At 35.1% G+C, this 142,316-nt stretch overlaps 16 protein-coding genes and 5 long non-coding RNA genes across 31 annotated transcripts in view; 12 read left to right on the top strand and 9 right to left on the bottom strand.

Moving 5' to 3' along the window:
* LOC124448397 overlaps positions 1–1,271 on the top strand; it is a 1,889-nt gene extending 618 nt beyond the window's left edge. For 2 of the 3 annotated variants that reach the window (XR_006949046.1, XM_046999407.1), the window contains exons 2-3: positions 185–276; positions 1,077–1,271. Coding sequence is in view for 2 of the 3 variants with exons in the window: in XM_046999407.1 (XP_046855363.1) it covers positions 185–276; positions 1,077–1,101 (117 nt within the window). In the remaining variant the exon portion in view is untranslated. Of the gene's footprint in view, positions 1–184; positions 277–522; positions 601–1,076 lie in introns of those variants that run through there. The other variant, XM_046999406.1, reaches the window with a different exon arrangement.
* Positions 1,272–14,632: 13,361 nt separating this feature from the next.
* LOC124449091 (verrucotoxin subunit beta-like) lies at positions 14,633–28,313 on the top strand. Its single transcript, XM_047000036.1, has 4 exons — positions 14,633–14,841; positions 24,043–26,224; positions 26,335–26,633; positions 28,091–28,313. The coding sequence occupies exons 2-4, from the start codon at positions 24,047–24,049 to the stop codon at positions 28,311–28,313; spliced, it is 2,700 nt and encodes an 899-aa protein (XP_046855992.1). The 5' UTR covers positions 14,633–14,841; positions 24,043–24,046.
* LOC124447641 (zinc finger MYM-type protein 1-like) lies at positions 17,491–20,844 on the top strand. 7 transcript variants are annotated; one of them, XM_046998609.1, is made up of 4 exons: positions 17,491–18,734; positions 19,303–19,404; positions 19,850–19,964; positions 20,341–20,844. In XM_046998609.1, exons 1-2 carry the CDS (start codon positions 17,837–17,839, stop codon positions 19,335–19,337), a joined length of 933 nt encoding a protein of 310 aa, XP_046854565.1. In that variant the 5' UTR covers positions 17,491–17,836; the 3' UTR covers positions 19,338–19,404; positions 19,850–19,964; positions 20,341–20,844. The 7 variants fall into 7 exon arrangements, with proteins under 7 accessions (XP_046854565.1, XP_046854563.1, XP_046854567.1 ...); XM_046998607.1 differs by lacking the exon at positions 20,341–20,844 and having other exon boundaries at positions 19,850–20,216; XM_046998611.1 differs by lacking the exon at positions 20,341–20,844 and having other exon boundaries at positions 19,226–19,404; positions 19,850–20,216.
* Positions 28,314–31,290: 2,977 nt separating the features above from the next.
* Positions 31,291–32,927, bottom strand: LOC124447643. The gene is made up of 3 exons (XM_046998614.1): positions 32,770–32,927; positions 32,314–32,448; positions 31,291–32,226 (listed from the first exon to the last, which is right to left on the bottom strand). Exons 1-3 carry the CDS (start codon positions 32,831–32,833, stop codon positions 31,769–31,771), a joined length of 657 nt encoding a protein of 218 aa, XP_046854570.1. The 5' UTR covers positions 32,834–32,927; the 3' UTR covers positions 31,291–31,768.
* A 3,883-nt stretch (positions 32,928–36,810) lies between these two features.
* On the top strand, positions 36,811–39,001 carry LOC124449090 (verrucotoxin subunit beta-like). Its single transcript, XM_047000035.1, is given in 1 exon segment — positions 36,811–39,001. A coding segment is annotated over 1 exon segment (2,190 nt). The 5' UTR covers position 36,811.
* A 13,785-nt stretch (positions 39,002–52,786) lies between these two features.
* LOC124449089 lies at positions 52,787–54,509 on the bottom strand. The gene is made up of 6 exons (XM_047000034.1): positions 54,418–54,509; positions 54,011–54,336; positions 53,790–53,937; positions 53,441–53,645; positions 52,966–53,211; positions 52,787–52,815 (listed from the first exon to the last, which is right to left on the bottom strand). Exons 1-6 carry the CDS (start codon positions 54,472–54,474, stop codon positions 52,787–52,789), a joined length of 1,011 nt encoding a protein of 336 aa, XP_046855990.1. The 5' UTR covers positions 54,475–54,509.
* Positions 54,510–56,642: 2,133 nt separating this feature from the next.
* On the top strand, positions 56,643–57,367 carry LOC124448703. The gene is made up of 2 exons (XR_006949219.1): positions 56,643–56,686; positions 57,270–57,367. It is a non-coding gene; the product is annotated as an uncharacterized LOC124448703 (long non-coding RNA).
* Positions 57,368–57,388: 21 nt separating this feature from the next.
* Positions 57,389–59,013, top strand: LOC124448701. The gene is made up of 3 exons (XM_046999645.1): positions 57,389–57,414; positions 57,661–57,729; positions 58,099–59,013. The coding sequence occupies exon 3, from the start codon at positions 58,116–58,118 to the stop codon at positions 58,860–58,862; it is 747 nt and encodes a 248-aa protein (XP_046855601.1). The 5' UTR covers positions 57,389–57,414; positions 57,661–57,729; positions 58,099–58,115; the 3' UTR covers positions 58,863–59,013.
* Positions 59,014–63,970: 4,957 nt separating this feature from the next.
* Positions 63,971–64,697, bottom strand: LOC124449088. The gene is made up of 3 exons (XM_047000033.1): positions 64,630–64,697; positions 64,290–64,477; positions 63,971–64,029 (listed from the first exon to the last, which is right to left on the bottom strand). Exons 1-3 carry the CDS (start codon positions 64,695–64,697, stop codon positions 63,971–63,973), a joined length of 315 nt encoding a protein of 104 aa, XP_046855989.1.
* A 240-nt stretch (positions 64,698–64,937) lies between these two features.
* On the bottom strand, positions 64,938–66,102 carry LOC124448702. Its single transcript, XR_006949218.1, has 3 exons — positions 65,841–66,102; positions 65,044–65,202; positions 64,938–64,972 (listed from the first exon to the last, which is right to left on the bottom strand). It is a non-coding gene; the product is annotated as an uncharacterized LOC124448702 (long non-coding RNA).
* Positions 66,103–66,178: 76 nt separating this feature from the next.
* On the bottom strand, positions 66,179–67,195 carry LOC124448704. Its single transcript, XR_006949220.1, has 3 exons — positions 67,180–67,195; positions 66,426–67,021; positions 66,179–66,308 (listed from the first exon to the last, which is right to left on the bottom strand). It is a non-coding gene; the product is annotated as an uncharacterized LOC124448704 (long non-coding RNA).
* A 15,332-nt stretch (positions 67,196–82,527) lies between these two features.
* On the bottom strand, positions 82,528–82,791 carry LOC124449460. Its single transcript, XR_006949411.1, has 2 exons — positions 82,754–82,791; positions 82,528–82,673 (listed from the first exon to the last, which is right to left on the bottom strand). It is a non-coding gene; the product is annotated as an uncharacterized LOC124449460 (long non-coding RNA).
* A 187-nt stretch (positions 82,792–82,978) lies between these two features.
* On the top strand, positions 82,979–83,318 carry LOC124449459. Its single transcript, XR_006949410.1, has 2 exons — positions 82,979–83,068; positions 83,206–83,318. It is a non-coding gene; the product is annotated as an uncharacterized LOC124449459 (long non-coding RNA).
* On the bottom strand, positions 83,189–83,692 carry LOC124449458. 2 transcript variants are annotated; one of them, XR_006949409.1, is made up of 2 exons: positions 83,529–83,692; positions 83,189–83,448 (listed from the first exon to the last, which is right to left on the bottom strand). XR_006949409.1 is itself a non-coding variant. In XM_047000379.1 (2 exons), exons 1-2 carry the CDS (start codon positions 83,677–83,679, stop codon positions 83,251–83,253), a joined length of 327 nt encoding a protein of 108 aa, XP_046856335.1. In that variant the 5' UTR covers positions 83,680–83,692; the 3' UTR covers positions 83,216–83,250. The 2 variants fall into 2 exon arrangements, 1 of the variants encoding a protein (XP_046856335.1); XM_047000379.1 differs by having other exon boundaries at positions 83,216–83,426.
* Positions 83,693–85,141: 1,449 nt separating this feature from the next.
* Positions 85,142–85,756, bottom strand: LOC124449087. Its single transcript, XM_047000032.1, has 2 exons — positions 85,446–85,756; positions 85,142–85,357 (listed from the first exon to the last, which is right to left on the bottom strand). The coding sequence occupies exons 1-2, from the start codon at positions 85,647–85,649 to the stop codon at positions 85,142–85,144; spliced, it is 420 nt and encodes a 139-aa protein (XP_046855988.1). The 5' UTR covers positions 85,650–85,756.
* An 8,234-nt stretch (positions 85,757–93,990) lies between these two features.
* Positions 93,991–95,007, bottom strand: LOC124449086 (spindle pole body component 110-like). The gene has a single exon (XM_047000030.1). It carries the CDS (start codon positions 95,005–95,007, stop codon positions 93,991–93,993), a length of 1,017 nt encoding a protein of 338 aa, XP_046855986.1.
* Positions 95,008–97,435: 2,428 nt separating this feature from the next.
* LOC124449085 (intelectin-like) lies at positions 97,436–98,441 on the top strand. The gene is made up of 2 exons (XM_047000029.1): positions 97,436–97,457; positions 97,650–98,441. Exons 1-2 carry the CDS (start codon positions 97,436–97,438, stop codon positions 98,279–98,281), a joined length of 654 nt encoding a protein of 217 aa, XP_046855985.1. The 3' UTR covers positions 98,282–98,441.
* A 6,903-nt stretch (positions 98,442–105,344) lies between these two features.
* LOC124449084 (solute carrier family 22 member 8-like) lies at positions 105,345–108,322 on the top strand. The gene is made up of 5 exons (XM_047000028.1): positions 105,345–105,376; positions 105,843–105,931; positions 106,731–106,848; positions 107,647–107,719; positions 107,967–108,322. The coding sequence occupies exons 1-5, from the start codon at positions 105,345–105,347 to the stop codon at positions 108,162–108,164; spliced, it is 510 nt and encodes a 169-aa protein (XP_046855984.1). The 3' UTR covers positions 108,165–108,322.
* A 1,483-nt stretch (positions 108,323–109,805) lies between these two features.
* Positions 109,806–123,363, top strand: LOC124449406 (solute carrier family 22 member 8-like). 2 transcript variants are annotated; one of them, XM_047000320.1, is made up of 9 exons: positions 109,806–110,206; positions 113,999–114,233; positions 114,682–114,878; positions 115,172–115,411; positions 115,892–116,026; positions 118,357–118,445; positions 121,599–121,716; positions 122,500–122,572; positions 123,132–123,363. In XM_047000320.1, the coding sequence occupies exons 1-9, from the start codon at positions 110,184–110,186 to the stop codon at positions 123,228–123,230; spliced, it is 1,209 nt and encodes a 402-aa protein (XP_046856276.1). In that variant the 5' UTR covers positions 109,806–110,183; the 3' UTR covers positions 123,231–123,363. The 2 variants fall into 2 exon arrangements, with proteins under 2 accessions (XP_046856276.1, XP_046856275.1); XM_047000319.1 differs by having other exon boundaries at positions 123,047–123,363.
* Positions 123,364–132,186: 8,823 nt separating this feature from the next.
* LOC124449083 (cytochrome P450 2U1-like) lies at positions 132,187–132,735 on the top strand. Its single transcript, XM_047000027.1, has one exon. The coding sequence runs from the start codon at positions 132,187–132,189 to the stop codon at positions 132,733–132,735; it is 549 nt and encodes a 182-aa protein (XP_046855983.1).
* Positions 132,736–133,440: 705 nt separating this feature from the next.
* On the top strand, positions 133,441–136,613 carry LOC124448468. Its single transcript, XM_046999484.1, has 4 exons — positions 133,441–133,604; positions 133,668–133,807; positions 134,044–134,237; positions 135,865–136,613. The coding sequence occupies exons 1-4, from the start codon at positions 133,497–133,499 to the stop codon at positions 136,326–136,328; spliced, it is 906 nt and encodes a 301-aa protein (XP_046855440.1). The 5' UTR covers positions 133,441–133,496; the 3' UTR covers positions 136,329–136,613.
* Positions 136,614–142,316: the final 5,703 nt, after the last annotated feature.

The raw sequence follows: 142,316 nt of genomic DNA, 5'->3' as shown, positions 1-142,316 counted from the left end.
AGGGGACAAGGTTATGATGGTGCAGGGGCTGTTTCTGGGCATATAAATGGTTTAGCAGCCCACATTTTAAGAACTAATCCTAAAGGTCTTTACACTCACTGTTACAGTCATCGACTAAATTTGTCTGTCTGTGACACTCTTTCTAACGTTGAAATTAATAACATGTTATCTGTTGTTTCTCAAGCTGCCAATTTTATCAACATATCACAGACACGCAACATACCCTTTGCTGAGCACGTTAAAAAGTCAGATGTTCAGACCAAGAAGGCAAAACTGGTAAGTCTTTGTAAAACCAGATGGGTTGAGCGAGTCGACAGTATTGACACGTTTCAACAGTTGTTTATCCCTTTAATCAACACTCTTCAGGAAATGATAAACAATGTAAGCGGCGAGGTGAAGCCTTCCCTTGCTGCTGATGCTTCCCAGTTACTTTCATTAGTTACTCAATTTCATTCTATTGTTGCGCTAGTTATTACAAGAAATATTCTTGATGCTACTCTTCCAGTCACGCAATTGTTGCAGGGAAAAACTATTGATGTTATGGATGGTTTTCATTTGATAACCACTTTGAAGAATGATGTAGCCAACATGAGGAAAAGCATTAATTTTATCATAACACTTGGTATGAAGAGGCTTTAAAACTTGCTGAAGAGGTCAACGTTCAAGAAACAAAAGCGAATTGCTGGAAGACAAACTATGCGATCTAATCCCCCAGTCAATCATTCAAAGAACATTATAAACTAACCATCACTATTCCTTTATTAGACCATCTTCAAACATCTTTGAGAACTAGGTTTAACTTGATAGTGTTAATGTGTACCGAGGATTATCTATCGTTCCCGTCAAAATGATGACTCTGTCGGACAAAGGAATTGATTGGAAAGAACAGTTTAAAAGTGTTGCAAAATTCTATCATGATGACTTGCCCAACCCCCTTGGTTTAGATGCTGAATTAAGGCAATGGCGTTTATACTGGGAAACGCACAATGGGCCTTTGCCAGAAAACATCGTCAAAACACTGAAGCATGTAACATTTCCAGGATTTGAAAATATTAAAGTTATTCTTCGCATTTTAGGTACACTACCAATCACCTCATGTGAATGTGAGAGATCAATTTCAGCACTGAGGAATCTAAAAACCTACCAAAGGAGCACTATGGTAGAGGAACGTTTAAATGGCCTGGCTTTAATGCGAATTCACCCAGAAATTATTCCTGACATAGAAAGAGTGATCAATAAGTTTGCTGAAGGTAATACACGTTTGAAATTTGCTTAATGTGTTATGGCTACGTTACTGTAGAAATATTACTGACTTTGCAACTGGCTGCTTAATGCGCCGTTGCTGCAGAAATGTTTTACAGCACAACTGGCTGCTTAATGCGCCGTTGCTGCAGAAATGTCTTACAGCACAACTGGCTGCTTAATGCGCCGTTGCTGCAGAAATGTCTTACAGCACAACTGGCTGCTTAATGCGCCGTTGCTGCAGAAATGTCTTACAGCACAACTGGCTGCTTAATGCACCTTACAGCACAACTGGCTGCTTAATGCGCCGTTGCTGCAGAAATGTCTTACAGCACAACTGGCTGCTTAATGCGCCGTTGCTGCAAAAATGTAAGACAGTGCAACTAGCTGCTTAATGCGCCGTTGCTGCAAAAATTTAAGACAGCACAACTGGCTGCTTAATGCGCCTTTGTTGCAAAAATGTAAGACAGTGCAACTGGCTGCTTAATGCGCCGTTGCTGCAAAAATGTAAGACAGTGCAACTGGCTGCTTAATGCGCCGTTGCTGCAAAAATGTAAGACAGTGCAACCGGCTGCTTAATGCGCCGTTGTTGCAAAAATGTAAGACAGTGCGACTGGCTGCTTAATGCGTCGTTGCTGCTAAATCAAAGACTGTCCATGTCCGGAATCACATTGTTGCTTTGCACTATGTGTTTCCTAGGCATGCTGAAGAGCCCTGACATTGGGCGAAACGGTCTTAGCGTGTTTGTCCTCAATATTTTGTAAGAAAAAAAATGAAAAACTGCGATTTCATTCACTTTGAAAATTTGTTCTAAAGCTATTCCAAAATGCTGGAAATCGCATTTCTGGGACCCTAGGCTTCAACATTTTCCAGGGCGGGGATGCCCTCGGACCCCTTACGGGCAAACGCCTCCGGCGTTCGCCGGTTTAGGACTGACGTTTGGAAAATCCTAGATCCGCCCCTGGCCACGGCCACATTCTTGATTTTTGGAGCAAACTTACCTACGCGAGATCCTAAAGCCTGTTTTCCACGAGCCACGTATCGTAACGTATCGTAGCAAAACGTAACGTATCGTAGCAAGTACAGATACGTTGAACGTTTTCCATTATTCGGCACAACGCATAGTACTATTTTCCCGCCAAAGTTCAAAAACAATACAAATATTATTGCTATGGGTACTCTCAGCAAAAAAACTCGCTTGCTTTTACTTTTAAGTAGACGAATGAAGAAAGATAAATATAAAAAATCATATTGGATTCGAAAGCTTTATCAAGAAAGAAAAACTAAAGGAGAATTTTATCTTTTGGTGATTTACGTTTGTTCGATGATGAATTATTTTTCAGGTATTTTCGAATGAACGCTTCCAAATTTGAGGAATTATTACTTATGGTCGCCCCAAAATAAAAAACTGCGTGTCTAGAGATTGCATTGGACCACCTGAGATGCTTTGCGTGACGATGAGATATTTAGCAACCGGAGACTGTCAAACAACCATAGCTATGAACTATCGAATGAGTCCAACAACAGTGGGAAGAATCATTTTTAAAACTTGCAGAGCACTGTGGATTGTTCTTGCAAAATTTATAAAGCCACCTACAACTGAGTCCGAATGGAATAAATTGGCTGAAGAATTTGAAATAAAATGGAACTGTACCCACTGCCTTGGAGCGTTGGACGGAAAGCATGTTGTCATACAGGCCCCTGCAAATTCCGGTTCAGTGTTTTTTAACTACAAAAAAATCATTCAATTGTGTTGATGGCCATTTGCAACGCCAACTACGAATTCACTCTGGTCGACATAGGTGGCGCTGGAAGAAATATCGATGGTGGTATATTTTCTTACAGCAAAATTGGATAAGCTGTGAAAAACAACAGTTCGAATTTTCCAAGTGAAAAATCATTGCCTGGTTTCCAGGAAGAATGCCCTTTTGTTATGGTAGCAGATGAGGCTTTTCAACTGCAACATCACATAATGAAACCCTACCCAAGAGAAGTTCTAGGTATTGCAGAAAGAGTGTTCAACTACAGGTTGTCACGAGCAAGACGGACAATAGAAAATGCCTTTGGCATCCTAGCTGCACGCTTCAGGATTTTTCGACGTGCAATACATGCTAGAGTTGAAATGGTTGTCAGGATAACCCAAGCTGCAGTGGTCCTTCATAATTATTTCATGAGGGAAGGTGCATGCTCTCATGGAGAGTTATTTTCGCATGGAACTAATTGACAAAATACAAAACATGGCACACAACCAGGGCGGTGGAGAGAAATAACGCAAGGCGACAAAGGCTTGCAATCAATTAATAGAGATGGATCAAACAACTACTCTCGTAATGCCAAAAAAGTTAGAGAAGCTTTCAAAAAGTATTTTATGTCAAACGAGGGGCAAGTTATATGGCAGTGGGAATCTGTTCATGCCACTGAAAATTGTTTTGACAAAAATAACTAATAAGACAGACTTATTATTAAACATGTTCGAACAAATCAATATATTATAAGACAGAAACAAAAACTTAAAATAACTTGTTACAACAAACTTTAAATAAAAAAGCAAATTGAATGTTCTGTAATACATTTGTCAGTGATGCTAATGAATTTCATTCATCTTCTTCTAACTCAAATAGAACCTGTAGCACCTTTATCTTAGCCATTTGTTTAGTTTTTCCCTTCATCCCTTTGAAACTAGACACTAAGCTTAAGAAAATAGTGTATCCTCATCTTGTTGATTGTTTGTCTCACTACTACCAGTTTTACTAACATTGGATAAATCATTAGCAAGACTGATGGCTAAGAGGTCATCAATTTGGTCTGATCTTCGCTTGCGTGCTTTCTGACTGGTTTTGGGTTCAAAAACCTGGTCACTTGATTGACTATCCAAAGACAAACTACTTGATTCAGAAACCTTCACAGGATCAATGATTTCATATTCAACATTGCTTTCAGTTTTCCACCCACTTATTACATCCCTTAAGAATGATAGCTCCACAAAATAATCACAGGTGGGCATTTTTTTTGTAGAGCCACTTCCAGAACGAGTTAATTGCTCTCTTTTGCGAATGCATCGATGATAGTTATGTTTCAGTCTGTCAAATTCTTTGTTCAATGCACTTTCTACATTGAAAGTAAAATATTCGTAAATAAACTGCTCACAAATTTTACTGTTTCAAATTTAATGTTATACTATAACCTATACACATGTAGATTGTAGAGTACCAATGTTTGTAAATTTTACAGCCAAATACAATTTTGAATACAATATTAACTAGTTAATTAACAAATATAATATCAATAGTTGTTGTAAACAATATGATTGCTGTTTAAAGTAGTAGCAAGAACATTAATGCACAGGCAGTCAAATAGAACTGCTCAATTTTTATCAAGGTTATGCAAAGCTGTATTTAAAACAAAAGGAGGATCCACTATTTATTAGATGTACGATTCTTTTTTATTGAGTGACTGATATGATTATATGTAATGTTTTGGCACTTCTTCCAAATGTTAACCTATTAATATATTACATGTAGGTGAGCAGTTATTTTAATTGCCAGTGTAGTTTATAATATTTACTTCAACAAAAGAACTACTGAATATAATAAGAACTGTTCGACAAGAAAAGTTCATTATCGGGTTTATTGCCTTATGGCATTATCATGTATAAGCTCGTTCGTGAATAACTTACCAGGTGCATTCAATGCTGTAGAAATCCTACGCCAGGCTTCAGTTTTTTTTGGTCTTTCTTTGTGACTTTTTGAAGAAACATTCCATATGCGAGGATATTTACGTATTTCCTCAATTAAATTTGACAGAAACGAAGCATCTTGCAAATTGATATCTGATTTATTTAATGAATCCTCTGTCCCTTCTTGAAAAAACTCGATTCACGGCTCCTCGAGCGTCGCCATTTTGAAAGCATGAATTTTGTTTTGTCGTGAAATGAACGACTATGATTGGTTGAATATATCCGTATTACAGATTCGTACGAAAAAAAATGACAATACGCGAACTTGTTTTTTAATACGCGTATTAAAATTGTGATACGCCTATTAGCCATCAAATACACTAGCACGCATGCGCCGTGTTACGTTTTGCTACGATACGTTACGATACGTGGCTTGTGGAAAACAGGCTTTAAGGCTGCAGCTGCGGACTTACCCGCACTAAATAGCGCACCCTTTGCCTTAACAGCAAGGCCCACGATGTTTCCAATTAATGACCCCCCGACGAATTTCCGACGAACTATACCACGTCTACTTGCTTGAATTATCATTATTAACTATTATATATATACATACAAAAAATGAGCTTTTATAGTAATAAAAGGCTTTGAATTAAATCCGCTTATGAGCGTGTATAATTACATTTTCGGGCGAAAGTTTAAAGTGTAAGTAACTTGCTCACCATTCAAATCGATTTCATTACCTGATTGATCAGTAATTTCCATTCGCACCCGAGTAAGAAGGCTATTTTTTATAACTGGTAAGTAGGTCGGTGGGCTAGGACTCATTTCCAACAAAGGTTCTGGTCCTCGGTGTGGAGTAAACGATTTAAAAACATCACTAGAAATTCCGTTTACTATACTTGAATTAATAAGCGAGCAGTGAATGTGGAGTTTCCGTACATCTGTTATGTTAATTCGATTCTGACTTAAAGTCTTTCCTCTAGTAATATCAGCTCTATCCACAAAAAACCCCAAATTAGGGCCTAAGCTGTTATCTACATTAAAAAAAACTACAAGGTCAGCCTTAATAGTAGTCGCCGATTTTGATGTAGGAATATTTACTGAAAGCACAAAGGGTGGATCAAGTCTTGCGATCTCATCTTCATGTGCGAACTTTACCCCCAATGATACCATAGCATCTTCAATAGCTTGATTGATATCTGGAATGTTGTAAGCACCTGGAGGTATTGCAATCCTTTGCCGTTGAATTACATTTTGTCTGAGCTCTCCTGTGCTTGGATCACTACAATAGTTTCCTCTTCTATTCTCAAACACTAGTTGATTGTTTTTCGTAGTGACATTTTTCCACGAATTCTAAAAACTAGCCCCGGTAAGAGCCACTTGGTATTTTTTGTTATTATTTAAAAGTATAGGTGGATCAAGGATAATCTCAAAGTCATTTTCATTTCCACCATTCGCAGAAATGACTCTTTTTGAGTCTAACTCAATGGTAGCTTCATCTTCAAATCCTTCAGCAGCCATTACTACTTATATCGACAATGAACAATAGCTCTGTATAATATATAAGGAGAAATTTTAACGCACGTATTTTTTTCTAATTTTTCGCTAATCTTGAGTAATTTTTCGGTAATCGGACTCCTTGCAACCCTTCAATTTCTTTGTTTTGTTTTTTTGTTAATAGCTTCTGCTACAGATTTTTCAGCATTAACAATTGGTTCAGACGCGCTGTCGAGACACTTTGAAATCGACTTGGCGCCGCTTGAGTTCCGCGCGGTTTTTTACAAACTCTTGGACTAATTTTTCGCGCTCTTCCATAGATGCAACTGACCTGAACATACTTGAACTTCAATCTCAAGATAAATAAAGATAGATGAATGTTTTTTATCTTACTATATAATAAGACAAAAAAACGGTGGACCCATATGGTGTAGTGAAAAATTATAATCTACCTAAAATACAGTCGGTGCTAGCAAGTATTGATTCACAATCTCAAGATAGTAAACCGCATTTTACCCTGCCAGCGCCTGTTATTAACACAGAGGAATCGGATGAAGAGTCACGTGATACAGAAAAATCGTCTATAGATCATCGTGAGAAGTCACGCGACTCTCATTTTAATAAGGTAAGAACGTATATGTATAAAATCTGCTCTATACATAAAATTCCATTCAACGAAATTCAATTCAAAAATGTAAGCCGTATAGCGGCTGATATGTCTTGGTCTACTGGAAAGCCTTTAAATTACCCCTCTTTCATAGCAAATTTCGTTCCGATTTGTCAAAAGTACGACGCCTCGGGTTGGCCTGCTGAAACCGTCGAAGCTATAATGCAGGCGGTTACTCCTCATCTTCCAAAATATAAAAGAGCCAACAAGAATAAGTCTAATGCTGTCTTCAAAGAATGGATTTCCGCTTCGAGGCTACCAGAATCCGTCAAAACGCTTCCAATAGCGTATAGGAACCTCTTCTGCATTACGATCAATTAAAAAGTAGTCGTACTTCTTTTAGGTGGGTTCATGGTAAGCCGCCGTTAGCTGCTCTTTTGTAATACCATCGGCGTGATCAGCTGCGATTTCTCTCACGTCGCGCTGATCAAGACCTCTCATAAGCAGAATACAGCCGGTATTTCGTCGAATATACTTGGGGAAGTCATAGTAGCTTTGCGCCAAGTATATGGCTGTGACATTCTTATATCGACTTGCCGAGAAATTCTCTTTGATTGGGTTTAAGCTTTTTGTATCGATCCAAATATTGTCAAAGACTACTGTCTCGGAATTAGTATCCAACTCCTCTACTAGAATTACATCATCAGGCTCTCTTAATTCAACACATTCTTCCAGGCCGATGCTTTCGTAGAACTCTGATAGAATCTGATATTTTTCCTGGTCGCGACTTGTTGTGCAAATAGTTAATTTAGGGCAATTAAGCCAACGCATAATCATGTTAATTAAAAGTTCGTTTTATCGGATTTAGTAGGGCCTACGATCAGATAATGGCTTTCGGGCATCATCCAATGTTGGCGCTTTGATTTTTTACCAGTCGGTGGGTCGAAATTTATGAGTGCCATATCATATCACATCATATCACATCAGACTAATCATCAAACTAATTATCATATAATAACATATAATAACAGACCAATTTTTTCTGCATCTATATAGTACTGCCATAAAAATGGCAACAGCAAGCGCACCTCCAGTCGAGCCAGTAGACGTTCTAAGGCCAGTACCACGGATATATCCTGATTTAAAACGTGAATATGAATACCAAGGGGTAGAAGACGTTCTTTCACCCCGTTTAACAGTCGAAACGAGCAACTGTCGCCTTTTTCGCAATTTAAACATTAAGTCAGAGCTCCGCCAAGAGCGTGACGCTCGTCATAAACTGCGTAAGAAATACACACGCATTTTTTCGACATATCTTATCAGCTGGTGATCTAGAGGACCACCAGGGTCTAGAGGCCCAAGAGGAGCTAAGGGAGATAAAGGTGAGACAGGAGCTGCGGGGGCTCAAGGACATACGGGTCCTAGATGACCAAAGGGAGAAAAAAGTGATACACGAGCTTCCGCGGCTCAAGGAGATACGGGTCCTAGAGGACCAAGGGAGAAAAAAGTGATACAGGAGCTACAGGGGCTCAAGGAGCTACCGGTCTAAGAGGACCAAAAGGAGAGAAAGGTGATGAGGGTCATAGAGGAGATGACGGAACTGATGGAACCAATGGAAGCGATTGTCCGCCCGGGGCCACAGGAGCTCAAGGACCTCAAGGACCTCAGGGACCTCAAGGGCAGCAAGGGCAAAAAGGAATTAGAGGTCTAACAGGTCCTAGAGAAGTGCCGGGGTCTACAGGGGCCGCAGGACCTCAAGTGCCTAAAGGAGATACTGGAGCCTCAGGACCTTAAGAGCCTAAAGGAGATACTGAAGCCACAGGGCCTCAAGGGCCTAAAGGATATACTGGAGCCGCAGGGCCTCAATGGCATTGAGGACGTCAAGGAACTCAAGGACAGCCAGGAGTTGATGGGCTTAAAGGAGACCAAGTAGATCAACCTGTTTTAAACTCTCCTACTGGATTCTACCCCGCAGGTATGAGCGGAGTAAATGTAACTTTAGTAACGTTTCCTACTGGAAAAACACTCAGAAATAATAAAATAGCGTTATTAAATATTTGGTTTGAACATCTCGAAACGAGTAACTTAGTATTAGATCCACCGTATTTCAAAAAATTTGGGGGCCCTATGTTAGTTTCGTACATAATAATACTAACAGATTGATGTCATATGTTAGTACATATGTTAGTACATTAACTACACGCGAAAATATCAAGTACATTATTTAGAATATTCTTAATAGACTAACACATTTTTTTATAATATATATAGAATTACAACGTCTAACGCATCTGAAACTTCGGTTCATAAATTTGAATCAACAAACGATCTCTTTCGCCGAGCAGTAGAAGTATACCTACGACAAAATAGACAGAAAAATTTTGAAAAAATTCCAACTAGAATAAAATTCTAGTGCTGAAAAAATAGTCATATCTTCTTGGAACTATTCAGAAGTAAATGAACCTACGCTTGAGGCTCTCGAAGCTTTGCTACGTCCGGCAAAAAAACACCACGCCTGTAGTGTAAAACATCATAGAAGACGTGAAAAATATAAAAAACGACTAGAAATACCAGTAGATGTGTACACTCAAGTTGGTACTTCAGTCACTGGGAAAAGAGGCTCAGATTGGACCAATGTCGCGATGTGTAAAAAAGGTAAAGAAGATTCTTCTACAATCACCATCGAAACCGCTGGATTCTACCGAATATCATTAAGTGGAATATGTTTTACAAGTGCAGGAGCGCTACGAGTACTTCAATTTCCTAGCAAATTACTTGTCTTAAGTAAAACAAAAACACATCGTATTGGTGATATTAACTCTGAATGTAGCTATAGTGATTTTATAGATGTAGACTTACCTGCTGATGCAACATTAGTTGTTCAACAGATGGGAACTGCTAAAGTAATTATCACACACACTATAGAAAGTATAATACCCGAATCTTCAACGGTTGTTTGATGAAGATTTGCTACACGAAGCGCTAGATGATTCCGAAGGCTTTCCTTCATTTTCTAGAACTGAATAAGAACATTTCACGTTTGGCAAAGGGGGTGAACCGGCCGCCTGATGCGTCGGAGTTTTAGTTTTTGGAGGAATTGCACTTAGAAACTGAAGTGCGTTATAGCGTATTAACGCTGGGTCGCTCATATTTCCATACGCAGCTTCCTAACCTACAGAATTTGTTATAACAGGCGGTCTAATTTCTATTACGTCATTAGGCTTAATAGGTCAGCGTTTATATGGTACCGAAGGAGGTTCAGGTGGAGCTGTATTAGTACGCTTTCTTGATGTAGATGCTAGTTGAAAAGCTTCAAGGAATGAGTTTAGAGCTCTTCCACTTATAACAGCCTGTTTATATAGTAGCAGAATCTCTCTAACAGTGTCCATCTCGATTCTATATAATATATAAATATTCTTCTTCTAATTGTATCGTACCTGTCTTTATTAGCAGCCTGGTTTGAAATTTAAGATGTTCTTCTCTTTGTCTTATTCTTATATTATTCAATTTTTTCTCTCTTTCTCTTCTTTCTTTTTGCTCTTGTGTTTTTATACGTACTCTTTTGGATTCATTATTCATCTTACCACGTACCCTACTATACGCTACTTCTAAATAATTGACTCCGACGGCCGGCCGCGCGGGCGCGGGGTGTGGGCTGTCCGTCTTTGGCTCCTACCGTTGTCCTGGGTTTGACCTTCGCTGTAATTATGCTAGCTTAATTACAAGAAGTGCGTAGCGAACTGTGGCTGGGGCACTTAGATTTGTGTATACTCCTTCTCAAACTGTGAGGTGCGCCAGAAATGACGCTTTCTTAAAATGAAGTGCGCCAGCGGCAACGCTATCTCAAGGTGAAGTGCGCCAGCGACAACGCTCTGCATACTACTTCATAAAAGTCATATAGTTTGTATTGCCTTCATGCAATTCAAAAGAACATAGATAATTGTTTGTAATCTTTAAGAGCGAGAGATAATTACTTCATGTAATAATAATTACAGTTAACGTAGATATTGAAAATATTTTTTAAAACATTTTTTCGTAGCTTTCAAGGGTTACTTAAACTTTAACTGGTTGGGTAAATGTTGTTGTTTTGGGGGTCGTACACGGTCTAAATTTTAAAAAATGTTCACGCTCGGCGCCAACCATGGCGCGCCTCTTGAGGTTGTAAGAGAGGATGACCAAACACTTTCTGCCAGCTACGCCACTGCGTGATAAAAGCATGTTTACGCTACAAGTGTTGTCTTTGTGCATAAACTTGATGTCATTGGAGTTGAGGCTTCATGATCCCAACTTCGTATTCTCTTAAGCAATCGCGCATCCTTAGCCAAAAATCTTTGAAAAACGGAGAAAAAAGTGCGGGAAATCTCCATCCAAGTCGTGGAAGAACGTAGACACGCTGACCAGTACAAAGAACAGGTAAATGATATTCATATACACAATTTTGCATTCATGGTGTTAAGCAAGAACAGCTTTTGACCCTGTTTTAGTTTGATATGTTAGATGTACATCCAATTCGGGGATTTGCCTACCAATATGGATGTTAAATTTGGCGATAATTTTCATGCCTTAAAAGCCATGCTTTCAATTACCATTGATTGGATAATCTACTCACTAAATAATTTAAAATAGATAGCTCATAGGAAGTAGCAAAGACTACTGACCTTCCGTCATGCTTTTTACGAAGATTTCTGACGATTTCTTTATAAATACTCGTATAATTCTAAGAACTGTAAATACAGAAACACAGGCTACCCAGTCAATCTTTGATCTTGGGTGTTCAGAGACCACCTTTATACCATTTTACAATACTGCTTTGATATCACACTACTTTTGCACTCTAATAAAAAGTAAAGATCCTAGTTAAAATGCATTTTATGATTTTAACATGCCACCACTTGTTATGCCATAAAACAATACTAATTAAAGGCTTAATACAGGCATATTCCTCACTGATTTACAGGGGCGGGTCCAGCTTCTGGGCTGACCGTGGCCCTGTGGCGTAGCGAGCGCCTTCGGCGCAAGCCAACGCTAGGGGGGTCTGGGGGCATGCTCCCCCAGAAAATTTTGAAATGTAGACTCTCGGAAAAGCGAATTCCGGCATTTTAATGTAGAATATAACAATATTTTAGTTATAATCTCATCTAAAAAAAATTCTAATATCGCCATGTTCGGACAGAAGAATAAAAATTTTACTTACCTTGTGGTGTCTGATGTAAAATCAACGCAGTTTCCGTACCTTTCTGTAATCACAGGATTGTTGCCACAGGAGTGAGAGAAAGATGAAGCATGTTATTTTGCAGTGAATAACCAAAAGACAGTTCACTACAAAAAAATAATTCCCCATCTTTGTTGCCCCATCAAATATGGTCTTTTTCGAAAAGCAGCGAGGATGCCTTTTGTAACAGCCATAAAGATGGCAAGATTAATAAAAGCAATGTTCAAAGGCGGTCTTCTTCCAACAGAAGCAAAGATGTTTATCCAACAATGGTAAAGATGGCAAGATTAATAAAAGGAATGTTCAAAGGTGGTCCTCTAAAAACAAAGTAACAAAATGATTTTTGGTGGATGGGATTTTTTGATCTACCAAATAAGAAGGTGGCATCGCAGCACAACAAAAGATATGGACATAGTCAATTGCACTCCCATCAACAAAACCTCTTGGATATATTGTACAATTGAACATTTTAGCCAACAAATCCCAATTTCCTTTCACTTCAGCATCATTAGTAATTGGGTACTATGACTGAATAGCACACTGGATTACTGTGGACAAAGCAAACATACACATCAAGGGTAAAAATGTGTAATTATTCGCTCTTTCCACTGCTTCTTGTAAAACTGCTGCAAATTCATTCGCATTTTGTAAAGAGGTTAGAGCTGCATTGGATATACACATGGCAAAGGCATTTTTAAGTGAAGTGAACGCACCATTTTTATGCTGGGACTTGATGAGAGGATGGGTAGAATAGTATTTAGCATTCTCAAACATTTCCACACTAGTTAGGAATCTCAAGTAAATAGAGAGAGTCTCATTCCCAACTAATTCAATAGGACATGCATTGAACAGAAAATTCCCATTGGCTAAAGTACTAAAAGAAAAATTAGTATTTAAGTATCAATGGCTGCTTTGTTATACCAAGTTACACCTGGAAACAAATCTGCTAGACTGACTCTGACATTAGAATAAATAAGGGTAACCAATACTGTTAAAGATAGACTAATAATATTGAAATTGAGAAAGTTATTTTCTCTTTGTGTTAATTTGGTAACATCATGATAAAGTCAAAGTCACAGGCAGGTAGTCTAAGATTTGGAACTAGTCTAGGCATGTCGAACAGGATTCAGACGACTAATTGATCCATCTACTATAGCATCAATATTCTATATAAATTATATGTTGATTTCTTTAATCAGGGGATAACATAAAATGCCAGGAACACAAGGATAATACATTATTGATTAGGTTAAATTTTAAAAAGGACTGGCTTTGACTAATATTGAAGTAAAACATTTTTTTAACAGACAGTAACAATTAGAATTACTTAGGCCGTACATTAGACGGACTGAGTATGCAAAATAATGACAGCTTTAGACATATACTTTACATGATACACTAAATATGAATAGATGAAAATTAACGGATTGATCATATATTTCAGGCCAAGATGTCAAACGTAAATAAAAACATAAATTAATACCCCAATACATGTAAATTCTTACCGAACAGGGACATCATTGGGTCCTGATCTTTCAATTTGGCTTTCAGGGAACAGCAGTTTTGAAAATGAACAAGTTCGCAGCATAATATCGCCAGTAGAATTTATACGACGAAGCCTTTCATTGTTGATTATTTTACCACAGTGTTGTCTCAAGTTAGACAATTCACCAGCAATAATCTCGCGAGCGTTCTCTTGCTGAAAGATTTGCACGAGCTTTTCAAGAACATCGAACTTTTTAGAAGTTTCCATCGATCCTAATCGCTGAGTAGAACTAGAAGTGGCGTTTTTTTAAGTCGACAAGAATCGAGCTATTGCATATGACTTGTATTTATTGCGCAATCAAAATAAATTCACCGTGCCTCACCGGGGCGCACATGACCAAAACGTTCTCTGTGATTGGCTTGCAACGCTGCACCGTGGCTGAAGGTTGCTATATTTAGCAACTATTGCGAAATTTTTTGAACGCTGACCGTAGCTTTTCATTCTGAGATTGCAGGCTCGAATTTACGAAAATATTCCGAGCATATTCATGGCGTATTCGGCAAGATTCGAGACGCTTTCGGTGATTTTACAGTTCAGAGTTTAACTGGATGATAATACTATTTTAACAAGACGTTTAATTTGAAGTTTTTGTTGTTTTTTTCACAAATTTTTGACAAAAAATTACAAAATTCATTCAATTTTTGTTTTTGATCGGATTTTGCTGTATTTGAGCAAAATTTTTAATCATGAAAAGTCAACCCTGGAAAAACTTAAGTGGCAAAATTCTGACCGTGGCTCAAGCCCCTTTCGCCATGGCCTAGATCCGCCCCTGATTTAGGCTTTCATCACTAAAGGTTTTTCATTCCCCGATTACCCATTTGTTGTTCTACACATAAAGCCTACCATCACGTGTTCAAACATCACAATTGTGATGTTAATTTTGTTCTTTAAAAACCAATACTATACAATTATTTTGATTACACGCAATTATTACATCTAAGGCTTTGCTCCTAAATTGGGAAAGATAACATATTTTGGTTTCTAAATATTACAGAAGCTTAGAAAACCTAAAAACAAAATTCAGATTGTACTGTTGAGCTGTTGACTGAAATCATAGCAAGGTATGTTTGAAGAACACTTTAACAATGTTTTTGTATGCCGACAAAGAGCTTTGACAATAAAGACTGTATGTAAACTTACTTGTTTGCGTCGAAAGAATACTTGAGCAAATTATCGTCATAGCGATTGAGCAAAAAGTCTTACTTTATTTTTTTCACCAGCGAAATATCTATTTGACAAGAAATCTGTCATGAAGTGTAAAATACAGGCCTGCATTTTAATTCTTTAAATGTCATTTTTGAAAAAACTGACAAAACCGTTCATCTTGCCAACTCATCATACAAACCAACCATGCAAAACGACCTAAAAACGTTACAAATTCATTTTCTACGTTCAAGAAATCAAAAGAATAATACATAAATTTTACATTGGCTTGAGATCAGTTCTCATTAATTTAATGCGCCGCTCAAAATTTGCCCAATACTAAGCTTCTTAAATTCGTTTGCCCTTGCAATATTGTTCTTTGTTGATAATTAAAGCTATTAGTACACAAATGCTGTATTGATAATCGTCGTTCCTTGTTGACAATTAACAGTTCTTTAAACATAAATGTATAGCTAGCTATTAAAGAATGAATTGACACAGTTTTGCTCTCGTATGAAAATCGAAAATCTTAGTTAATATGCATATTATGACTTTGACATGCCACCATTTGTAATGCCAAAAGACAATACTAATAAAAGGCTAAATACAAACATATTCCTTACAGATTTAAGCTTTTATCACTCAAGGTTTTCCATTCCTCTATTACCCATTTGTTGTTTTACAGATAACGTCTACCATCACGTGTTCAAACGTCACAATTGTGATGTTAATTTTGTTCTTTAAAAACCAATAATAAGCAATAATTTTGATTACACGCAATTATTACATCTAAGGCGTTGCTCCTAATTTGGAAAAGATAACATATTTTGGTTTCTAAATATTACAGCAGTTTGGAAAACCTAAAAACAAAATTTAGATTGTATTCTTGAACTGTTGACTATAATCATAGCAAGGTATGTTTGAAGAACACTTTAACAATGTTTTTGTATGCCGACAAAGAGCTTTGACAATAAAGACTGTATGTAAACTTACTTGTTTGCGTCGAAAGAATACCTGAGTAAATCATCGTCATAGCGATTCAGCAAAAAGTCTTACTTTATTTTTTTCACCAGCGAAATATCTATTTGACAAGAAATCTGTCATGAAGTGTAAAATACAGGCCTGCATTTTAATTCTTTAAATGTCATTTTTGAAAAAACTGACAAAACCGTTCATCTTGCCAACTCATCATACAAACCAACCATGCAAAACGACCTAAAAACGTTACAAATTCATTTTCTACGTTCAAGAAATCAAAAGAATAATACATAAATTTTACATTGGCTTGAGATCAGTTCTCATTAATTTAATGCGCCGCTCAAAATTTGCCCAATACTAAGCTTCTTAAATTCGTTTGCCCTTGCAATATTGTTCTTTGTTGATAATTAAAGCTATTAGTACACAAATGCTGTATTGATAATCGTCGTTCCTTGTTGACAATTAACAGTTCTTTAAACATAAATGTATAGCTAGCTATTAAAGAATGAATTGACACAGTTTTGCTCTCGTATGAAAATCGAAAATCTTAGTTAATATGCATATTATGACTTTGACATGCCACCATTTGTAATGCCAAAAGACAATACTAATAAAAGGCTAAATACAAACATATTCCTTACAGATTTAAGCTTTTATCACTCAAGGTTTTCCATTCCTCTATTACCCATTTGTTGTTTTACAGATAACGTCTACCATCACGTGTTCAAACGTCACAATTGTGATGTTAATTTTGTTCTTTAAAAACCAATAATAAGCAATAATTTTGATTACACGCAATTATTACATCTAAGGCGTTGCTCCTAATTTGGAAAAGATAACATATTTTGGTTTCTAAATATTACAGCAGTTTGGAAAACCTAAAAACAAAATTTAGATTGTATTCTTGAACTGTTGACTATAATCATAGCAAGGTATGTTTGAAGAACACTTTAACAATGTTTTTGTATGCCGACAAAGAGCTTTGACAATAAAGACTGTATGTAAACTTACTTGTTTGCGTCGAAAGAATACCTGAGTAAATCATCGTCATAGCGATTCAGCAAAAAATCTTATTACATTTTTTCAGCCGCGAAACATCTATTTGACAAGAAATCTTTCATGAAGTATAAAATACAGGCCTGCATTTTAATTCTTTTAATGTAATTTAAACACTGACAAAACCGTTCAATTTTTGCCAACTCATCATACAAACCAACCATGCAAAACGACCTAAACCTGTTACGAATTCATTTTCTACGTTCAAGAAATCAAAAGAATAATTTATAAATTTTACATTGGCTTGAGATCAGTTCTCATTAATTTAATGCGCCGCTCAAAATTTGCCCAATACTAAGCTTCTTACATTCGTTCAGTGGCGTAGCTAGCGGTCTGGCTGGTCGGGCCCAGCCCGACCAAATATTTTCCCAAAAATGAAAAATTTGTTTTCTTTAAAATTGGATTTGCGAAAATTTTAAATTCTGCGACTCTTTTTGGAATAATCCACAGTCTTTTAGTGTAATATTTGCCAAATTGCGTCGTTATTAGCAAAATTATCATATTTTTAAACGTTACTTAGCAACAATGACTTGTGCATTTCTGGTGCCAGGCATTACGCAGTTTAGTCGGGCTCTGAAAATTCAGCCCGACCAAGTAGTAAAATCTATAGTGGGATTATCTGCAATCTGATTGGTTGACAGCAACTGAGCAAACTCAAATGCGCTGTTTCGCAACATCTAGTCGGGCTCTGAAAATTCAGCCCGACCAATACAAGTGATAAAGTCTATAGTGGGAATATCTGTAATCTGATTGGTTGAGAGGTAGCTGTGAACACACTCAAACGTTTAACAACATCTTGTCGGGTTCATTTTCAAAAGCGTGACTGGAATTTTGAGCTTTCGAAATATACGTTCGGAAATCGTGATAACTTACATTACAATGGCTTCGGCTAATGAAATCGATATAATAAGTGAACTACAAAAGAAACCCTTTTCTGTTCGACAATCAGGCGAGCAAAATATACTCGTAAAGCAGCGGCCAATTCCAAATTTACAAGCGACTACAGGCAATAGAAGCTTTCAGGAAAGTTGGTACTCGAAGAAAGATTGGCTTTGTTGTAGCTCAGAAAAGAATGCATTGTTCTGTTGGCCTTGTCTTTTATTTTGCCCTGGATCGTCATCTTCATGGACGCAGACGGGATTCAAAAACATGAAGAATTTCCTATCCGATTGTAAGAAGCATGAGAAGGCAAAATCGCACATGGGTGCCTACAAGACCTGGAAGACCTACGGTTTTCAGCCTCGTATCGACTGTCTCATGTCACAAACTAGACGTGAAGAGATTCAGCGTCATAACGAGGAGGTAAGGCAAAACAGGGAAATGTTGAAAACCATAACAGAAGCTGTTTTATACTTGTCTAGGCAAGAGCTTGCATTTAGGGGGCATGATGAATCTAGTAGCAGCATGAATAGAGGAAATTATAGAGAGCTACTTGAAAGTTTTGCCAAGATGGATTCTGTTTTTGAAAGGCGATTACATGGAAGGCTTGCTGAAACCCACCTTGCTGGGGGAGGGCGGTTTACTGGAGTCTCTCCTGATATTCAGAATGATTTGATTGATTGTCTTGATAAGATAATAGAGGATGAGATTTTAAAGGAAATATATTGCTGCACTTTCTTAAGTATACAGGTTGATGAGGCAACTGATGTTTCTACCAAAGAACAATTGAGTGTAATTGTTCGAATGGACAAAGGGGAAAGTGTCATTGAAAGACAGCTTGGGTTTGTTGATGTTAGTTGTGATAGGACTGCAACTGCTATATCATCAGTGGTTAAGGGTAAGTTAAGTCAATATAATAATGTGAAAGAGAAATTTATTGGACAGACTTATGATGGTGCATCTGTTATGTCTGGTCATCTCAATGGTGTTCAAGCTCAAGTTCAGCAGGATTATCCTTATGCTCAATTTGTTCACTGTGCTGCCCATAGACTAAATCTAGTATTATGTCAAGCTGCATCCTCCATCTCACCTGTTAAGATTTTCTTTGTTAATATTAGTGCTTTCTGCACCTTTACTAGCAATTCCCCCCAAAAGAAAAGCTTTACTATCATCCCATAGGCTTGAGTTTCCTAGTCCTGGTGACACAAGATGGTATTATAGGGCTCATGTCATCAATGTCTTGCATTCTAACTATGAGAAACTGATAGACATATTTGAAAATCTTACTGATAATCCAATAGGTTGGGATGATGAAACGTTAAGTAAGGTTACTGGTTTACTTGGCTACCTTAATGGCTTCTTGTTTTGTTTCTTGGTACATGTTTCCAGAGAATTCTTGAGCAGTCATCCATACTTTATTCTATCTTGCAAGACAAGGACACTGACTTTCATTATGGAATGAGTAGGTTTGAGAGATTCAAGGCCTTTGTTGCTTCTCTGAGAAATGATACAGAATATTGTCAGGTGTACGACCTGGCTGTTGAGAAAGTGGGACCACCAGTAACCAGGTATGACCAACGGCATAATTACAAACAAATGTATTTTGAAATTCTTGACACAATTGTGACTATGCTGACTGAGCGATTTCAGGATATGGAGCGTTTTAGATTTTGACCTTGTTAACCCTAGGGTGTTTAAGATGTGGAAAGGTGAAGTGCCCTCAGAAAAGATAAATCTTCTAAAGGAGGTTTATGGTGATATGTTTGACATACCAATGCTAGTTAGCCAACTTTGTTTTATTTACAGAGATAAAGACTTTCACTGTGATTCATGCGATGAATTATTGAAATATATTTTTCAGTTCCATTATCAATCTAGTATTCCAGAAGTTAAAGATAAATGGGGTTTTGTCAATTACAAGTGCTTCAGTTGAGAGGTCATTTTCTTGTTTGAAGAGGGTAAAAATTATCTTAGAAATACTTTGAGCCAAGGACGTTTTAGTTCTCTTTGCAGGATTTCCATTCACAAAGACATACTGTCAGAGAAAGAAGACGCCAACACATTGCATGATGAGGTAGTAAAGAAGTTCATTGAAAAACCACGAAGACTTGCTTTCTTATACAAATAGGTATTCATATATGGCTGATAACAAGCTGATGATGTCTTACGTCCATGGCATGTGAGAATTTTTCCGGGAACTTTTTAATGCAGTCAATGATGATTGTCATTTCAGCACGACAATTTCATCACAACTTTTGATAGTTGTTGATGACAAATCTGAGCCTTTTTCGGTTCTTTTGTCAAAGTTTCTTTACAAGATGTACATAGGTATCTATTTATGTATGTGGTGTTGAGAAAATAAATCACATATCTGCAACTATTTTTGAACTGTTTCTCTGCTTTACTATAAGATCCTTCGGCAATTTAAATTAACCAAAATGGTTCTATTTCCTGCATAAATATCACGCATTTGCTTTCTAAGATTGCCGTTTCCGACGTTCTAGGGAGTCTAAATTCGGAAAATTTTCTCGCTCGGCGCCAACCATGGTGGCGCCTCGTGAGCCCGACCAAATGTTTTTCGCTAGCTACGCCACTGCATTCCTTTGCCCTTGAAATATTGTTCTTTGTTGATAATTAAAGCTATTGGTAAACAAATGCTGTATTGATACTCCTCGTTCCTTGTTGACAATTAACAGTTCTTTAAACATTAATGTATAGATAGCTATAAAAGAATGAATGGACACAGTTTTGCTCTCGTATGAAAATCGAAAATCTTAGTTAACATGCATATTATGACTTTGACATGCCACCATTTGTAATGCGATAAGACAATACTAATAAAAGGCTAAATACAAACATATTCCGTACAGATTTAGGATTTTATCACTCAAGGTTTTCCATTCCCCGATTACCCATTTGTTGTTTTACAGATAACGTCTGCCATCACGTGTTCAAACGTCACAATTGTGATGTTAATTTTGTTCTTTAAAAACCAATAATAAGCAAATATTTTGTATACACGTAATTATTATATCTATGACGTTGCTCCTAACTTGGAAAATATAACATATTTTGGTTTCTAAATATTACAGCAGTTTGGAAAATCTAAAAACAAAATTCAGATTGTATTGTTGAACTGTTGACTGAAATCATAGCAAGGTATGTTTAAAGAACACTTTAACAATGTTTTTGTATGCCGACAAAAATCTTTGACAAAAAGACTGTATGCAAACTAAGTTGATAGCGTCGAAAGAATAGTTGAGTAAATTATCGTCATAGCGATTGAGCGAAAAGTCTTATTACATTTTTTCAGCTGCGAAATATCTATTTGACAAGAAATCTTTCATGAAGTGTAAAATACAGGCCTGCATTTTAATTCTTTAAATGTAATTTGTGAAAACACTGACAAAACGTTCAATTTTGCCAACTCATCATACAAACCAACCATGCAAAACGACCAAAAAATGTTACAAATTCCCTTTTCTACGTTTAAGTAATAGGAAAAATTATCTATAAATGTTACCTACTAAAACATATGTTCCTTTGCATATTGCAATGTTGTTTTTTTTTGTTGAAAAATAAAGCTATTGATAAACAAATGCTGTATTGATGATCGTCTTTTCTTGTTAAGAAATAATAGTTTTTAAACATAAATCTATAAATGGGTATAAAGGAATGATGCGACTCAGTTTTGCTCTCGAATAAAAAGTAGAAATCTTAGTTAACAAGCATATTATGATTTTGACATGCCACCATTTGTCTTGCCATAAAACAATATTCATAAAAGGCTAAATACAAGCATATTCCTTACTGATTCAGGCTTTTATCACTTAAGATTTCCCATTCCTTTGTTTGATTAGTTGAATACCCATTCGTCACTTAGCACTTCAAAAGCTCTTTTTGTTTTTTAAAGTTGAACTATGTCGGCACTTCTCTTTCGCGGTGGTCTCGATTGACTTTCTTCTCAGATTGATGAGTTCGCACGTATGCCATTTTGTTCGTCATGATCAATTTACAAAAAAATAGAGATAACTTCCTGTAAATTTAGTATCCAAAAACTCTTTTCGAGGGCCTTCACTGAATGTAGTTATGAGATCCAATTTTCGCACAATGTGCGCGAAGTGCTGGTTCACTGTTCTAAAACTTCACACAAACAATGGGACTGTATTTTGAATACATAATTTTAACACTTCAATAAGATATTTACAGTGTTGTGCACGATTTTACGTTCCAAGCGTTGGTTCTTCGCGATACGGAATGATTAAATTTGACCTCGTTAAGATTACGGACGACCGTCAATCCTACAACTGCGTTTTCGAAATTTACTGCCTTCTGCAATACAACTCTAATTCATCAAATTTGTATGACCAGTTCATACACCAATAACTACAACTTTTCCGAACTCCCGAACCAACGCTTGCAAGCTATATTTATGTATAATTATTCGGAAGTGGTTTTTAGGCGTTTGCATGATTTGCAATTACGCCATTCCGTTTATACCTACATCCTACCGCAATGACGCATTGCGGTGAGGAAGTGTTCGCTCACCATGACTATACTATTTTACATCAGTTTAATATCCGTTATATCTTAGTATCAAAAATATGACACAGTCACACACTACATAACATAACATGACAATTTACAACACCAATCCAATGAGTAATAGACAATTTTCTATTTGATCATTTGTGGTTATACCACGAGGGCAATCCATTGCAAAAATTTTCTCGTTGTATTTTTTCTTTTTCACTGTGCATATTGTCAAGGTGTTTTTACAAGAAATATAGCTAGTTGCGTATATTTGATAGTTGCGTATAAATTAGAGAAATAGTACTTGGGCTACTAAAGGTAAACTCAAGCTTATTTAGGTGCAAGTTTGAATTTTCAGGCCAAGTCGCAAAATTATACAAATTACACGTGCCTGACTTTAAGCCTTGAACCGATCAAAACCTTCCTTGTATCGTTTTACTGTTGAGTGTGACTAAATAGCATTTAGTCACTTTAAGATTATGTTGCCGTTGATTTTGTCGTAGAAATATGAAATTTACGACCCAACACAATTTCCTATTACTTAATTGTTTCTTTAAATTACACCACTCCACAATTTCAATAACCAGGTATTTTTACAGCAGATCTACAACAATGAATAAACCAAATAAAATGTGATTGAAAAGAAGTTGTGGCTGATAAATGTTAAGTAATATAGCACGCAAATGCAACTTAAACTTCTGACTCAAGTAGCGCGAAATAACTCCCAAAAATGTTGCTCCTCCCCTTTTACAAATATTTCCGGCTTTCTTTGATTTTTTTATTTTAACAAATGTATGCATAGTGCAATACAAGCCAACAGTGCATAATTTATTATAAATTTAAAACGACCATATTAAGTAATTATTGGACGAGGTTGAGAATGATATGAAGAATTATTTAGACTGAGATCAATGTTAACTGCTGAAGCGAATCTGATTCGGATACCATTGACCGAGGTCTGAATAATTCTTGACATTATGCAAAAAAAAATTCAACAATTTTTTATATATTCACTGAAGTATTATACAAAAAATATCAATATAAAACATTTTTTAAACCTTCGATAATTCGTTTTTTCCAGACGGTTTATTCAGGCTCGTCTCGCTTAAATATGTTGCAAATGTGTTCGAAACCTGCTTCGCCGCTCTTTATTGCTTTTCGCAACCTTTTCGTTTAAAACTTTGAAATCGTTTTTAGAAGCTGTGGTAAAGTAGAAACTGTGGGTCAAGCATGTTGTTGACCAACATGAGCTGACAATGCTTACATTGTGAATAACAACAGTTGTAATGACATAAACACAATGAAACGCGTGCGCTGATTGGTCTAGAGATGTGTTTGCAGTAGCCTGTGCAAAACAATGTGAGCCTAATCAACTTATCAAAGAGAATTTCTAAATCAATCATGAATACACGTTAGAAGAAAATTAAAACGTTTTGTTTGTTTCGCATTATTGTTATTTTATAAATGAAATATAAGATGTTTTTACGTTTGCACTGGCTTAGGCAATCCTCTGAAACGTTTGTGAAAATCTTGAACGTACCATCCTCGACCTTCGGTCTTGGGATTGCATTGATCAGCTCTCGAGTTCTCCTAAAGGTGTCCTCAGGTTGCATACGCTGTGCAAACACAGTAAACATAATTTATTACTTAAATAGTGCTATCTTCTCTTTCAGACTGATGGCGAAAAACGAAATACCTGCCCTTGGCCGCCCATTCCAGTTGGGAATGCTTTATGATCGCCGTTCTGAGAAATTGGTGATGGGAAGGACTTTATGGTCACATAAACATTTAAACGAATCTCTTAGCATCCATCCTAAACCATATACAAATAATGACGTCTTTGTAGAAAATTCGATCGATGACAAAACAAGTGCCCTAAACATAGAAGCAGGTCTTAAGCTTAGTTTTCTGACAGGGTTGGTGAATGTAGAAGGTTCTGCTAAATATTTGAGCGATGCAAAGACGTCCAAGCGATATTCCCGTGTGGTGTTACACTATGAAACAACTACAGAAGTAAAACAGCTGACGATGGAGCATCTTGGTAAAGACCAAACTGACTATCACAATGTATTTAATACAGTTGATGCTACTGATGTTGTGGTTGGTATAGTCTACGGTGCGAAGGCTTTCTTTGTGTTTGAAAATGAAGTGTCAGAGGATGAATCCGTAAAGGAAGTGAGTGGAAAAATGAAGGTTTTAGTACAATCTCTACCAGGAGTAGGGATTGGTGGTCATGGCATGGTTGATATCACTAAAGAAGAAAAGAAATACAAAGAGAGTATGAGATGCAAGATGTATGGAGACTTTCGACTGAACAAGAGTCCAACTAACTTCGAGGAAGCTATTAAAGTCTACAAAGAATTACCGTCGCTCATTGGCGAAAAAGGAGAGAATGCAGTCCCGATTCAAGTATACTTATACCCACTGAGTAAGATTGATAAAGGTTTTAAGAAAATAGCAAGTGGAATAAGCGCAAATTTGATAACTCAAACGTCTGAATTACTTAAAAATTTTATATTCCTAAAAGAAGAATGTAATGATCTTCTTCATAACAATATCTGTTGTAGCTTTCCACAATTAAAGAAGCAGATTAATAAATTTCTTGGAAATGTTGAGCACTACAGATCCACTTTTGAAGAAGAATTGCTGTCACTTCTTCCCAAGGTAAGAGGAGACAGCAAAAAAATGCAAGAACTTGCTTCGCTTATAAAAGAAAAAGAAGAATCTCCTTTCTCTTGTCAATCCTTAAAAGCGTGGTTGGAAGATAGAAAGAATGAAGTAAAACGATTTCAAAATATATTAGATATGTTTGAGGAAACCTCTTATGGCAGTCTGGAAAATATCAACGATCTATTGATTGATCCCACAGTTAAATACATCGTTTCCTTTACTCTCAAGACTTCTTGGGTAGAAGATCACCAACTACGTAGCATGGATGCTTACCAAAGTAAAAACTATACTTTAATGGAAAATGACAATGTTAAGATAGGCCAGATTTGTGTGCCAAAGAAAATCCGTGATGCTATACAAATCTTTAAAAATTTAAAGTCGTTTAATGAAAAAAATGATGATATCAAATTTCTTGTTATAGAAGAATCTTTACATTTGCGTGGCCATGGTAAAAGTGGTGCTTTTGTTTCTCTGTATGTAAATGGTGAGCTTGTAAACAATAATTTGAGCTCTGGTTCAAAGCCGAAAAACCTGGAAGTCCTAGAAACAAGCCAGAACTCCTTAAACATTACTTGGGATGAGGAAAAAACAAACATAGAGTTTGCAAAAAGTTACAAAATCTTCTATACCGATGACAAAAACTTAGATACGTGGCCACACATCGAACAAGAATGGAATGGTACGAACAAACCAACAGTTGTTCTTTCAAATCTTGAACCAGCAACCACCTATCACATAAAAGTTTGTGCTCTTAATAAAATTCCGATCAGTGAGTGCAGTGAAGTTTTATCAGTGACAACTTCCTTACATCGACTTGAATACGACAGAATACTTCGCTTCTGTAAACTCCTAAAGCCTTCAGAAAACAGAGCACCTGCAGTATATGGTCTTCCTTTGAGTCTTGTTTCCCAAGATCAAGATCAAATGATTCGCAAGTTCGAAGTGAATCTCAACAATGAAGAAAGTCTTTCAAACAATGCGAGCAAGCCACATAAAGCTATTTTAATGGTTTCCTTTGAGGCTAATCTTAGAAGAAGAGTTGATTTTGCAAATGCCATGGTTAACTACATATTTGGTATACAATTTGAGGAAAATTTCCGTCTTCAACTGATTTATAACGAATCTCAAGACAGGAAAGATGACGAAGTCTTCGTTTATACTTTGCATCACATGGAAGGATTTAAGGTTTAACCAATTTGAATTTTTCTGTTTATAAAATTTATCGTCCTCTTTAATGAAATTTCTCTCTTTATCTCATTTTCTGCTGACGTTGTTTAATTTCTTATTTAATTTAGGTTCCTTTTAACATCACCATAATAGACTTTGTGATCAGGGAAGTTTGCGTCCCAACTTCTGTGAAAACTGTTATTGAAGAATTCCAACGTTCAATGGGGCATCTTTATGCGGGATTCCATTTTATTGGAGATGTCATTCGGATGAGGGATAGCATTGACATGATTCACAAAATTGATATTTTATCACAATTTTATGAAGAAATTGACACGCATCCTACAGATTTTTATGCGGAAGTAGAGGATTATCAAAAAGGGACTATGTTTTCCATATTTAACAAAAGTGTTTTTATGTTAGATAGGTGTGTTAACGACGATGACAACTACGGCGCTATGTTTTGGAATATAGAAATGAATGGTTTTGATATAATCTTTGAGTCTATTAATGATGCGAATGCAAGAGGTTTTTACAAAGAGTTTATAATAAGTTGTCAAAATGAGGATTGAAAAATACATGCAGAGTGATCTTTTATGATCGTATTTTCTACATTTGAAATTTATTCCGTGTAAAAATAGATAATAATTACGATCACAAGGCAAGCTTTGCATGCGTTTCTAATTTTTTCAGAATTTTTTTAATGGATAAACTACCAAAGATTTACAAATTCAGAAAGTGGATTTGGAAACAAGAAATAAGATTTTACCTTGAAAGGGGTAAATATAAATTTGACCTCATTGTCAGTACAGTAGCGTTTAATAATTTGTATGAGTTTGTGTTGAGTGTGTCCTGTCATAAGTATATAATCACAAATATAACGTAGGTTGCAGCATTTTTCCTAATCGTTATGCATTCCGTCAGCATTGATGTAATTATGGCATAACCGATACTAGAACAGAAATTTTGAGAAGAAAGTAGCAAAAACTCTTATATCAGTGTAATTTTTTGCCTATCTTAATCAATGTTTTTTGCTTCCTTCACAGACATTAATCGTTACTGGCATTGTATCTTATTATTAATCCGAGCGTAATAATATATTTTTTTGAAAATGACAGTAGTGGAGTCGTCGGTAAATTGCTATCATAATGCATAGTCTAACATGAAGTAGCACTTAATGATATCGCAGCATGTACTGCATTGTTCGTATTGTGTTATTTACATTTTTATCGTTACGACAACACATTTGTCATTTTCATTAGTATAGCAAGTTATTATACGGTAAAACTTTTTTATATCACTTAAAGCTTCTTGTAAATGTTCAAGATTCATTTATCCGCAGTTATCGAATGTGCATAACAGCATATATTTAATTGAAATTAAGATATTTTTTAAACAACAACATTTGAAGACCAATAACATTAATATGTCAAAATGCAAAACTCTCATTTTGAGCTTCTATTGCTGGCAATAGAGATGTAATTCACAAAACAAACATTTCATTTGATAATTCCATTTGTGTAGGGAAATCTATTTTAATATTATTTAATGTTCATCATGGATCATGGTGCAATGTTAAAGACGAACTGCAATGTCTAATTCTTTCAACACCACGAAGAGAAAAAAGTCGGGTGCTGAGTATCGAAGATTAAAGAAAGCAAGACAAGAAGAATTTTCAAAACTTGAGGGAGTTTTGCTTGATTACTTTAAACCTATACAAAATTACCCACCATTCATTTTGTCAAAAACAACAGAGGCGTTATAATTAAAACTCAGAGAAACGCCGAGCATAAGTGAAGGCCTTAAACAAGTGCATGCACAAGAAAAATCTGAGTCGATAGATGTAAACGATCAAGATGAACATACTTTCAAATAAAACAAAAGCAATGATTCTGTTGGTGAATGCCCTGAATTTGACAGCTTTGTCAATTCAAATGAACGTAACGAAGGCGAAGGCATCTCAGAATTTTCTGAAAATGAATTGAATCGAAATATTTCTATTGATACGAAAGAAAACACGTTTGACCTTGGGACAGTTGTTGGTCTTAATCTTAGCATTAGCGAAAAAAGGCGTTTACTTAAAATGAATCCATGTAAACCATCCTAGTTTGTTTTGAAAGAAAGGAGGATAGTACAGGAGGATCGATAAAACAGTTCTTTTAAGAACTATTAACTTATTACTTTTACCATTCACCATGGTATTTGCGATCTTTAAAACGATTTTTAGATTTGTCACCACGACAAAGTCCTATTTTATGAACTCCAATTTCAAGTTTTTATTATTTCTAAAATTATTATGTCAATTGCTTCGTTATAATATTCATGTCGACTTGTTCAACATTAACAATTTGTCTATTTAATCTATCATGTGCAAACTGGAGCTTCGATATTTTTGAGAGGGTGGGCCAGTACTGTGGGACAGTCGTTAACTTGCCTGAATTTGTAACATGTTTCAAAGCCATTGTTGTAATTTATTATCAGGTGCAGGTTTTGTGTTTTAAATCAATTAGTTGAGTAAATTAACATCCTCAAAGGCTCATAGCCATCAATTAAGTGGTATAGTTGCTAGCCGTAAACAAAGAAGGCATATTATTCTTGGGGTCCTGGGGCATTTGCACCCGAGAAATTTTTGGTTTCCTGAACTTTGGGTGTTGCGGTGTTTAAAAAATTGATGTCGATTTATCGAAAAAAAGTTACCGATGTATCGATAATTTTCTGCGATTGCGTGTTGCATAAGTTAAAGCTAAATTTGCTTTTAAAAATTACAGTAAACAGCTGCAATATGGTAAAGACTTGTTTCACAAAGTTTGTAATCGTATTTTTTAAACAAAATTCATGAAAGAACACTCTTTATTTGCAAATTTTCTGCTAGAAACACAAGCTCTCCGTTTTTATCAACAAATAGATATCATTGACGCCTTTTAATCAAAATAAATATCATTAGCTGTCAATAAACTTTAAATAGAATTTTGAATAAAGTTTGAAAAAAATATAGAAGTTTGTACTTTGTACAAAGTTTGAAACTGTCGTGTACGTAAACAGGCTTGCAAATCTCTGTCGTTACTAATGACTCATTAGCTTGCCCAAATCGTAGCCTCTTCCCGGTTTTTAGAAGTCGCACCTCAAGTGTTTGGGTGCCTAAACATCACGACAACAAAAAGCAACGTAATGTTTCCAGTCTTTGCGAAACTTCTGTGTAATAATATGGTTAGAAACTCACATTTCTGACTTCTTGTAATTTTCACAATGTTAGTGAAAATAAACAACATGTTGACACTCAAGAAAACATCGTACTAAACCAAAAAATTTTGGTTTCATCATACGTTTTCAGTTAAACTGTAATTTTAATAGCAAGTTTTTCGTTATACTTAAAAGAATGTGTATGAACCAAGATGCATTGCACGCTTTTGTTTATGTTTACATCGTTGCTTTTTGAGCCTGCAGCAAACCGAATTCAATACCGTCACTACGTCGTCTAGTTTATGTGAAAAGTTGGCAAAAACCATTGATTATAAAGACTATAAAGATTTTAAAGACTTTTACATTAATTATCATCTATAATTTTACATTAAGTTTCATTGACTACAATTACGAAGTTTGCCATTTTATCGATCCAGAAAATGGCCGTTTCGATGTGATTAACGCATGATGCATCTTTGAAATCTTTCCCCTCTTAGGGATTGTTATCTTTCTCAGGAAGTTGCAAAAGGTTTCCTAAACAAATATGACCTGCGGGTTAATTCACTGATCTAAGTCATATCTCGTTCATTTTTGTAGGATTGGATGTCAAAGAGTTGAAGAACTAGTTTTTGTATGTATTAGTTTGAACAAAAAATCAATAAAGTATTCTTCATGAAGTTTGTGCGTCATTTGAGATCATTAGCCACTTTTTACTGACATGTTATTTTTGCCACAATGTCGAGAACATAAACATATTTCTATAGTCCGGCTATAACCTTTGGGCTTGTATAAGTGTGTAGACCCTTTATACATTGAAAAGTTCATATACGGGGAGAAATATCGGCTTACATCGAGTGCGTTTTATTGTGGTGTGAGTCGAATGTCACGATCGTTTTGGGGCTTATACAAGGCGGTTATTGGCGAATATTTACAGTATTGGTGAAAAAAGCTCTGAAAACGCCGGTTTTGTGTTTACGTGTGGACGGACGAAAACATAGGTTTTTGACAACGATAACGTCAATAATTGAGTCCAGTCTCATGATTGAGTCGTCCGAGTACTTTTTAAAATGGCGGGTCACAAGTGCATTGCTATTTTATTGGAATAATTTCAAATTTGATATCACTTGCATGTTGCAGTGATAAATATTAAAGAAAGCGGGTGAATATTATGAAGATGCTTTCCCTATCACAAAATGCCACAAAATATAACATTCGATTTTGCCTTTTCCATTGGTGGAGCCTTCATTTGACTTTATACCTTTCTAATTTTTCTATAAACTCCCAAAATCAGCAGAGCGCCCCACGATACAAAAGAGACGTTAATAAATCCAAGTAATACATATTGCAATTTGATGCTGCAAAAGCTTGAAGAATCTCTTATTACAAGTAAATACGCATGCTCAGTGCTTACAAGTATTGAATTTCCTCCGTTTTTGAATATACTTGTGACAGGCGAAAACGATTCAAATACGCTATACGTGTGGACGCAAATCTTTTCAGAAACGGAGGAAAAATCTCTGTATTTTTATAAATCCGTATACGTGTGGACATGGCCTTAGTATCAATTACCAAGTACAAAGGTTTCCGTTCAAACACATGTTTATAGTTTGGATCTAATTTACCGTTACGTAGAAAGTATCTACTATTGCTCTCAAATACATTGCAGGCTCACAAGATTATCACGAACAAAATTAAAATCGAGTATATTCATCATCAATTTGTGTTTTTAGATATGTGCAGTGTTATCATATGTAAAGGTAGCAGTGGCGCCATTAAGGTTATTTTTTTGGGGGTGGGGGGCAACCCCAAACAAAAGCTTGTAGATATTACATTTAATTGCTTTTTTTTTGTGCTACAAAGTGAAGACTATTGTCTTTGAGTATATTATTAGGAGGTTGGCGGGATGAGTTGCAAATAAATTTGTTTTTATAACCTTTTTAGAACTTTTGGTTTATCTCAATGGCTCTAATTAAAGCTTTATGTTGGGCATTAATTTTTATTATATGAAAGTTTGAAAATGATCTCAAGTGGAGTATCCGCAAAACTTATATCTTGAGTTAGCAAGATGTCTTTCTTGGAATATGTTTCATTCAGTTTTAAAAGTAAACTACACATTTAATGATATGCTGATTTTTGTGACTACTTGTTTCCGCTTATCGTTTATTATACTGCTTACAGGAAACAAATTTACGAGATTGAAATAATGATAAATACAGTTTGTTACATCTATCGAATATAAATGTTTCCTTGAGGATCAGAAACACCTTTCTTTTGATTACCTTGGTTGCTGCAACATGGATCGTGTGTAGGCCAATTTGTGGTTGTGCTGCCTTCGAAAAAGTAAAACAAGCTACTGCCTTTAAAGTCGGGGCCAGTTGAAAATCAGCTGATGGACGAAGGAGCCCTGTTTTTACAGGCAGAAGGAACATTCTTTATATTTCGACATGATATAACTCCATTTTTTTTCGCCACCAAACTTCCAGTTCCAGGTTGACAAACAATCCAATGATTAATGTTTGACGTCACCATGAACTCGCTTCCAATTTCCTTCCAAAGATTCCAATCTATTGCTCCAAATAAAGATTTGCTTAGTGGAGGAGTTTTCGAAACTGGAACTGTTGCACTACTAGCAGGCCAGTTAGGTCTAGGGATTACAGCATTGCTAGACAACTTAAAGCTTCTGTAGTTTGTAAAAGTGTAGCTATAAACTAGTGTCCAGCCTCCTCTCTGTGTCTCCATGTCGCAATATACTGTGAACGGCTTATTATTTTTGATTTGGATCTTGTAGACTCCAGAGATTGCTGATGTATTTTTTGTTAAAATATCTTTGCAAGACTTTCCTGTTTTCGATCGTGATCGATATATGAAATAAAACAAAGGTTGAAATATCTTGTGCTTGAAATTAAAAACCTGCTCCAATTAATTACCTGCTGGATGACTGTAGTTTGTTTTGCGATGACCATAAGTCCTCCAATATCCTCTGTCACAAAGCTGAAGAGCAACTCTGTATGTTTGATACTGATTTGGCCAACATTTTGTATACATATGATAATTTGATTCCTACAAAAATCAGACAATGCTCGTTTCAACGACACTTCGATTTTGCGGTAGTAAATTCTGATTCTTTAAAAGTCTTGTGGATTAAAGATGGTTGAATGAAACAGTTAAAATACAAAAAACGCTTCGTAGCTTGTGCATATGTTTAAATGTTTACTGGAAGATCGAAAGGGTTGTATCTCTACCAATTTAGGTAGTTATAAAAAAGCAACATAAAATAAATCGAAAAGATAATAGAGATGAGTTTTGTTCGTATTTCTCCATCATTATTTAAATATTCTTACACATTCATATACTCATCATTTGTACTTAAGCTGTGCTTCACTTGGTCTGTGCTTTGACGCAAATGATCAGAAAAAATGATGTGACCAAAATAAATGCTAGATGCATTATTTGCCTATGATTTTTCAACTTCACCAAATTTCTTTTTCTTGCCTGGTTGACTGTTTGAAAGGAAACTTTGTTTGAATGAAACTTACGAATGCAGATATGTTTTCATCATGGCTTTTGTGTATGTTTCCTTCAGCAACTTTTTGTCATTCACCTTTCTTATGTAAATGTTCCTTAACTTCTTCATGACATTTGACTAAAGTAGAGATTTCATTGGGCGAAGACAAAATGCTCTTTGTTTCTGTTGGCAATTTTTAAACTTCCCCGTTTTTGTTGTGCTTTTAAGGCAAATGAACATTGAGTGAAAACGTGATACAACAGGAGTTTTTATTCTTACGTGTTTATTTATAACTTAGCCACGTTACTGAAAATTCATTTTATCGAAACAGTTTATCAAAAAGACTTCAAAATATTGCGGGAGACAATGATTTACCTTGCCATAACAAATGCGTATGAATTCATGCGAAATCTTTGGGGGCGTGAATTTCTATTTAATACGGTTTTGCATGTCGCCTATCGATAAATTTGTAAATTTTAACAACAAGAAATTGGAGGAAAATGAGTATGGTGCTTCTGAAACATCCTTTACATATAATAGCTATATGTTAATGTATAAAATTAATTATGTAAAAGAAATCTTTATTTTATCGAGACGTGGATTGCTAAGATCATTGTTGTTGGTGTTTGCTCAGTTTGATTTTTCCTCATAATGAAACTGACGAATGCAGTTATGTTTTTATCTACGTAATTGAAGTTTTCACTTCGTTCTTTACCAAGTTTACGGCTTCGTTCTCTTGGGCGAATTTAGCTTTCATATTTTCGTTTGCTTAAATGAAGTTTACTACATTACTCTCTGGTTATCATTATGTAAAACATTTACTGAACGGTTTCATACGTTTAGAAGGCCTGATCCAAACTCTTGGGGTTGTTGCTCGGGTTAAAAATAGCGGTGAACAGCGCGCTTTTCTTTGCTCTAACTTAAATCCCGCGTATTTGGATCTCAGTATAGTGAATATGCAGTAGAACCACTCCAGTGAATTTTTTGTGCCACGCATATCTCATTACGCATGTAATTATCATGGTAGTAGCCAGTCATATGCTTTTTTTGACCAATCGGAATAATGAAATGGCTAAAGGCAGCCCGTACTCTAATTAAATACACAGCAGCCATTTGCACACGATAGGGACCTACTGTAGATCTCTATATTGTGGTTTGGATCAGGCGATCCAAACACAGAAACCGTTTAGTAAATGTTAAATTTAATTTTAGGATTTGCCAATCAGAGCACGCGTTTTGCATATGTTATTAAAGTTATATTATAATTAAGCTTCTGTACAAAGAACATGTACCTAATTGAGGGAATATTCTTCAACGTTCTTTCTAGTTAAAACTGAAAATCGTTTTTATTAACAGAAAATCTTGACAGGGAAAATTAAATCTATCAATGAAATAAAAAACTGAAGCTGTAACTAAAAACTTTTTTGCATGTTAAGAAATACGAAAATTCAACAATTGTGTATAGCATGTCAAAATTAAAATATTAAATGGCCCTTGTAGCGGCTGTACTTGTTCTTTTAATTTACTCCATTCGACTTCAAACTGCTTGTGGCAATTTGAAGTTGAATTGAGTTAGTTAAAAGAACAAGATAATGGCATAAATTATCACTCCAAGTAAAGTCATTAATAGTTAATGAAGCTAAGCTAAATTTATAACTGATAGATATATATCACCAAGCCTTACTATTCTAAATAAAGTAAATTAAAGTTCTGTATATTGAGTCATTGAAGCAAAAATATTCCTAAAAAAAATTGATTTATTTGTGGTACGAAAGTTTGTATGAAACGTTTTTTACTAATGCACACGTTGCCTGACATGTTTAATGTATATTTTGCGTGGCAAACGTCATTTCAGGGGATATTATTGTGAACGTTTATTACTTTTCTTAATTAACAGGCAGTTCATTGTGAGAAAAGGAAGTAAATTTCCTGAGGTAAACGTTCTGATATATTCTGCAAGTTGACTATAATCATAGCAAGGTATGTTTGAAGAACACTTTAACAATGATTTTGTATGCCGACAAAGAGCTTTGACAATAAAGACTGTATGTAGACTTACTTGATTGCGTCGAAAGAATACTTGAGTAAATTCTCGTCATAGCGATTGAGGAAAAAGTCTTATTACATGTTGTCAGTCGCGAAATATCTATTTGACAAGAAATCTGTCATGAAGTGTAAATTACAGGCATGCATTTTAATTCTTTAAATGTAATTTTTGAAAACACTGACAAAACCGTTTAATTTTGCCAACTCATCTACAAACCAACCATGCAAAACGACCTAAAAATGTTACGAACTCATTTTCTACGTTCAATGGACTCAGTTTTACTCTCGCTTGAAAATCGAAAATCTTAGTTAATATGCATATCATGATTTTAACATGCCACCATTTGAAATGCATAAGACAATGCTGATACTTTTACAAGAAATATAGCTAGGTATATTTGCTAGTTGCGTATAAATTAGAAAAATAGTACTTGGGCTACTAAAAGTAAGCGCAAGCTTATTAAAGTGCAAGTTTGAATTTTCAGGCCAAGTCGCAAAATTTTACAAATTACCCGTGACTGACACAAAGCCTTCAACCAATCAAAATCTTCCTTTTATCGTTTTACTGTTGGGTGTGACTAAATAGCATGTAGTCCCTTCAAGATTACATTGCCGTTGATTTTGTTCGTGGAAATATGAAATTTACGGCCCAAGACAACTTCCTATTATTTAATTGTTTCTTTATATTGCACCACTCCAAAATTTCAATAATAAACCAGATCTACATCGATGATAAACCAAATAAAATGTGATTGGAAAGAAGTTGTGGCTGAAAAATGTTAAGTAATGTAGCACGCAAACGCAACTTAAGCTTCTGACTCAAGTAGCCCGAAATAACTCCCAAAAATGTTGCTCCTCTCCTTTTACAAATATTTCCGCCTTTCTTTGATTTTTATATTTTAACAAATGTATGCACAGTGCAATACAAACCAACAGTGCATAATTTATTATAAATTTAAAACGAGCATATTAAGTAATTATTGGATGAGGTTGAAAATGATATGAAGAATTATTAAGACTGAGATCAATGTTAACCGCTAAAGTGAAACTGATGCGGACAACATTGACCGAGGTCTGAATAATTTTTGACATTATGCAAAAAAATTTCAACAATTGTTTTATATAGCATTATTAAAACATATCAATATAAAAATTTTTCAAACCTTCGATAATCTGTTTTTTCCAGACGGTTTATTCAGGCTCGTCTCGTTTAAATATGTTGCAAATGTGTTCGAAACCAGCTTTGCCACTCTTTATTGCTTTTCGCAACCTTCTCGTTTAAAAGCTTTGAAATCGTTTTTAGAAACTGTTGTTAACATTGCTGTTATTTGATTTGTTTTAAAACCGGCTTTTAATGGCATCCATAATTGTAGAAACTATTATGTGTACATATGACGTTATAATTGCCGATATGAAGAATTATCTTAATGTAGTTTACCAATCAGAGCTGATAATGCTTACATTGTGAATAGCAACAATGATTATTAAATAAACACAATGAAACACGTGCGCTGATTGGTCTAGAGCTGTGTTTGCATTAGCCTGTGCAAAACAATGTGAGCTCAATCAATCAATCAAAGAGAATTTGCAAATCAATCATGAATACGCGTCAGAAGAATATTAAAACATTTTGTTTGCTTCGCATTTTTGTTATTTTATAAATGAAATATAAAGATGTTTTCATGTTTGCACTAGCTTATGCAATCTTCTGAGACGTTTATGAGAATCTTGAGAAGGTGCAACCCTCGACCTTCGGTCTTGGGATTCCATTGATCAGCTCTCGAGTTCTCCTAAAGGTCTACTCAGTTTGCATACACCTGTGCAAACACAGTAAACACATTTATATCTAAAATAGTGCTATTTTCTGTTTTAGTATGAGGGCGAAAGACCAAATACCTGCCCTTGGCCGCCCATTCCAGTTGGGAATGCTTTATGATCGCCGTTCCGAGAAACTGGTAATGGGAAAGACTTTATGGTCACATAAACATTTAAGCGAATCTATTAGCATCCATCCTAAACCATATACAAATTATAACGTCTTTGTAGAAAATTCGATCGATGACAAAACAAGTGCCCTCAAAATAGAAGCAGGTCTTAAGCTTAGTTTTCTGACAGGGTTGGTGAATGTAGAAGGTTCTGCTAAATATTTGAGCGATGCAAAGACGTCCAAGCGACATTCCAGTGTGGTGTTACACTATGAAACAACTACAGAAATAAAGCAACTGACGATGGAGCATCTTGGTAAAGACCAAACTGACTATCCTGATGTATTTGATACAGTTGAAGCTACTGATGTTGTGGTTGGCATTTTGTACGGTGCGAAGGCTTTCTTTGTGTTTGAAAATGAAGTGTCAGAGGATGAATCTGTAGAGAAAGTGAATGGAAATATGAAGGTTTTAGTAAAATCTCTACCAGGAGTAGAGATTGGTGGTCATGGCTCGGTTGATATTACTGAAGAACAAAGGAGATATAAAGAGAGTATGAGATGCAAGATGTATGGAGACTTTCGTCTGAACAAGAGTCCAACTAACTTCGAGGAAGCTATTAAAGTCTACAAAGAATTACCCTCGCTCATTGGCGAAAAAGGAGAGAAGGCAGATCCGATTAAAGTATATTTATACCCCCTGAATAAGATGGATAAAGGTTTTCAGAAAATAGCAAGTGGAATAAGCGCAAATTTGATAACTCAAACGTCTAAATTACTTCAAAATTTAATATTCTTAACAGAAGAATGTAATGATCTTCTTCATAACAATATCTGTTGTAACTTTCCACAATTGAAGAAGCAGATAACTAAATTTCTTGGAAATGTTGAGCACTACAGATCCAGTTTTGAAGAAAAATTGCTGTCAGTTCTTCCTAAGGTAAGAGGAGACAGCAATAAAGAGCAAGAGCTTGCTTCGCTTATAAAAGAAAAAGAACAGTCTCCTTTCTCTTGTCGATCCTTATAAGCGTGGCTGGAAGATAGAAAGAATGAAGTAAAACAATTGCAACATATATTAGATTTGTTTGACGAAACCTCTTATGGCAGTCTGGATAATATCAACGATCTCTTGATGGATGCCAAAATTAAATATATCGTTTCCTTTACTCTCAAGACTTCTTGGGTAGAAGATCACCATTTAATTAGCATGGATGCTTACCAAAATAAAAACTATCCTTCAATAGAAAATGAAAATGTTAAAATAGGCCAGATTTGGGAGCGAAAGCAAATCCGTGATGCCAGACAAATCTCTCAAAATTTAAAGTCATTTCATGAAAAAAATGATGATATCAAATTTCTTGTTATAGAAGAATCTTTACCTTTGGGTACCCATGGTGAAACTGGTGCTTTTGTTTCGCTGTATGCAAATGGTAAGCTTGTAAACAATAATTTGAGCTCTAGTTTGAAGCCGAAAAACCTGGAAGTCCTAAAAACAAGCCCGAACTCCTTAAAAATTTCTTGGGATGAGAAAAAAACGAACATAGAGTTTGCAAAAAGTTACAAAATCTTCTATACCAATAACAAAAGCTTAGATACGTGGCCACACATCGAACAACAATGGAATGGTACAAACAAACCAACAGTTGTTCTTTCAAATCTTGAACCAGCAACCACCTATCACATAAAAGTTTGTGCTCTTAATACAATTCCGATAAGTGAGTGCAGTGAAGTTTTATCAGTGACAACTTTCTCATATGGAGTTGAAAGCAATAGAATACTTCCCTTCTGCAAACTCCTAAAGCCTTCAGGAAATAGTGCACCTGCAATATATGGTCTTCCTTTGAGTCGTGTTTTCCAATATCGAGATGATAAAATGATTTGCAGGTTCGAAGTGAATCTCAACAATAAAGAATATTTTTTAAACAATGTGAGCAAGCCACATAAAGCTATTTTAATGGTTTCCATTAAGGCTAACCTTAGTAGAAGAGCTGATTTTGCAAATACCATGGTTAACTACATATTTGGTGTACAATTTGAGGATAAATTCCGTCTTCAACTGATTTATAACAAATCTCATAAAAGGAAAGAGTGCGAAGTCTTCATTTGTACTTTGCATCACATGGAAGTATTTAAAGTTTAACCAATTTGAATTTTTCTGTTTATCATAATTATCGTCCTCTTTAATGAAATTTCTCTCTTTACCTCATTTTCTGCTGACGTTTTTTAATTTCTTATTTATTTTAGGTTCCTTTTAACATCACCATAATAGATTTCGTGTTGGGTGAACATGGGGTCACATCTCCAGTAAAAAATTTTTTTGAAGATTTCAACGTTCAATGGGGCATTTTTATGCGAGATTCTATTTTATTGAAGATGTCATTTGGATGAGGCATATCATCGACATAAGTAATGAGATTCGAGCAAAATTTGTTGTTCACAAAGTTTGCCCTTCCCGGGATCGTGAAGCTTTTGCGAGTGTTTTTAATATATCTGAGGGACTAAGTGATTATCAAATAGGGACATTGTTTTCCATATTCAACAAAAGTGTTTTTATGTTAGATAGGTGTGTTAACGACGACGACAACTACGGCGCTATGTTTTGGAATATAGAAATGAATGGTTTTAATAGAATTTTTAATTCTATTACTGATGCGAATGCAAGAAGTTTTCCCAAAGTGTTTATAATAAGTTGTCAAAATGAGGATAAAACAAAGACATAGTTGAAAAATACATGCAGAGTGATCTTTTATGATCGTATTTTCTACATTTGAAATTTATTCCGTTTAAATAAAAGATAATAATTACGATCACAAGGCAAACTTTGCATGCGTTTCTAATTTTTTCAGTATTTTTTAATTGATAAACTACCAAAGATTTACAAAGTTCAGGAAGTGGATTTGAAAACAAGAAATAAGATTTTACCTTGAAGGGGGTAAATATAAATTTGACCTCATTGTCAGTACAGTAGCGTTTAATAATTTGTGTGAGTTTGTGTTGCGTGTGTCCCGTCATAAGTATATAATTACAAATATAACATAGGTTGTAGCATTTTTTTCTTAATTGATATGCATTCCGTCAGCATTGATGTAATTATGGCATAACCGATATTAGAACAGAAAGTTTGAAAAGAAAGTAGCAAAAACTCTTATATCAGTGTTTTATGCATCTAGTTCCCTCATTTTGAAAACGCTGTAATTACATATTTTTTAATCTTTTCCATTGTAAAAGGTTTAATGTCAGCAAAAAATTTGTTGCATTGTATGGAGTGCTTAAGTAATTTTTCAGTTTTCTATTCAATAAGTTATCTTTAAATCTGAAACTGTAAATGAGCATTTTATCTAAAGAGTCAACACAAACTGCAGAGTTAAAGTTTTATCGCCCAACCCCATCAAAACTACACCCTAGTCAGGGGGAATTATCCAATATGGTAAGAAGGCTTAAGCCTACAGGCCTGGGCTTTCGAGAAGCCCGTTTATCTAGACATTATTAGGATTTGGACGTTTTTGTTAGTCCAGGCCAGCTAAATGAGGCTTAATGCTGATGAAATTTCATAGGAGCAATTGAATGCATAGAGAAAATGGCTTCAGTACAATCTACTGATCAAATGCACAATGCTCAGAACTCATGTAATATTGCATGGCTTTCTCCTTTTCCCTGACCATGTCAATGATTTTTGAAATTTTGTTTGAAATTTAAAATAAACTTTAACCCATTTTTTGCCCTAGGGGGTTACAAACACGAAGTGAAAAAGCAAAAAAAAGCTGAACTGGATGAGAGAATAGATATCGCTTAAAGGCCGACGACTTTGTCTTAGCCTACAGGCCCAGTATTTAGTAATCCGCTACTGACCCTAGTTCCCTGACAAGAATATTTGAAACTTAATCATATCCGCAATTTAAAACACTTTTTTCTGAGTCTCAGTTCATGATCATTTAGTTGTTTTCACATTCAAACACCCAAACGAAGATTTTGTCACTTACTGCACCTGTAGCCGTATAGAGCTCAAAATCTGCTTCAAGATTTCTTACTTCAGTATAGATGTTGAATAAATAAACTATTGAATATTAGTCTATTGATTTATCCAAAGTCTTGTTTTTTCCATACAAGGCTCTATTTAGCTTTTTTTACATCAAAGTTAACAAATATCTCTCATTTAAAAGACTGAGTAGTACGTCAAAATGCGTCCTTCAGAATCAACACTGCAGAGCAAGCAACAATAATCTTTGACAATTAGGATCACTTAATTTTTAAAGCCTTCCTTTAAACGCAGACATAATACTTTGTTCAACACTGAAGACGTTGAAAGGCCTTGCACATAATTCCTAGTTCATGATTTTCTCTGATACAGCGAATGAGCTAATAAATTATTTTAAATGTTTTACACAGTTATAAACCAGACATTTTCACAAACTTTTTTCATTTCTCTTTCCTACTGTCAAAATCATTTATGTATTTAGTACTAATCAAGAACCTAATATGAATTCGGGTATAGTCACGTTTGTATTTTCTATATTATATTTTTATTTCTTGCACTAAAGACCAAAATTAGACACCATCATTAAACCTGAAAAAGACAAAGACGTTAAAGTAAGAATGGGTTGATTTGTTTAATGTAAATTGTAAGAAATATTACTGACTACGTGAAGACGATATGCCTTACGATCGATTTCCTATTTTGTAAATTTGAGTTTGTCTCACCGATATTTCTACGCAAAAGCTTCTTTACACATTATAATGGCCAGTGGCGTGGGGAAGCCCTCCCAGTTGTTGATTTAGGGGATGGAGCACAGAAATGAATATGACTCACGAATTTATAGATTATGCCTTGGAAAACGAGGGCAATATACAGTGAGTTAACACTGGAATCTTTCAGTTTTTATATGACTTATCAAATAGGCACAGTAGGAGCTACAAACTGGAACCATAATGCACAACCTAAATGCACAGAATAAGATTGTCCACGATACACGCATAATGGGCTATGATCATATTGGCGTGTTTTAACTGGCTTGTTCTCTTTTCTACACATAGAAGTTTGTACTGAGTAAATATTCATCTATTAGTAACTATAATAAAGGCCAAAATAAAAAGTTTAAGTGATGTCTGTATCTGTAACAAACAGAAATCTCCGCCATGTTTAATAGTCGCTGCATGTGTGTTTCTGGCGTTCAAGCGAATGACTCGTGCGCATCTATTTGCTTTAGACGCACGACTGAAGCGACTGCCTTCTGTGTTTCAGCATTAACTCGGTCAATGAGGAGTGGCATGGCCAACGTGCTGGCTAACTGTGTGTTCACTGCTCACTCACGGTAAAAATGATTTCTAAAGAAATCAAGTTTTACTGTTGCTTCAAAATTTAACTAATAAAAAAATAATTAGCTTGCTGCACCATTTTGAAAAGCGGTTAAAAAAGTAGATCCCACACCAAGTACGGCTACAGTAAATATTCCCCAGTTTTGTGGGCTCATAGATCAAGTAAAGAAGGCCTGGCTGCTTTGTTCATTTTCATTCACTTTCATTTCATTTTAGGCCAACTTCTTTGTGCCTGCCAAACAAAATGGTAAGTTATGTTTTCACCCCTCTACAAGTTTGCTACTGTTACTTGTTGACCCTGTCTTCTTTTCACCGAAGCCTAAAGAAATTCATGAGATCAAAGACTTCTTGCTCACAGCTCGAAGAAAAGGTGCAAAATGTAAGACTTTTTTATGGAATTATTGCGATTGTTATATGAAGTCATAAGCAACGATTTTAGAGTATAAACAAAGTTCACATAAAAGTTTCGTGGTATTATTGCGTAAATGTTTGGACCAACGTTTGTTGTGTATACTTTCTACATCTTTTATACATACATTGCACAATAACTCTTATCTCAAAGCTGCATACTAGAATTTTTCTTTTTGTTATGTCTTTGCACACCTGAAATATTTTTGGGTTTTAGTAGTATAGAAAGCGTTGCCGCTAGCACACTTCATATTGAGAAAGCATTGCAGCTAGCACACTTTAAAGTTTGGGACCTAGTATACACAAATCTAAGCGCCCCAGCCCAAGCTCGCGTACGTACTTCTTGTAATTTTGCTAGCATAATTACAGCGAAGGTCAAACCCAGGACAACGGCAGGAGCCAAAGACTGCTGGCCCATCCCCGCGCCCGCGCGACCGGCAGTCGGGGTCTATTATTTAGAGAGATATAATATCATAGAGTATATCCAAACGTTCGACAGCCATGAGGCAGGGCAAGAAGAAGTGTACGTGGTTTTTACCCGGAAAGCTCACCACATGTGGGCGAAGCTCCATGTCGTAACACTGGCGTCGGAACACAGGCAGAAACTATCCTTTGTCAAGCCTGCGGTGCGGATAGGGTGCATCATGAGCTCGTTTATTAACAGAAACAAGCAAGAAAGAGATATACTAGACTACTCGCCGAATTAACTTCGACATTTTGAGTTAATTTCGATTTAGAGAATTATCTCGCGTAGGATATAGCACTATAATATTGCGACACTTGAGATGAATACTGTCGAGAAACTTCTGCAACTATATGACCGAGGTGTAATCAGCGGACACGCGCTGAACGCCTCTCTTAAGGCTCTTCAGGCGCCCGCTGCCCCAATACCCACGCCAAGAAATGTCACTCCGCCTATATCCAAATCGCGCAAGCGCAGGCCCGCCGAGCCTACCGATAATGAGATGGACGCATACATTGATGAGCTTCTGGCTGAATTTAAAGCACGACGCCCCACAAGGGCTCCTCCCCCACCACCTACGGAACTTACGTGGGAGGAAACAAAGGCTATGGTTATCATCTGAGAGCGTGGAAAAAGCAAGTGCCGAAGGGACACCCCTCCGAACGCGATTTGATGGCTTTCCTCAAAAGCGCTCAGCCCTACATCAAACGTAAACTTGTCGAGGAGCTATTAGGTCGACGAGGAGTTACGTTTCAGTTGGCTGTAGATTTTGAGCGTCGGAAGGATGAAGCAAATGGTACTGAAGTGCTTCAAGCACTAGTGTTCTGGAAGAGCAGATCACGCTGTTACAGGCTCAAGAGATTCCGCCAGCCCTACATGAATCCTTCCCAACAATCCTGGAAAGATTGGGAAAGTTCACTCGGGAAGGGTCTGGGTGGATGGTGGATCGTGTCAAAACACTCTGGTTTGACATCGCTTACTACCTGCCTTTACGTGGAGGATCATACCTTCCTCTCCCCACCGCAGTCAAGAATAAGAAGGCGATCGTCAACGTGAGTAACAAAGACGACGACTGTCTTCTCTGATCTTTCAGATCTGCACTGTTTCCCGCAGCTAGAAATCCACAACGACCGGGAAGGTATTCCACTGAAGACGGCCTTGACTTTGCGGGAGTGAGCGCACCCACACCGCTCTGCCAGGTTGAACGAGTAGAGCGTCAGAACGACCTTGCTATCAACGTGTACCGGTGGGAAGGTGGCATCGTTCCTTTCCGTCTGAGCAAAGTAGAGAGAGCTCGCAAGACTGTGAATCTCTTCCTCTTCTTGGATTGAAAATCCCCGAGAAACACCACTACACTTGGATCAAGGACTTCAACCGCCTTTTCAACCAGAGTGGCCACCATCAGCTGCACTTCTGTGAGCGTTGCCTTCAAGGCTTCACCAGACAGGATTTGTTGGTAGAGCATATGACTGAATGTCGAGGCATCAACCAGGCCGCGGTTGCCATCAGAATGCCGACCCCCGGAAAAAAAGACAAAATCCGCTTTGAGAACTACCACAAGCAGCTGAAAGCGCCCTTCATAATTTACGCAGACTTCGATAGCCTGTTTCGTAAGACCGAGGGCCCCCCGTTTAACCCCGAAAAGAGAGGCACACAGCAAACTTCCAGACACGAGGCATGCGGCTACTCGTACATAGTCGTTCGTTCCGACGGAGAAACGCAGCCGCCGCAGCTTTACCGAGGGCCTGACGAGGCCAAGCATTTCCTGGAAGCGCTCCAAGAAGAAGAGCGTAAGATCAAGACGGTTTTGGCTAATCCTGAGCCTATGCACATGACAGGAAACGACTGCGGGAGACACAAGAAAGCCACAAACTGCCACGTCCGAAGCAATCCCCTCGAAGGAATTCCCTACCACATTAGTGGCAAGTACCGAGGTGCGGTGCACAATGAGTGCAACCTTAAGTTGCGGCTCAATCCAAAGACGACAACCATACCGGTTGTCTTTCACAACCTGCGGGGCTACGACAGCCATCTCATCATGCAGACTATTGCAGCGACTGAAGGGAAGGTCACCTGCATCCCCAACAACGCTGAGAATTACATCTCGTTCAGTATCGGCTATTTTCGATATATCATCAGCGCCCAGTTCATTATCTTAAGCCTGGATGGCCTGTTAAAAGCCAGCGATCCACAAGACATACGCATCACAGCAGACTTCGAGCCAAACCCCAATAGGCGTACCATCCTGCTCCGCAAGGGAATCAACCGCTACGAGTATATGGACGGCTGATCCAGATTTAATGAGGAATCCCTCCTGCCGAAAGAGGCTTTCTACAGCAAACTCACCGGCAAAGGCATCACCGACGGCGACTACGCCCACGGAAAAAGTGTCTGGGAGGCCTTCGGCTGCACAAGCCTCGGCGACTACCACGACCTCTACCTTCGCACTGATGTCCTCCTCTTCGTCGACGTCTTCGAGAACTTCCGAAAGCTGTGACTCGGGCGATACAAGCAATACCTAGCGCACTATTTTTCGAGCTCGGGCCTAAGCTGGGACGCTATCCTCAAGCACACAGGGGTGGAGCTCGAGCTGCTCACCCACATCGACATGCATCTCTTCATCGAGAAAGGCCTGCGCGGCGGCATCAGCATTGCCAATAGGCGCTTTGCCAAGGCCAACAACCCCAAGGTGGCAGACTACGACCCGGGGAAGCCCCAAAGCTGGATCCAGTACTACGACGCCAACAACTAGTAGCTCTTTGAAGTAAAGCGCTTCCGCCAGGGTATGGATATGCTGCGCAGTCGCGGGCATCAGATCTTCGGCGAGCATGTCAACAATACATTGTTGAGCCCGCTGGACACGAAGCGCTGGATCGCGGCCGATGGGAACTCTACCCTAGCATAGGGGCAAAGGGAAGCCGATGCCGCAGATGAATAAATAATAAATGATATGTGTAATTATGCTAATAATTACAGTAGAAGAGCTGCTCCACGGCTAAGCGCAAGGTAGTACCTGTTAGTGAAAGCTTTTATAAAAGAGTGAAACAACCCCATCGACTAAGCCGGCCGTGTTTCGTTCACAAAGGGCACCAATTGGAGCTCCTCGCGCACAAACGCGTGCTTAGGCCCATCGCTCAAATAATACAACACAGGCTTCCCACCCTCAACCACAGCCAGCTCGACCTGATGGAGGTCACACTCCAGATACGATCGGTCGCCCTACGTCGTTCGCCACCCTCGAGTTCGCCAGGCACATACAAGTACCGCACCATAACATCCAATGGCAAACGTTGCTCTTTGAAACCAACTGGACAAAGTGCCGGCGCAGCGGATTTGGCCTTGACGCTCTTCTTCCGAATCGCAAGGGAGGGCTTTTCGCCCGTCAAACGAGTAGTTTCATTATTGAGCGCTTTAACCACCTCAGGTAATCTTAATACCCATTCTTTGTTCCGATTTCCGGTTCAGCCAGCTCACGATGATACTGGTAACAAAAATAGATACGGGCATAAATAGACTCTAACGCCTTCCCAACCTGGGTCGCTGTCTTGTCTGTGATCGCCTGGGCCTCCTTATAACGACTTGCTACGTCGACGACCGTCAATGTGCGTCTTCCGACTCGATCGTGGGGCAGATACAAGAGATCGGCCTGGTGGACCTCATTCGGGGTGCTGATGTCAAACTAAGGTCGGGGAATAGCACTTCGCGCTGGTGAGGGCAAGTAGATCTGCCAGATGGCCTGTTTTGTTAGCCATTCATAAGCCACATCCTTGCCGACGCCCGCCTCTTTAGCCAGTCTTGGGATAGCAGCACGGCCGCGCCAATACCCCGCAGGACTGTAGTACGCGTCTGCGAGGCGTTTCTCAACGCTTCCGTCCGTAGAATCGATTATTTTTCCTCCATTAAGAGGAGATTCACTTAGGGAAAGAAACCTAGAAACAGCACTACCACATACACCACAGCGCCCAGCAAGTCTGGGGTTGCCGTTATGACTTACAACTATACCACTTATAATAGATTGCAGTCTTTTGCAACGCATACAAAACGCGACCGTCATTTTCACTTGACTATATATTAGTTTGATGTGTTATGTTCACAAAGCTTTTCTGATTTTATCAATTTTATTCGCGGCTTTGATTGCCAAATCAATTGGATTAATACCCAATGGAAGCGCACTATTCAAACCTCTTATTCTCCCTCCTTTTTTATCCAGCAGTTCACTATTAAAAAGAAACTTGGAGACGCCTCTGTCACAGACTCGCAGCGCCCCGTGAGCTTAGGTTGGCATTTTATATATTCGATTTTTCCTTTGACAACAAGTTGTCGTTTCTTACAGTACAAACAGTATGCGATGGCCATCTCTATACAATGCACAAAAATTTAGTCTGATGTGAAAAATGCATCGCGATGTTAATTATTAGCGCGCTCTTAGAGTTTCTCTAGCAAACTGTTTTGCAATACGCTCGTTATGCGGAGAAGGACGCGAATCGAAATCTAACAGAATATCTGTCGCAGACCGATTGTGAACCCGATCGTGTAAGAAGAAAAGGCAGTACCACCCACACATATTGGAGCGCTGATCCTGTATCCCGTTGCAAGAATAGAGAACAACAAGTTTTGACCGTTCCATCCACTTTTTAACTACGTTAGGTGGTGGAAAGCCGAAGCTGTCAAAGTAATCTACACAGAACTCATCAGCAAAGGCGCAAACCCAGTGAGTCCCACCTCCATCGAGAAGGTCTTGTAAGTACGCTTTCTTGTAAGAAAGTCTTATAACGCTTTCTTCAGCTTTAAGAGGCTCTTTAGGAAGCATGTCTTTTGAGAACACCCCCCCTAAAACCTTTAGCTACTGCTTTTTGATTACCATTTTTTATACGATTGAAGAAAGTGCGGGAAATCTCCATCCAAATCGAGGGGGAACGTAGACACGCTGACCTGTACAAAGAACAGGTAAATAATTATCATCATATACACGATTTTGCATTCATGGTGTTAAGCAGGAACAGCTTTAGACCCTGTTTTAGTTTGATATGTTAGATGTAAATCCAATTCGGGGATTTGGCTACCAATATGGATGTTAAATTTGGCGATAATTTTCATGATTAATGGCTATGCTATCAATGCCCATTTTTTTTTAATTTCCTGTTAATGTCTTGAAAAGTTTCTTTTTCTGTGGTCGTAAGAAACCCTTGAGTTGTGCTTCCAAATTTGTTTATACCACTATATTTTAACACTCCAGGTCAAAAGTTGTTAAAATGCTTGCAAGATGTTTGTGATGCAGTATATATATATCTGTTTCTTTGAAAACAAACTTTCATACGTGAATTTCAATTGTTTTGTTTATATTTTTTGGCTTTTGTGCAACTCAATGCTGAAAGTTTTATGTGTTATGTTTTTCAGTACGATAAGACAAGTCAGAAACTTCGTCAGACGAATTGACAATTGGACGATATAGACGAAGAACTGCAACAAGGGAACGCTTCGAAACGAAGATTGCAACGCGAAGTTGATGATTTGAAAGAATCACAAGAAACTTTAAATTGTGAAATTTCTACGCTTAAGATATAGAGCAAATTGAGGACCCCCATCCCCCACCGCCAAAATTGTCCTTTCGGACCACCCAAATATGTCGGCCGCAAAAAACGCATTTTACAAACAATCCACCAATCACAGCGCTCCATTACACCATAGAACGACAATATTTCGCCATTTTTCCCTACTTTTAACTCAAAATACCAAAAACAATACTTCCTCCCAACAATTTTACGTTTTTTCTTCCCAATTTTTCCGACCTTGTTTTTTCCCGATCACGGATTGTTCTGATTGGTCAATCAACGACCACGTGATATAATGGAAGCTTCCTGATGAGTTGAACGAGTCGACGACGTCATCCAATTAGAGCGCACGGACGGATGGTGTTAGTAAGAATGCGTTTTAGCGACCGACGTAAAAATTTATTTCCGCATGCTTTTATAGTCTTGGGTATGGCGTAAACGCTTCGCGTTATGACGTCATCAATCCGCAAAGCGTTGTTTTGATAAAAAAGTAGAGATTTTTTGACAAGAAGAAGTCGTTTGTATATTTATGTTGAAAATGACGTGTAAAATCAAAAAATGGATGTGGAATTACAAGAAGATGTTTGCGTCTTTAAAATGTTGATAAAGGAATGTAAACGACGTGGTCGAAGTACGAACGAGGTAGTTATTGAAAAATGTCTTCGTATTTTAGAACGTAATATAGGTTCGAATAGTGTTGATGAAGAAGATTTAATAACGCTTAAGAAAACAGCTCAAGATGTTCTAAAAAAGACCGTTCGAGGTTTGAAATATAATTCGAAATACAATATATTGGAAACGATTAAAGAAGAGGCATAAAACATGGCGTGTATATTGAAATAAATTTAATACATTGAAATAGTGCAATGCACATTATTCGCTAATTTCGTCTAAATTATCTTGTTCGCTTGAATCTTCATCATTTAAATATTTTTCGAAGCTGTTATGTAAAGGAAAATTTGTCGGTGGTGAATCACCTCTTTCTCTCATATCTATTTAAGCATATTCGATTAAAAACGATATGGTTTTTTCTTGATCGTAAATAGACAATTTAAAAAATTCGCTTACAAACTCTACGTATTCATCATCCATTGTTGACATAAGAGAATGAAATAAAAATATTCATTTTAAATTTTTGAAAAAAACATTCAAATAAGATTTTCGGACTTTGCTCCGGAAAACGAAGTTGATTGAAAAAAAGTTAAAATAAATAGATTTCTGCGCGCGGTAGGAATAATTTTTTTATCATATAAAGCGTTTTTAAATCTAAAATTTTTTTTATGAATAGAATACTATCACCGTAAAGGCTTATAAATGTAAAACGTAAAAATATTTTTAATATTTTTCTAAAAGTGTCTTGGTTAAATGTCGCTTCAACGGGTGTTGGATTTAACACGCCTTCACAACAACAACAACAACCTCCGGTTAAAATTGTTTCGCCCAAAGAACCAAAAGTTGTGGTCGTAGAACCTCATAAAGATAAGTCGCCTCCACAAGATTCTCCTAGTAAGACGCCATCAAAGCGGGTGATCCGCAAGCTCTTTCGGTGTTTTCATCTAATTCTATGGCGCATTCGCGTTAATAACGTTCCGTGGGCGTTTCGTTCATTCAAAAATTAAATTCACAAATACAAATATTTAATTAACTTCACATCCTGAATTCAATTTTCAAAAATTGAATTCACATTTTTTTGCGAATTCAATTTTCATTTGATTAATATAAAAGTAAAATCCACTTTAAAAATTTGATTTTGAGTTGTTGAAATATACCTATGAATTACCAATTTACGCATTCTGAAATCCATCAAATTTTGCTATAAGTTTAATCCGACATTGCTTTGTGCATAGACTTCCTATGGCCGAACGGGGAGTCAAAGTCTACAGCGTTCGATCATTTGAGAACTTTATTTTATGACGATATTATGATCGATATAAAATATCTCAGCACATTTTGGCTGTCGTCTACGTCGTTCGGTGCTACATTTTTTCGCGAAAGTCATGGATGAGATAGTAAGTGTCGAGGCAGTCAGAGATCTAGTCGTGAGAAAATAGCTGACGCACAATCAAATAGGCGAGGAACTGCGACGAGCAAATCCTGGTGTTCGAGGTCTAAGCAAAATGAGTGTGCGACGCTTTTGTTCTGCACATGATATTCACCGCATGTCGAAAATAACCAAATGAATATCATATGTTTAGAGAATTGCAATGAAAAATTATAATACACTAATGATACAACACTTTTTCTAAAATAAAATACAAAATATTTCATTTTTCTACTAGCCAGAGTAACAATAAGAATTAAGTAACAAAGACATATAGCAAAGGACGTGAACCTTGACCTCCCAAACGCCTTGATCAAGAGCAACAACGTGTTAGCTTCCTACTTCTTTGCAAAAGTTCCTTGATTTCACTTAATTAAATTATCATTTCCTACTTATGCTGATTGTAGGAAGTTGACTCCATTGTTCGTTTTGATTAGTATGTGTGAGTGGTGCAACGGGAAGTACTTTGCTACCGTATGTCTCCCTGTCACGTCAGTAAAGGCATTGCCTTTCCACAACCGGCACATTTCATTCACCCACTGCTCTGCATTGACATTGCTCCAAGTTCGTCAACGTGTGTCAACTGGGAAACCTTAATGGCAGATAGCGCAATTTACGCAATGGATCCATCGTACAATTTTAATTGTAACGAGAAAGAAGTGAATATGAGAAAGTCCACTGTAACAGCAGAACGATTAGGACGATATTTTAACGTATGTATTACAAATGTAACAAAATAACTTGATGTAATATCATGTAAGTCAAGAACTTTCAACTTATATTTGCAGTTCATTCCAAGCACAATTCCCATTAAGGAAGAGTTTGGGACGCGTCTGGAGTTTCCAAACGACAGCGGAAAATTTAACTTTGTTGGATTCGATGATGGAACAAGCTTCGAAGTTGCGGGTGAAGAAAACGGTCCAGGTTCGCGTGCTATCCTCGGTGCTTCCCCTTCGCGACCAACTCTTTCTCGACTATCGCTAGTAGGCCATGGGCTTTAAACGCATCGAAAACGGAAGGAAGCTCTGGATTCTGCAGCAATGCAAGCCAGAGCAACAGCGTAAAACCGAAAGCAACGGTGAAAGTGCTTTTCGCCGATCTCTCACCGACTGGAAAGCCCGTCATCAATTCTTCCAGCCCCAAGCAAACGTTTATACCAATACATCGAGAAGAGTATGCGAATGTTGCACACTTTTTGGCAATGGCCGAAACTAACTTCAACGAGAACAACTTGATGTTGGTATCGAATGGTGGCTTTCAATATATTGATGAACCAGGAACAAGAGGTAAAATTCTCAAATATTGTCATGTTACTTGTAGTTTGCCAAAACGATATGATACATACTGAAATGTTCATCATGAAGGCCAAATTCATGAAGATTATCAACTTTACAAAGTAATCACATAGTCAATAGATTATGACAAATTTTTGTTTAAGGCACTGCCTTTTGGAAGACTGGTTCAAGAAAAATATATGCAGTGAAGAAACCAGAAAGAAAAAGGAGAAGCAAAGCAGAAATTATTCACAGTTCTGATTCAGAGGAGCAGGACAGTGAAGATTATCAGCAGTGTATGAAAAAGAAACAAAAAATCTATTGGTGCGCTTCAAATTTTGAATAAATTGAATGAAATACAAAAAGTGCTCAAGGAAAACAACGCAGAACTTTCAAAAGTTCTGAAATTTAGCAAAGAGAACACAGTTCCTATGGCTTTAAAGAACTTAGTGAAAGACTATTTCTCATGCAAGATATGTCACAAGGCACCTATGGATGTACCAATATTGGCATCAACATGTTGTGGTTCAATAATAGGATGCGAATCCTGTGTGCAACTGTGGTATGGGACTGGTAGTAATGTCTTTGACAAATGCTTTCTAAACTGCAGAGCTGACCGGGGTTACTCACACACATTTCGATTGGTTGGCATAGATGAATTCCTTACCAGTCTTCGAGAACTCGCAGGAGACAATAATGAGTAAATTATGTATTCGGAACAAACTCAAAACCATGTTGTCTGATATAGCCATGCACTAATGCCATAAAATAAAAGTAACAGTTGATTATGTATGTAATATATGCACATAATTAGCGCTATAAACTTCCGTTATGTTACGTATATGATTGACATTCACTGAGGCATGACTTTATTTTAGCACATGTAGAGCACGAACGTGTAAGCTGAGAGATAGCACAATAAACGCAGACTTATAACTATCAGAGTTATTACAATGTATATTTCTTTCATATTTATTTTTTATGTTGAAGGGGAAAGGTGTGTTGTAATGTTAATAAAACTAATTACAGCATTAAAAAAGGAATTTGGCTTACTATTTACAATCTCATTAAATATCGTAGCAAAACTAGGGTTTCGGCTTTTGAATTCTTTGTCTCTGATTATTTGAAGATGTTGAAATTCCAGTAAGGGATCAGTTCCAAAATTACCAAAACTTTTTATTTGACCCCTACTTCTTTCATACTGTTGAACAGCAATCTCAGGAAGGGTAATTTCAGTACCGTGAAGTACACATACTCCCCTGTAAGTGTTGTTCATCAGCTCTTCTGGCTTACCTTTTCCTAAACAACAAAAGAATGAAAATTTTTGTTACTGATAACATGGTAAAATGAAAGATATAGGGCATCCTGATGAAGTCGGGGATTATTCACAATGGGTCCTTTTTTAAGGGGGGAGAGGTGCTTGGATTAGATTTGGGTGGTCACTTGTTGCCGTAGCATGTCAGACTCTTTCTTGTTAAATTTCTGCTACCTTTTTGTTATGATTATCAATTTGTCATTAATAATTTACCTGGAATGGTATGACAATTCCATGCTGGGAGGAGCTCTTGTATTCCAGCCTGAACAACCTGTATTACTATGGTAGATACGCAGAACTGATGAACAACGTTGACCATATCAATTAGCTCTTCTTGAGCCATCCTGTTCAACTGGGTTTTGATTGGGTAATTAATCCTGCCGTTCACTTCAACCCAAAGCCGTTCAACCATGTGGTTCTTAAATATAAAAACAAACATTACTAAATTGTTACTGCAGACAATTAATGCTAAAAGCGAGTAGGACTCTGATAAACAAAGGGCTATAGAATACTACTTCATAATATTTCGAGTTCATAATACAACAGTGAATATTTATGCAACCTTGGTAGATGGTGTCTGTTTGTATGGTATTCGAAGCGTGTTTCTTCTATGTGCAGACAAACTTTGTTGCACAAACAAAGTGAGATAAAACTCCTTTCCACAGTTAACACGAACTTGGTCCCATACACCATATTGTTCAATAATAGGCCTATAGAAACATGTTCATAAAACATATAGATCTCAATAATGCTATGAACATGGCAAAAAAGTTCATTTGACACCTGAATACAGAGCGATAAATTTTCACATTATTTTTCACAGGCATCGAAGCAGCTGCCATAATCATGCTGCTGTATCCATCAACTGCCAAGACTGTCGTGCACCCATACATGACCAACTTTTCATTTTGATCCATGTGAAGTTTGTGACCAAAGTAATCTGCACTGTATGGCACTGGATTCAATAGCTTTGCTGTGTTTTGTTCTCTTTGTTGACAATAATCTGGTGCAACTCTATGAAGTGACCTTGAAAGGCGCTTTTCATTAACTTTAATATTTGCAGCTTCAAGCTTTCCTTTCATCATCTTGCGACCATAAGTTGGGCCAACCTGCGTAGGTGTTTCAAAAAAACCTTGAATAATGATTATAAAAGCATGATAAAGCCATATTGTTTTATTGAATAAAATTACCTGTGAAACGGCTACAGACACAGCACAATCTAGCTCTTGGTCTGTAACTTTCGACATGCGGTGAATGTCATGTGCAGAACAAAAGCGTCGCACACTCATTTTGCTTAGACCTCGAACACCAGGATTTGCTCGTCGCAGTTCCTCGCCTATTTGATTGTGCGTCAGCTATTTTCTCACGACTAGATCTCTGACTGCCTCGACACTTACTATCTCATCCATGACTTTCGCGAAAAAATGTAGCACCGAACGACGTAGACGACAGCCAAAATGTGCTGAGATATTTTATATCGATCATAATATCGTCATAAAATAAAGTTCTCAAATGATCGAACGCTGTAGACTTTGACTCCACCCCGTTCGGCCATAGGAAGTCTATGCACAAAGCAATGTCGCATTAAACTTATAGCAAAATTTGATGGATTTCAGAATGCGTAAATTGGTAATTCATAGGTATATTTCAACAACTCAAAATCAAATTTTTAAAGTGGATTTTACTTTTATATTAATCAAATGAAAATTGAATTCGCAAAAAAATGTGAATTCAATTTTTGAAAATTGAATTCAGGATGTGAAGTTAATTAAATATTTGTATTTGTAAATTTAAATTTTGAATGAACGAAACGCCCACGGACCGATGTTTGTAAAATTTATTCTACTGTTAAAATTTTAACTTGGCCTATTAAGCGTATAATTATTATATTTTTATACTCACACTTGTTTTTACTATGTACTATAAAAAACAAGCTTGTTTTTATTTGTATTCAACCCTCTCGAGCTTTTTATCTTTCTCTGTTGTCAGATGTAATATGTATGTACCACTGGTTACTATATCTTTTTGCATTAAATCGATCTGTAGTTTTCTTCAATAATGCAATTTCTCCTTTATAAAAGTAATAAGATTATAGTATTTACATACATATACTCATTTCATAATATTCATATCATAGTATAGAGGTGCCACAGGTAGTACATCTTAAAAAGGGGTGGGAAAACTTGGTAATTTTTTTATTTTTGAGTATGCCTTCAAGACTGTTGATCACAAATTTTTCGTAGTATTCTGAGTTTGTTGAAACTTTAGGGCAGGCATTCTGTAACATTATCACAAATCTTATAATCAGAAAACCTATGGTTTTCCCTCGATTTTCCCTCGACAATGGTTTTCCAAAAATTAAATTATTAAATGCGCATTTTCTCTATAACACATTTTTAATGCCCACTGGTGTTTCCCTTTTCCATGAAAGACTTGCCTGGGATTCATGCTATAACAAAAAGGGACCTTATCATTTTGCAAATAATAATCCTGAAATGTAGATAAATTTGAGAATATTACTATTAATTAATTGTTGTTTAGAAATCCATAGTTTTCACAGCAAGTGAAATTTTGCATTGCATGAATAAATGACTGAGCAGACTATGCTGTATTCATTGCATGTTTTTGAAAGTTTGCAAATGACAGAATCATTGCAGTTTATAGAGACTCAATAATGTTGAATCTACCTTAAATTGTAAATGCTAGAGATGTTTTTCTAATTTCTACTCTCTGCTAGTCACCCCATTATTATGTATATAATTGCTTTGAAGGTTTAATTGCATTGGGTGCATATCATTTAAGGTGATCAAGGCAAAACCTAAATTAATATACCTTAACAAATTTTCTTATTAATAAGGCTTCATGTTAGTACTCTATTTGTTCATACACCATGTAGTAAATAACCTTGGTTAACCAGGTTAGCTACGAGAAAAAGAAAAGTTTTTATTTTTATTTCTTCTAGAAATGGATTGGGAATGAAAAGCAGTCCAGAAAAAGAAAAGCCAGCTCTCATCAAGATGAGGAGTTAAGACTGTGCCCTTCAAAGCGTAGAACTACAGCATATAATCTTTTTTGCTTGCATATGCTGAACTCAGGTTCTGATCTATAAACTGTATGTTTTTTATGGCCTGTACAATATGTATCATCTTTATTCCCCCAAAAGTGCTAAGACAAAACCTGTGCAGTCGTCATTTAAACCCAAAAGAGTACTTTGTTTCTTTCTGTTGTTATATGCCTTTTGTAAATATGCATTTTGTAATTTTAGAGGAATGCAAGCAGCTGAGCTCTAATTCTGAGAGGCTGAAGTTAGCTGTAGACTACTGGAACTTGTTAGGGGCAGAGGAACGTGTGATTTGGGCAGAAAGAGCAAAGGCTGTTCAAAGCAATGACATTCATGACCAGACATTTAAGCAGAGCACAAACCAAGTGAAAAAAGGGAAAAAGCAGCTTTTGTCACAGGTACAGCTGTTATTACCCACTGTACATATGTACAGTATTATGATATAAGAGAATGATTTTTACTTTGATTGTTTGTGCGTAGATTTAGTTGAGCATCTCTATAAACATAACGTGATGGTTTGTAAATTTCAATCCATTCTAAAGGAAAGACAATTTACCTAAAGAAAACTTCTACTACAAAAAAATTTGTAAAAGTTGTTATGAATTGTTAGAAGTAGCAAATAAATGCTGAAATTTAGCCAAGTCTACTGGGTTACAGATCCACAAAGTTAGCATTTTGTAACGTTTGCAATTTTACTGTGGAAAATATTAGCATTGATAGACCAGTGTCATGGATGTGAAGGGGGAGTATTTTGTAAGAAATTTTGCAATCCCCATAGCTTTAGATAGATTAGGGTGTACGAGGGGCTCTAATTTCCCCACAAAATAATAGTATACGTATCATAAAATAAGGCCAAAGCAATTATGATAAGTGTTTAATCTAACACATTGTAGATGTGTTGATTTTATACTTTTGTTTACTTAGAGAAAAATTTGCTGAAAACTTATGCTGTGTAAATTCAATTAAATTTCTCTTTGCTAGCTTACTTACTTAGAAAGTCTTGGTTGTGAAGCAGTTGTTTTATTCTTGGAGCCTGGTGATTCTTGTCTTCAACAGTTTGGAACAGAAAAAGGAATCAACTTTTGAATAAAATGAAAAATTGGTGTCAATTTCGTTGAGTATTTGGGTAAGTGCTGTACCTACACAGTTATTTTCAGAAACTTGTGGGTCTTGGAATACCAGTGCATTATTTCTCAAGCATTAGTGCTGTTCCAAGAATGTTTATTCAGTTGTTTCGGATTTCTTTTGAAAGTAAATTGCTTTCAAAAGTAATCACTTGGGCTCAGCTGGATATATGAATAATCCTCTCCTCCCTTTCCATGCATTTTACACGGGCGTTATTTCTTTATCAATGTTTTTTTTTATTAAATAGATTCTCCAAAACAGGTTGTCAGAAAGTACCGGGTGTGTGATGTGATAAAACTATTCAACCAGAAATACAGTAAGTGCAAATTGCATTTGAAATGATTTTCCATTTTCTGAGCTTGTGTCATGGTTGATATTTTTTAGTCCATTTTATACACAATTCCTTTTTTGACAATCAAGTTATTTCAAGTCAGCATGAATGTTTTGCACCATTGTGAAACATTTCCAAACTTATTAAATCAAATCATGGGAAAGAATGCTGTTTCGTAAAAAATGAACAATGTGCATTACAGTTTACATATTTAGGAAATATCATTTATTGTGTCTGTCCTCATAGTTTTGTACGTGTTAAAATCTCTCCCCATAAATATGGGACTTTTGTTATTGTCATTGATTGTTGCTAGCTACATTTATGTATTACCCATCATTGTAATTTTCTTCGAAGGTGAAGCTTGTGGGAAAATGTGCCGAGTACCTTATTTAAAAGGAGGATTTACTGTTACTGGTTTGCCAGAAGGTATTACATTTAAAAAACCCAGTCAGTATGGTATTAAACAGATTTCCAACATTATGAAAAATGCGCAGAATATTCATTTCAAAATAATCGAATCACCGCAAGTAGAAAAAGTTTTGACAGAGAATCGTAAATATTCTGATCAAGAGAGAGAATGTTACCGATCTGTGTTGAAGAAAGTTGTTTTTGAAGAAGCCAAAGTATCAATGTGCTTGATACGTAACAAGCTGATTGAAGAATGCGATTTGGTGGTAACTGATGTAGATTTGACAAAGTCAGAGCTCGATTTGTTGACTGGGAAACTTAAAAATTTTTTCAAACCTGATGCCTTTGCGACTCTTATTGCCAACTGTAAAAGCAGTCGAACACACGAAGGATACATTCTTCCGGTTTATACTGACTCTGATGAACCGTATTGGCTCTTCTATTATCCTGGTGCAGCTGAAAGCATTGAATCATTGTCTACTGAAGATAAGATTTGGGGATATTGGTTAGACAAGACGAGCTCAGAGCTAACTTATAAACTCATTAAAACCCAGAAAACAAACATTATTGGACTAAACCTAATCTGTTACCAGGACAAAGAATTAGGAACTTTAAGGTTAAAAACCAAAATTTTTACATCCCAAATAAGCATACCTTTCGGTTTTCACACGTCTGTTCTGGAATGCCTTGCTAAACAGGATTTCCTGTAGTGTGTTAAACTTTTTTTTGTATAGCATGTTCATGTTGTTACCAATAATTGTATGCACCTAAAGTATTCGTATTCTTATATTATGCACAAGTGTAGTTTGAATGTTAAGAAATAACTATCGGGGGAAACGTGTAAAAAAATTTCCAAATGTTCTTGTTTACGTTTTGTTGTTTTTCTCACGCTATTTCAACACCACGTCTATTGTCTCCACTATATATTGCCTTTGCTCATTGCATTTATGCCAACTTGTGATTTTGCATGACATTCAGATAACAGACCAAAATACTTAAGAAATTTCCTGGAATACTCAAAGTTTTGAGGCTCACAAAAGTCTCAAAAATCTCTAATTTTGAATCAATGAATTAAGCCCATTTTCGTTCTTTGCCAATTTTATTTGTGGATTGTTTAATAAAGCTTCGTAGCTACCCCAATGATAAGTAAAGTCATGTGGCATTTGTCAGAAAATGGGTAAAGCACATTGCAGGTTAAAGGAATAACTAAAAAATATAGACATTGTCAATTGTTAACCCATTACCCCTTATACTAGAGTATACCATTTAAAAAAAAGTTTTAGAGATTTGGTAACAGTTTTACAAAGTTATTCTAATGGAAAAGCAATCGTTTTAAATAAAATATGCAGTTTTAATCGCTTTAGTAATCTATGTTTTTTTTCAAAATCTGTTTACTCTCCATACAACGATGGAATGTGCTGTAATGATGAGTTGCAAATGAATTTGCAAACATGTGAAAGATTGGTAAATGTGTTGAATAAGATTGCAAATAAAGATTAAAAGGAAATTTTATATGAAGTTTTGTTTTCATCTAATGAGAAACGTGTTATCTTTGAACGTGATTCAGATAATAAATTAAGTTTAAAAACACAAAAATCATACCATGTTGTGGATGAAAATGTAACTGTTTATGTTAATGATGATGATGATATGATTGTTTCAAACCCACTGATCTAAATGATATTGCAATGATTGATTGGGCGGATTAATTTTACAAAATATATTTCAGAAAAGATGACGATTTAAAAACTATGTCACAAAAATTTCGACAATTTGTTGGATTTTGTCGTGATTTATTAAAAAGTGAAGAAGAAAAGAAAAAATCAAAGGAAAGGAAGCTAAAGAAGAAAAAGTAAATAAATGCCAAAAACTGTACCAAGTAAAAAAAGACAAAAAGATATTGAAAGTAGTAATGACATTTAAGCTATTAATGTATTGAAAGAGTTTTCTAATAAATTGGATATTCCAATAAATGATTGCATTGGTTATCATAGTGAATTTATGAATGAAATTTTAGAGGAAGAATTGGAAAGAAATAAGATTTTGTAGAATTTTATAAAAAATATGGCAATGATAAAATTGAAAGAACATATAATGATATATTTTTTTCCAAAGCTTGATTTTCATCATCCTCCAACGTTTTTGAATGATGGTGATGAGGAGAACAAAGAAGAAAACTAATAATTTAATTAACAATGTTTTTATAAAAAGAGCTGCAAGATTATTAAAAGGTGAACATTTAAAAGATAATAAACAAAATATACATAATTTGTATCAAAAAAATATAAATTTTAAATATAAATGTATGAACAAAAATTATTTATGGAATATTGATTTAGCTGAAATGAAAGATTTGGCAAGATATAATGATAATTTGTGTTATTTGTTATGTGTAGTTGATGTTTATTCAAGATATGGTTTTGTTCAGTTATTGCAAAATAAATCTAGTAAAAATGTTATGGAAAAATTTGAAGATATTGTATTGAAAGAAAATGAATTTCCTAAAGAAATAGTATCACACGAGGGAACTGAATTTCAAGGGTTTCGAAAAGAATTGTCAAAAAAATATAATTTTACAAATTATAATATTTATAATCGTGAAATTAAAGCTACTCATGCTGATAGATTTATACAAACAATAAAACAGATGACTGGAAAAACTATTGACTTGTTGCAAACAAGAAAAGGAAAAAAAATTTACTTATGAAAATATTTACATTTAATTGTGGAAAGATATAACGAAAATCCTTATCGTGGATTACTTTCTGACAATGTTTCACCGTATGATGTTTATTTAGGCGGAAAAAAATTACATCAAAAGATTATCTAATATTATGAAAAAAAAAGAGATAAAAATTTAAGTATATTAAAGAAAAATGATAAAGTGCAAATTTCAAGAATTAAAAATAATATTTTTGAAAAGGAAAGCTTGAGACAGTGGGTTAATGAGACTTTTTATATAAATAAAGTTTTTTTGACGGATCTTGTTACTTATAAGCTTTGTGATAACAACGGTGAAGAAATTCAAGGAAATTTTATTGTGAAGAATTAAAAAGGTTTCAAAATGAAAAATATTACATTAATTTGTAAAGTTAATAATAAAATTGTTAAAAAACTATATTAATCATTTTGCTACAACATTACCTGGTCAAATTGATGCATTAAATAATAAAAATACATAACAGTGTTAAACGTTTTTATCCAAAACAGCAAAAACATTAATGTAGATGAATTCTGGTGTGATTTAGAATTAAAATTTTCGAAATCTTTTATTCAAACGGATGTTACAACTAAAAATATTGATATAAGTTTATATCCAATTTTAAAGTTTAATTTACCAAGAATTAAAATACCATTGGGAATATATAACAATAAAAATTATATCGCTTTTGAATGATTATTTAAATGATTATAATATTTTTAAGAATAGAAATAGTAAAAAATATAATTTTAACAAATGGATATATTTGTTACTATGTTCAAGGAAAGAATCTTATTCTAATCAGGGTAAAAATATGATTTTAAAATTATATATGGATAAAACCTATAATAAGCAAAATAAAATATACTGATTATGCTTCAGGAAATGATACAATTGAATTTAAATTAAATTTTTCAAAAAAATTAAGTTTTATGTTGGGGTTAGACAAAGAAGTAATAAAATATACATTTGACTCTGGATTTGATTGTAAGAAACGTGAATTTGTGAAAAATAAAATTATTTCATTGTCCATATCTTCCTGATGAGACAGTTGGAATCAATAAAATGTTTATATATCGTGAAAAAATTGATAGAGAAATTGTTGGTAATTCAAAAAGGGAATTGTTATGTATTGTTCCTTTACATTATGCAAATGAAAGTGGAGACAATTTATTTGTGTACAATCCTCCAACCATAAAAAAACAACTAATTTCTTCAATTATTAAAAATTTAACTATAAAAGTATTGCATCATTAAGGCAATTATACCATTTAATTCTATAAATATTACGTTGGAATGTCAAATTGATTTAAAAAATGGAAATTAAATTACGACCTATTAAATTACTGCAACATACTGATACTTTATCTCGAAATTTTTTATTCCACAGATGGATATATTATATCCATTTAATTTAACAGGAATTAATAAAAATAATATTTTATATTGAATAGAGTTTAAAACCAAAAAACCTCAAAAAAGGAGTAGTATTAAATTGAATATTTTTTCAGCACTTCCATATAATTTACTCATTTTAGAAGTGGAAATGTACAAAAATCCCAGAACTTGGTGAAGTAACTAATGTGCAAAATTGTTTACCAAACAGTATAAGAAATTCCGATAGCAAACCAAATAATATTTCATCTTTTTTATTATTACATAAAAAACTTTTTTTAATTTAAATGGTGGATTATCTAAACTAGATGCTAGTGCTAATTTTAATTTACAATCAATACATATAATGAAATATAAAAAAGGTCCTTTGATTCTATTTTCAAAATATATAATATTTGAATTGGAGTATGATGATTCAGATAATAACTAATTACTAACAAAGAGCTAGATATACTTCTGGACTTAAAATTTGAAGAAACTAATGAATTTCAATGAAAAAAAATATATTATTTATAAAAATAATTTGTATAAATACTATGGAGATGTATTAGAGGGTAATAGAATGAAATATTGTAATCCATATTATAATTATATAAATATAAATTTAATTCTATCACTGAAAAAAAGGATTATTTTTAACTGATACTGCACTTAATTCTTTATTATAAAAACAATTATCAAAATATGTTGTAAAAGAGAAATATAAACTTCCTATATATATACATATACATAAAGTGTATAACAATGTGACCTCCAGCTATCACCCTAGTAAAATGGTGAATGCTGCACTTGGGACACAGGATGTATGGTTACACATTGTATGGATTGTTTTGTACAGTCCCTAGAGCGCTCAAACCTATAAAGTTGAACTTTGCATATAGCAAAAGCGTTCACTATTAACTTATAATTATATATATATACACGTGTGTATTTGGAATTATTCTAACTCGGTGTCTGATTCAAAATCTGAAAATTGAAGCACTGATTCGCAGTCAGTCTCGTTATCAACTGAACTGGTTTCAATCTCTAATGTATCCTCAATTATGTTTGTTGGACGCAAAATAGATAATGCATGCTCTGCTTCTATCTTGAAGAATGGTAATTTACTCTTACTAGCTTCTGTTAAATAGTCATTTAACATATGTTTCAGTGAATACAGTGCATTATTTATGTTAATTAGATCTTTCTTAAAATTTGCTACAGTTCCTCTCAAGATTTTGCTCTGAACTTCCCCATTAACATTGATATAGGACTCCAGTTCTTGTTTCTTATCCAAGTAATAGTGTACTAGTCTTTCTGTTTCCATTTCTAACATCTCTTGTTCCTCTTTGCATCTTTCAAGAAAGTTATGCAACTCAATAGCAGAACGTTTAGCAGTGAACGGTACTGTATCTTTATTTGTTTGAAAGTTAAAATCACAATAAAGTTGCGACCTTGGATCTTTTGCTTCGTCGAATTCAATTTTTCTAGGTAGTCCTTCAATCCAATCTTCCAAAGACTTTAGTGATGCATTATACTTGGCTATTGTAGTTTTAATGGAATTTGTTTCTGCTCTTATTCGATGACAAGTTGACATTTTATTCGTGCCAGATGAGTCAAATATAAACGCGTTTGATATTAGACTCATCTGTCACGAATGACAAATGTTGTTCAAAACTTCCGCGAACACTAGGAAATTCTGTCGATCGCACTTGTCACGAATAACAAGTACGCGCGGCAAGTTTACCAGTGTGCGGCGGGCTTTATTTGTTTGGAAAGTTTAACGGCTATCGCTTGGCCATCTGAAACGCAAGATAACGCTCGGTTCAATAAATACAAGTTAAAGTCATATAGCATTCATAATTTTACTAAAGCAGTATACCACCAATACAGTTTCTGTAAAAACTACTATTCAATGGGTTTTTTTTCATAATTCCAATTCGAAGTATTAAAAGTATTAAATGACACTCACTTAAAAGGACTGGGCAAGTACGCACGCACTAAAGTGAAAGACGTTTGAAATGCTTAGCAGTATATTTAAATGTTACATTAGGAAGAATACCTGCATATTTATTCTTTAAGGATACAAGGAACATCCTTTCAATTGCTAAAGAAAATGCTGACTCAATAACAGACTCATTCCGTTTCAGCTCCAGCGACAAAGCTGCCGTATTAAATTCTCTCTCCCCAGGTTTCCACCTCTTCGCCACTTTCTTTCTTCTCTCAATGTTTTCAACCTGTTTCGTTACTCTAAAAAATACATCAAAACAAATTTAAACGATAATATTACAACGAAACGACTATTGGTTTAAGGAGAATGAAATTCTTCTCAACACTTATTCACGAGGTTTTATCAGCGACAAAAAAATGCACAATTCATATAGTCAAAAGGCTTGCCTTACTTCTTAGTCTTTTTAACACTATCCGCAAAGTGACCATGATCAACTTCCAGAATACAAGCAATCTGCATTCTACAAGGAAAAAATGTCATCTGATAGTAATGATTAATTACTTCAGTATTACATACACAAAGCCATACACTACAAAATAAACAGTGACGACATTACGCATTTATCTCAGCAACCTATTGAGCAAAACTACAGAATCGCATTTGTAAAAATATTTATTCATGCACTTGATAAACTTTATATATCAAAATTGTATACCTACATTACCTTAGCTGGTAAAGTTGCAATAAGCTTTCCACATATTTTTGTTGCCATGTTAACGGAAGTGCCCGTTTTGCTACAAGAAATAATCCAGTCATCTAATAAAAATTATGAGCCAACAAGTTGATGGAAAGGCACATTACATACAATTCTTCTCATTAATTAGTTTTTCTTCTTCCTTCATCCATGTCTCTAATAAATCAGAGTCATACAGAACATCTAGCTTCGAAAATAAGTCTTGTATTTGTGATTGCGTGTTAGTAATAAGTTCAGGACATCTTTTAAGTTTAGCAGCTAATGAAGATCCTAAAAAAATCAACAACTTCCAGCACTAAATAAATAATATACAAAAAACAGAAGGGGGGGGGGGCGGTGAGTGGTTACTAGTTTACAAAACGTTGACTGATCAAACAGTTGTGTGTACATTATTAAAGTGACTATATCAGGGTCTGGGACAGGATTTCTTTAAATCGTTAAATCAATTTTAAGAGCCCTTGCAAAAGATTAAAACACACGTGCTTTGAAGATATAGCATTTTCTATACCGGTTTCAAGTAAACAAAAAACGTTTACACAGTACAAATTTTGGGACGCTATTTCCTTCTTAAAGTCTATAATACTGTATGGTGTCGATACTTTTTGAAGCGATCGTGTTGTCCTATGTATGTCAATTCCAGCTTTCAATCACCTACTTGTTGGCCAAAAAACCCCATCAAGATAAAATTTTTGTCTATCAAATACACGTATTGCAAATGTTCTCAAAATCAACTTGACTATTAAAAGAAGTTATTTCCCTGAGCCTAACACGAGTACTTTAAGTAAACACACCAACCAAACTGTTCAAGTCGACGAGAAGAATAGTGCAGTAAAGCATCTGTCAAAATATCAAGACAGCGACCAGAGCTCATCTCCTTGGTCATGCTAGAAAATCCCCGAAGAAATGACCATAGTCTTTCCACTCCTTCCCCATCAGTTAATCCATATCCTTTTTTCTTCTTGGGTTAAATTGTATCTACACGACAACAAATAATTTGCTATTAGCTGCTTATAACTATTTCTATTGAGACCGAACATTATTTTTCGTACCCAATAAATATTGTTCACGTGGATGCAATGATAGCAAAAACATTTTGAGTACGTACAGAACAGTCTCTTTTAAATCTATCATAAGATGTATTGTTATCATCAGAGAAATAAAATTAATAAAATGTACAAAAGTTTTTCTATGTTTTAGGCAGGTAACTAGTAATTGTTACAAACTTTTAACAATCTGTTGCACTGCTCTGGGGTATCTATATCATGGGCAGCTGTGCAAACAGGATTTTTTTGGGGGGAGGGAGAGATGGGGAAACACTCCTAAAATGTCCCTTAAACTTACAATGCACTGTTTGATATCACACACCTTTTCAAGTTCTATAAATAAAGACCAATGTGGGAGAAATATTGGGAGGGGGGAAGTACCCCCTTGTTGGCAACACAGAATGAAGGTACACATGTATTTCTTTTTACACAGTTGAAATGAATACTTACCCACAATGGTAAAGAGGAGCACTTTGTCCATATTTTTAGAGCATCGCAGAATTTTCGAAGTGAAACATGACATTCAAGAAGTAAGGTTTCAGCCAACTCCATCATCTTAAAATGAAAAGCTAAAGAGGGACGAGTAGCACTGCCAGGCCAAAGTTTCAATCTTATTAACGTTATTGAATCTTTTTCACACTCACAAAACAGAACTTGTTTCTGATGTTGCCGGCCTATTTGAAAAAATACACTGCAAGTTCTGGTTATCATCATCATCAGCATCATAATGAAACATACAAAGATCACAAAGAAAGAGGGTAGGTGGTAATTAAACATGAACTTTGCAATAAAATTTAGAATTTACCATGAAGCTAGTATTTAAAGAAGAAATATTGATTTAAAAAAATGAGCATGCAAAGACCTTATGTATCAACAAAATGCTAAGGTTGATAAATTATCAATCTTTAAGTGACTATATCTAAGCTAGTAAACAAACCATATTGGTCAATGCAAATGACATTTCTTGCTTGAGCACTATGGCAAGATTTCTGATGCCTTGCTGCAAGAATACCATGATTGGGAAAGTAAGGTAATGTATACCCATCCTAAAAACATAATGCAAGCTATGTTTCAATAGCAGTTCACACAAATGTATGATACAATGACCATGATGACATGAATTGAAATCAACGTTTGATCACCAAACTTATACACCACAAAACTTCATCATAACTGAATTTATCTTTATTCTTTCCATCCATACCTTAAACCGTTCAAGCTCATGGAAGTAGTTGCTTGTTTCGTTGAGTGCTGTCAGCACAACCTTTGCAAAAATATTTTTCGTGTGCGCATTCGTTACAACGAAATTCTACCCCAATCACACCACATTCAGAGCATTTTTCTTCGTTAAGAAAAACTTCTTCTTCAATTCTTCCGTTTAACAAAGACTCTCGTATGGTTTGCCAGCCTTGAAATTCCTTTTCCCGTCTGTTCTGATAGTTTGTTGCATAAGCATGCTCTTCATCACAGTAACCTTCACCTTCATCAAACTCATACAAATTATGTCGTTCTATCGCACTAGAAGGGACATTTGTTGACTTTAATTCATTTGAAATACGATTTGAAGCTTTCAGAGAAATATTCTTCGTGATTTTTTTGCCACTCGTAGAGATAGATCGAACGCGAAGTTTGCAAGATTTGAATCGCTTTGAGGGGCGAGTAGCCATTTTGAACCAAATGTACGGAGCTGCACGGAGCTACACATTATCTAAAGAAACTGGAACCTAGTGTAACATATCTTGTAGAATGCGCGGAATACATTTTATTGACGCTTCGTAACGCATTTCTAAAAATTAGAACTGACGCTTTAAGCGTTTTAGAATTGGTGAAACGGGTGATTGTGAACGCTTTTTTCATTGTCTTTTGTGTAATCAAGATGGAAAACGCGAAGATCATATTTGTGGTTTATATAAATGCAAAATATGTTATGAGCACCATACCGATAACGATCCGTGTTATTTAAAAAGATTAGCGTTAAATAAAAATAAAAGCGGAGTTATGGTGTATGATTTTGAAAAGCAATTAATCGATAATATTCAAGTACCCGTCGCTGTTTCTTTCGTTGGCATGTGTGCAGAATGTTTTAAAGAAGGAGATTATCGCCTTCAACCCGTTGAAAACGACGAGCATGCTTGCAAGTGTGTTGAAATGCAATTTTTACATAATGATGGCCAGCGATTGGATAATCAACTTTTCCAAATTCTTTTTCGACGCGCCGACAATTTTTGCCTTGTTGCTCATAATACCGCCAAATTTGACGAAACCTATTCTAATTGATTTATTAATATCTGATGGATGGGAAGTTGTTTCAAAAACGCGCCGCGGTTATAGAATCCCAATTGCAACATTACTAAAACAAAGACGGTTGGGTGGCGAGAAAAAATATACACAAATCAGCTTACAAGATTCATCAATGTATTTAATGGGCAGTGTTCGTGAATTATGGGTTCGTTTCAAGTATCAGAACAATACACGAAAGGAACATTTCCATTTAAATTTTTAAATGAAAGAGAAGACGCGTGGAATTATTCAGGCCCCGTACCCGAGCTGAAATATTATGAAGGCGCACACGTTTTCAATGAAAATTTCATGACTTGGTACAATAACGAAATAGGATGCGAAACACGGCAACGAGAAAGTCGGCCTTCGGTTTTCTTTATTAAATGCGAAAATATTCAATCAACGATTCATATGCCCTACTTGAAATTATCGTCAAGTTTTCACGTGTCTATAATGAAATTTTTGGCGTTTATCCGCTACTAAATAAAAATATATTTAGTATTGCTTCATGTGTGCTAGCCGCATTTCGAAAATTGCGTTTTATTCCCGATAGTCAAAATAAAAAGGAAAAAATAGATATTTCATATCTAAGGCCCAGTTCAAACGTCGCATTTTACATGCGCCGAATCAAATGCGAGAATTATGTGCATGTAAAATGCGACGTTTGAATCAATTAAATTCGACGGATTTTAATTTAATGCGACTTTAGTCGCATATTTGACTGAGTTAGTCGAATATTCGACGAAAATTCGATGTTGATTCAAACGTCGCATTTTACATGAGCCGAATTTAATGCATAATTTATTTTAAGATATTTCTAAGCAAAAATCAATTATTTCCATGCTAAATGCCATGCGCAAAGTTGTAAAAACATTTCCCTGTTCGCCATTTTAGGAAATTAGTACAAGAAAATAAATAAACTATGAAAAAGTGGAAGCATAACTATTATAAATGCGACTATTAAATTCGACGTCTGAATCAAACTACGCATAAAACTATTTTAGTCGACTAAAACTCAGATTTGATTCGGCGCATGTAAAATGCGACGTTTGAACCGGGCCTAAGAGCGAATACCATCTTAGCGCAAACACATCGAAAACGTTACGATGTCAAATCACACTTGATTCCGCTACAATTGTCTTATTATTTAAGTTAAGAAAAGAAATTGAAAAATGAATTTAGCGATCCAACATTTAAAATAAATATCGGTATTAACACGGGTATTCCCTAATCCCACGTTCAATAATTTTCACGGAGACGCAGAACGTGAAAATTTAGAAAAATTATCAGCGTATCTTGATATTGAGAATGATATTATTTATTCACACGATATCGATTGTTCGGAGTTGAATTATAAAAAATTCATTTATGATGAACGCGTATTCAGCTTATTGCCTATTGATCCACGTGATGCTTTATTTGGTGGTCGTACAGAAGTGTTTTGTAATTATGTTAGAGGAACAGAAAAAGCCCAAATTAAATATGTCGATTACAACAGTCTCAAAAAAAGAATTATTATCCTATGGGTGATTATGAAATCATCCGAGATAAAGATCGAATGCGCACACTCATTGAATCAGGCGAATTCTTTGGTTTATTAAAATGTCAAATAGAAGCACCCACTGATTTAATTATTCCATATTCACCTGTACGCACCCGCTCAAAATTAGTGTTTTCATTGTGTTGGGATTGTGCGCGTGAAGCCGATGGTCAATATGACGTCATGTATTGTTTACCTCATCACCATCGTTCAATGTATGAAACGTATCCAAGCAATGCCATCTATTTTTCACTCGAGTTGGGCTACAAGCTTATTGATTGTTATGAAATGCATCATTATAAAGAAAAAGCGATGTTATTTGATCGTCTTATGCGTTTGGCATTAAAAAAAATATATAAAAAAGAAAAACCGCCCGATGATCCAGCGCAGGCTCACGAATTATTACGTAGTCTTATTGATGAAGAAGGTATTTTAGAAGAAGGCGATGTTATGGTTAAGAATACTGTACAACGCATGGTCGGCAAATTAACAGCGAATAGTATTGGGGGAAAATTAGGCCAACGTGAATTTTATTCATCATCGATGATCGTCCATGATGATATTTACAAACGTATTCTTGACTTAAAAGATTGTCATTATGATTACGCCGTGTTTCCGTTGGAATGCGAAGTACCGTTGGAAAAAGGCTTTGAAATTCGCTTTAATCTTCCACCCGAGCGAAAATATCAAAAGAAAAAAACAGAATACGTAAATGAACCATTGGCATCGTTTGTAACAAGTTATTCGCGTCAAAAGCTTTATAAAGCATTTCAATCGATTAACGAATTATTGGCTGGATTAAACATCGATGTTAGTAAAACAAGCTATGGTATTAAATATTGCGATACGGATAACGTGGTTTATAAAGTTCCCCGTGGTCATAATATTAAAACTGGTCCAAAATTAGGACAATTAAAAGATGAGCAACCAGACCACGATATTAAAGAATTTGTTGCCTTGGCTCCAAAAACCTATTATTTTACTCGGCGTAATAAGCAAAAAAAAAAATGGACAAGCCTGTTGTTCATTTAAAAGGAATGGAGAGATCGTGTAACGATAAAGTAAATGAAAAGTTATTATATTATATATTAAATGGTGATTTAGAAAAAATAACGATGAATTTTGACAGGTATTCTCCAAATAAATGTCATGAAATTATTGTATTTCAAATGGAAAAGATTTAAAAAAAGGATGTTACGACAAACGTAGTAAATTTACTAATAAAGAAGGTGACCAGTGGGATTCACGTCCTTTCGGACATAAAGATTTAATTTTAACGCGCGAAGATATTTATAATTGTGAAGAACTGCCTCCTGAAATTACAGATCGCCCACAAACATCACGCGATGAGTACGAAATTAATGCACGAGACCCCTTCGACAAAGAATATATTGGATTCGACGAATTACTATAAAGATGAATCATTTTTATCGAGTATTAAAAAACAAATGCAAGAATCTGTTCATTTTCATGCATTTGTTGAAAAAATATTAATGGATTTTAAATTTAAAACACCGACCAATTGGATTGTTGTATGCTCGACTCAGTCGGGTAAAACCTATTTTATTAAACAAGTATTGGAAAACCAGGAGCTGTTTTTCGATAAGAAAATTGATACGGTAACAATTTTTTATCGTGAAAATCAACCGTTGTACGATGAAATTGAAAAATCATTGAAAAAGAAAGGCACCTCGTTTAAGATAAAATATACGGAAGTATATCCATCCATAGAAGATGTGACTAGAGACAAAGATCCGACAAAAGTCAATATAGTTATTGTCGACGATTTGTTGGCGGTCATGCAAGAAAAAGAAAATCAAGAAGCAATGACGGATTTGTATGTTTGCGGAACACATCACCGTAATATTACGGTGATTACTATCCTTCAAGATTTGTACTTGAATGGAAAAACATTAATTGCGCGTCGAAATACACATTATTCAATATTAATGTACTCGAAAACACTATTACAATCGTATAAAAAATATATGTCCTCGTATGTCAATGTACCTGAAAATGACCGTAAAAAAATAGTCATGTCGCAAATTGAAAAAATGGTTTGGCCTAAAAAATATACACATTTAATTATAGATAATCACCCGGATACAGATCCACGTATGGGTTTAGCTCATAATATATTTGATGAAGCTAATTATTTAGTATATTAATGTCGCATAAAACGCTTATAAATATAATTAAATAAAAGTATTTCATCGATTAAATCATAAAGCATAATTTTACTGTGTCGTATAAAAGGTTCTTCGTTTTTTAATGTTTTTATAAAATAAAGACACCAAGGCCCGCATGAACTTGTAGTCGCCGCTTGTGATTCTTTTCGATACGATTCAATACGTCCACTGTACATTTGATTCCATTTTGATACACCAAACGCCTCCATTGTTTTTCCAAACGGATCGTAAAAAATTGTTTGATTGTTATGCTTAGCAAAAACAACCCAATGTTCACCACGATGCGTATCTGCTTTTGTATTAATAATTTGATAGAAATTTCGTTTTCGCGCGTGCATAGGTTTCAGTTCATTTTGTGCACCGACAAAATATTGTGTTTTGAGTAGAATATCACGTAAAATGCGTCTAACATTTCGGTGCTTAGCGAAAAATTATCAAGAAATTGATCTTTATCGTTTTCAATACTCGAGTCATGATCGTTTTCGTACATTAGCTTGGGAAAATTGTTTCGCCAAATTGACGTTCGTAAGGTTTGTATCGATCAATACGGCGTAGAATACGCGAGCGTTCTTTTGGGTTTTTTCCTTCGAGAAGTAAACGTAAACGATTGGTTGGAGTATTTTCACGTTTTCTTAATTCTCGATTGGATACAAGTGCCGCCATCATGAATGGCGGCACTTAAATCATGACGAGCAAATGCACGGCCTTGTGTGAGCTCATTATGATGTCTAACTAATTCTTCAATACGTTGTTCAAGTGCATTTTGTTGTTGAAAATATTGAGTTTGTATATGCGGCTCTAAAGTATGAATAATAGGTGTAAGCTCATTGTTATCCTTAAGCGATTGATTGTATAAAATTTCACGTCTATTTTCTTCAATTTTACGCGTTAGAATGTTATTGCTTTTTGCTGTTGTTGAAGGGCTGCGCGCCGTTGTAAATCGTTCTGAGTTGTTCTTCCACCCAGCGTAATATTATTCAATTGAATTAAATCGTTGACGGGCATAGCTGATTCAACAACATCCGTATCATTTTCAATACGGCGTTGTTCAAATGCAACTGCGTCGCCTAAAGGATCAATTCGCAACGGTGTATTTTGTTCTTTTAAGATTTGATGAACACGGCTTGCGCGATCTAAATTAATATCACCTACATTATTTGATGCTTTAGGTCTGTTTAAATTACGTTCATTGCTTAAGAAATCTTGCTCGCGTTCAAGATTGTCATCCACGGCATCATCAACGGCGAATGTAAAATTAGGAAGACCTGCATTTGTTAATGTGCGATTGGGTCGTGGGACTGCCGCTAAGAAATCATTTTGTAAACGTGATTTTAAATCATGTAATTGACTTTTTGTAGTAATGAGTTGTTGTTTTAATAATACTTTTTCATATTCTTCCATACGTCTATTGGCTTGTTGATCATTTCAATTACGTTGCAATAAATTTATTTTATCTTCAAGTTCACGTCGTTGACGTATTGAATGAAGATTTTCATTTTGTAAAGCTCCGCGGCTAGTAATATCATTATGCGCTTCAAGCACGGCATCAATATCACGTTGGTATGCCAATGGAACACCACGATCAATGGCACGTTCCACATGTGGTTGTCAACTTACCATATTCATCCCGTCTCATTTTAATCCACCTGTTGATTAATAATTATCAATGTACGTATCTTCATCCATCATTTCGGCAGCGTTCATTAATAGTTTATTTAGTATAGGTTCATCTTCGCGTAATTTCTTATTGACAATTTGTTAATTAGACATGGCGCCCGTTAACGATTCCAAGTCGGAATCTGTATCGACGTCGAATGTACTAGGTGGTCGTTCATCACTTAGGCTTGGCGATGCAAATTTTACACGTGAATTTGGTCGTGGGATTAGTGAATCATTATCGGCGCGGCGATACGGCGCAAACGCACTTGGAAAAGGTTCGAATACGTTGACGCGTTGTTGTTCGCGTGTTACGAGTTCTTCTGCAACACGTGGATCAACGTTATTTTGTTGCAAGCGTTGATATTCTTGTTCTTGTAATTGTGGCGCAACAAATTCATTGTGTAAACGCTCTGCTAATTCCACGTCGCGTGCGTCTTAAGCAAAACGATGTGCGCGTTGAAAATCTTCTGTATCGCGTGTTCGTTGTCGAACGCCAATAATTTCATCATCGGTTATTTCTGGCGTAGATACATCGCTTCTTGCTGAAGTATAACTTTCAATATCAGAATCGGGTAAAGGCGCATCTAATGCCTCAGCAAACGTATGTCCGGTTGCTTGTGCTTGAGCAATATGTTGCGCATGTTGTACAACTTCTTCTAACGGTGTATTTTGCGATAAATTACGATAAATAATATCATTAAAGACATCCAACGGTAACGGTGTATCAATCGGTACGCCATTTAAACCACTGTTTGTTCCAGGTTGAACGGCTGTAGCTTGACTTAATCGTAATGCTTCTGGATCATACGCTTCAAACCACTCGAGGTTAGATTAGGTCACATTTCATCTTCAGCAAAATCTTCTAGATTATAAATTTCATACCCGCTTCCAGTTAAATTAGGATTAGGTAAATCATTATCGCTTGTCTCAGATTCGGATTCGGATTGCATATGAGTTGGAAAAGGTGAATAATTAATATTACGAATAGCGCCTTCAACGACCTGCGCGCCTTCTGGATTAAAATGTTGTGCGCGACAAACAGGGCACGAGCGACCGCGATAAATACGCTCGACATTATCAAAACAATTTTCGCAAATTGGTTTTTGTCCACAGCAACGTAACTGCTCGCGAATATTTACGTTTAATTCATTTTGTCGACAAGTAACACAATGATTAAGATTGTAACTTGCATCTAAATTCTTTTCAATATTTTGATCGTTATCGCCACGCATTTCATTAATATGCGCGCGCCGCGAAATTAAACTTTGTAACATATCAATTTCTTGATGCGGAACATTTATTTGATTGGTTGTATTATCATTGTTTGTTTGTCCTTCGGTTGATTAAATTTCCAACGAGACATCTTGTCGTGGAATTGTCGATTGCCCGCCAGGCATTTCGGGAAGACCCACATTACTTTGATTGAGTTCATCGTATTGAGCTGTTAATTGATCACGCATCCGTGTAAGATTACTTGCATCAAATCCTAAATCTTCAACGCGATTAATATCTTGACCGATCGATCGAATTGCCGCTAATATAGTTCGTTCATCGTTATTGGCGCGCGCGCGTTCAAAAATATTTACACTATCGGCCATAATTTGTCTTGCGCGTAATTTTTGTAAATCATTATCGTTTATTTCATCGATGGGTCTACAACCCGTATTAAAAGGATCAAAATCTAAATTATCTTGAATAATCTGATTATTTTGTCCCAAATTATCTTCGCTAGCGGGACCAATATCCGATTCTGTCGTACTTTCATCATCGCTGTCCCCAGGCGGTGGTCCATCATATGCATGACTAGGACCAGCCCCGGGATCATTTCCGTCAGAACTATCGCTTTCACTAGAACCATCGGATGGTGGTGGTGGCGGACGTGGTGGACCTCGACCCCAACCTGGACCATTATTTGGTCCATTACAAGGCCCGCGTGGATAAAATGGTTGACCCGAATCGCCATTTGGATGACGTAAATCACGACGATTTGAAAGTCGCCGTACAAAATCACGGAAATCGGGGAATTGTCCTCGTTGACGATAGACAACAAGTTCCTTATCGTATCAGTCTTTGGCTTGACCTATCCAAAATTCACGTTGTGCATTATCCTTGGCATGCATATACTGTTGTAAACAAAATTCGACTACATTTTTTTTCTCCTCATAACTAAAGTTATTCGGATCCATTTATTTAAAAATATTTTACACCCTCTGTTTGCGTTTTTAAATATTCTCTATATCTATTTTTGAGTTGTCCTTTATTTATATCTTTTGGTTTAATATTGCCTTTCTTTAATTTCTTAAAGTTTTTTGTAATACGCGTCTATTTAATGGATTCGAATTTTTTTTCGTTTTTACTATTACAGTCTCTAGCGAACGCCTCTCCTTTTTTGTTTCCTTTAAAGATTTGATGTAATTTTGAAGCTTTATCGTTTTTATCTAAATTTTCATCTTTTTCTTTTTCTTTATCTTCTTTATTTTCTGCAACTTTTTCAGGTTGGAAAATTGGTGATTCATCGTTCTTTTTCTTATACATTTGTTCGATTTGATAAAGCATTTTCAATACGTCTTGTTGCGAAACTAGCATTGCATTTGCAACATTTGTATCATCGGCCATGTTGACGAATAAACAAGAGTTTGATAAAGCCAATTTAGATAAGAAATTCCTTGAAAAAGCACGCGGAAAACGTTATAAATTTTTATCGTTTCCGTTAACTCAAATTGATGAAACACTTCCGATGCAATACGATGAATCTAAATTATACGAAGATTTAAAGGAAATCAAGAAAACGAATCCTTTTAAAAAATTAGGCAAAGAGCAAGCCCTCTAGTTATTTCACAATATAAAACACTATAATCGTGTACCTAATTTTGCCAAACAAGAAGAAATGCGTTATAGAAAAAATATGTTGTTTGAAAATAGGAATAATAAATTAAATGAGGTGAATGACGTCAGTTCTTTTTTTATCCATCCACTCATAAAGCATTAGAGAAATCACGTGAAAAACCAGGGCGCGATCTTCAAAAACAACTAAAAAGTCGTTATCAACATTAGTATGAACATGCAGTCTGATGAGAAGAGTGTTAGTGCCATTATTTTCGAGCAGGAAAACATTTTTTACGAGGGCACTTATTTTGTCATTGATTATAATGCGGCTATTACGGGCCTTAAATGCAAAACGGATCGCAAAGTTTGCGACAAATATGGAAAACGTGCTTTTTCAATTGTCGTTGTAAATTCATTCATGAATCCAAAAGATTTTGAAAGAAAATTACTACAAAAAACATCAAAGAATTTCTACATGCATGATTACGAAAAACCAAGTTTTTTGCTTCATCTCACAGAAGAAATGCAATTTCTTGAACGTCAAGAGATGTACGATTGGACAAAATTATTCCCTAAAATGTATTCGATGATGATCGATATTCAACAGAAACGCGACGATGTTATTAATCAACGTTTACATAAAGAGAAACACCGTTCAAAAACAAAATTCAAAGAAAGCGAGAATATCGTGAAAAAAATGAAAACAACACCAGATGATTTAGGCTTGCTTGTAGGCATGTACGGTGGAGATTAATTTACATTATTCGATCCACCGCTCGATGAAATTGATACGGATTTTAAAAATACATTTGTACAAGAAATTAAAGATGAGGATTTAGAAATTATTAATCAAGGACAACAACAACAACAACAACAACCAACATCAGATGTAAAAGTTGAAGAAATAAAATAAAATTCTTTTAAGAAATATTTATTGTTAAAACAGTTTTAGGTAGCGTGGATGTATCAATATTAATAGTAGTATTTTTTGTTTTTTCTTCATCATCATTATCTACAAGTTGATACAACGTGTCACTATTGTCAGATTCTTTATCATCGCCGTCATCTTCCTCTTCTTTAATAGTTTCTACTGTAACATCTTCTCGTTCATTTTCAATTGCGCTATCTTCGCTTTCAGAAGACATTGCCTCCTCCTCATCCTCCTCATCATCTGCAATAAATTCTACATCGCTATCGTGTTCGGATTCTGATTCCGAAACAACAAGTGGTTCTTTTTTAATTTTTTTAACTGGAACGCTTTCAACAGAATCATCTTCACTTTCGGTGTAATCAACAAATTTTTAGTTGCTGGTCGTTTAACAGAACCCATGATGGAATAATTTTAGTGTTTAATTGCAAAACATGATTTAAATAGACACATTGAATAGTCAATTAGGAAGTAAATATTTGCACTGATTTATTTAAGACGGTAAAATCACAAAATAAATACAAAATCAAAGTTGTTTACAATATGATTAACAAACAATCTTCGTAATCATTAAATAGTTGACGGAAATAAGTTTCGGCGTCTTTTTTATTAAGGTAATGTGGTTTTTTAAATATTTATATTTTTCGTTGATTTGGGAATAATTCATTGCGCGTTATCCAATAAATAGAATTCAAACGTTCTTTAAATTCTTTTTCCAATTCAACGTGTGCGCGTTCGTGTAAAAAATTCTTTTTATTTTTCATATATTTTCTTTGATTGAATACGTCATCGCCACGGCGTATACGATGATTTAATGGACGTAATAATTTTTTAATTGCTAATACTTTCTTTTCACATTTTTTCCTTTTTTTATAAGATTTTTTTAATATTTTTTCATAATACAATTTTGCTTTAGGATTCAATAAAAGATTAATTTCATCCTCTGTTAAGAAATCCATTATTATACAAGCGTTATAGGATAAATGGGCGATGCTGTAAATTTATTATAATCTATTCTTGGTTCAACGTACTTTAATATGAAAAATAAAGCGTATTAATACGCCAACCAATGCGTTGTATCATTGCGAGCGCACGCTATATGATATTTTTCAAATACTTGATCTAATAAAAACAAGTAATACGCTTCGTTGATTTTTTCATGGTCGTTGGGATCCAACTGCGATAAGGGCCACGTATTACACACGTGCTTGAGAGCAATATGATTTGAAAAATTACGTAAAACGGCTTGAATACGAAGCGGCATTTTGAATTTCATGTTTGAATAAATGATGGTAATATTCCAAATCACCACCCGTCAAACAATGCCCGCTGACTTGTGCATAATAAAAGAAACTCGCGCATCTACAACACTGCGGCTGTTCTTGCGTCGGCTGCTGTGATTTGATTTCAATTTTTTATAGCGTGGTTTTTTACGCGAAAACACATGCCCCATTGTTAAATAAAGTAAAAAGAACAAATATATTTATATAGCTACAATTTTATTTATGTATTTCAATGTTTTCACTAGGATATGTAGCACGAAAATTGTTAAGTTCATCTTTATTTGCCTGATCGAATGTTAGCACGTAATCGCCTTTATAATCGTCGTTTTTCAATCCTTCTTGAATAAATTTCCATTTTTCGCGTCCCTTCACGATCGAAAACTTATATAGGTCTTTTGCAATTTCATACCAAAATCCATGCTGTTTTTCGTGAATTCCAAAAAACAATTAATATCCGTCGGCATTGTATCATTAACATACGTTGTTACAATACGCTCGATGAATGGAAAAAAAAACAATCTAAACCAACAAGTCGTTGATATTCGCTATTATAATCAAAATAAACACCGACAACTTTCGAAAAATGATTCTCATATGCCATTAATAAATTATTTTGTTCTCGATCAACCCATTGTTTCGATAATTGATTTACTTTAAGTTGTAACGCCGTATTCTGTTCTTGTGTTCCTTGTTGTCCGAGCGCGTGATCAAGAACAGCGCTTCAAGAACAGTATAATTTTTCATTTAAATGCACACATTCGATATAAATTCCTTTCGTCTTCCATAAAATGAAATGTGCATATTTTTTTCGTACAACGCCAATTGCAATTGAATTTGATAATAACACGAATGGCGTTTTTCACGATTCCACGCAATATAAAAATTAGGTTTATCAATTTGTCCAATTTTCAAATCTTTCACACTCCACGGGCATTTAATTTCAATGATGCCTTCACCATGACAATCACGCGAAATGAGGCCATCGGCTGAAGCACTCAACCATGGCCATTTTGGATTAATTTTCGTACCCGTATTAAAAATTTTAAAATTTTTATGCCGCTTTTTCATTTTTTCAACATACATATGACGCGCTACATCTTCATGGTCTTTACCCCATTGTACATATTGATTATTAATAAAATTTGGCGTCAATAAATCCGCACACAATTTATCTAAATTTTCTTGTTTTGTTAACACAATATCTTTAATGCGTGAAGCTGTAAATCGACCTTTTCGTTGCGAATACCAGATGTTGCTTTTAGATTGTTCTTCTGTTAATTGTTCGATGGCATTTGCCATATCTTCCGTAATAAAAAAACGATTTGCGTTTGTTTTAAATTCATTTAATTTAATATATTTTGCATACATGGTTTCTGTTTGCGTAGATTGATCGCGCGCTCGCTTCATTATTTATGTACGACCAAATCGTAATTTACAATGTAATAAAACAACTTAAAATCCATTTTTATAATATAGTACCATAGTAAAATGAATATATATAGATAATATAGTCCGAGGAACAAGAAAAAAATCACAATCACTGCAATTGATACAGTTAATATATAATGCGTGCATAAATATTCATAGATTAGTTTCAGGTACAGCCACGGATTCTCCTGCATTATCCACAACATTTGCATTTTTATTTGACGATTCTTCCTTAACGTCTTCGCTTGACTTTTTCACTGATTTTTGTCGTTTTGCGGTCTTCTTTTTATTTTTAATTAGCGAATCTTCAAGAACGTCAGCTTTTCTTTTAAGTAATTTATCTTCTTCGCCTAGAGAAGACGATGACGATAATTGCAAATCTTCTTCTAATTGTTGATTCTCCATGTATTGTTTCATTTCTTCTTGAAAAGCTTGAACATAATCGGGATAAGTTTCTTTTGTAAAATTAAAAATAGGCGTAATTTATTTAGGGCGAACATCGGTTAATTTATATTCATCGTCGCGTGATTCTACACGTATTTTACTCCATCCTTGTTTCTTCAAAAAATCAATTTCTTTCGAACGATACGCGAAAAATCCTTCAAATACAATCTCTAGCACGGTTGTACTTTCATCGTCTATGAAATCATGAGTTTTGATGGCGCGTGTTGAATAATAATTTTGATAATGATTGGCGATTGTAAGTCCTATTTTAAGATCTAGAATACCTACATACGTGGCCGTGATTTTTGTAAACACCATTTTTTTACAAAACTGAAAAAGGACTCCAAAGCTTAACCGTGCTCGCCAGATAATGAATTATTTTAGACGGTGTCGACATTTGGCCTTTTATTTCACCACATATTTTTTTCATTGTAAAAATATAATCGGAATAAGAAATGATTCCTTGATTGTAGCAGAAAAGAACAAAGGCCGTAAAAACAATGGCTCGACCTTGATTAATGATATTGGATTTGTTAACAGAAAATACAATCGTTTACGATCCAACGTATTGAATTCACTCAATAATTTAGAAAATTGTACATTATTACGCGTGATTGTATTTAATATTTCATCTGAAAAATTATTTGTCACAAATATTCGATTATATAAAAATACGTTAAAGTGCTACTGAAATGAAATTTTGGGCATCGATTTTTTTCTATAATCAAATAGTTCTATCTTTCCTGATCACTTTGGTATAATTTTTTTGCATATTGAATTACGGGATCATCAATAAATTTTTGCTCAAAGTTGGGTTACGCGTGCGAATTTTTACTACTGAAATATTATACGGATGTGACGTAATTAAAAGGACGGAAGTCAAAGTATGATCATTGATTTACTAGTATTTTGTTAGATTTTTAACACATATACACAATAAAATATGAGTTCTTCAAGCAGTGAAAGCGAACGCAGTTCGGATACTGAAAACTCAGATATGGCAAATGAAAATTTACGTTCGAATTCCGGCGATGAGGATACAATTGTGGCTAATTCAGTTGTAAATCCTTACGAAAATGAACCTCTTGCGAACGCAGTCGGAGAGAATTTTGTGTCGGTCGAAGAAGACGCAGATGGCTTAGAACATTGGAAACGAGGTTCGAAGGAACCGTTCAGTTAGATAAGTGGTAAGTTGATAAATGTTATTAGAACTCTAGAAGAAATTAAACCATGAATTAAACATGTTATTTTGTCCTTATGTCGTGGTGCATAAATATGATAACAAACCACTTTTTTATAGGTGTGCATGTAGCTTGTGTCGTACTCAACTGCTGACAGATGCCATTGAATACCGTTGTTGTCAAGAGGTTGGGCCTACTTTACATAAACTGGTATTCGATGGTAGCATTGAAAAAATTAGCTCTTCACGAAGAGTACACGATTATGACACATGCTACAGTCTTGAAGAATGTTGGCTCACTTCTAAGAGACCAAGATGGAAGGTCATACAAGCGTCGTAGAATACATGAAAATGAGTTAGTACATTTTTGATTTCTAATTTTGTTTTGTAACGAATGATTAATATCTTGCCATGTATCTCTACTTTTTACCTTTATGTGGTTCATTATTGTGCTGTGATGCTTTACAATTTTGTTGTGTGAAGTCAAAATAAATAATCAAATAGAAATTACTATTTTGAATTTCTCATAGATACTTGAGAGCAGTTGCATACCGTTGGGTCATTCGATGGCTGTGTGGATGCCTTGGTTGGGAAAATTCTAGACCATTACCTGCATGTATCTACACAGACATCCGAAAACGATTTCCATTATGAAATCCCCAAGCCAAGAACATGCTGGCTACAAGTCAGCACAGGAAAGAAACTGATAGGAATAGGAAACATTTTTTGTAGCATAGTTTTTATTTTATAACTAACTTTAAAGTTGGCCTGCTAAGAATATTTGTCAAGTAATTCTTGTGGACAATGGCTTTTTGGATGTCCTTTCATTGGCTGTCCACAATTTTTGCATAAGCGCGTTTTTTTTGGATCTGAAGGACCTGTTGAAGCAGCTTGTTTTTCTTTGTCTTAACCTTTTGCTTGCAGTACATCTTGCTGTTGATCTATAAATAACAATTTAATGTGTTTACTTTTAGGAATGCACTGGCCATACCTATTATACATGGTAGCATGAACAATTTACATTTGGGAAACAATGGTGTTGAAGAAAGTTGTTTCCTATCCAACTGCCGTTTGATGGCCTCAGTTTTGGAAATTCGATCCGAGAAAGTTTTGTTTAAGGCTTCTGGGACTTTTTCCTTATACTTCTTAAATATGTTGTCCATGGATTCCTCACAACTAAGAACCATGACAATTTTGATTTCATTAACATAGTCTGGAAAAATGACAAGTGGTTAGATGTGTAAGTCAAGAGTACCAATGCATACATGCTAAACTTACAATATGATGGTGCTGAAGAAACAGTTCTTACTACTTCATCCCCTGATTTAAATTTTGGGTATGTCACAGAATAATATGGTATTCCATTTTTTGTTTTCTTTGGCTGTCTGTGAAGGTTTTCATTAAAATGAAGTACTGCCAGTACGTGCCTAAACGGAACAAACCATTTACTATGTAATTTTTTTTCTTGACTAGGAACAAGTAAAAAAGACTTGGCAGATAGAGAACAGTGATTACAAGTTACCTGCAATATGTACCAAGCCAAGAAAAGTGGGTCATCTTTGGATGCCAACCATTTAATGTTGAATTAAAACCTTCGAGACAACTAGTTTGTGCTTCTGAAGATAGTTTTTTAACATCTTTGAGAACAGATTTTTTCAACAGAATGGAGGAAAGTCGCTGATATGATTTAGTTCCTTAAAAAGAATACAATCCCATCTGAAAAGTGTTAAATAACATTTTAGACGTTTTAACAATCTCAATTCTGTCTTGCTGCCTAAATGTGTGCATGCTCATACCAACTTGAAGCCATAGACGTTCATCTAGCTCTCCATGAGCACATTTAGGAAACAACTCATCTGGATGGTTTTCATGCTTGTTTGTAATGTGCCTAGCAATGGATTTCCATTTTGCCACAATCATATCTCCATATCCCATCTTAGTAGACATAGCCGACCAATATAAGTGGCTGCGGATACCTTTAATCCAAAACACCAGCAACTCACAGCCTTTTTCTTTACTAGCCTTTAATATTGTTTTGGAATGTCCTTTGCAAACATGCCACAAATCATTGAAGTGCTGGGTTTCCTTCTCAGATGTTCGAATCCACTTTGCAATCCCTTTTGACGATCGCTAATAAATATTGGAATTTGTAGTCCTCTATCTTGAAGAAACTTGAAGCATCTTTGAGCTCCATCCAACTCCATGGCATTGCTACTACCTGACTGATTTGACTATACGAAAGGTAATGAAGTTTATGTAAAAACTATAATATTATTTTTGAGGTCTTGTTCAAGTAAAATGAACTGATTATCTTAAATGTACATGAAAATATTTGTTTATTAGTTGAAAAAAATATTATGACTACCTGTCTGATGTCAAAATGAACTATTTTGGAAATACTGTTACAAAACATGGAGTAAGAACAGTACTTAGCACTGTGGCCCATCGAATCAAATCTGCCATCACCAGACCAAGTAGCATTTTCTATATTTTTCACATTTTCAATCAGGGCTTTTTGATACTTCTCCCAGTGCATTAACACTGAGGGGACCAGGAACTTGTTTTGATGTAAATAATATGCTCTGCTGGTGATTGAACAAAGGCCCAAATGCTTGAATAGTAAAAACACTTTACTTATGCTGACACCTGACATCAGAATGGCAAAACTTGTCATGAGATTTCCAGCAGCGTGCCTTCCCAATACATATGGCTGACTGTTCCATTGAAAATTTTTAGTTGGTCCACAAATAGAACAACATTGAGTTAAAACAGCCATTGAACCTTTCTTTTTGATTTCCACCTGAGGATTTGGACTTTTGCAATTGAAGCAAAACATGCTGAACTGTGATATGAGCATGCCATAAAAGACAATGAATTTGGATTGGTCACATGGCAGGGTACCAGGTTCTATGCTAAACAGAATTAAGCACGTATTCATACAAGTTTAACTTCGTTTTCTACGACATTTATGCTGTAACTCACCTAACAGTGTTTTTCGACTGGGAATCTTCAGCTTCATCTTGTGATGAAAACGGTTCGTCTTCATATTGCCAATCCATATCTGTAATGTCAGGATCACCAATAATATCCTGGACATCGCCGATATTAAAAAATTCATTTGGCTCATTACTGGATTGAGAACCGTCACTTTCAGTATCGGAATCATCACTTTCCTAAAACGTAGAATAGGTAACAGTGCTTAAATTTCCAATGGTCGATGACAAACGTTGTATAAAATGTATTTGCACCAACGGGTCAAGTTCTGACTATTTCGTAAAGAACCTGTTATTTCAAAAAAAAAAAAAAAATTATACAAAGCACCTTATTCTCAATACATTTATTTACCACCTATTCCAAGAAGTAAATACGTACCATGATTAAACTGTCGCTCAGCCTTTTTTTGATTTTTTTAACCAACTGAGTTTTTTTTATAGTTTTGTAACTTTTTTGGCAAGTATGTCGCATCAACTTGCTCTTGTTTTGGCAACGGTTCTGGTGAATCCTCTCTAACTGGTTCACTATCAACGCTTTCTGTCGTGTTACACTCGTCAGAATTCCCTTCATCATCAGTATGTTTAACAGCGGGTTCAACATCTTTTACACTTCGTGTTACTTCACGCAACACCTGTTGAAGATAATAAGACACATTTACATGCATTTCCAGGTTGTGCATACAAACTTGTGTAATTTAACTTGTATAATTTTGTACTTACAACTCTGCGGTCGCGATTGCTCTTATCACCTTGGATTGAAATGCCTTTTACAGAGTCTATGGTTGGAACAGCATCAGAGCGCAATTGTCGTCTCATGTTTAGTGATTTGGCAACTGTTGCGTTCACGGTGAATGCAGAATCTGCGAAATGTATTGAACATAGCACAGAGTACTGCTGAGGAACGAATTTTGGCCTACCCGCCATATTTTAACTTGCGGTGTATCGTTACGTTTGACTAACTTAATAAAAAATTATTCTCCTTATATTATGTGCGTTGTGATAATATTGCATGGATTTTAAAACCACAGACTACGTCAAGGATGCGACACCCATATGATAAGAATGATAAGTCTAATCCAGAAGTTTATAAAAATAGTAAACATTGGATGATTGGAAATAAACGCGTTACAGTTAGTTTCTGATAACATTGCGTGTGTGCTAAAACCGCAGACTTCCTTAAGGATGCGGCACCCAGTTTATTGAGAAATATGAGTTAATTCAAAAAGTTTATAAAACTCTAATCGATTGTAAATGTTGCTTACCTATGCGTGTTGCTCATTTGTCACTAAATATACGCAATTTTTGCGAAGAGAAGTTATAAAATATGTAAAATTCCAGTTGGAAATATGCTTGTTCGTATATAATTTTTATATACTAAGAGCTTTAAAATTGAACTTCCGTCCTTTAAATGACGTCACGCACTCAAAGTCAAATTCGCATCAAAACATGCAAATATGACATGTTTGAACGCAAAGTTTGATGCGTTCCCATCGACTAAATTCAGTGGGCGATAGCTCAAAATGATCAGTAAAATACAGAGAAAACGTTTGTATTAAAAAACGAAATATGAAAATTTCACTTCAGTAGCACTTTAAACAAAGCTGGGGTCATTTTTTAAACCAACTGACGACGGCGTTTTAATGAAAAATATCTCCGCCTACTATATGCTTTTACACGGTGATAATATCTTTTTCTACCTTTTGGATTTTGTTTTCGCATATTTGCTAGTTTAGAATTTAATTTTCTAGTTGCCGATCTAGAAAGACGATCTAATACGCGTCGCCGTTTTTTTGTGTTACCTTTTCCGACTGGAATTGTAAATGAAACACCCTTCTTAGTGTTTGTATTATGAGATCCTACTTTAGGGCCCGGCTTCATTTTTTTTGCAACATAAGCTTGTCCTTTCTTTTTTGCATAGCTTTTAGCTTGATTGAAAGCGCGTTGTTTCAACGAGTGTTTTTGATTATTAGCGCGACGACTTGCAATATATTGTTTTGCTTTCGAAGTCGAATAAGCGCTTGCGGATTTAGCAAGTCGACTTAAAACTTGCCCTTTTCGTTTTTGTTGTGCTTTAGATAAATTAGAATTGCCGTTGCCAAAAGGAATAGTAAAAGCAATTTTTTTGCGTCTAGGCCCGTTCCTATATTTAGACAACGCCCCTCGACTAGAAGACCGACTTGGAATAGGTGGGGCGGGTCCATATGAGCCAGTAAATTTTCGAGTTCCATATCTGGATGGAGTTGTTGTTGTTCGTCGCCTAGCGCCCGTAGAAATACCAGGACACGTTGCGCGATGGCTTTGGCGACTACGTCTTTGTCTGTCATAAGCTAAAGCTCGAGAACGCGCCGAAGGTTGCATTTTTATTTTTTTAAATTTTTATTTCATTAAAATAAGCATATTTATGTAGTTTTATAAAATTCACATACAACAACACATTTATATTAATAAAGTTTTTCGCATTTTTTTAATATCGAAGGACATCAAAACCGCGTTGTCGCATTTTCACACCGTGTCCGCGTTGATGCATTTTCATTCCATGACCGCGCTGATACATTTTATGACCAAAACAACGTTGACATGTTTTGTGACCACGTCCACGTTGTCTTCGGCGACGATACAGGATTGTCTTTACAAAATGTTTTACAATTTTCGTTTGTATTTCTTTATTCTCCATAATATACAAAGATTTTTTACGAGGTCACTTGATTTTTTATTAATTTTATAAAATATTTATTTTCTTTTTTTATTTTTTTTATGTTTGATTGTTGTTTTATTAATTTCTATTTTGTAGGTGCGTTTTTATTCTTCATTTGCCGTTTTTTAGCAGCTCGAGCACGTCGACGCTTTTTTTCTTTTTATCAAGATGGTTTTTAAGAGCAATGCAGCACCCATTTTTTATTTTTAAAAATCCCATTCATTTTCATATAATGGACTATTATGATTAGATGATTTACCTTCAGCATTATTGTTAGATAAAAATCCAGTGGGTTTGTAGGATAAGTTATTTGATCATCATAAGGATCTCGATATGCGTAATTTTTTTGATAACCCAGCGGTACAATTGGATTTGGAATGTACCCGATTCAAGTATATTTTTCACTCGTGTTAATGGCGATGCATATTGTTCTAAATGTTTTTCTTTTTTGTATGCTTCGTCAATTAAATTATATTCTTTTAGAACACGATTCATTGCTTCGTGTCGTTGTTGTTCACGGTTTTGTTTTAAAATATGCGCGTCACGTTTATTATGTAACGCAAGTTGTTGTAATTCCAATTCTTGTTTGAATGTATTTCCAAAAGTGTGTGATTTTGGCGCGCGTACAAAATCAAAAGCTGTTTTTTTAGAACGTGTTAAAAATGGTTTTGATTTCTTATTTTTTTAATATTTTTTATGATATTTTTTGTTCATATTAACGTAATCGTTTTACATAACGTTTTCCTTTCCCTTTTTGTGATTTTTTTAATTTTTTTACTTGATGGACCTTTTTTTGATTTTTCAAATATCGTCGTCGATGTAATAAAGCCAATCGTTGACCGCGTGCTATAGCGTTTTGTCGTTGTTGTTGTATTAAGTGTTTACGTTTTTTCTTTTTTTGTCCAACACGTTCAAGTTCTTTTACTCCTTTTTTTCCTGATTGTGCTAAACCCATTATTGGAGTTAATAAATGTTGATTTTTATTACTATAAATACTTTTATTTTGTTATTAATTTATTGAAAAATATATTCAAAATCTGTAACTAAAGAATAATAAGTATTAAAAAAATATGATACTTCAATTGTGTTAAAAAAATGGCTCGTAGAAAAATTACACGAAAATCAAAACGTAAAAATAAAATTGGCGCGCAAAAAAACAATGCGATTGCTTTACGCAATATTCATTAGCAATAGCCGCTGCCAAATTTGGCGGAAAAGACTTAGCAAAAGCTGTTGGTAAAATTGGCGGGAAAGTCAAAGGAAAAACATTTGGAAAATTCTCTCGAAAGGCATTCAATTTACACAAAAACCAATTGATTTTGCCACTAATCTTGTTTCAAAACCATTTTTCAAAGCCGTAGGGTGGGGTGCGCAAAAAGCATTAGGTCAAGGTCTTCGTTATGGCGCACGATTCGGTGGTAGAGCATTAAATTATGGGGGACGTTATGGTCGAAAAGCATTAGCTATCGGTGGACGATACGGGCAATATGCTGGCACTTTAGCTAAAACAGGAGGTCGAGTTATTACGTATGGGTGACGCCATGGTGCGCGTAGTATTCGCTACGTCGGTAAAGGATTGAGTAAGGCGGCAAAAGCAGCCAAAAATGCTCCTATCCGATTTAATAAATTCGGTGGATGAATTTACAAAAGTGGATTTAAATTACGTAATTTTAGAACATTTAATGTCGGCGGGAAATTTAATCGTGGATATAGCAGCGCTTATCGATTTGGAAGGTGCGGTGGCCGTAGAGCTTTTCAATTTGCAAAAAAAACACGATTTAGTTCAAAAAGCATTTGATCGTGGACCTAAAATTTACGATTATTATCAAAATTATAATCAAAATAAAAAACTAGGATATTCGACAACGCGTTCGCTATATAATGCTGGAATTAATACGTACACGGGAAAACCAGCACAATACAACACGCGTCGTGCCGGAGGCTACAATATTGATGAACAAGAAAACGATCAACCCACTGATTCTATATATGATACTTATGGATACTAATATTATCCACTGAACAAAAAAATGCCACGTAAAAAAATAACACGTAAACCCGTGCGCACTAAAAATATAGTAAAACAAAAACCAGCAGGTATTCCTTTAAAATCGAATCAAATTGGAGGTCGCCGTCCAGGGTGGTGGGTTAAACCATGGCAAGCTCCATGGAGAAAATATTATAAATACGGTTATGAGCGAGGACTGAAACAAATTTATTCCAAATATAGTTATCGCCGTAAATATGCACGCGTTGCTAGGGAACGTTGGGGTGCTGCGTGGAATGCGTATGAAGATAAAAAAGCCGATGATAAATGTGCTGAAGAACAAGAAAAAAAGAGAGAATTAGCTGAAGAAAAAGCTGAAATTCAAAAAGAAAATCGAGCTCACGAACGTTATTTATCGCAATTACGTGTAAAAGAAGCTAAAGAAATGGCTCGACTTCGCGTATTTCAGAAAGCAGAAAATAATGTGAACAGACAACGACCTGTAAAACAAACAACGACACCGCAAGCAGCAGCGACTTTATATCAAGACGATCCTTATCAAAACAGCGCGCCTAGGCAGCGTTATGCATGAAAATTTTACATTATATTTTGATTTAGGCCTAAATTATCGTCTCATTGATTATCTCAATGAACATTCTAAAGAATTACGTAAACAACACGGTGATGTAAAACTTATTACCGACTATATTTGTCCACAAGAAACATTCACAAGACAATGGTTAATTGATGAAACTCAAGCTATGTTTTTATTTCAAAAAATTGCTTTAAATTACGTGTGCGCCAGAGAATTAGCAATACAAATTTTTGCAGGTGGCAACACGCTTAAAAAAACACCCGTCGAATACATTGATGATTATGTTCAAAATTATAAACAAAAAGCAACGCGTCTTTAAAATTTATGTTTAATACGCAATAAATTTTTTAAATGAATGTGTCTTGTTGGTTTTTAAAATTTCTTTATTGTTAATATACAGCCTAAAAACACTTAATTTTATTTCCAAGAAATTATTTATTAATCAGTAAAAAAATTAAGGTCATCTTCTTTTAATACATCATCAAAATCACCGTAAAAGCTATCGTAAGAAGTTTTGAAAACAAAGAAAATATATCTCTGATCTATATATCGATAATCAGTGTAAGTAATCATGGCGTAAACGCCGCGAAATTCAGGCTGTGCATCATATACGCTAAATATTTTATAATTAGATCTTGTACACCCTAAATAAGGCTTGTCTTTAAAATCATTCAATATTGTTTGTATTAATTCTTTATAAGATGAATAGAATTTAAAGAAATTAGGAATATAGAAATTGAGATTATAGCTTTCTTGATATAACGCGAAACGATGAATTATAAAATTGCTCCGTCGCTTTAACACTTCACGTTGTTTCAAAGTTTCACTTCTGAATCTTCGTTCGTTTCCTTCTTCAAATACATCGATAAAATGTAGGCAAATCTGGCGGTTTATCTTCAAATGAAAATGTTTAAAGAAATGTTTCAGATACCAATATTCATAGCGAAGCATCGACGCTAACTTGTTTTTTTCCAGAATTTTCTTATAATAGATATAATTTTCAAGTTGCACTCTCAAATATTTGTTTCTAATATAAAAATATAGTTTAAGCAATTTGAACAGCGGCAAATACGATAAAATATGTTGGATTATCTCTGGAGGCAAAGAGATTAAATTTTTTTCATGTTCCATTGTCGAAATTTAATTTTAAAATATGCAGCTGTTGCTATCATATGGAAAATTTCCAAAAAAATTAATATTTATATTATTACTATAAAACACATGCAGACAAAATTTTTAATAAACCAAAATGGCTCAACGGCCCGGTTACAGATACATTGGACAAAATACACTACGTATTCAACATCAATTTAAAGAATGTGCTCTTTTTAAACCACAAGGCAAACAAACCGTATTCATGTTTATTCCAAATAAAATTGAAAGTTTAAAACCATTCATTGAGAAGGATAGTCGGGATGGATATCAAGTTGTTTGCGATGAAGCCAATGATTATGTTATACTCAAACGTGTCGCTTTCCATGAAGATGAAAAATGTGTTGTTCTTTCAAAAAATCGTTTATTTTTAAATGTTAATACATTTCTACGTCTTATGGAATTAGCGTATAAAATGTTTGGAGCATTCCGCGAGTCTAAATTAAAACATGGACCGGGCGGCGTTGATGGATTTCATTATATTTTAGAAGGAGAAGCATCGCCGAATGGGTATAGTCTACAAAGTGGCGATGATCCGAGAAACAGCGTAAATATTGGTTGTTATGATTTTATTCCTTTTGCGTTTTATTGTGGTGATAATTTTTCAAAAATTCAACAATATTTTAAAACATTTGGACCATTTGAAGAAATAAAATATGATTTTTATGTAGAAATATAATATTGTCAAAATAAAATTTTGAAAAAAACCATCTGCCATGTTTCGTTACTATGCGTGTTGCTATAAACAATCGCGAAAAAATACAAAAATCTTTGAAAACGCCTTAAAAGATGTTCGATCGCTTGCCCCACAACAACTTTGACGCGTGAGGGCAGTAATCGTAATCTTCGAGAACAGGCAAATGTGGAATTGATTGAAATTCGTAAAGGTCTAACATATGAAGGAAAGATCCCCGAAGAACCGAAATTGAAATTTTTACATTTGGTACATCCATTTGAAATGATCGTATATTATAATCATTGGGCAGAGCGGAAAGGAAAAATCTTTAAGAAGAGTAAAGCCTGGGTATTAAATAGAATCGATAAAATATATCGCGACGAAAACAGCAAACTTCTCTCAGCATATAACTTTTACAACCTAGAGGATTGTGATGAAGTATGTCTAATGGGGTTATCAATAACATTTTATCACGGTCTTCTCGACAGCGAATATTTTCAATACGTTGAAGATAACGCATATTACTATATATGTAAAACACAAGACTCAGATGATGCGATTTTTGATGATTGGTATCGAGAGATCATTAGAGTGTATAAGAAATTTCCTCGCGACGGCATTATGTCTTTTTTCATCGAGCACGGTATTGGGATAACAATAGATAGAATTACATATGATTTTCGAAATTTTAGCGTGCGTGTATTCGTCCATATTTCCGAACACAATCTACCGGCAAACTCGGTTATTCCCGATCCTATTCTTAAAGGCATTTGTAGGGTCGATGATTTCAATTATCCAAACGAGCATGAAAATCAAGATGGATTCATTCGAAGAGGACCTATTAAACCACTTGTAGTGTAACATAAACTTTAATGGCAGTGTATTTTTAAGGTGTGATTAACAAAAACTATAAAATTTCAATATATTAAACAAACAAATGACGTTGTCGCCTCAATTTATCAAATAATAGTACACCAACTGCCACGTATAAATATCTTTTCGTCTTCGTTTTCGACCAAATGAGGGATTCTTTTTATGTTGATAAACACATAATATATTAAACTAGAGATCCAAATTTAATTCATATAATTCTAAATGTAATTATAAACACAGAGCTGATTTAAAAATCGTTAATTTGATTTCCCTTTATGCATTTTTGAAATAAATATTGATATAAATTGGCTGTGGGAGTTTCTCATCGATTTAAAATTATGCCCAAAAGAACCACCTTATAATGTAACACAAATTTAATGACGTCATCTTTTTAAGGCGTGGTTAAAAAAATCATAAAATTTAAATGCAAACATATGACGTCTACAAATTCATAAAATAGTATAATACATTTGTAGTATACTTACATACAATGGCTGAAAGACGCACCGAAGAAGAAAGGCTTCAATTTCATCGTCAACAATATCGTCAAATATTTTCTAGATTAACAGAAAATGAACGCTACGAGGCGTGTTTAAAAGGTATACGAAATATTTTCGAAGCAACGCTTACATATTATTTCATAAATCGTGGAAAAACCGACTATACAAGAACGCGTAGTGTTCTAAAACATGAAATACCGTATTATGAACGATGGCATAGAGCTGTTTTTCGGGATACTCAATACATTCGAGACGCGTATCAGGAAGCGCGACGACGACAAGAAGAAATTCGCGAAAATTCCGAACTAAACCTCGATCGTTTTCATTTACGGCAAAGAACTGAAGCGAATCAAGAGAACAACGCAAGAAATTTGGAACAAAATAGAATTGCTCGGGAAATTTTCGGAAATGAAGGATCCACGCAAAACACGCAAGAAAATAGAGAAACACCGCCTGCCGCAAATGAAATGCAAGTCGAAGCCGTATCGCCTATACCGAACGAAGAAGATGAAAATATATTTATTGAACGCTGCCTAAGACATCGTAAATTCGTTACATTTTGTTTGAATTCTCGTCGCGATATTATAAGACGATTCAACCTGTCTTTATAAACACTTATATTATAAATTATTCATAAAGTCAATATCTAAGTTTGGAAAAAAACGCGTGCTTCTATATAAAATTACAATGTTTCCTTGATTAAAATTATGACGTCACATAACTATGGCGTGCACTTAGATATTATGTTTTTCTCAAATTTTATTTTTTTCGCTTTAAAAATGGCCTTTTATTCTTTAATCGAATCGATTTCACGGGCAAGATCTTGTTCCTTTAAATCAAGTTGAATATGATCTAATTCCAATTGTTCGGATTTCTTTTGATATGCTGTTTCTTTTTCAAGGAGTTTAGCATTCTTTTTTTCTAATTCTTGTTCCCGATTTAAAATGTCCTCCGTTAAATTGGCTTTTTGATTTTCATATTGGTTGTGTAATATTTCTTTTTCTCGTTCTAGATTAGCATAGAGTTTATCCGTTTTCATTTTATATTCCTCTTTCAAATTATCGATAATCTGTTGTTGATCATTTAAGTATAATTCATGTTTCATTTGAAATTCATATTCAATCGTATTCTTTATAGCTGTTTGTTCATTGTCATAATGAATCTTCATGTCGGCGAGCTTTTGTTCATAATCTGTTGTTTTTGCCGTATAATCTTCGTCCAGCTCCTTCTGTTTTAATTTAATATTATTTTCTAACGATTCTTCATAATTCTTTAATTCAGATTCTTTCGTTTCATTTTCGTTTTGTTTCTGATCTAATGTGGCCTTACGTAAAACATATTCATTTTCAATTTCATCAAGGCGTTGTTTGACTTTTTGATCACGTCCATCAACTTCATGTTTATATTTTTCAAATTCATTATGTTCGATAACTTTTTCTTCTAATTCCGATATTTCAGTTTTATATAAAGCTATATCGTTTTCTTTTGCTTCAATGTGCGTTTCGTATTCTCGTTTTAATGCGCTAATTTCGTTTTCAAATAGTTTAAAAACATCTGCTTTTTTCGAATTAAAATTCTGTTGTTCATCGCATAATTTATTCTGTTTAGTAATTAAATCCTTCTCGCTTGCTAATAAACGTGATTTTCGCTGCGTCGACAATTCTTGTTCGTTTTCGAAGCGCTCGCGTGAACTCGATTCAAATTTTGATAAAAAACGACTAAACATCGTAATTTCATCAAATACGGCCTCAAAACATTCGATATCTTCATATTTGCGTTTCTTAATTTCAGGCACGTACGACATTTTGATGCAACTAAAAATTTTTACTGAAAATTAAATTAAATTAAATACATTTAATGCTTATGTTTCTTGTGTTTCTTTTCTTCTTTTTTATTTACTACTTTTTTGAGTTTTTCCAATTCCTTTAAAATATTTTGAAGCTTATCTTCTTCATCAGCTTTTTTAATATTTTGTTGACGCGCCGCATCCAAATATTGATTAGCTTGACGTACGGCCGCGCGAGCGCCGCGTGATTGGCCTATAGCCGTCGCGCTTTCACGTGACATTAATTCGGCTGGATTTACATAATACGGATACACCGCGCTTGTCGAAGGCGTAGCTGATACGGGTGCGGCGGGTTGTTTTTGTTTAGGTTGATAATCTTTCGTCATTTCTGTTAATTTCTTTTTTTCCTCTTCTAATTCGTGATCTTTAATCGACTTCCCGTCCGTGGATGCAAATCTGAAAATATTTCAGGTACATGTCGCTTTGCTTGCACGGCAAATGATTTCGGTAATACATTTTAGGTGCCCATTGAATAAGTCCATCCGCCACTGGAATTTTATTTTTTAACGCGTGAAATACCTGCAGGCGCTCTTGTAAAATTTCCGTATTCGTACGATTATTATACCGATCGACGGCTTCTTGAAAAGGCATTTATCATCTGAATACATGACTAAAATATGGTTTAATCAATTGTATGGTTAATTGTGGATTCGATTGATAACTAGCTTGTCCTGCGTCTATTTGTAAAATTAATGTATTTACAAATACAATTGTATTTACAAATTTTTTAGGCACATGTAAACTGATTCAAGATGTCTTGTTTGAAGCCACGTACCCATCGCACTTTTCATGTTCATTGAAATGTTTACAAGAGCCAATCTGTGCTGGGATTAACTTTCAAAAAGATACATTGGCGGAAAATGTCAATTGTCAATTGGTCAGCAAACGACCACAGAGCTATGAAAAATGCAATTATAAAACATGGTGTTCTTACGAATTGTTTGATACCCAGAGAAAGGTTTTAAAGATCAGTTTGTAGAGTTTTAAAGTCTGTAATATCAAGTCATTAATTACTTTGACATCTTTTAATTTAGGTACATGCCAATAAGTAGAAGTTGAGAGAAAATGGCGGTATGTACTGTTGTATCTCATAGCCTTTACAACAGCACTACAACAGTTAAATAACGTTCGTGCTGTTCTCTCTTTAAACAGTTATTTATTTTTAGTGTGATTTTTGATACAATTTGCTCTCCCTACAAATTAATTTTTATACTCGACAATCCTAACTGCAACCCTCAATAAGTAGCGTAGCCTTCCAGACTTTTTACTTCCGCTATGCATCCATTTTTATATATTTCTAAAGAAATAAATAACTTTGATGGTTCAATGTTTATTTAGGAACTGTTCACATGATCCCGGTAGCCAGGATTCAGCGAAGCGTTAAATCATTTTGACAAATGGAAAAGATTACAAACTTCAAAACAAAAATATTATTTGAGCAATTTCTCTATAATCTGACTTTACAAATTCACAAAAACTTTAAAATCAAAACAAATAATTTAGCCTAATTTGAAAATTACGACTAAAATGACATCTGACGCTTATAAGAAAAGATTAAGTTTTGCGCTTAAAGTTTCTACTCCTTTCAATGACTCAAAATCATTTCACGCTTCGTTGAATCCCGGTTACCGGGCTTATGTGAACAGTTCCTTAGGGGCTGTTTATATGGAGACGGGCTGAACCGCTTAGCGAGATAGCCCTGTAAGCAAGATGAATTTTTGATGTGCTTACATGACGTTCACCTCGCTTGACGAGACGTTTTTCGCGGTCGAAATCAAGACTTGTATAAAGCATGCTCTACTTATAATCAGACACATGAAACAAATGCTCCATCATCTCTGTATCTCAGCGAAAGTTCTTTTTTTGAACCATTCTCGTGTCTTTTTTGCTCGCTTTTGCACGTGCACTTATTCCGCCATTTTAATGTGTTATCGTACACATGCTCAAATCATTACCAGAAATTAGAGACATTTTGCGTCTGCGCTCGCACTCAGCGGTTGCTCTTTAAAGTAACTAATATTCAATAACAATGGGAGTTTCATAAAATTTTATAAGACTCTTAAAAGTATTTTTTCTCGTTGAATCAATCTTTGGAGGAACATATAAAAATAAAAATAAATATGAAGAGCACGAACATTGGTTTTGTCTTAGAAAATTACGATGTTTGACATGCTTGAGAAAAATATGCAAATGTTTAATCACATTTATCGAGTGGTGGCAGCTTGGTAATATGCCATATTATTATGTGTAATTTTGAATTTGAAATTTCCACGACTCCTTTACCAATAAAAAACAGACTCTATTTTGAAAAATAGCTTTCTTATCCACCATTATGTCCCACATTTTTGGTAATATATTTAAAATTTAGCTCGGCAAATAGGGTGACATGAAAAAAACAGGCTATCTCGGTAAGCGGGGCAGCTCGGCTTCCATATAAACAGCCCCTAAGAATGTTACTATTCAGAGTTTCGATTGCAATCTTTAGGCAACAACTAAATAAAAAACAGTCACAGTATGTGTATCCCCAATTTGCTCTTGATTTCAAATTTTTTACCCGTCCTATTATGACACAACGCAAGAGCTGTTTGTCGTTTTTATAGGTAAATTACCATCTAAAACAGGAAAGTCATGCAAAGATATTTTAACAAAATACCTATCTGCAATCTCTGGAGTCTACTGGATCGACGTATCGAATCAGACGTTTGAAGTTTATTGCGACATGGAGACACAGGGAGGAGGCTGGACCCTAGTTTATAGTTACACCTTCACAAACTACCAAAGTTTTACATCAACTAGCAATGCTGTAACTCCCCGACCTAGCTGGCCTGCTAATGGAGCTACCGTCCCAGTTTCAAAGACTTCTCCACTCAACAAAACGTCATTTGGAGCAGTGGATTGGAAGCTATGGAAGGACATAGGAAATGAGTTTCTTGTGACGTCAAATATAAATGATTGGATCGTTTGTCAACCTGGAACTGGAAATTTGGCAACAAAGAAAGATGGAGATATTTCATGTCAAAATATCAAAAACATTGCTTCTGCATGTAATAACAACGTTCCTTCGTCAATACGATGGCTTCCTGTTGGCCCCGACCTGACAGCCAGTACTTTTTATTATTTCTTTGATGGCAGCATCAACGGTAATTGGCCAACACACGATCCATGTGGCCAAGACCAACAGAATCACAAAAAAAGTGTTTCTAATCCTTCAGGGAGTATTAATCTTCGCTAGAATAATAAACTAAAAACTGTACGCACCAAATAACAGTTTAGATTCTGTGATTGCTGTAGAAATATAAAATGTATATTGCTTTGTTCTTATCTCATTTAAATGATTTGTCATCTAAGATGTTTTATAGTTTTTGTTGATGTTAAATCTCAAACAATCTCTAGCATAAATGCTTACAACAGTCAGCTCTCTTTATCACAAAGTGCACTTTTAAGTATAAAATATGAACGAGGTCAATTCAAGAACAAAATATCCAAACTAATATAGCCAATCAATTATCTGTTTAATCGTAATTTATTTGTATACTGATAATTCAAATATTAAAAAATACAATCGTCAAAGGTAAATAGGTGAATATTCACAACCCTCAACTAGCGTCCATGTTTTGCTTTTGCTAACTAATAATTTAATGAGTGTTCACAAAAATTTTATTTGTACGTTATTCAATACTCACGTTTCAATTTTGTCATAATTTGTGAGATTGCTCTTTGTCCATAGGACAGAAGGAAAATATTTTATGAACCATACGCTTTATTCACTAACATTCTCGATTTGTGAGACGAAAAAACTGCATCTTTAAAAGTCATAACAGACATTACATTACTTGTAATACAACTTATAAAAATAAATAAGAGAATTCTAATCAGCTAAGCACGTTGTTATTTTGTCTAACTAGAACATTAGAAATTGAGGCAGCCATGGTATTAAGTATGTTATCGACAAGTCTGTGCAACCACACATTGAGAAAAGGTCATTGATGTCAGTTTTCAGCTTTAAAGCATATAAAAAGTAGCAAATCGGTTGAATTCATTTAGATAAAAGTTATATGTGTTCACGTACTAAAAATTTTCATTCTTCATTAAGGCAGCTTTAAATTTTTAGGCATTATATAAATTTTTTTATTTGCTTTCGACATTGCTCTGTAAATAAATATTATTTGATGCGCTGACAACTTTAGCAAAGTTTTCCTATCTGTCCAGTTTGTTTTTTTTTGATACACCATGTATGTATAGTCTCCATACATAATCACACAAAACGAGGGCATTCACTATAACGCACGTTTGGTGATTTTGAACTATAGGGCGAAATATTTACTCGTGTCTGAATCTAAAGAAATAACGATGTAACAACAGTCGAGCAAGAAGACTTTTGCCTTGGTAAACTTGCCCTCGAAGTTTGTAGTTTCAAAGTACCTGACATCGTGCTATTGACCTTTTTCATTTAGGAGAAATGTAAATGATTCAGTCGTGGAAAAGTGAAGATGTAAGCTTAAGCAATATCTACATGATGAAAATAAAGTGTGAAAACAAGGCGTATTATTTTATTATTGATGAGGGATATTTAGTCTAAACGTTCCTGATGAATATATTGATGAGGGATAATTAGAACTAAATATCCCTCATCCCTGTAATTGAGGAAAATACGTCAATAAACGTCACTGTGATAACATAAGATCCCGAGGCAACCATGTAATTTCTTAATATATTGCATGGTTGCTCTGTTAAAAGTTGATTCTCAAGCCTCTCGTAAAATCCTAAATCGTTTTAATCGTTTCAGTTTTGTTTTTTCAGGTATGGTGTTTTTTCTGTTTTTTTTTATTAGAAACACTAGCTAGACTAAAGTAATTTTTTGAAAAGTGTCCTTAAAAGTTGTTGTCCGGTCTCAGCCTGTGTAAATTGTGATCCAACTTGTGTAAAGTTTAGTAAACCATTCTTAAACAGGTACAATTTTAACATATCAATTGCAGACAAAACTGTTTTATACAAGTTCAAGTTTGTTGTCGACCATGTTACAGGGCACGAAATTTGGAAGCTTTTTGACGGGTGTGAACATCACGCATATGTTAAGCATGTTATGTTATAAAAACCATTGCTCAATAACTTTTAAGCAAAATTCTGTCGTAATACATTTTTTGTTTAGAGTTGTCAAAAAATATTACGTCACCTAACGATAATTTCAATGTTTTGCGAGACGGCACTGTCATTGTATGATGATAGAATTATCAATATATGGCATTTCGTTTTTATATTTTCCAATGAAATTAGTTTTTGCATGATATCAAGAATTCTCAAACCTTATACGTGGATTCGTAGTGTATTCATGAAGTTTTAAATCTACTGTAGGTTGAGATTGTTAATAAAATATTACGTATCAAGGAGCATTCACCACTCAAATTTAAAATTTGGTTTATTATATTTCCATTCAAGTTTATAACCTAGGGTTATATTCAACATCATTGGTACTTGCAGGAAGATATTGTCACCAGCTCAACACATTATAGTCCCTAGCAGGAAATCAGGATTTAATTTTCAATTTATTGATCTTCCCGCGCGAAAAGTACATGGTAGTCTTTTAAACTCCAGTAATTAATGTCTTCTCTTCCCGGTAAGATTTTATTTAAAATGGCTGCTGTTTATGTATTCTAAGTAGGAATCAAAATAGCTTTTGATATATGCTGCTCAACCCTTACTGCGCAATGTTGCTTCAGAGCAACAATCTATGAACATGATGGAAATCCATGGCAAAAACTTCCAGCAGTAAAGGGTTAAGTGACTTTAGTAGACTCATAAATCATAACTCTAGCTAGATTATAAATATAAAATCTACTTTAAACAATATTTAACTACGTCTGGAAGATCAAAACTCGCACAACCGGCTACGTCCAGACGGTCGATGATCTTAACGTCCGGCAACGTGCAGACCTTGTACACAATCAAAGACTTATCCAGCTCCGTTAGACAATCAAAAAGACTTTCATATCCGGCTACGTGAGGAAGATTAAAGACTTTTATATTCGGCTACGTGCATGTGGACGCTAAGTCTGTGCTTTCATAACAAAGAACTTTACATATCCTTTTCTTTTAGTTTGCTAAAAAAGCAACATGTACAACATGGAGAATTTGATACGAGCGATGGGAAATCCAGGAAAGTTGCAAGTGTTTATCTTCTCTTTGATAAGCGTTAATTTAATGATAATGTTATCTACACATTTCACCATGATATTTTATGGAGCAAAGACGGAGCACCACTGTAAGCTTGATGTTGCTGAAAATGTCAGCGATTTTATACCATTCAACGCTGAAAGTAACAACAAAGAACGCGATAGCTGCCAAATGTTTGAGAGTATGAATAACTCAAAAAAGATACCGTGTAAAAATGGTTGGACTTACATCATGAAAGACAATGAAAGAACAATTATCTCTGAGGTTAGCAAGCTTGCATTCTGTCGTCTGTTAAAAGTCTAGTTGTTGACAAATTCAAACAAATTTATTAACAAATAACTAAAACAAAAGAATCATATTTAGTGTATGTGTCATTCTGTATACACCATTTGCCTGTATTTAGCAAAACTCGAATTTCGTTAACACAATGTGGCAGCTTCTAGAATACACTATCATTATAATCCATCATTTATTTCCATATTTGAGAGCGAAAAGTTACTATAGAATATGATTTAAGGCATATTGTAATTCATGTAATGCTTAGTTAAATTATAATTTAAGTTTTTGAAGTTGTGACATTGTGTTAACAAAAATCGAAGTTTCTTTAATGAAAGGCAAAAGGTGTAATAAAATGTTCGGCCACTAAATTAAAGGATTTTAAGCAAATTGTTCCTGTCTTTACGGAAAGTATGTTTAATTTACTTGAACAATTATCCAAAACACAAATTTATATACATAGGATTTATTTAGAACAGCAAGATGAAGTTGCAAACGATTTCTTACAATTTGCTAACTTAACCAATATATTAAATCAATTAATCAATTGTTAATCACCGCAAGAGTATGATAATACAAATTGACTCATCGACAATCAATTACTGCTGAGTCATGCAAATTCTAAATGGCACTTATTTGAATGATATGGTTATTTTCCCAAGCATAAACAGCGATGCATAGTCCCCGAATGTGTCCCAATTCGACATTCCTCATGTGCTCTTTCTTTAATGTCTGGAAACATCTGCCTGTTTTACTGATTAAACTCCAATCGCATTCTCTTATAGGGTTTTTTGTAAATGATATCGGTTTGTTCTTCAGTAGGTTGTCGGTGTTTGGGCGATGGAAATTCTTGTTTGAATGACGTAACAAACCACTCAAAACTTTACAACAAGACTCAGACTTATAACGCATCCAATCAAAATTATTTTAACTAAGCTACTTTGAATCGTCGCTAATTTTTGTTGTCATCATTTGAAACAGTTTGACCTGGTGTGTGATGATGCATACAAAGTGGACTTGTCTACAACAATTTACTTCACTGGTGTTACATTGGGTGGAATCTTCTTTGGTGTCATTGCGGACAAGTTTGGCAGAAGACCTGTCATCGCTTTTACTTTATTAGCGGCAGGAATTCTGAACATCGCCATCTTTATGTTCAGAAATTATATTGCTTTCGCTATCTTTCGATTTTTTCTTGGACTGAACATGCAGGTATAACTATGTATTTTCCATGCATCGTCTTGTAACTATGAAATTCCCATGCATTGACTAAGAGAAAAGTAAACCAATTTGGTAAATTAATCTGGGATAGCCAATTTCAAAACAGTTTCTTTTCCAGAATTCTTGCTGTAGAAATTATGAGAAACGGAAACTGTGAACAACACGTTCCTTCATGTCATTATTGCCAATGTTATTTTAATTAAGGGTGGGGACTATATGCATATATGTTGCTAATGCCTCGCTACTTTCTAAACTTCATTTTTGAAAGAAATCAGCCTGACATGGTAGAACTAATGACCTATTGACGTTGATCGCTCACTGGTACGAAACAACATTATGCGTAAAAACTATTTTTGCAGGCCTTATGTATTGTTGAATTTACCCCGACCAAACGCTCTGATTGAGACTTGAATGCAATAGTTTTTTAATAATTTATTATTAGAGTAAATTAAAAAAGGATTTTAGTTTTGCACAAGTTTTTGGTCATTTGCACGCGTTTTCTACTAATGGCTGGCGATTTTTGCATCACGTTTATTTAATGCAAACAGCCGGATACGTCTTTTTTCACAAGGAATGACACAGACGTCTTTTTGAGTAAATAAGCTCCACAAACCTGAAACAAAATATTTTCAACGCGAATCGTGTACATTAACTCATAGCATGATCTTGTTTGTAACTACAATTGTTAAAGAGCAAAGCATGAGAACGAATGCCAGATGAACACAAACCACGAAAAAATATGAATAAAGTCTAAAGATAGCTTTGCTATGTAGAGATTAGTCATATGGATTTGATTTTACTCCATGCAGGGTCTTCAGAGCTCCAGTGTAGTACTTGCTATGGAATTTTTTCCGACAAGATATCGCAGCCATATTGGTGCACTGTGTGGTCTAATAGCCAATATTGGAGGACTTTGTTTGGGAGTACTTGCCCTCATCATCAAAGATTGGAGATATCTTCAACTGGTGCTATCTGTTGTACCATTTATGCAGATGTTTTCTTTATGGTATAGTATTAGTACAATAAAAACAAAATCAAATTAGTTTATTTAAGCTTGTAAGAGTTATTCAAGTGTTCTAATTCACATTATTATTCTATGCAAGCGCCTGGTTCATGACAAGCTAATTGTATTGTACAGGCACTATGATGTAGTTCATAAGTACCCTATAATGGTCCTCAAATACCATGTTAGGGGGCTTGAGTACAATGTTAGAGCTCACAAATACTAGTTATAATTTATGGAAATAAGATATGGTTAACCATTACTATGTCATGATTCACAAGCATGCATTTTGTTTAGCAAGTACTGTGGTATGGTATAAAGCACCAAGTTTTAAGATTCACAAGTACCGTTTCATGGTTCAAAAACATGCATGTTCTAAAGGGTTTACGAGTCGTAATGTTTTCGCTTACAAGCACTGTGTTGTGCTTCGTGATTACCATGTAGGTTATGGTTTATGAGTATTTTTTACAGTTGCTTTAATTCCACGTTTTGGTTGCAGAGAACCAGGTGTATGTTCTTAACATGTGTATAATAGTTAAGAAACAAAAGATGTTTACTGTGCTTGCATAAGCTTATGCAACTTAAAGAAACCTTCGAAAGAACGAGAAAGAATATCAGAGCGGACCTCTCAAATTTTTTCATTGGCCAGTGCAAACACGAAAAACATCTTTTGTATTATATTACATCTTTTACATTTAGGATTCATATTATTAGAAAATAACAGTAATGCGAAACAGATAAATTAAAAACAAAAGTTTTAATTTTTTCAACTCTACCATGCATTTATGATTGACTTGGAAATTCTCTTTGATTGATAAAATTGCTTGAGAGCAGATTGGTTTGCACAAGCTAATGCAAAATCAGCAGCAGACCAATCAGCTCACGCGCTCCACTCTATTGGTGTTATTTTACTCTTAAAACATGGTTAATGCAGAAAATTCTTGCATGGTCAATAAATATGAGAATAAGGAAAATGATTGTAGTAATTTTTTACTGTTTTGAAGTTACGCATGCAATGTTTTCACTGTTACAATTGTTAATGTTGCATGACATACATTTACAGTTATAATGTAACTTTTCAGGTTTATACCAGAGTCAGTACGTTGGAACATGTTGCATGGCCATTTTAGAAAAGCTGAAAGAGTTGTTCGCAGAATTACAAAGGCAAATAGACTCGATTTTCCAGAGGAGACGTTTCAAAACGTTAAAGAACAATCAGAGAAAGAAATTAGCGTTCTCAAAACAAAAAATACAGCTAGCATACTCGACGTCTATAGGGAACCTTCCTTGCGCACGATATCTCTTATTTTGACTGTTGTTTGGTAAGTGCATAAAATACCTCTAAACAGTTCGATCGGTTAAATTTTAGTATTCAGATATTCATAAAACAGCAGCATTGTTAGGTAAAAAATTATACGTATTTAACGTAATTTTCTTTGAGTATTTCTGGATCTGTTACTGGCATGTGACATCAACTAAGTAACACTGTACGAAATATTTATTCTTGTTCATGTTCCTTAGGTTCAGCATAACGATTACTTTCTATGGTTTATCTTTTAACATTTCTTTCCTGTTTGGAAACAAATATTTCAATTTTATTTTTGGTCAAGTCCTTGACGTATTGATGATTTCATCTCTGTTATGGTCCCTTCCAAGGTAAGCATTCCCCTTATGATGTTTATATATAGTGATGATGTGCCGCATCGTGGTTAATTTCTATAAAGTCATAAGTATGCAGATGGATTAAATAAAGTCGAAATAGAACAGTACATATACTGTGTTATGACTAAATAGCGTCATACATAAAAATGTTAGCATTGGATATGTTAATACATTCGACCAAAAAATTTCCCATGTTCCTTGCGCTTGACGAAATCCCGTAAGGGTTTACTACATGGCACGTAAATGTTATCATTTTACATATAAGATTAATCTTTAAGGTCCAATTTTGTTTAGATTGAGTTTCATTTCGTTTTGTGATAGTTTCAACGGCACTAGAGTGTTACATCATTTCGGAATAAAATAACCTACTTGTTAATCTTTATACAATGCATTTTCATTTGATTTTATGTATTTATCATGTTCATAAGCAATTTTTCCCTCGCAAATATTGTTTGTACAGATTTGGAAGGCGAAAACCGTTGCTTGCTATGTTAGCTTTTTGTACTGTTGCTTTGGTAACATGCGCTTTGATCGCTGGTACAAATACAGGTAACTCTACTTCGTATACATTAGAAGTAGTATAGCCATTAACGTATATGTTTATGAAGTAAATGATTTGAACCCGGGAGTATCGTTACATGTTTGTAAATGTAGATCGTGCAGGGTGGTATAGTCCTGAGAAGGACTTTTTGTGTTGTTGTTGACTGACGTTTCGACAACCTTAGCGGTAGTCATCTTCAGAGTCAAATGAGGAGTAAACGTCAGGTTAGCCGTATTTGTTATCTGGTTCTTACGTCATTGTATTGTGTGTACAGGAAACGTGTATTGTCATTGTGAATTAGTGTGAAGTGAAATATTTTTATTTTTAGTTGTGATGTATGATTTAGGTGTGATGTTTTTAGTTGTAATGTGTTTAGACAACATTTAGTTGTAATGTATACAAACATATATATGTTTATGCCTAAAAAATTGTTTTTGGAGCACAAGCAATTACCATCAAGAGAAACATTAAGAAAAAGAATTTTTCCACTTGGAAAATGTAACTATTTGTCCACAATTAATACATGAAAGGCGTAATGTAGCTTGCAATGTGTGTCATGGATTATTTTTAATGCATGCTTGACCATAAATTTTGTATGCGTGCAACTGGTTCCAAAACTAAAGGAAAGGTTTCAGCGAAAAAAGTTGATCAAGTAGAAATTGTCGATCAAACTAAAAAAATCATTCAACACAAATACATAATGCGTGATTTGATTATGCAATAAGTTTAATTATATAGAGGACAAGCTTGAAATCTAGATTTATGCATTTGGATAATTTTCAGATTTTTAGACGATTTATTTTTTAGATTCGAAAAATGTAAACTTGATTCGAACGATTGCAGCGCTTGGAGGAAAATCTCTTTCAGGGACTCTTATCATTGTCATGATATTGTACACAGCAGAGCTTTATCCTACCATACTCAGGTATCGTATTGAAAACAATATTTATATAAGATTTTTACAAAAAGATGCTGAGCTGTTCATTGAGATAAAACTAGGGAAAGCTAAACAAAATAGCTATCAGATAGTAGGTTATCATATATAGTCAAATCGTTTCTTTGAAATTTCATTTTCTGTAATTGTTAAACTTCTCATTGTAGAAGAAGATCATCGATGTAAGGAAAAAGGGCACGTGAAACGAAAAAATATAAATCAGTTTCATTTACCTATCTACTAGCTGTCAACCCAGTGTTTTAAGGTTGCTCAAATTTATTGCCTTAGTGTCACTTTACCCTGTTTTACTCCTATCTTCTCCCAGTTTGCCTCCACCAGTCTTGGAAGATCACTCTCGGATCTTTCTGTTTCACTATTGTTCAGTAAGAAACTATAGATTGGTAGCGAATTTCCAAAGATGAAATTGTGCAGACATATTTGTAATCTTAACCCTCCCGTCACTTTGCCTGCACTGCTAAGTCTCAGCCCTCCCTATTTATTTTAACCTAAAGCCATCATTGGATTCACTTCTAAAGATCTCAACTCAATTATAAATTCATCAATTAAAAATGGCACATATAAACATTGAAAAAATTTACGATAGTCCACTAATGTGAAAAAAGAACAGTTAAATATGATTTACTTTCGTCATATTTATTATTTAACATTTGTAGCCAGTTTTTGCATGATTCAAATCAGGATGCCAACAGCCTGTTCTGATTCCTACAATCGTGCGTTATGCTAACAAAATCGGTTTTCTAAAAACTGAGTCATTTAAATTTTTTTCAGGAATATTGGTTTTGGAGTGGCTATGTTTTGGTGTCGTCTTGGTGCCATGGTTGCTCCACAACTTTTCTTTGTTGTACGTATGACCGTATTTTTGTTTTTCACACTGCTAGCTTGCTTTACTGAGGGAAGAAGCTTGTATAATGATTTAAATCGATTCATTAGTTCACTTCATGTTTTAAATGATTGGGTGAGAGAGCTGACAACACTAATCAAATGAAAATGTTGATCATTTTAGAACCACACTTAACAATTTTATTTATATGTTATGCAAACATATCAAACATATTTTTAGCTCAGAAATGTATGTGTTTCCATTGTAGGGTAAAAAGACATCAATTGTAATACCTTACATTATCACTGGCATCCTACTACTGTTCAGCAGTATTTTAGTGTTATTTCTACCAGAAACTTTTCAGCAAGTGCTAGCAGAACGGTTTAGACAAAAAGGAGAGGATGACTGTGAAGACCAATCAGAAAAGACAAAGGACAGGGATAATTTACTGGAGTCGAATTTGTGAATGAAATTGCAATTGGAAAAATAATTTGCATTTTAATAATCATTAAAATAGGTTTTTGAAAGTTGCCAATTTTAGAAAGAATTTACTGGTCTTTTAGACTAATCAGAAATATGTAGAATAGAATTTACAACAAAATTGAGCAAATGTTGATGTATTTTGCTGACTAGGAAAAGTTTAGCGACTTTTGAATGAAAGGTGAACGAATTGCCGTTCAGTCAGTGAACCTTGATATGATAAAATTCGAAGCAAGTAATTAATGATGCGGAGAAAATCAGATTAAAAGTGACGTAGTTTGAATTCAGCATTTGAAAGCTGTTTTGAAGGCTCAGTCTTTTGTACAAAATGTCTCATTTGTCAAACGTGGAAATGGAATCTTGTTCCTCTTCAACACGCATTATATAACAAATGGAGTGAGAAGAAACTTGATAAAATATAGCTTTTGTTTTGATAATGGGAACAGTTCATCATGCAAAAATAGATATCAGCTCAGTCTAAATGATTCTAATTGGTGCGCAGCTGTTTAAAACTAACATATAGACATGTCTATTCCCAAACATTTTTTTAAATAAAGAAAGGGCAAACGGTGGTGAAAAATGTAAGCCATACAATTGCATCAGTCGTTTTCACTAAAATTAGCTCTGGTCAACTTTCTCCAAGAGCAGAACCAACTGCAAAATTTATTGAAGGATTTAATGAGATATTTGGCTTTCTCTATAGTTTTTTTTTTGACAGTTCAAAAACAAACAACTCAGTATATAAATAGCCAATAAATTTACGCGGCACAATACACGTATCCACGCACGTAGTAAAAACAGCATTCACTCGAACAAGCAAATGACAAATCAAAGAAGTTATATAAAGTATGATAATATTAGCGATCATGTGGATAAAAAAGTGTTTTTTTCGCATATTTTTGTCATACAAACAAAAAGCATAATTATCACGCAGTTAACTTAACTCGGTTTCCATGTGTTCGTAAAAACGTCTCATTAATTTTTGCACTGCATTTCAAGCGTGTCTCCTGTCCAATTTTGCCCGGCTCATTTGACTCGGCTCACTACGGTGGAGATATGTGCTTGGGATTCAACTAACATGAATTCTCGCTACCCTTAAAGATTGATCGATTGAAGACACAATACTCTTTGCTTTTCATTTACTTTATTTATGCAATTATGCATGTTTGAAGTAACGAAAAATGATCTAATTGGTTAACATAACAATAAAAAAAGTATTGTAAGTTTCAAAAGAAGTCAGCAGCGCAGAGCTGAATATATGAATATTTACCCCAATTAGCGTTCTAGTTTCGCCCTTGAAAGCGAGCACAGAGCAGTAAAATGAGCAGCCAAGCATCATTGGAGCAAACTTAGTAGACACGCATGACAATGCAAAGGAAATTTAAGAGCCGTTTCTTACTAAAACATACAAAACCAATTTATCATTACTGCTTGATCATTGTTCTTCAGTTCGCAAAATAAAAATACAGAAAAAAGCGCTTTACCTTCTCCACATGTGCGTTAATGTAATATAATACTTCATGTAACTTCTTCGGTTTGTTTGTCTGAGTCTGCATGAGTGCTGTTTTCACCACGTTCGTAGTCACGTGTATGCCAGGGTCATAAAGGTTGATTGCAGCTTGTTTACCATTTACCACTGCCACTACTGAGCTTCCAGTTCACTGACACTTCGCAAATTTGCTTTAAGCTTGCTAAAAGAATAACATATACAACATGGAGAATTTGATACGAGCAATAGGAGATCCAGGGAAGTTTCAAGTGTTTATGTTCTCTTTGATAAGCGTTAATTTAATGATTATGTTATCTGCTCATTTCTCCATGATATTTTATGGAGCAAAGACGGAGCACCATTGTAAGCTTGATGCTAATAAAAATTTCAGCGATTTTATACCATTCAACACTCAAAGTAACAACAAAGAACGCGATAGCTGCCATATGTTTGAGGGTACGAATAACTCGAACAAGACACCGTGTACAAATGGTTGGATTTACATCATGAAAGACAATGAAAGAACAATTATCTCTGAGGTTAGAAGCTTGCATTTATTCGTTATTGAACCTGTTGTTGTTGACAAATCCAAAGAAATTCATTAAGAAATAGCTAAAATAAAAAAACATACTTCGAATGGAATCGCCGTTCAGCCGGTAGTATTTGTCTTATTTTGTATAGCTAACTTAAAATGTCCGGCTATTAAAGGGAAGGATATTAAGATACCAAATTGTTTCTGTCGCTTCGAAGAGTATGTTTATTTAAGCAGTTATCCAAAACACAAATTAAATTACATAAAGTATGTTTAGGACAGCAAAATGAAGTTACAACCGATTTCTTACAATTTGCTTACTTGACCAATATATTTAAATCAATTAAATGTTAATCAACGCGAGGTACTTAATACACCAGTGTGCTTTGCATATAGTGATTGGCAATAAAATTATAACAATACATTGATTTCTAAACGTGCTCATTCTTTTATACACTCTGAATAGGGTATTTAAAAAAAACTAAGGCCCTGTTTACATGAGACCGGAACAAAGTCAAACCGCTACCAGCTCGTGTCGGTCATAATATTATTTATAGTAAATGTTTACATGGGACCGTTACGAAAATGACTCGGAGCAGTCTGAAGTCAAACCGCCTGCTGAACTGATCCAACTGAGTTCAGAGCGGTATGAATTGAAACCGGCATCAATGTAAACTCAAATTAAGGCTGCGTTTACATGGTAACGGATACGTTTTAGTCCGGATGAAATTTGTGACGGATTCGTTATGTTTACACTGAACCGGTACATATATAAGAAAAATAAAAGTTTGAGTTCACTGGTCTACCGTTACTAAGAGGAGAAAACCGTTTGTGTCAGAAGAAAAGAATTTTACGCGGCCACACCAGGGAATTCTTTAATCAAGTAAGGGAGTAAAGGATATGCCGGATCTCCAAGAATGCAAATTCCAACAGGTTCAGTGCCTGGTAATAAGACTTCTGGCAAACTGGGAATTGCACCCTCTCTTAACATCTCATTTACGTCTGAATTACAAAATATTCTTGAATCATGCACATTCCCAGGCCATTACACCTCAACATCTAGAAAACAATACTTGAAGTCTGTAATAGCTTGCACATTAAAATCACTTGCATTGTTGGTTGGTTGTTTGATGAAGATATGAGTGCCTCTACAGCACCAATGCATTGTGGAAAGCTTTTTTTTTCATAAAAATTTGAGACTGCTTCAAAAACATCATGTTCTGTCTGAGGTAATTTGATGTACTCAGGACCAAATACAATGGAAATTACAAAACATACTCTTCTAATAACCAACTATACAGTTGATCTAGAAACGCCAAATGCATTTGCAACTTTTCGTAATCTTCCTTCATCAGCAAGATAGAATAAAGTCATAGCAACTTGCTTCTCAACAGATGTAGGAACTGGCATATTCATGACTTCCTTTTGAAATGGGATTATGATTTCGTTTCACAGTTTCATGAAATTGTCTTGTGACATCCTGAAGTTCTCTCTCCATTCACGACCTACTACAGCACCGGAAAAGAAATTTTCCCACCACAGAGATGTTCTCCCAAGTCTCACCCAACATCCTTTTGCCTTTCTTTTACTTTTTATTTTCATCTCTGTAACGATGGACGACTGTGTCAGCAATGTAGCATAACTTAAAAAGAGAATTGAACGTCGTTTTGAAAATAACTGAAGCAAACTCATGAGTGTACAAGTTAGTAAGTTTTGTACACTTAAACATAATATGTATGGATTACAATACTGCATTATTTATTTTCTGCCGTAAATTCAAAACACATGCTGTAATTTAGATGCAAAGAACGACATATTGCTCATCTTCTGTTCATCAAGCCTTTACCTTCGTCTTTGCCCTCGATAATTTACCAACGCCAGTTCATAAACAACGTTCAACGTCGCCACAGCACCAAAAATAAATGCAAAAATGCTCATAGGAATCTCTCTCATGTTGGAAAATGCAGTGTAAAAGTTAAAATCTTAATTGAGCACTGACACACTGTTTTGTCTCGTAGTCAAATACACTTGAAAACGGTAAAATACCTATCTGGTTAAACCGTTCACACTGTAACTGATATAGAATGGAACTGTACCGGCACGGAATTGTACCTCAATTTTTCAGGTACAAAATTGTACAATTTGGGCGATACAAAACATGGACGGATCCAAGCAGATCCGTGTAAACGAAGGGCCTATCCGTCACAGATTTCATCCGGATTAAAACGCATCCGTTATTGTGTAAACCCAGCCGAAAGTTCAGACCGGTCTGAAATGGCATCAACGCATGCGCACAAAGCAAATTACAAAAGCAAAATGACTAGCGAGCGTAAAATTAGTCTTCAAAAGAGGCATTACGCGAATTTAGATTTGTCGTGATTTCGTGCCGGTCCCATGTAAACATGCAACAAATTCCGATTTTCATTCCGGTTTTACTTCGTTCCGGTCTCATGTAAACAGGGCCTAAGATCGTCTTTGAAATTTGCGGACATTTGGAATTAGCATGATTAAGCATTATTGATCCTCAGGGAGCCTCAATACAGGGTGTCCCAAAAGAGCGTACAATAAAATAAAATTTTTTCTAAATGCATTGTAGTTTTATCAATAATACCACAAGTATCACAAATATCAATATTACAGCTCTGTGCCTCTTAGATTTCATATGGTTTTAAACTCTTTATACAGCAAAACAAATTAAAAGTACTTTATACACGCTGAATATCATCTTAAATTTATTACGCCGAAACTTCGTAAGTGTAACATCAAAGCGGCATTAACTGAGGTAAAACAGCCACACTATCCACATAAATAGAGTCATATTTTCCATAAGTTGCTACGAACATAGAAAAAAGTATGAATAATTAACCATGCTGAACAAATATCTTTTGCAAACTAAGGCTATGTTTACACGAGACCGGATAAGTTTTCGTCCGCTCAAAAACTGGCGTCGTTAACCCTTCCGTTTACATTACAATACGCATCCGTACTAATTTTTTAACATGTATTTCAACGAATATTCGTGCTGCTGTAAAAGCGTGCAAATAAAAAACTTGTGCGGATGAATATTTTGGCAGTACTGTGTAAACACAATCCAGTTGTTTTTTCGATCGGATTCGATCCATACCCCTCACTATGCCCCTGATTTTTGCGGTCCTTTTCGAATGAACTATAAACAACACTAACACTATGTTTTAAGTGAAATGTACTACACATGCGCGGGTGTGTGCACAAGCTATCATAATAGTGTCTCAAAAACGAACCACGAACCGTTTCTTATCCATTAATTTAGAATTAGGAAGTACTTGAAAGCTGAATAGTGTAAACGGTAAGCGTAAACGCTCGAGTTTTAAACGACCTGTAAACAACATCGCCCGTGCAAGTTTTGAGCGGGCGAAAACATATCCGTTCTCGTGGAAACATAGCCTAAATTGTCTTATGCAGATTTTATATAACTATTTGTGCGGGTTCGAAGTTTTTTCTGTACACCCTGTATAAACGCTGTACATTAATACTTTCGTATATTGGTGCTACTGCACATTGCAATAGCCAAAAACTCGCATAATTTGCTAAATAGTAACGCTATTTTCAAATTTCGAAGCACTATTTTGTCAAATTCAAACTTCCGCTAAATTTTTGTGAGTTATCGGCGATTTGAATTATGTCATTGAAAAGCATCGCAGGCATGCCTCAGTCCTGCCTCAGACACAAGATCAGCAAGCATCTCAGGCTCGCCTAATAATGCCTCAGTCATGTCTCAGTCATATGTGAACCAGGCTTTAGTTTTCTTTTATAATTTAAGTCAGTTTGACCTGGTGTGTAATGATGCATACAAAGTGGACTTGTCAACAACAATTTACTTCACTGGCGTTACATTGGGTGGAATTTTCTTTGGTGTCATTGCGGACAAGTTTGGCAGAAGACCTGTCATCGCTTTTACTTTATTAGCGGCAGGAGTTCTGAACGTCGCCATCTTTATCTTCAGAAATTATATTGCTTTCGCTATCTTTCGATTTTTTCTTGGTTTAAGCATGCAGGTAACGGTGTATTCTCCATTGTTTACTTGGATATTGGTAACACTATTTTAACACAAATTTTTAACATGAACATCAATATTGAATATTTTTTCACGTTTATTTTGAATAAGTGTTTGGTCATGCATTTACACGTGTTGTCTTTTAATGGGTAGCAATTCGGCATAACTTTCATACAAGACAAAAAGACATATATTTTTGTAAATGTACTAGCACAAACGTCTTTTTGATTAAGTAACCTCCACAAACTGAAGCAAAATTGTTTTTTAGCGCAAATCGTGTTAGTTATACACTTAGTAATATGATGAGCTTTTTTGTGATTACAATTTTAAATCTGGAAAATGTGCGAACAAATGCCGAATGGACACAACTACGTTCATTGAAAGTGACATGAATAAAATTAGCTCGGCTATAAAGGTCGGCCATATTGATTTGATTGTTCTCCATGCAGGGTCTTCAGAGCTCCAGTGTGGTACTTGCCATGGAGCTTTTTCCGACAAGATATCGCAGCCATATTGGTGCATTGTGTGGTCTAATAGCCAATATTGGAGGCCTTTGTTTGGGAGTACTTGCCTTCATCATCAAAGATTGGAGATATCTTCAACTGGTGCTATCTGTTGTACCATTCATGCAGATGTTTTCTTTATGGTACATCATTAGTACAATTATAACGAAATCTTTTACAGGTTTATGCATGTCGAAGATACCTCTGGGAGAATTTGAGAGCAGATCAAACCAAGCAAGAGACCGAAGGCTTAGGGGTGCACCTATATGAGAGTTCTCATAACGTCTTGTTTTTCAATTGAGAACAAAGAACATCGTTCAATTCAATTTTAAAGAAATTATTCTGTAAAGTTTTGAAGTTACACATGCAATGTTTTCACTGCTACACTTCTTAATGTTGCATGACATTAATTTACAGTCATAATGTAACTTTTCAGGTTTATACCAGAGTCAGTACGTTGGAACATGTTGCATGGCCATTTTATAAAAGCTAGAAGAGTCGTTCGCAGAATTACAAAGGCAAATAGACTCGATTTTCCAGAGGAGACGTTTCAAAACGTGAAAGAACAATCTGTGAGAGAAATAAACAGTTCCAAAACAAAAGATACAGCCAGCATACTCGACATCTATCGAGAACCTTCATTGCGCATGACATCTCTTATTTTGACTATTGTTTGGTGAGTGCACTATAAACACAAATGTCTGTGATATAAAAGATCAGCAGGAGTTGTTGGCTAGCACGTATCTCAAAATACTGTTCAATATTCATACAGATATTCATAAATCAAATATTAATATTCGTAAAATTATATTGAGTTAACAAGAGAGCTGCGGTAATTTTCTTTGACTATCACTGGATCTACTACTCGCGTGCGTTTTTATGAGGTGATCATTTCTGATGTTAATTAACACTGTACCACAGTAGAGCCATTTCATTGAATTTTTTCGTGTTACGCATGTCTTATTACGCTTGTGATTGCCATATTGGCGGCCATGCAGTCAATTGTTGTTTTTTTCTGACCAATAAGAACGATGAAACTGCTAATGACAGCCAGTGATCAAATATATATATACAGTAGCCAGTCACCCATAAGGTGTACCTTTTGTAAATTCCCTATACTTTCACTAAACGAAGTATTTATTCTTGTTTTGCACAGGTTCAGCATAACGATTACGTTCTACGGTTTATCATTTAATATATCTTTCTTGTTTGGAAACAAATATTTCAACTTTATTTTTGGTCAAGTCATTGACGTTTTGATGGTTTCATCTTTGTTGTGGTCCCTTCCAAGGTAAGCATTATTTTGCTTATGATTGTGTGATATGGTGCGGTATGCCGCACAGTAATTGATTATCTCTACCAAGAAGTTATATTATATAAGTAGCTATGCTGTGAGTTAATTGGAGCCGATGGAAAGCATAATATACCGTATTATAAAAAACTAGTTGTGATCGACGAAAATAGTGGCACACTATTTTATATTATAGAATCGCCTAAAAAATCTCCCCTTTATCCTATACACAAGAAAATATTTACCGACTTTGTCGTTATATAAATATATCTAGATAGCAAGTATGTTACATTGTGCATAAGCTTAACAAATCATTTTAAGGTTTGAGTTGATTCACATTGACGAGTTTCATTTTGTTTCATTTTGCTTCTGAATTTGTGACAACGGACACAAGCATATAGATTATATACTATACCTAGAGTTGTCTTTGCAAATTGCATTATATTCATAAAACAAAAAAGGGAATGCATTTTTGAGGGAGCAAAATAAAGTCCCAGATGTTAGCTACCGTGACTGATTATGATACTTTGACTTCTTTGTATCTATCATCCTTAAAATATTATAGTAAATTTTATCACAAGCAATTTTTTGAACTATGTTTTATATCATTATTTTAGATAATTGAAACCACTCGTATTTTGCAAAAGTTGTTTGTTGGGCTTTTATACTTATTTGATAAATTGTTGCCAATGAAGTGCCAGGCGGGAAATGGATTCTTAATATAAATATTAGAGCCCAACAAATAGTTTTAAACATAGTCAAAAACAATATGGTTTTATGAAATTTATTAAAAGAATGACGTTTCGTCTTTACTCAAGACATCTTCAGACTAATTAGGAAGTTAACAAGAATATAGATAAATATAGAGTTATTTACATAGTTTGAAGTATCAGATTACTGTGAATGAATGTGATGTATGTGTGATGTAAGTGTAATGTAAGTGTGATGTATTGAGGTGTTGAGACTAGAAAAGCTTAAGAGGGATGGAGCTGCTTTGGGTGTTAAGTGAAGGTTTTAGTTTGGAGATAAGGAGGCTTTCGTGGACAAGTCGTCGGAGCAGGATGAGATGATTTTAAAATCGTCTGGCGAAGCAGGGTGATTGGAGGAGTTACTTATACCCTCACACGAATATCTTCATTTTTTCCCGTTAAGGATAAAATTCCCAAGTCTCTGAGATCTGGTGTTGTTGATTTATACACGTATCGATGCTGTTCCGCGTCGTATGTGGGTCAAACCACACGCCACTTACACACCAGAATCTCGGAACACTTGGGGATCTCTCCTTTGACTGGAAAACGCTATACTAACCCATTAATGTCAAGTATTCTTTCTCATAGTAACTCCTCCAACTACCTTGCTTCGCCAGGCGATTTTAAAATCGTCTCATCCTGCTCCGACACATTTGACCTCATGATCCACGAAAGCCTCCTCATTTCCAAACTAAAACCTTCACTTAACCCCCAAGGCAGCTCCATCCCTCTTAAGCTTTTCTAGTCTCAACACCTCACCCTAACAATACATCACACTTACATCGCACTTACATCACACAATACATTACATCACACTTACACATTCACAGTAATCTGATACCTCAAACTATATAAATAGCTCTATATATATCTATATTCTTGTTAACTTCCTAATTAGTCTGAAGACGTCTTGAGTAAAGACGAAACGTCACTCTTTTAATAAATTTCATAAAACCATATTGTTTTTGACTATGTTTAAAATTATTTTTTGGGCTCTAATATTTATATTTGATAAATTATTCATACTTATTTATTCAGTAAGTCGTGAGTGTTGCTTGCTGCAAAAAGCTTTTTCGTCTCTAATTCAAGTTTTAAAAGACTTCAAAAATGTTCTACTTTTCACCCACAACGGAAAAAAATGTTAAAAAAAGTTAAAACATATGAATATGTGTGTTGTTAAAGCAGAAAAATAAGCAAGAACAACATGATATCGCGTATAGTTTAATTAAAACATACAAGACCTACAGATTATATAACCAACATATAATGATAATAACAGCTCGCTTAAAGCATTTACTAACGATTTAAATTCGATAAAATTTGCTGATGTTGGTACTAAAGAGCAAAAACATTTACTCTAACCCAAACGTTAACCCTAACACTAACCCTATCCCTTCCCTCCTAGCTTGCGTACTCAATGCCATCTCTAGTCTTATTTATAATCTCTACAAGCACAGAGTGTTTCGTAGTTTTGGGGACAAAAATGGCGTATTTGTTATTCTAAATATAAAAATTATCTCGTTCATCGAGCTACTTGTTGTGTCAGAAGTAGTTTTTCCCACTCGTATATTTTTTATAAAGGTTCGGACGGCGAAAACCGTTGCTGGTTATATTACCTAATTGTACTGTTGCTTTGGTAACATGCGCTGTGATTGCTGGCTTAAATAAGGGTAACTCAACTTTATTTATAATATAGGTAGTCTAGTTATTAACTTGTGTTTATACTGAAGAAATTGCTTTAATTTGGAGCACGAGCATTAACCATCAAGAAACATATCGACTTGGAAAGCTTCAATATTTGCGAGTAATTAATTCATGAAAGAAGTAAACGGCCGCTTGCAATGTATTATTTTTAACTTGTGCTTTTTCATAAATTATGTGTAATGCTCCAATAGACCTTTTTACGGATTTTGACGCCATTTTGACGGTTTGGCAAGCATTGTCAGGGGAGGTTATAAAGGTTACGGAGGTTAAGGAGGTTTCAATGTACTAAACGTAACAGAAATTACTATTAAATCACTACACAAACGGTCTGTTGTTCTGCGATATTGGAAAATAAGACAAGTTTTGATTTCTTGGTTAAGAAGGAAAAATATTTTTGGAAAGTTAAGATGTTTTTCTAGATTTCGTGAAGTTTTCTTTTGTTTTTGTGAAATATTTCTTGACTTGCGCACTGTTTTGTTATGGTACTACGAAGCGCCATGATAATAAATATAACACCTCAATCATATACACGCGCTATCTTTCTGTTTATTTTTGAGAATTATATGTTTAACAATAAAAATGCGAAGTGCATTTTTCTTGGTTATTCTTATTCGCTCTTTGTAAGCATTTTTATTATTTAGATTTTTCTTAATGGATGGAGAGCTACGACGATTTTAGTGCTTTAACTGTTTGTACACTTGCACTATGAGCCTGTCAGTTGTACGTCCACCATAACAAGGAGAGAAATAAGATGGGTAACCATTTGGGGTAACAGCAATTGAAAACTTTTCTGTTGTGTGATGCTAATATATTCTGATCACAGTGTAGCTTGCACATCCAGAGCACTAGGAGTTTCTGTGAACACCTCAGTGCACTGAAATTAGGCATCTAACATTTTAATACACTCTTCTAAAACATTCAGGTAATTGCGGCTTTATTTGCCATTTCCTTGGCCATTTTAATAACCACCCGAATTCTTTCGACCTCAAATGGACAAACGTTGCACATATCTCAGGAACAAGTGCTTTAGAGATTTTGAACCGAAATGATAAATCATCCACAAGAAGACCAAGTCTAAATTTTATTAATGTTACCAAGAATCCATCATCAAGTGTGAGTTTTCTCCAAGGGCCTGGCTTTAATGGAGGAGATGTTATATCAGCATCCTCGTAAGTTTGAAACTTGCTTTTCAGTTGAAACATTTTACCTACTTTTGTCTTTTCTTTTTGCACCTGCCTTTCTCTCTTCCAGTGCATCATATTAATAGCTTTAGAGTACAGTTAATAAGGAGTTAAAATGTTTCTGTATTAGGCAAACCGGTGTAGAAATGACTCATTCTTTCTTTAATCACTTCTCCAAAAACATGATCTGACTTCATCCTTTCTTTTGTAATTGCGTTACACTAAGAAACTCATATTCATCTTCATCACCTGTTTCTTGATCCTGTTGTTAATTAACTTCACCACAGGTTCCAGGTAAATCATCTCTAGATAGTTGCTGAGACCGTCTTTTTTAGTAGGTGTGTGCCCAACCTTGTCTTCTGTTAGAGTAAGGAAGAGAGTGGGATTTGGGTTTTCTGGAGTTGGTCTTCCATCAACAAAGTAATTTGCTCAGACAAAAGTTCCACTACCAGGATTTAAGTTCTCGCTTCCTTTTGATATGTTTGCAATCCAAACAGGCCTTTTGGATGCATTCCGAGTAAATCTGAAAAAGAATTAGTTGTACTGGCATGCGATCTGACTTTAAACTTGTTTGGATATCTTTCATCATTTTCACATCCAACAACACAACATCGCGCATTTTGGCATAATTTTAACGCTATTTAAGACGCTTAATAGTTAAACAAACTTATGTTTATTATTAATCTACAGATTTGTACCAGTAAAGTATTAACATTATAATATCTAAAAGAAATATTCGATTAAATCAATGTAAAATCAGAGGATTATCTAACATATTTCTATTTCAGTCTGGAAGCAATACAAAGTCGAGTCTCTAGGAATAGTTTCTTAAATATATAATTGAGGTGTTATATTTATCATTATGGCGCTTCGTAGTACGACAACAAAATTGTGCTTAGTCAAGAAATAATTCGTGAAAACTTTATAATGCCATTGGATTTTAAATGTATTGGAATAATAACTTGGGGAGTGGAAGGGGGAGGATTGAAGCCGTGTTTTGTGGGTAGTGCCAGTCCTTTGTAACCTTTTCTAAAAATAGGCACTTTTATATCGCTAAATTTCGCCCTTTTTTGTTCAACACCTTCAATATTTAGCTATAGTAGAGGCAGTGCGGTGTTTGAAATTAAAACATTCTTTCATATGACATTCTTTCACTGCATAATACATTCTTTACTACATAAAACATTCTTCACTACATAAAACTTTACTACATAAAACATTCTTCACAACATAAAACTTTACTACATAAAACATTCTTCACTGCATAAAACTTTACTACATAAAACATTCTTCACTACATAAAACTTTACTACATAAAACATTCTTCACAACATAAAACTTTACTACATAAAACATTCTTCACTACATAAAACTTTACTACATAAAACATTCTTACACTACATAAAACATTCTTACACTGCATAAAACTTTACTACATAAAACATTCTTACACTACATAAAACATTCTTCACTACATAAAACTTTACTACATAAAACATTCTTACACCACATAAAACATTCTTACACTGCATAAAACATTCCGCACTGCATAAAACATTCTTTCATATTACATTCCTTTCACGAGAAAATATAGTAGAGGCATTATATTTTTTTCTCAAGTAACTAAAAAGATTGTTTAGTTTCTGAAATATTATCTGACAAAAACAAAAAATTGCGCGAAAATATTCGCTTTTTTATCGCCAAGAAAATATGCATTATTTCAGGGGGGGTTAGAGGATTTTATACGTATGCTGGCTTCATCCAATGACAGGGCATTCTTAATTGAATTATCATTTCAATATATTTATTATTCAATGATCAGTGCTCGTGTTTTTAAAAGGCTATTTTATAAACATGATTAATCTCGAAATCTACATGTATGCATTTGGATGATTTAGAGAACATGTGGATTTTTAGACGTCAAGCTGTTTTTTGTAGATTCGAAAAATGTAAACTTAATTCGAACAATAGCAGCGCTTGGAGGAAAATCTCTTTCAGGGACTTGCATTAATGTTATGATTTTGTACACGGCAGAGCTTTATCCAACCATTCTCAGGTAACATATTGAAGACCGCTGAACTGCATTAATGTTATGATATTGTACACGGCTGAGATTTATTCAACCATACTCAGGTAACATATTGAAGACGGGTGAAATGCTAACTCCATTAACACAAGGCTCGCGAAAGCAAATATCATATAATAAAATAGTTCTTTTGAAATTTCATTTTTTGCAATTGTTAAACTTCTTATTGTAGATAAAGATCATCAACGTAATTAAAAAGACGAGTTTAACGTAAAAGTGAAATCAGTTTTGAAGAGTGTTTTAAAGTGCCCCTTCATGCCAAAAAAATTAATTGTTGCATTAAGTTTATGCATGTGTGATTTTAGTGTATCAGCGAAAAAAGGTTTTTTTAGTTTGGTCAACTTTTTCCATTTTTATGGCGGGTTCAATTTGATAAAAGCGTAATTTTTGTTAGACGTTGTCGTAAACAGAAAATTCTATAATGACGTTTTGGGTGACGTCAAGTGAGGGACTCGCCAATGTAAAATATACATAACAATTACCTGAAAGAATTCAAAATTTGGCTAGACCAAGACTTTATGCCACAAAGGCAAAAGCTCACTGAAATCCCACTTTAAAAATTAAACCGCCAGAAATGGAACCTGTTTTTAATAACGCTGATATTTTTTGCTACTAGTCGGCACTTTAACGTTGCTCGAGTTCGAGTTCATTGCATGTAATTAATCATAGAATTTACCTTGTGACAAAAGAATTGATAAATGGCGAAAAACTTGTTAAGTAAGGTAACTTTTGTCATATTTAAACTTTTTTCAGGAATATTGGTTTTGGGGTGGCTATGTTTTGGTGTCGTCTTGGTGCCATGGCTGCTCCACAGCTTTTCTTTGTCGTACGTACAAAATTTTGTTTTTCATACGGCTTGCTTTGCTAACGGCTGATGCTGTAATCATCCAAATTAATTCAGTGTGTTTTCTTAATATAAATATCAGAGCCCAGCAAAGTGCTTTTAAAAGAGCCATTTAATACAAAATAACATATAAAAAGAAATATTTATTTAGAAGTTTTGACTCTCAAGACATCATCCGACAGTATTAAATTACAAGTATAGAGGGATATATATATAATAGCTATTTACATAATATTAAATTACATGGTGGGATGAAAACGTGATAGTAAATATGAGATAAGATGGTATGAAGTGGGAGTTAGTGTGTTTTATTTGATTGTGTGAGTAAACCGAAAAGACTCATCAAAATGATATTCATTGATCATATCAGAACCACATTAAAAATTTTTAGCTATGCTATGCAAACATATCAAACATGAATTCAGCTCAGAAAAGTATAATGTGTTTCCATTGTAGGGTAAAAAGACATCAATTGTAATACCTTACATTATCACGGGCATCCTACTACTGTCCAGCAGTATTTTAGTCTTATTTCTACCAGAAACGTTTCAGCAAGTGCTTGCAGAACGGATTGGACAAAGCAGAGAGGATGACTGTAATGACCAATCACAAAAGACAAAGGACAAGGATAATTTACTAGAGTCGAGTTTGTAGAAGAAAGTGTAATTGTAAAAATAGTTTACAGTTTTAAATCATTAAAAAAGTTTTTAAAAAGCTCTGCAACAAAAATTGCCAAATTATAAGAAAGAAATTAACAAGTCATTTGGACGTATCAGAAAGTTAGTAGAAAGTTAGTTATATTTTCTATGGAAATCATTAACACATATATTTTACATGTTTGTAGATGCAGATTCTAGGATAGAGATTTCTCTAGGTTAGTAGAGTCCTGAGGAAGACGGTTGATGTTGACTGATGTTACGACAACCTTACCGCTATTAGGTTTTCCAAACGCTAGTGAACAATTGCAAAGTTTGTCGAAACGTCAGTCAACATCAACACCAAAAATCCTTCTCAGGACTCTACTAACTTTATCGATCTACATCTGCAAGCATCCAACGATACTCTCAGGTTCAAACAATTCACTTTATTAAGATACATTTTATATAAATATGATTTTAGAAAATATTGGTAGATGTGCTAAATTGTCATTTCACAAATCTTATTCAAGTTAATAAATTCTTTCAAAATAAAAAGCTCTTAAAATTCACATAAACTAAATTTACCACAATTTCAAGTTTTTTTATTCAACACGATGTTCAGTTTGGAAATACCCAATTACTTTGCATATAGGGTTTTTATGCAGTGCATGATAGGAATACGAATATTCATTTCATCCGCGGGTCAAACTCAATGGCCTTTCATTAAACCACGCATTTGACCTTTTTCTCATTCTGTTGACATTTTCATTCAATCTTGAGAATTTTTCTGACCTAAGTACTTTTAAAGTGCTTATATTACGAATTTTAGCCCCCCTTTTTTATGAGCTTAATTGAAAATTTGGATTATTTGAAGAACTATGACATGTCGCTGGACTTAAACAGATAAATATAAGTTGCTTAATTTTGCCTCCAAAGTCGGGTACTATTTGCGAAACTTTTACGACGGCATATTGATACTTGTGACGTAGATAGTTGAACACGTCTGTTTCCGTCAATATAATATTATATTATTAGAAAACAAGTTTTCCGGAAAGTATGGCCTCAAATCAGTGCTCAGATAATTCGATTCGATGTCTGAATGCGTATCTGATTCGAGCTCGGAATCAGTGGGTTATGTCGAGCATTTAAACGACTTCGCATATGACGATGAAGCGCTCGCATTAGATGGTGATGAAGTGCATACTCCAGATGATCCCGATGGAATTCTCCCTGCGACATTAGAACAACGAAGTGATAGCGTAATTCCACTCGGTGAATGGTAAGTTGTTGTTTTCTCCTGTTTGTAATATACATAAAGTTACTTTATAAACCACAATGCTCCCACGTTTCAGGTGTAATTGTCAATGCTGTCATACGGATTTGTTAGAAGGCGCATTAGAGTACAGATGCTGTAAGGAAATAGGACCAGCTTTGCAGAAAATGACATTCGATGGCAGCATTGAGAAAATATCATGCATAACACAGCATGCCAAATTTGGGCCTTTAGTTCATGAGGCTGTCCTTGAAAACGTCGGGCCACTATTGAGAGATAGGAATGGACGTGCTTATCGCCGCCAAGCATCACAATCATTAAATATGTAAGATTGTAAATTGTATGAGAAAGAATGTTATCATCAACATTGTTTCATCAACAATAATTAGTCCAACCTTTTTATTTACTTCAGGTACTTGAGAGCTGTGGCATACAGATGGTTGATGCAATGGTTTTGTGGGTCTATGGGATGGGAGAATACTCGGCCTTTACCTGCTTGTGTTTACCACGTAAAGTTCTTTTCAACACATTTACCACAATTTTGCTCTACAATGGCCATCGAACCAATGTTTTTAATGTGTACTTTTGGATTTTCAGCCTTGCAGTTAAAGCAAAATTTTTCAAATAGCTCAACCAATGAGATGTAAAATACCATGAACATAGGTTGTTCATAAGAGCTTGCTCCTCCATCAATTCTGTAACACGATTAAGAAAATTCATTATTATGAAATACAACAGAGATCTAATTCTTTATAAGATAAAATACCTGACTGTATCACTTGTGGTATCTTCATCTAAATCTTCACTCTGACTAGACTCTTCGAAAGAGGAGTAGTCCGTGTATGATTCTCCTTCGAAAGGCTCTTCAGCACTCCCCTGCATTCCATCGTCTATATTAATGCTGGTCACCACGGATGTATTACGATTTTCCCTGATTTCGCTTCAATATTCATTTTGCAGCTTCTGGGCCTTTTTCTTCAAAGATGCTTTTGTCTTTTTATACCAGCTTAAAGTCTTTTGTAAAGATGTAAGTTTTTTCTTAAGACGATGGCACGATTTACATGGAGACTGGGATTCACAAATATTTTCACCAACTGCATGTAGTTCTTCTTCAAATGGCGAATCGTTTGCTTCCCCAGTGCATACTTCAACATGCTCAGCTCCATCACTAATATATGGTACTTCCTCATCGAGAAAACATGTTTCCTTCAGCGATGGCTTATGGAGAGTATGTTGAATGATCTACAAAAGTTATACCCAATTTACATATAACAAAAGAAAAATTAACATAATAGAGCGTAAACTTACTTGTCTTCGCTTTCGATCGTTTATTTCGTCCTGTAATGGTTCAGGAATCCCAGCCACGTCAATGGTTGGGATAGCATCTTTCTTCAACCTTCTTTTGAGCTTGACTTGCACGCTCAAATTAAGGTCAAAACAAGAATCTTCAAAATGCGCAGAACACAGACACGAGGTAGAGGAAGCCTCAAAACCCGGTCTATATTTACGCACAAAATTTACCCATTCTCTATGTCTTTGCGGCTCTGTTTCTTTTTTAAGAAACAGATGCATCGACATTCCTTCGGTTTTTGAATCATTGGCGCAACTAATTTGATTAGGTCCGCCAGCAACACAGCGTTTTCCTCCGCGTTTCTTATTAAGATTACTAGTAGAATACGCCATGTTGATATATGTGTTCAACTTTCTACGTCACAAGTCATTAGCATACCGATCAAAAAGTTCGCAAAAAAAATGCTGAAAATCGTGACTTTGAACGTCCGTAAAATCACTTTCACCAAACCAATTTCAATTATAATTGCAGATTTAAAATCACTGAAACAAGGTCTTTCAATTTAGCTAATAAAAAAGGGGGGCTAAAATTCGTAATATAAGCACTTTAAGTACGTTTAGTATAAGAGACACTCAACAATAGAGCCCTCAAAGAAAACTTTTTCAGGAAATTCTTAACAAATGTTCCGTGTATATTATGTTCCATGTAGATTTGACAAACGATTATTACTCATAAAGAATATTCTGCACCTGAAGTAAGAGGCGTGGCAAGTCCACTAATTTTTCCTGCGAAGCAATTGTCTAATAAAGAATTGAATAATGATATTGTTCTGAACTTTACATAGCAGGATTGAAATATGTTGGCTGATTAAATTAAATCATAGTCTAATTTTAAGCTAGTTTCAAACGTCGAATTTTGATATGCGCAGAATACATTAAAAAGAAAATGAGATAAAATTCCTCATTTTTTTGTTTTAAATACAATTGGCTCATATAAATTGCAGCATTTGAAATTCGTGAAAACATTATGACTACGTTTACACCACTCCAAAGCGAAAAAATTACGGAAGAATTTGACTGCGTTTAAACTGATCCATTTGAATTCCGCTACAGTTTTGAGGGTGTTTACACATAATGTATATCTCTGTGAAAATTTGTTAGTTTTTTGTGAAAGAATGACGCTATTTCTTGTTTACACATTGCTAGATGTTTCTATTTCTAGCCACAGATAGCCGTAGAGCAAAAGACGTTATTTGCAATTTATATAATTTTTCTTTCTCTTTTTTTTCTCTCTGTTTCAGGCTTATTGCACGGAAAATTTACCCCGAAAAAAGAAAAATTTTAACAATAAGTGCAAAATAGCCACGATTGTAAGAATTTCTTTCGATATTCATATTACGCAATTTTTACATATGAAATTTACTAGACTTTTCTTGAAGTACTTTATTCAAGATGATTTGCAATACATATGCTTGAACAGGAAGCACTCAGATATGCTGCTCACCAAGATATGGGCCTAAGGCTGGCTTACTCTACCCTGCAACTTTTGGCGGACAAGAGATGCAGAAAGCACTTCCCCTTGCTATGTAGCTAACTGCTAAAACGCTCGACTTCTACAGCCAGTCTAGACGTTGTGCAGGCAACAATCTCTTGTTGTCGAAATCTTTGTCGCGGTCTGAGAGCTTGTACGCTAGCTATTCACATGCAAATTAAACTTTTGCCGAGCTTTGTTGTCTGACCTTTTGGTTTTACTTTCCCACAATTTGCCCACATGGAACAATTTCAACAAAAACATACAATATTGATGCAAACGTTTTCATGCTATTTGTGCTAAACATCACCGCTTGAATATAAATAGATTTCAAGCAGACGTGTTTTATCCCGTATCATTGCTACCGGATACGTGTTTTATCCCCTCATCCGTGTCCGTTCCATCCGTATCCTGTGTTTTATCCCAATCCGTCAGGTAATTTGTAAATGCGAAATAGAATTTAAAAGTTAATCGAGACTTTCCTTAAGTTGAAGTTTAATTTGAATTCTACGAGTCATCAGCCGGGAGTGGAAAGGTTGTATGAGAAAGACAGTCTGAGATCATTGTTCGAGTAGAAGAGTTGGGTGGGAGTGATTGTAGAGCAATTGGTTCGGGCATACAACTCTGCCACTCCCGGCTGATAACTCGTAGAATTCAAATTAAACTTCAACTTAAGTTAAGTCTTGTTTAATTTTTAAATTTTACTACGTCATAAGCCTAGGTCGTATCAAGTTGTATGAGATTTCACAGTGAACAATATAATCAGACTTAAATTTTTTCATTAAAAGAAAAAACAATTCCAGCAGTCAAGGTTAAATATCATATTAAAGGTTGACAAAACATATTAATTATTGTCTACTGGTGTCAGAATTATCGAACCAAGATTAAATGAAGTTTTAATAGGTTTATGGTAGAATGTCTAAAAAGTAGAGGCAATTGACCAGCCAACCGACTCAATATTCTGATTGATGTCTCCTAATTTATGACCTACACAAGGCCAAGAGGTTGCTTGGGTACTGTGACAGCCAAATTCCTTTGTATTAATACCAGCTGCTGATAACACTGTTTTGCACCACAGCGATATTGTCTTACGCGAGAAAGGTTGCACGGTTTCGTATAACTTATTAAAAATTTTTAACACTCTTCACTTCGTAAATTCTTTGTTCGCTTGATGTATTCCGTTATGTGCTAAACCATACAGAGCTCAGGCTCATGAGGGTAAGCCTAAAAAACAATTGGTGGAATATGGTGTCCAGCCCTAGTTTTTTTATATTTTCTTGAATTGCTAAGCCCCATTCCTCCACATTTTACAACCCTACATCACACAAAGCCACCACAATCAGAACATTAACAAGATGTGCACAAATCATATGTGATTCACTGTACGCTCTACACAACGAAAACAACTATCTCAAACGTGTTTTTGACAAAAACAACTATAACTCTGACTTTATCAAACGCAACATTTACAAACCCAACAAACCCAACGAAACGAACGTCTCAGTGACAAGAGCAACGATACCTTACATCAAAGGTACGTCTGGGACTATCTCGATTATGTTACGACCATACAACATACGTGTCGCACATAAACCGATCACAACATTACGACAAGTACTAACGAACATAAAGGACAAAGAACAACCCAACGAACAACAAGGTGCAGTTTACAAAATAAACTGCTCCGACTGCCACGCCTCCTTCATCGGGGAAACAGGCAGGAACTTAAAGATAAAACTTACTGAACACAAACGAGCTACTAAGAAACAAGACAAAACTAATCACATTGCCGAACATCACCGAATCGCAAAGCACAACATTGACTGGGACTCGGCAAAATGTATTACTAACAGTACTAACTATAGACAACGGCTTAAATTAGAAAGTTGGTACACTAACTTGAAACAAACCCCCCTGAACAGATCACAGCAATGACCGGCAACTTAAAAACGACTTATTCACAATACAAACTATCAACTAAAAACATTACCCTTAACACTAATTCACAATGACAATACACAATTGACACCCACACATTACAACTAAAAACATCACACCTAAATCACACATCACAACTAAAAACATTTCACTTTACACTAATTCACAATGACAATACACATTTCCTGTACACACAATACAATGACGTAAGAACCAGATAACAAATACGGCTTACCTGACGTTTACTCCTCATTTGACTCTGAAGATGACTACGGCTAAGATTGTCGAAACGTCAGTCAACAACAACAAAAACAGTCCTTCTCAGGACTTTACCAACCTGGACGATCTACATTTACAAACATATAATTATATGATTCAATATTCACTCAAATAGCGGGGGTATTTATTGGCTATTGAGTGTGGTTGCTTGTATTGTAAGTACTTCATCAGTATACAGGCTACTGCGTATTTTGCATAATAAAAATCACTATGAAAGTATTCCCAAAACAAACACCATTGTTCGTTGAGAGAATACAGGCTACAGCGTTTATTCGGCAATTTTTTGGAACCAGCTATACATGCTACATTGTAATGTTAGATATTCATTTCAATGATTTCATAAATTTGGGAGGGATTTTGTGATTTTTTATTAGAAGAATTATGTTTTCACTTGAAGGCATGTTTTGTATTGTAAAGCATGCCAGTTTCTTTATTCGTGGCTGTGTTTGCAACCATCCATACAACCACACCATTTGCTCACCATTAGAGAACATGGAGCATATAATTAAACGCTTTAACTTAACAAAAGATCTGTAGGATATATACAATTTAACAAGAAGAAACAATCGAGAGCACCAGTCCACAATCAAAAGCATTAATTTATAGCGCATACTAATTGGAATTAGTAAGCCTTTAATAACCGAGCGCGAGGTCTTTACGGAGAAATATCGGACCGACGTTTTTTTATACAGACCGAGCCCGTAGACAGAGATCCGATATTTCTCAGTAAAGACCGAGAAAGCGAGGTAATTAAAAGGCTTATTATATGGCATTATTTGACCTGAAACGAAGCTTGCTTTATTTCTCTTCCTTGCTGTTTTGTACGGGTTAGCTTTCACTCTTCTAGTCTTTCACTCTTTTAGTAAAAAATAAATCGCTTCAAATTGTATTGTCTGAATAGTTAAACTGTTTTCCCGAGTGTTTTTCCTTCGACTCACATTCGTAAATGTTTTTTGTTTCGTTTCTCTTGCGTTTTGCTGTTTGCTTTACGAAATTTCTTTTCATTTGACAATAAAATTACGCGTTTTGGACCGTGGTCGATTACAGGGAAAATAATGACCGGCAAAAATGTTCCCGAGCCAATCAAAGCGCGCCATTTTGCTAGAAGTGGCACTTGTCACATAATAACAATGGGTATTCAAGTGTCATTAACGTGCATTCAATAAAACCAAAGGAAGGATCCTTTAGGCAAAGCAGACATTCAAAAGAATATACATAATTTGTATGACAGATAGTCCGTATAGCAACAGATATAGTCATGTAGTCTGTCGCAGATAGTTTGGCTTAACTACAACACCGCACTTAACTGAGCTTTTCTATCGTTGAAAGTAATGTGTTTATTTGGATGTCTTCTTTATCTAAATTACTTTATTTGATCTTATTGAATATACGTTAATGCTAGTTGAATATTCCCAATTGTTATGTAGAACAAATAACTTTTGATTGTAAACTGTTGCTCTCGAGCAGTTGCAACCCTCGACCTTCGGTCTCGGGCATGCACTGATCTGCTCTTGAGTTCTCCCAAAGGTCTCCTCGGTTTGCATAAGCCTGCGCAAATACAGTAAACATCTTTTATTTCTTAATTGTCATACAATCAACTGCTCTTAAAAGTAAACATTCCATATGAGTAAGCAGAGCAGAATTGGAACAAACTGTATGTGTGCACTCCATTGAAATATTTTGTATGACAATAAATCACTTACTGAATGAAACTGATAGAAAATTTGCGTTTTGTTTATTATTTACCTTTAGATACAGTATCATCTAACTCTTCGGCTACTTGAAAGAAAACAGCGTAATTTCCTTAATCTCGTGTGACACACTCTCGACCAATGAAACGGTATGAAAAAATGTACTTTAAAAAGTTGTATGGTATGTGTTTACGGCAGTTGCTGCCAGTCACTTGCATTTTCTGACAATTTGATCGCTGAACTGATAAGGTACAGCCACAATAAAATCAAATACGCAGCACCGAGCTGCACAGAGAAAATTTGGTCTTTTCCCACCTATTTCATAGCCATCAAAATGATTTTTATTCTGACAATTGTCTGGTTTGCGTCGTTTATTTTGAAATTCTATCTCAACCGACAAAACATGCCACCTGGACCAATTCCATTGCCCTTTATTGGCAACCTTCATTAAACCGGAGTTGATTTTCCATTTTCTCTCGAACATCTGCGCAAAAAGTACGGGGATATTTTCTATTTTATTATTGTGATGGCTTTTTTAAAAGTATTATATTGGGCTATTATGTTCATATTGAAAATTCGCTTTCCGCCTGGCAAATCTCTGGCCACGATTTTAAAGAAACGGTGGTTATAATAGTTTGGAGTTGGCTTGTAGATAAGAAATGTTCGCATGGAGATCAGATGATTAAAAACTTGATAGCTTCGATTGACAAAGTAGGAAGGGCGTTTTAGTTTTGTAGTTTACACCGTCTATTTCCGTTCCTTAAATATATTCCGTCAAAGTTTCATAAGACCATGGATGAAATTCAAAATCTCAAAAGTAGAACACTTGGAGTCGAGTGTACAGAGCATTATAAATCATACAAAGAAGGTGTTACTCGTGATAATACAGATGGCCTTATCTCCGCTTGCCATAAAGACATCCTCAAACAAGGAAAAACAGCAAAGAAAAAAACCACATGACTGCTGTGAGCTACGTAATTCCGAATGTTTTAGTGGGCGGTACTGATACGGTCTCAACGACTATGGAATGGTTTATGCTCATCATGATTTTGCAACCTGATTTGCAGAAGAAAATTCAGGAGCAAATAGACGACGTGGTTGGCCGTGATCAACTTCCGTCTTTAAAAGATGCTTCAAATATGCCGTTGTTAGAAGCGACAATTTGCGAAGTTTTACGTTACATAACCGTGCTTCCAATGACAAGTCGTAGTGTAACTAAAAATACAGTATTAAATGGTTTCACGATTAAAAAGTATAATCCTCTTCTTGCCAATTTCTATCAAGTCCACCCCAATCCAAAGGTTTGGGAGAACAGCGAGGAATTCCGACCAGAACGCTTTATGGATGGAAATGGTAAATTTGTGGGCTGGTCTGCATTTTCTCAGTTTGTTCTCTTTACTGAAGGTCGTAGGATTTGCATTGGAATGGCTCAGGCGAAGGTTCAGCTACTTTTGATAAGTTCGAGCTTTCTTTATCGCTTTAACGACGCTTTTCTTTGGAAGTGAATAAGGATGAGTCAAAACCTGATCTGGAAATTATACAACCACGTAACGTGATAAAAATTACGTCATTAACATTGCATATACCAGAAAACATTGTACTTTTTACTGGGCATTGTGCAATGTTAGGTTTAATCATTTGTTTGAATTGAAATTCTGCAAAATTGATAATTATTTCACAAACTTGATTATAGTGTTGACAATCTTGGATTGAGTTATTTCGGAGTCTTGATATAAAAAATAATGTATGAATGATATATATTGAAACTTTAGTTTCGCTTTCAAGAAGTGTCATGAAAAGTATGTTTTTGTTAATGCTCTTGTTGATACTAATTTCAATGCAACAACTACGCGTCTGAAATAACTTATGTGTTCCAAAAGTGTAGTTTAGTTAGTGTTTTCTCTCTTAGAAAAGTTCTTGCAAAATAATTTATGAAGTATCAAAAGAGAATTGAAATAATCCTAGAAAATTAAGCCTTAAAAACGATCGTTTATAAAATCCTGCAAGGCGCAACTTCGCTCTCCATTTATTGGCAGCTCAGTGACATTGCTCATATTGCGGCCTTTAAATTTTGGCGGGAAGTGTTCTTCCAGTTACATTCAGTTCAATGGGTCTTCAAACTGTTTACTCCTTAAAATGTGACAGACACGGAATTAATAATTATTAATTATTGACTCCAGCTTTCTTTGAACTTTCAGGTTTACGTTTCCCGTTAACGTGAATCTTTTCGTTCAGTTTTGTGTTTTTCCTCGATTCATGTATAATCATGTTCCACCCAAACATCATATTGCCATTAGAAATTTATCGCTGCATTTTGCTACATCTGCCTTTCAAAGATGTTATTCGTTGTATGTTGGTGTGTAAAGCTTGGAAGGTGAGCGGAGATTCTTTCAATGTAAACCGAAAGTACTTCGATTCCACTTCATTTTTTGTTTAGAGGATGTTGAGCACGAAAAGTTTTTGGAAAAGTTATATTGTGAAACACTTTGATCTTGATATAAAATCAGATATTTCTAACGAGTATCCTTTGGCCACGTGGGCTTCCAAGGCATGGGAGAAAGAATATCCGGAATCTTGGTAAGTTATATGTAATTTATGTTTTTTGAAATAAGCCAATAACTGTGGGTATGGCCGCCTCTTGTTGGTGAGATGGTAAGAGCTTTAATGAAAGCATTGACATTTAGGAGATTGTTACAAATATATTTTTCGAATTAGGACTTTTCGTTTAATTCAAAGTAATTTGGATTTTGAAACATTTAGTAAAACTATTTGTTATAAAAAGAGGCATATTTACAGCCATAATATTTATTTAGGTATTGTTACTACAACAACAGAGATGATGCTTATGTCATTCGACCTTTTCCATCAATGTGGAATTGTGGTGTGATCCACCCGTATGGATTGGATCCTCTTGCTGGAGATGCTGAAACAATACAAGGATTAGTTCGATCTCTTGAGATTTTGACTTATATGAAAAGTGAATTAGTTCGTCTTGACATCAACTGTGGTGAGTCAGAAATGCACTTATTATATCATACTTATATTCTTACTCAGATGGACTTTTGCATTTCTCCTATTGTTGTATTACATAATAGCTATTGTGTTGCAAGATCCTTGAAATAGGAATTTTTCTGATGTATAGTAATGTAGTCTGTCAGTTTTCTTATAATCAAAATTGCAACAATCCACAATATTTAGGAACTTGGCGATTTAGGCATTAAGCATTCTTAATTCATTAAGTTGTCATTAATTTATGAGAAATATGAGCAGATTACGGTTTGTAGAATTTAAAACTGATTATATTCAATAGTACTATCTTATGTCCTAACCTATTGGTTCATTGGTTTTGAGGTTTTGTTATGTATCAGTCACTCATAAACTACGTATCAGTACTATGTTTGGACTCTCAGTTTTGTATCCGAACTCTCAGTTTCACTGTAACAAATTTCTCCATAGTTGTGCTTATTTGCATCTAAAATTCAAAATTGTATTTTTTTATGCTCTGTTGCATTTTGGTTACTACCATACTAAACACAAAAAATGAAGACTTCTTGATATTTGAAATTTGATTATCCAATGGAATAATTGCATGGCTGTGGCTGGTTTGTGTTGAAAGAGCATATGCTTCCAGTTAATCTTGAGAAAAATATGAAAGTACTATACTTTGTTATAATGCTTAGCAACTGAGCTTCCCTCGTCAACCTTGGTGAAATTTCAAGTTAAGTCTAAATTTATCTTATTCAGGATCCTACAGAATCTTCTAGGATCTTACAAGAACCTAGTAAGATGTTACAAGATCCTACAGTATCCTAAGTACTCAATCCTGTGAGATTCTAAATTTCTACAGAATCTTGCTCAGGAATTTTTATCAAGTATTATATAAATCCCACAGGATCTTACTGAATTCTACTCAGGAATTTCACCAAGGAAGGTACATAAACTGTGTCATTAATTCTATTCCTTCAGATATTTAGTTAAAAATCTTAAGCAGGAACTTTAGACCTTACCAAACTTTCAGACATTTCTCTTATGTCAGGGGCTGTTTGATTCATATATTCAAATGTGCTGGATCAATAGCTTTTGAAAGCAATTCACTTAAGGGACTAAGCAATTTATTGTCAAATTAAATCAGTCAGACACAACTGAATATATGAATACACATCCCCACCTCAATAAATATTCTCGGAACAGCTCTGAGAATAGGCTGTTGTTGAAGTAAGTACCACATGTGAGAAAAGAAAATAATGAATACTAAATCTATGAAATAAATAAATGTTGTGTTTATGGTTCTAGACTACAACTACAACTAAAGAAATCATGCATGTCATTTTCTCTAGCTGCAGGATCTACTTACTCAACCACAGTCTGGTCAGTGTACCATTTATGCAATTTGTTTACTAGATGTGGTCTGATGAGCTTAACCTCTCCCACCTGCTTTAGATATTTGTAAATATCAGATCAGGAGGGAGTGTTTAAGTTCTGAACAAATCTGTTGAAAAATTTTCATATACAATGGTTCCACTGTACCTGGTCTAGAAAGAAAAAAGGTTTTCTGTTGGAGAAATGCGTATTTTATGAGTCAGTTAACTAGCGTGATTTTTTTTGAGATTGGCTGTGTTTTCTTACACTTAAAGGACTGCAATGTTCAGATAGTGACACGGACGAACCAATCCAAGTTATCATTTTTCCATGGAATGAAGAGGAGTTTCCAAAGCCAATGGAATTAGTGAATGGAGTCTTTAAATTTCACCCAGAAATCTGCGAAAATTTCCTGAAACATACAAATTATATGGGCGACTTGAGAAAAGAAGAATTATATTTTCATTTGCAACCAGAGGATTTGGACGTAGATAGTGAAAGTCGAGATCAACCTTGCCTGAATGGTATTTTTGGCATAAGCTGTGTTGAAGAGGATGAACTTTGGAAAATTCCACCTTCGAAGGAATTCTATAAATGGCTTCAATCCACAATGTGCCCATCACTATCCCTTAATGTTGGCGAGGCTAAACTCTGGCCATCCATTATCTTCATGTTAACACGCCTTGCTCCTGGTTGGATTGGTGGTGTAGTTACAGGTGAGACGTGCCATTACTATTGATATGTTCTTGGTGAAATTTACAATGGTGGATATTGGTAGATGTAACCATTGAATACGTTGTTTGATATTCTGTTCGTTAAATGTATACGTTATGTATATGTACAGCAAATTATTTAATTTACTATTTGATAAAGTAATAATTTATATTGTTAACACTTTGGGTTTAACATTTTTCACGATCTGACACTCAGTGACAGGTGGATTTAATCCAAGTAGAAATATTCTGTTGTATCAAAGATAAGATCATTTAGAGTTTAAAATCAAATAAAGTATCAGTTGAATAGATACGTAGCTCTAATATTACTAGTGGGACGCATTGACTTGCTGGCGGACAACATATCGTATGAACAACCAGTGGTATGTACCCTGTGTTCATGTTTGCCCAGCATGCGTTATTTAAGTATTACAATTCCAAATTTGGATCTAGAATGCTTCATTTACACTTTTATCCGACGTAAATCATCCACTCCGGGAGTTTTTTTTAGGTGCGTTGAGTTTTCGTACATCAAGGCATCATTTGGGAAATAGCTTCTTTAGATAGTCAAATCGATTTTAAGAACATTTGAAATATATTTGATATGTTGAAAATGTAAACTTGATGAACTTTATGGGCGCGTAGAAGTCAATATCGCAAAGCCTGAAGCGACGTAAAAGGAAAAGAAAACGCAGTTATACTTTTTAAAGGTTTTGTTTGATTATTCGTTTAAGCGGCCTCATCAAGTTATACACCTATACGGAATCTTAAATTTGTAGTGCAAATTTTGAGGAAGATTTACCATAACTCTGTTTTTTTGTGTAATGAAAGGTATATGCGCGTGTACTCCTTTTTACGTCACATCCGGTGCGAAGTCACTTCTAGGCTCAAAAAGCCCATAAGGATAAAATATTCGGTCTATCAAATGCATTTATTGCAAATGTTCCTAAAATCAATTTATTTATTTAAAGAAGATATTTCCCTGACCCTGATAACCAACTGCGAGGTCATAATGGAGAAATATTGAGCCAAAGTTTTCCGAATCCGTAGAGGAGGTTTGTTGTAAAAATAGAGGCCAGATATTTCTCAGTAATGACCGACCAAGAAAGGTTAATAAAAGGTTTATTATGTGGCATTAAAGGTTTATATTATGGCATGTAAAATTACGCGTCTTGGACCGCCGGTCCATTTTGCGGAAAGTGACGTTTTTCATATAATATTACGTAATGATTTTGTTTGCTGTACTCACCAGAGCACTCACATGTCAACACAGGTATTTAAAACTAATCATGACCTTCAATTTGTGTTCGGTTTTTCCATTCCGTATTTATCAATTCTATTACTTAAGTGTGAACAAGCAAATACAGAACTAAGGCAACATACGGTTTTGAGCCCTATCGACGTCCTACTTATTATTATAATGATATGTAGATGGTGTTTATTACAGACTGGGTTTTTCTTAAATACGAGGTATTTATATAATTGGAGGCGTTTCTTAAATAATTAACCGTGTTGTAGAAATGATATCTGTCAATGCAGCCACAAGAGTATCCTTCTTGTGCCGGTCTCAAGCCAGGAAAATGCAGAGGATTGCATCATGACGGCTATACACCCCATGATCTAAAACCCAATCTACTAGATATCAAAATTTATAGTTACGAATGAGGCAAGCTGCCATCTTGAAAGGTGGCAAAACAGATGATATTTATGAATAAATCTGCGTTTGCTGAGTTGATATACAGCTGCCAAGTTAATTGTCTGGGATTGATTTTTAAAGTGTCTGATAGGATTGGGTTTTTAAACCTTTTTTTAGTTTGAGTTTTACTTTTTGCCACCTCTCAAGATGGCGTCTTTGCCCCACCTTTACTCAGTTGTTAAACATTTAGAGGATAGCGCTCTAAATCGTTGCATACGCCGTAAAAGCATTTACCAAAGTTAAATATACCATGCAAATGAATTTTATGTCTTCCATATCGGATTGGTCGAGGCTCGAGGTGATAATGATTTGAAAAAAGTATAAGACTGTGTGCTGAGATAGCAAACATGGTATTGTATGAGGAAGTCTGAAGGAAATATGTATGAAAGCTGTAAGACAATGGTGAGTTGTGCTGTATGTATAGCGAAAGAGCTGAAGGTAGATGTGGGATTTCACCATGGATGGGCTTTGAGTCCTTTCTTGTTTGCTATAGTGATGAATCGGCTAACAGAGGAAATAAGACTGGAGTCAACATGGACTTAGATGTTTGCAAATGATACTGTTATATGTAGTGACGATCAAATAGAGTTTACTGTAGTAGAGAGATGGACTTTACTTTAAAAAGAACAGGAAAAGTAGCTGAGGTAAAAAAGGGTTAGAATAACCAAAGCAGGCATTGTGGATCATGGATGGGGTGGACAAAAGTGTATTGTGTGATAAAGAGTTTTTCCAAGGATAAAGGGTAAGGTTTACAAGGTGGCAGTGGGATCAGCGATGTTATAATGGTTACAGACTGTGGCTATAAGTAAAGGAAGAGAGGCACAGGGTTGAAGATGCCACATAACTCTTTAGGAAGGGAGGCGCAGAGATGAAGGTGCTACATAACTCTTTAGGAAGGGAGGCGCAGAGTTGAAGATGCTACTTATCTCTTTTCGAATGACACGGTTGGACGAAATTGGAACTTTGTTGGTTGACCAATTACAGCCGAGAATGCTCACAGAGTGAATAATAATACACTATGTGAGCATTCTCGGCTTTGATTGGTCAACTACCTGCATATAATTCTCGATATCTGCGGGTTATGACGTCATACCTACAGATAATAGTTTCTACAAATATTGCACCCATTAAAAGCCGGTTTTGAAAACAAATCAAACAACGGCGATGTTTGCCACAGCTTCTAAAAACGATGTGAAAGCTTTTAAAGGAAAGTGATGCGGAAAACACTAAAAAAGGGGCGAGCTGGCTTTGAACACATTTACAACATATTTGAACGAGACGAACTTGAACAAACAGTCTGACAAAAACAATTTAGCGAAGGTTTGAAAAATGTTTTATGTTGGTGTGTTTTGATAATACTTTCGTGAATAATAAAACAATTATTGAATTCGTGTTTCGCATGATATCATGAATTTTTCGGTCATTGTTATCCACTTCATCTTCGCTTCGACAGATATTAATGACATCGGTCTGAATATATTTTGGTATCATGCTCAACCTCATCCAATAATTGCTTATTAATAAATGAAGGTAGATGATTCGTTGTGGGGACTACTTAACTAAAGCCGGAAGAAAATGAAAACGAATAGATTGTGTCGCTGACTATCGAGCTTATCGGTGCACGAGCTTTCTTTTTCTCAGATCACAGAAATCATAAACTGGTAAACATGAGATTTCGTTTTACAGCAATGGCGTGGATGTTGTTTTTTAGCCATTAGCAATTCTTGGGCATGATTGATGCAACTGGCTTTCAAAGATGTTATTCAGTGTTTGTTGGTGTACAAAGGTTGTAAGGTGAGCAAAAATTCATTCTATATGAAGTGAACGTACCTTGATTCACCTTCATTTTCTTTTCAGGGGATGCTGAGCGAAAGGAGTTTTTTAAATGTATATTGTGAAACACTTCAATCTGGTATAAAATCTGATTTTGTGAATGAGTGTTCTTTATTTGAGTCATTTGGCGATGAATGAGGATCTGAAATCGGGCTAGAATGGTAAGTTGAGAACATCTTAACTGACTGAACTTGTCAATGCTAACAATACCTATTTTCCCCTTTAATTTGATGTAGTTCAAAAGCTAGCAATCTGTAATGTAGCCATCTCGACTTTTACTCCTGCTTGGTAAATGTTTTTGCGTTCATTGTCTGACTTGGACAACAATAGATATGGAATGATTTACCATTTCCTTTGCGAGAGTAAATCTAATGGCTGGTCATGTGTTTGCTGGCAGTGGTGTGCGTTGTTACAGGCTTGTGGTCTTGCATATGTGATTCATAAAGATAAAAGATGAAGAAATTAGTATTTCATTTAACAAATAGATAACATTTAACCGTTGTCTATACAGTTATAGATCATGCCAGTTATTTATTTATCAGCCTGTTTCTTTATTTAACAGTGTTGCCAGATTCGTGAAGTAAGTTCGTGCAGTGAAAAACTTTTTGGTTTCTTCATTAACTTTTGATGAATAGTGAAAGTTTGTTAATTTTTGGGCACTTTTGAAAATTTTATGACCTTTGTGTGTTCAACTTTGTGGGTAAAGTAAAGGAGAATATTAAGTTCAACGGCTAGGTATTGTCTTAACTCTTAAGTCTTAACCCGAGCTACATGACGGATTTTTTTAATGCGATTTTTCAAAATTATCAAAGGGGTTGGATAGACATATGACATCATTTTATAAGGACGACCATTTTGGCTTTATTAGTTAACATCAAGGTCAATCTCGCTTCTCATCGGCCAAGAGCAGTTTTGCCGTGTCTTTTTTTGTTTAGATAATTGTTGAGATGCCTACACATAATAAAATCCCTGTCGACTTGTCGAAAATTATTCAACTTGTTGAAATTATTGTGATCAAAACGATTTTTTCTGGTTGTCGGATCGTGCATTAAAAGGTAGTTTCACAAAGATTTTCAACCTTTGTTGATTATTTCGTATAATTGCGGCAAAAAATATTTTGGTAGCTCCGGCTTACAATTCTCTAGCTATTCCGAAGTTTTCTGGTAATTTCCGAGATGTTACGTTGTTTTCCGGAAATTTTCGACCTTACTAAAAATTTCGTCTGGTCCCTGGGGTGGTCCCTCGTGAGTCCTGGTGAGTGAACTCTAATACAACTGGAAGGCTAACTCTATATAAACATGCATGGACTTGTCAGAAGCCAACTTGTAGCTGTTTTACCGCTTCGCGTGGGTCTCGTGTGGACTGTTTTATATGCATGACGGTTGCTTTGCAAAAACAGCTTGCTTCGAAATGTAATTTTAAAACGCTAAATATGTTTTACTTTTTGGAAAATCATAGGCTATATTTGTTTGTTAATGTTTTAAGATGCATTGTGGACGTACCAAGTCATGTTTTTTATATATATTGCTATTGTACATAAAACATAACAGTGAGAATTGCTTTGAATAAGAAGTTCTCATTTGTTGTCGAAAGACGAATAACCTTAACTTAAAACTAATAACAGATTAACAGGTAGACTATATCTTCTTCAAACGTTGTTCAGAATACACACAATTTCACGTAATGTAACATGTTTCATAACACTTTTATTGCTTTTAAAATTAGACTTGCTTTGTAATGATTTCACATGCTCTTTTTGTAATGTTTGAAAGTGATGATTTGAAATTTGAACTGTGGGTAATTGTTGGTTCCTGTCATTTATTTCTCCCACTTCTTAAGAACTGGTGGGATACTTGAGTCCAAACATTATCTAAGGTTTTTAGCCATTAGGCTGGCTCAAAGAGAACTGTTTTGTGCAAAAAATCCGCCAATTTCGAAGTGATGTATTTTGCCCACTGACCTGTATAGTAATTACCTGGACGGGAAACCTCATCAAAATTATTATATTTTATGAAGCGCAACATGTTGTCAAAAAGATGGATGCTGCCATACCTTATATGGCAAATTTTGGTTGAAAATGTCAGCTGAAGGCGACAGGCTCATGATTTCAAAAGTTTTCCGCCTACCCGGATTTCTGTCCAGCTTTTATTTCCGATTATAAAAAGTACCTAAGCTATTATCCCAAGCGCGAACTCGTTTTTGAAACTGCATCAAAAAAATGCTGCTAACACTTATGTGGTACACAAATGCCGAAGAAGTGCAAGGAAAGGGAACGTTTTATGATACCGATAAGGAAAATAGTGTATTATTGATCAATTAACGTTCGAGCTTCAAAATGTTAATTTCATCATTTTGTTTTACTCTTCTTGAAGTGGGATGCCACATATTTTGTTGTTTTTTCAGTGGCTAATTTATAATTTAGGTGGTGTTTGTCCAGTCATTTTTATTTTTTACTTTATTGCGTGTCAAACACTGCAAAGATGCT

This window comes from Xenia sp. Carnegie-2017, unplaced genomic scaffold (genome assembly GCF_021976095.1).
Source record: "Xenia sp. Carnegie-2017 unplaced genomic scaffold, XeniaSp_v1 HiC_scaffold_23, whole genome shotgun sequence".
NCBI lineage: Eukaryota > Metazoa > Cnidaria > Anthozoa > Malacalcyonacea > Xeniidae > Xenia > Xenia sp. Carnegie-2017.
This window is presented reverse-complemented; position numbering and strand designations above follow the sequence as displayed.

Coding starts and splice junctions, on each gene's coding strand:
- LOC124449089 (XM_047000034.1), bottom strand. CDS start 54,474: ATGTCGAAAGTTACAGACCAAGAGCTAGATTGTGCTGTGTCTGTAGCC. Junction 54,337..54,417: donor TGTCTGTAGCCGTTTCACAG/GTAATTTTATTC, acceptor ACACCTACGCAG/GTTGGCCCAACTTATGGTCG. Junction 53,646..53,789: donor AACAGACACCATCTACCAAG/GTTGCATAAATA, acceptor TTTATATTTAAG/AACCACATGGTTGAACGGCT.
- LOC124449406 (XM_047000319.1), top strand. CDS start 110,184: ATGAAAGAACAATTATCTCTGAG. Junction 110,207..113,998: donor AAAGAACAATTATCTCTGAG/GTTAGAAGCTTG, acceptor TTATAATTTAAG/TCAGTTTGACCTGGTGTGTA. Junction 118,446..121,598: donor GATTGCTGGCTTAAATAAGG/GTAACTCAACTT, acceptor TGTTTTTTGTAG/ATTCGAAAAATGTAAACTTA.
- LOC124449086 (XM_047000030.1), bottom strand. CDS start 95,007: ATGTCGTACGTGCCTGAAATTAAGAAACGCAAATATGAAGATATCGAA.
- LOC124448701 (XM_046999645.1), top strand. CDS start 58,116: ATGTGCCGAGTACCTTATTTAAAAGGAGGATTTACTGTTACTGGTTTG.
- LOC124447643 (XM_046998614.1), bottom strand. CDS start 32,833: ATGCATCTAGCATTTATTTTGGTCACATCATTTTTTCTGATCATTTGC. Junction 32,449..32,769: donor TTGCGTCAAAGCACAGACCA/AGTGAAGCACAG, acceptor TCTGATTTTTGT/AGGAATCAAATTATCATATG. Junction 32,227..32,313: donor AAACTACAGTCATCCAGCAG/GTAATTAATTGG, acceptor GATCGAAAACAG/GAAAGTCTTGCAAAGATATT.
- LOC124449087 (XM_047000032.1), bottom strand. CDS start 85,649: ATGGCGGGTAGGCCAAAATTCGTTCCTCAGCAGTACTCTGTGCTATGT. Junction 85,358..85,445: donor GCAATCGCGACCGCAGAGTT/GTAAGTACAAAA, acceptor TATCTTCAACAG/GTGTTGCGTGAAGTAACACG.
- LOC124449085 (XM_047000029.1), top strand. CDS start 97,436: ATGAAAAAAACAGGCTATCTCG. Junction 97,458..97,649: donor GAAAAAAACAGGCTATCTCG/GTAAGCGGGGCA, acceptor TCGTTTTTATAG/GTAAATTACCATCTAAAACA.
- LOC124449458 (XM_047000379.1), bottom strand. CDS start 83,679: ATGTCTACTAAGATGGGATATGGAGATATGATTGTGGCAAAATGGAAA. Junction 83,427..83,528: donor ACGTCTATGGCTTCAAGTTG/GTATGAGCATGC, acceptor ATTCTTTTTAAG/GAACTAAATCATATCAGCGA.
- LOC124447641 (XM_046998609.1), top strand. CDS start 17,837: ATGGCTTCGGCTAATGAAATCGATATAATAAGTGAACTACAAAAGAAA. Junction 18,735..19,302: donor TATATCATCAGTGGTTAAGG/GTAAGTTAAGTC, acceptor TGGAATGAGTAG/GTTTGAGAGATTCAAGGCCT.
- LOC124449091 (XM_047000036.1), top strand. CDS start 24,047: ATGGCGAAAAACGAAATACCTGCCCTTGGCCGCCCATTCCAGTTGGGA. Junction 26,225..26,334: donor ATCACATGGAAGGATTTAAG/GTTTAACCAATT, acceptor TATTTAATTTAG/GTTCCTTTTAACATCACCAT. Junction 26,634..28,090: donor AGTGTTTTTATGTTAGATAG/GTGTGTTAACGA, acceptor ATAAAACAAAAG/CAATGATTCTGTTGGTGAAT.
- LOC124449088 (XM_047000033.1), bottom strand. CDS start 64,697: ATGCAGATTGCTTGTATTCTGGAAGTTGATCATGGTCACTTTGCGGAT. Junction 64,478..64,629: donor AGTGTTAAAAAGACTAAGAA/GTAAGGCAAGCC, acceptor TGTATTTTTTAG/AGTAACGAAACAGGTTGAAA. Junction 64,030..64,289: donor CTTAAAGAATAAATATGCAG/GTATTCTTCCTA, acceptor CTTGCGTTTCAG/ATGGCCAAGCGATAGCCGTT.
- LOC124449083 (XM_047000027.1), top strand. CDS start 132,187: ATGACTGCTGTGAGCTACGTAATTCCGAATGTTTTAGTGGGCGGTACT.
- LOC124449084 (XM_047000028.1), top strand. CDS start 105,345: ATGATTTCATCTCTGTTATGGTCCCTTCCAAG. Junction 105,377..105,842: donor CTGTTATGGTCCCTTCCAAG/GTAAGCATTCCC, acceptor TTGTTTGTACAG/ATTTGGAAGGCGAAAACCGT. Junction 105,932..106,730: donor GATCGCTGGTACAAATACAG/GTAACTCTACTT, acceptor TTTATTTTTTAG/ATTCGAAAAATGTAAACTTG.
- LOC124448468 (XM_046999484.1), top strand. CDS start 133,497: ATGTTCCACCCAAACATCATATTGCCATTAGAAATTTATCGCTGCATT. Junction 133,605..133,667: donor TGGTGTGTAAAGCTTGGAAG/GTGAGCGGAGAT, acceptor TTTTTTGTTTAG/AGGATGTTGAGCACGAAAAG. Junction 134,238..135,864: donor TCGTCTTGACATCAACTGTG/GTGAGTCAGAAA, acceptor TTACACTTAAAG/GACTGCAATGTTCAGATAGT.